Genomic DNA, 144,179 nt, shown 5'->3' with positions numbered 1-144,179 from the left:
TACAACAGTAATACAGTGGGTACAACAGTATTTGGGTAAACTATAAATTGCTAACTTTATTAATTTAGATTATTTAAACCATTTTTCAGGAACAAGGTTAGTTAACAATTATAGTTACAATGTTAACTATAATTTTGAATGTTAATGAACATAAGGTTGCTCGAATGGAACAACTAAATATGTATTGATAGACTTTTGTGAAATTCATTGCATTATTTTGTAATATAATAAGGTATCTATTTTCAGTTTGATACTTAATACGGAGATCTGCATAGTATTACAGTATTATTTATTGGTAGGGATATGTGTGTGTGTATGTATATATACACACACACACACACACACATATATATGTATGAATATAATATAATACATATATAATGTATTATATACATACATATTATATATATATATATATTTCATATTCATATATATGAAAAACAATGAGAACAAAGACAAAAAAAGTTAAAGCTACTTAGGAAAACAATAACGTCCCTCATCTTTGCATTCCAATTGATCTGCAATATTTTGTGATGGTATGTGAGAATGACCTGAGGAACAAGGGAAAAAAATGTTGCAGATGAAATGATCAGACAGTGGAGGAGAGACAGCCAAGTGGCTTAACTGTCAGAGAAAGAAGCTTTCTTTAATTGATTAGGAAATTAAAAGTAGCAGCAGGAAATTTATAACTTCCAGACTTGAACATTTCTTTTAATGCAGCTTTACAGTAAAGTAGAATTAGTTCATCTAATCATATTTTCTGTCTGGTTTTCTTAGGAGGCCAGCACATTTAGACCTTCCCTTTAGAAACCGTACTGTGTTTTGTGTTTACTTAGTTTCCAAATCTGTCATTTTTGTCTCTTTTAGGTGAACCGGAGCCACTTGAACAACAGAATCAGCAGATTATTCGTGAAGAAGACACAGAGCTATTTTCATACAGAGGAAATGATGTTGAGTATTTTGTATCTTCTACTTCACCTTCTGGGTTATACCAGTTAGAACTCTGGTCAACAGAAAAGGATACAAACTTTAAAGTCTATGCTAGTACAACTCCAGAGTCAGATCAACCATATCCTGAACTACCTTATGATCCAAGAGTTGATGTCACTTCTCTTGGTCATACAACTGTCAGTTTGGCATGGAAACCTAGCCCTACAGCTTCAGTATTGAAACAGCCAATACAATATTGTGTAGTCATTAATAAAGAACACAATTTCAAAAGTCTCTGTGCTGTTGAGACTAAACAGACTGCTGATGATACATTTATGAAGGCTCCTAAACCTGGTCTGGATTTTAGCCCTTTTGATTTTGCCCATTTTGGATTTTCTTCCAACGGTAATTCTGGGAAAGAACGCAGCTTCTTAAAGCCAACACCAAAGCTTTATTCAAAACTTTATTCAAAGCCTAAGGTTGATCTGGAAAAGATATGCATTGGAAACAAGAATATATTTACTGTATCTGAACTGAAACCTGGTACGCAGTACTATTTTGATATATTTGCTGTAAATGTCAATACAAATATGAGTACTGCCTATGTTGGTACTTTTGCAAGAACTAAAGAAGAGGCCAAACAGAAGACAGTTGATTTAAAAGATGGGAAGATTATAGATGTATTTGTCAAGAGAAAAGGCACCAAATTTTTGCGGTTTGCTCCTGTTTCGTCACATCAAAAAGTTACATTTTTTGTTCACTCATGTCTCAATGCCATACAAATGCAAATTAAAAGAGATGGAAAACTTCTGTTGTCTCAAAATGTTGAGGGTGTCCATCAGTTTCAACTTAGGGGAAAGCCAAAAGCCAAATACCTCATTCGACTGAAAGGAAATAAGAAGGGAGCTTCCATATTGAAGTTTTTAGCCACAACAAGGCCCAATAAGCAGTCATTTCCATCTCTTCCTGAAGATACAAGAATTAAAGCCTTTGATAAACTTCGCACATGTTCCTCAGTCACAGTGGCATGGCTAGGTACACAAGAAAGAAACAAGTTTTGCATCTACAAGAAAGAAGTAGATGATGATTATAATGAGGAGAAAAAGAAAAGAGAACAAAATCAGTGTCTGGGACCAGACTTGAGAAAAAAATCAGAAAAAGTCCTCTGTAAGTATTTTCACAGTCAAAACCTACAAAAAGCAGTTACCACAGAGACAATTAAAGGTCTAAAGCCTGGCAAATCCTATGTTCTGGATGTTTATGTCATAGGACATGGTGGGTATTCAGTCAAATATCAAAGCAAATTAGTGAAAACAAGAAAATTCTGTTAGGGATCTTTTACATAAAAATCAGCAGAACCTTACTGGATCAACTAACATGCAGAATAGAAGTTGTAAACTGTATTGGTATTATGTATAGGAGATATTAACATCTATATTTATGTTTACAGAAAGACTGAGACTAGTGCTCTTCGTTGGTATCTGACGGTTGCATTATCATGCATCTGGTGGTCTATGTTTGATGATCAGTAAATAATCAAGATAGCAGGGAATATTGATGAACCTGCCCTTTTTGCTTCCGTATTGCATGAAGTGCTTCTAAATTATTTTATCACATCAAAGGCTGGCACAAATCATTCAGTATATATTAGTCATAGGCAAAGACAAGAACCAAAACTTCTATCCAATCTCTTTTCATAGACTACGGTTTATGTAAATTATTTTACTGTCTTGTTTAATATGTCTATGTTTCTATGTTGTAAACTATGAAAAATCTTTTCCTGTTAAAAGCATAGATCTAAATTAAATATTAACTGGGATTTCCAGTTTTATTGTTAATATAAATTCCTATCTGAACTAATTTTAAATGCTTAAAAAGTGTATGTATTTCATGTACAAAATTGTAAGTCATTATATTCCTGTATATAAAATTAAAATATTAGATTATACATTCCTATTCATATTAATGTTTCATATATCTACATAGCCATAGCCATATACATAAATTTGTATAATCCTAAATGTATTTTGACCATCTTTAATTAGTAATTATCTGAACATCATTTAATTGTTAGTATATTTCAAATATTTTTCGATTTGTCAGATCAATCCTTTCATCTCTATAGAAACAATAAGATAATCTACTTGTGCTTAAAATGAAAGAAACTGATACGTATGCCTTTTTCTTTTAATTCATGCTAATAGCTGGGCCTATCATATAGTAAGCAAAATCCAATGCATAATCAGGCTTTCTTACTTTTTACTGATTCCTATATATATATTTACATCATCATAATTTTATTTTGGATTATACCATGTGACCTACATATTGAACACTTTAGAGATACAAATGAAAGAAAGGCAAATATGGATTATTAATAATGTTTATTTTCTGCATTTTCATAGAAATCAGATTAAAAGTTAGATCTTCATCAAGCAGTTCCTTTTTTGTTTTCATTTGTTTTCTGAAAACAAAGCAATCATAGCAATTGTTGTCAAAGTATTTTTTAAAACAGCATAACATTAGAATTTACCCAGACATCTCTAGCTTTAAAATTTGAAGGCAGAATTGAATGAAATATATAGAAAGGTAATATTTTGTCTAGTGGCAGATAAAATCTGCAAAAGATGCAAAGCTGATTACAATAAAGAATAATGTGGGTATAGGTGTGAAAACACTTTTCTAGCCAATTAGCCAATTCCTGGCCAATGGGCAGGACTGTCTTTGTAACAATACAAAAATGAATATACGTGTGCATATACATTGTGTGTGTGCATGCGTGTGTTACACTTGTAACTTTCTAAGGATCTAGTTTCCCTTTTTTTCAGAGAGTTTGGGTATCTCCTGCTTTTACTCTCAGAGCAGAAAGTCCAACTCATTATGGTACTTTAATTATATAGCCACTTTTTTGGAGATGAGCAGAAGCAAAATGGGCAGACAAAGAATTGGCAAGAAATGGCAAGAAAAATTATACGTTTTCTTTGTGATATTTTTGTTTTGTTTTGTTTTGTTTTTATTTGATTTATATGCCGCCCTTCTCCGGAGACTCAGGGCGGCTTACAATGCGTTAAGCAATAGCCTTCATTCTTTTGTATATTTTATACAAAGTCAGCTTATTGCCCCCACAAACTGGGTCCTCATTTCACCTACCTTAGAAAGGATGGAAGGCTGAGTCAACCTTGAGCCTTGGAGAGATTCGAACCAGCAGAAATTGCAGGCAGCTGTGTTAATAACAGGGTGCACTAAACCACTGTACTATATGTCCTCTTTAATGCAGGCAGGACCAGAACTGGGAAAAGCAAAGTCTGGGCTCAGCAGATTGCAACTATATTCCTATTTCATGGAGCTTTGGCAGTTCACTCTATAAAAAAAACTGTTTAACAATATCCATTCACCACCCTACTCCATGGTTTTCAGACTCCCTATTTTTCTGGCAATCAAAATGTTGATACGATGGGAAGCTGTGTTAGAGAAGCACTTTGTAAAGCATGTAAATAAAAGCAGTTGACATTTCCAACAACTTCTTGTCTGGTTGTGAAACCATAGTCTGTAATTTTGCAGCTGGATCATTTTTCCAAATACACAAATTCTCATTTGAGTACAGTTAAACTTGTTTCTGAAATATTTCAGTAGATAGCTGTATGGTTAACATTGTGTTTGATTCATTTTATACTTCCAGATGACTGAGGATAGTGCATATTATTCAGTCATATTAAAATTAAATATCACAGACTTTACAGTATATCACATGTTCAGAATCTTTGTGACATAGGTTTGGTAGGTATCTATGCAAGAAAGGTTGGAACATTATTTTAACTCCAAATTTAATATAATAAGGGATCTGTTCAGCTCTAAATGCAGATTAAAAGATCAATGGAAGTAAATGAGAATATGCAACAATGCCTTCTATTTCTTTCATTGTCCTTGTGGACACCTATGTTTGGCCTGAATCTAAGACTGGAGCAAAACTATAACAAAAAATTAAATGCATATGCCATCTGATGTCCAGTGACTGAATATTTATGGATGGAATGACATTTCTCATAGCTTTTACAACTCTGTCAAACTTCTCAACTCTTTTGAATAGAGACAAAAAATGATTTAAAATTACACATTCACTGTAATATATAGCTTGACCTCTTAGGTAAACAAGTAACATTTGTAAACTAGTGGGTTCACTTGGAAATTTGAGAGTACCATGAACCCTTATTAAATTAAAGGAATTGAGATTATACCTATTCACATAATGGTAGCTTTAGCCACAAACCTAATTCCAAACTATTTATTAAAATGTATGTTTTTGCCTTTTTAACCTTACACAATGTTCTGTTTAAAAATGTACAAAATGTGGAATGTATTTTGTTTCAAGTTTGGAACAAAATAGATTCATTTGAAACTTTTCATCAAGAAGGATTGAATTGGCTGTGTTCTGATGGAACAATCCTCAAAATAGCTTCAGTGTCTTGTTTTGACCTTGAAACAAAATTTTCCAAATGTACACATTTTGTTTGGAGGCTGTAATATTCAAAATGATAATTGTGATTTAAAAAGTACATTTGAAACTTGCATTACTTATATATTTATCTGAACACTGTTCTCTCTATTTCCCACCAGCTCCATCTATACAGTGGCAGCATTCTTAACAGTTTTCCGTTAAAATGCAAAAAGAATTTCATGGGGTTTTCCAAGAAAATATATTATAAACCTTAGCATGTTAATATTAACAGAAGGTCCATCTACCGGTATGGAAATTTAATAAGGACAGAAATATGTCTTAGGAATTAAGTTCATTTATGTATGCTTTCATTAATTTCATATGTTCATGGTGTTGTTATTTGGGATAAGCAAGACAAAGAGTAAAAAAATAGTGAAGTAAAGATTGAAAGGAAGAAAAAGAAATATAGCTAAATTTAGTCTACAGCAATACTAATCATTAAACTCCTCCAGATTTTTCTATCCTTGCGAGCCACTGTGACTTTAAATATACCAATACACCAATGTATTCATTACCTTTACAAATTACAATTTATTCATTGCTTATTTTTTTCTTTAAATATTTGCCTCTTTTGTTTTAGTATTAATTCCATAGAACCATCACTTTCTTGGATGGTCAATTATTATTCATATGAACCTTCATTTGAATCGGTACATTCCTATATTTTACTTTTTGTTAATTGATCTTCAGTCTCACTGCATGACTGAATTCTACCTCAATGTACTTCTTTTGTACTGTAACTCATTCAGTATGCATAAATTCCTGATTGTATTTTTGTTCTACTGCACAGTTCTTAAATATCTATTCATAATTAATTAAACTTACTTTAAAATTTCTCTCTACATACTGAAATCTTATTTCCATATAAACAAAGAAACAACAAAATGGGAAAAAGCACTCTCTCATACATAACCACTTTCTTTCATTCACTTTCATTCATTGTTTTTGAATGATTAATGTGAAAAATCCTTGTGGTTAGCATGCTATTCTAATGATTTTATTATAGTTTATATCAATTACAATTGATTATTATTCTGAAACTTATATAGATGTGGTTAAAAGATGACATTCCAAATGTTTAAGGAATTATGGCATATTCAGATGAAGGGTTTGGCATACTCAGACCTTTGTAAATAATCCATGAAACTCAAATCAAAGACGACTTTCTGCCTTACTCCCAAACTAATGTACTTCCTCTGAAGTTGTATTTAATGACCATCCCAAACACACTTGTTCTGCTTTTAAGATTTGTGTTAAGACCTCCACCAGATATTTTAATTTGCTTTAAAATTCTTGTACTGACTCTTCATTTTGAAAAAAATTGATACTCAATGCCACTGGTGTATGTATGTATGTGTGCAAGTGTGTGTGTGTGTGTAGTAGTCCTGATGGATGAGCATCCCCTTAGTATGTAGTTCTATGCATATGGGGAAAAATGTTGTTGAATAATTAAGCCATGTTTTTTATTTCATAAAATTTTATATTCCGATCTATGATTAGGATATGAAATACAAAATAATTACTCTTTTATTAAATAACCCTTGAAGAATTTTTTGGTATAAGATGTTGTGGCTAACTGGGAAAATTCATCAATCAACAATTGTTTCTATTATTGTGAACTTGGATTTTCAACTGCAGGAAAGGTTTGATTTTTTATTTTGTTTTCTATTGTAATTAGTAATGTTTTTATGGTAGATTATCACCTGTCTTGAGTGTGTTAAGGACAGAAAGGCAAGCTAATTAGAAATTGGAAGTCAGAGAGGTAAGCAGAGCACTGGCAAGATGTGAGGTAGGAAAGGGAGAGCAGAGACATAGGTTTCTATTGATTTGCTATTAATGTAGGAATTTAAGATTGATATTTACTATTACCCTTCGTTACCATTAAAAATATTTTTCAAACTGACAGGTACTGTAAGAGTCTGACCATCATAGATAATTTCATATAAGGAATTGGTAGAAGTTCTTGGAAACTCTTCAACTTGTTTTATGAAAGAAACACTCTTTAAAAGGATCAGTCTTATAATTGCTGGTGCAGGTTTATTCTCTTGGGATAACTTTGCTTGTAATTTCAATCAATATCCTGGTTTAAAAGCCTGGAATGCAGGCTTTTATATTCTTGCGAAGTATATGGTGTGAAGGAGGGATGGAGAGTAGCTTCTTCATGTTTTCCAAGAGTTGAATGCATTATTGGGTAATGTGTATCTTTTAAAGAGACAGTTTTCACACGTATAGTTAACCTGGATACTGAATTAACCCGTTTTCTGAGAATGAATCTGGATAAGCCTTGGAAGGGATCAAAGTATATACAGCCTATGTTTGGATATTAATGTATGATATACTGTATATGTTGTACTTATGTACTTATGTGCAAATATATCTAAATGTGTAGGTTTTACACTATTAACTATTAATTGCTATTTGGTACTGAATGAATGGGAAGTATAATTTTGGCTTTACTCTATATCTTCAGTTATGTTGATCACCAGAAAGCATCATATGACTAGTTTTGCATTTACAGGGATTCCTTAGATATGAGTAACCTATTTTATGGATTTGAACCTCTAATGGGAATTGAACTTGTGGACCTTCTGTGCTGTCCCTCTCTCTCTCTCTCCATCACCCTCTCTTTCTCACACACACCACATTGAGTTAAAAGCTTTTATTCAAACACTTTTGAATAAAAGCTTTTGAAGCTGTGGTTTTGAAGCAGTGGTTCCAAGATATTCCACATCATGAGTGGGTCTAGTTGCAATGCTCAACAAGATTGGGGTGATACAGGAGTTCTCGGCAAAGCTCAATCCACAAAGATGCAACAAGCAGTCCAAAGTAAGTCCAAAGTCCAAACACAAGTTTGAGAAGCAAGACACATAAAACAGGAACACGGAGCAAGGAATTGGACATGTTGCAGCAACACCCATCTTTTTGGGTGGGATTAAATAGACAATGTTGATATGAGCCTTCATGATGAGCAAGGCTGCCTCCTCACAAATAGTCTGGCCGACTGGCATTGTACCTGTCTCCTCTTTGCCCTGCACATCCTTGGATCGGGAGAAGGTGTAGACTCTATCTCTACATCTTTGCGATCAGCAGCAGCTGCATTTGTTCCTCACCTGAAGCTTCCAGCCTAATCTGCTGCAGCTGCAGCTCTTTCGGTTTGGGCTCAGCCTGCTGCTCACCTGGTCTTTTAGTAGAATTGTATCCATGACTCACTTTCCCTTAAGTTCTCAGAGTGAAATACAGATATCATGACATAATGGTATATTTGTATCTGTCTGTTCTGATAGTTTAAGGTAAGGCAGTTTAGGTGTACCAATCTTACTTCTTTGGTAAACTTTCATGGCAGACTTTAGAATTTCCATACTCTACTTCAATATGTTATTTGTCAATTTGGCTTCTGAGAGTAGGATTTTATTGTGTAAAAGCAAAATGCTGCATGTAGTCATACTGTACTTACTGTACACATATATAGAGAGAGAACCAGTTTGGTCTAGTGGTTAAGGCACTAGTTTAGAAACTGGTTGACCATGAGTTCTACTACCACCTTAGCCATAAAAGCCAGCTGGGTGACTTTGGACCAGTCACGTTCTCTCAAAAAATCTGAAATCTGTGATTTCAACCCAAATCACAGAATTATTGTTGTAGGAAAAATAGGAGGAGAAAGGTGTGTTCGTCACCTTGAGTTATTTGTAAAATACAAATAAAGGTATACTACCTTTATATAGCAGCACCAAGCAATTTTTATCTAAAATAAACAAGCTAAATTGCTGAGAACTAAATGCTGAGCAAAGTTTACAGCATTTGCATATAAGAAAATAAGATGTATTCATTTAAATGTAAAGTGAAAATTTATTTCTAGAGCAGTTACTTCTTTTTACATTTCTCTCAAGTGGTTGTTTTGATCTAGTTCTGCAGGATGAACCACAAGCAGGCATTTTAGGTAATGCATTTTAGTTCTTTATTTTGGCTCTAGGCTTTGCTAATTTTTTCCAGTAGTTTTATGTTTAGAGTTGCTATTGAGGGAAAGCTTTCATTTTCTTCTTTGGCAGCAATACCGATTTTACAGAATACTTAAAATCTTAGGAAAAAAAACAAATGCCTGCTTTGGTTAGCAAGTGATACAATTTGAAAACAGTCCAGCCCACTCTTCAAATCAATCTTTAAAGTGTTTATAAACATATAATATCAGTCTAGGTCACAATGCAAACTCATGCTTTGCATGAAATAAACTATTTGAACACCAATTGTCTCTTCTTGTTTTAGTTGTCAACTGTCATGCTTTTTGTGTGTCTGGCTCTTAATCTAAAAAGCAACTTATGTCGACATCCTTTAATATTCTACATTTGAGGAAAGAAGAAAGTTTTATGTAATAATGTTTTGTAAATAAGGCTTAGCAATGCAATGAAAAAATTATTATTGTTCTGATGCAAATAATTATAGTTATCAGACAAAGTTAATAATTGATATGAACCTTAAAAATATCTAAAAGACTGTGAAGAGATTGCTGATATTTGGCCAACTTGCCAGCTAATACCAAGTCACTTGTGTGGTCAATGAAATGAAATATAATTCTATAAACCATTAAAATAAATATGTATGATTATCTTTAAAGAAGTTCAAAAAATTATTTTCTTGTAGCACTTTATTACTGCAACTTGCTACCATTAAGTTATGAAAAGTTCATTTCCTCTCATGCTACTTGTTTTAACTTTCTTTAAACTGTTCTGCAAGAAAAAGGAGGTAAGATCACCAAACGGCTGTTCTCATATAGCAGTCAGTACAATCTCTTCCAAACCAAATATAAAAACTAATAGATAGCTTACTTATTCTTGCCCTCTGTGTGAACTTTGAAGGATTTTCCAATCCTTCCTGTTTCCCTGAGAACTGTGAATTTTCAGGGATAGGAGGACTCTGAGTGCTTCCTTTGGAAGAGACATCACTGCTCAAAAGCATTATGTCAAAGATTGCTTATTGAAAAAAATACAGAACCTTATGGAGATAAGTGTCTCACAATACAATTTATCAAGTTCTATCAAGGATTTCAGTTCACAATATTTTCTTTTTTCTGAATCTTTAGGATTTTCAAATTTTCTGTACAAAAGCAAACAAGCACTTTGTAACTACTTTTTTGTAAGTAGTTAAGGGAAAGGGAGCAACCTCCTGAACAATCTCAATCTCAAAATTTAGTGCAATTATTTCTTTGTATTCCATTACTCCTAAGAAATATTTTCATTCTTTTATCAGTTACTACTAATTACTACACTATAAATGTTCTATAACTTTTAGAAAATAAACTCTTAATAGTCCCTGCATTTGTAACAAACCAATTTTTTTTTCAGATGCCCAACAATATTCAATCCTGTAAAATTTTATCTGCATATTGTGTATGTAAATGTTCTTAATTGATGTCAACTAGACAGTTTCAGCAGCTGGCAATATTGTTTGACCTTGTTTGAGCTCAGAAGAGTTGAATCCTGAGTACCCACCCAGGCTGCGGTTAAACAACTAAAAAGAAAAAAGGAATGGACATAACTAACAGATATTTTATCCTACCATGCTGGCTGCCATCTTGATTTTTTTTAACTATACCCTGAAAACATTCTGGCAAACTTTACTTTTACTTTATTTGATCAAGTAAGGTTTTTTTTTTTGACATCTGTACTCCAAAAGACTGCAATTTATATATATATTATTTTTAATATAAATAGAAAGAGCAACATATTCAATATCAATATAAACAGTGTGTTGTCTGGTTACAATTATTTTGAGTAATACTCATTATAGTAATAACAATAATATTCTTTAGTAGTAATTTTCTAAAGACAATGCTTTTCCCTCATAATATTAATACATATTAATTATTAATACTAATCAAAATTAATAAGTTACAATAATCAACCCAGATAGTAAATTAATCTTTCTCTTGTGATTTTAGAACTTCTGTTTCTCTTATTTAATCAATAGAAAAAAAATCCCATATCTCAAAATATTCAGTGTCTTCCTTTTCTTCAACTTTAAGTGTTAGTTTATTCATTTCTGCACATTCTAAGATTTTTGTTATTTTTTTCTGTAGGGATCTACTCACCCTTCCAATGTTGTGCAAACATGATTCTGGCCACTGTTAACACATGTACTATTAAATATACATTCCTTTTACTGTATTTTTCTGGTATAATGCCCAACAGAAATATTTCCGGTTTTAAATCTATATGTTCCTTTTATCATTTTTTCTATCCAGGTATGTATTTTAGTTCAATATTTTTTTGCTTTTGGGCATGTCCACCACATGTGGTATTATGAGCCTGGGGTTTGGTTGTACTTCCAACACTTGGCAGACATATTCTAAAACATTCTAGCTAATCTTGTCAATTTATAGTTTCTATCCCACAAAACTTTTGCCATTTGTCCAATTCTACAGAATGCACAAAGTTTTTAGCCCATGCTATCATGGCTTATTTTACTGGCTCCTCTTCCATTCTAATAGTCAATAGATAATTATAGAATTTTTAAATTAGTTTCTCCTCTGGTCCCATTAAGATTTGATCCAATTCTGTTGGCTCTTTATAAAAACCATATGTTTTAGCATCTTTATAATATCTAGATTGTATCTGTACATCCGGCCACCATGCTGAGTCTATTCCTTGGCTCTTCAATTCCTGTTCGTTTTTCAATTCCCCCTTCTCATTCAAAATATCTTTGTATCTTACAATTTTTCTCATATCCATCACATTTGGGTATATTAGTGCCTCATCGTGGAGAGCTAGAATGGTATTTTCAAACAGTATTTTTCCTTGATTTTTGCCCGTACTGAGAACAGAGCGTTTCTAATATAGTGTTTTGGAAATATTTGTGTGTTTTGTATTTCCTGTACCATAGGAAGGCATGCCAACCCAGTTGCAAATCATGTCTCTTCAGTACAAGTAATCGTCTATGTCTCAGAGTTATCCATTTTTTTAGCCAAGTAAGGGCAGCTGCTTGGTAGTATAATTCCTAGTTTGGCAACCAAAGCCTCCTCTATTGGTAGAGTCTTGTAGTAATTTCAGCCTAATTCTTACCTTTCTACCTTTCAGATTAAATTTGGATACTATTCTATTTAGTTCCTTGAAATATATCCTTTCTAGCTTTATTGGGATTGTTTGGAATAGGTATAACAGTCTCCGTAAGACATTCATTTTGATGGTGGCTATGCTTCCTAACAGTGATAGTTGCATGGTTTTCCACTTTTCCAAATTTAGCTTAATTTGCTGTGTTAGTTTTAAATAGTTGTCTTCTTTTATAGTTACACATCTCACTGATAGGTAGATTCCCAAATATTTTACTTTTTTTACTATCTGAATGTCTATCTTTTCCATTAGGTCTTATTTCTGTTTATCTGTGAGATTCTTAACTAAGATTTTAGTTTTCTTTTGATTTATTTTCAATCCTGCAACCTCATCGTCTTCTATTTTCTTTATTAATTTGAGTCCTGTTTCTTGCAGTTCTTCTAAAATGAAAACAAAATCATCTGCGAAAGCTATCTTGGCAGATATTTCTATTTAACACTTCCAAAGTCAGAATAAATAGTAAGGGGGACAATGGACATCCTTGTATTGTGCCTCTTTTAATATTAATATTCTCTGTTATGTCCCCATTTACAAACACTTTTGCAGAGAAGACTGCCATTTTTCAAACATCTATTTTAATTTTAATTTGTTACATCCTTTTCTCCTCTTACTATACTATTGAGAAAGAAACAGTATTATCTCTTAGGAAATATAGAAAGCAAAGAACAAATGCTTTATTTGGCATTGGTGAAGTAAAATGGTAAATCTTCGTTAAAATGTGGGTAGCAGTTTCCATAAAGATTTCAGCAATTGTGATATAATGCTGTGTAAGTTGCCAAAGCAGACATTTATTTTGGAAGAGATTTTGCACACCATGCCTTAAGTATTTTACTAAAGCTATAAGCCATATGTCTGCATGAACTATTTGCAATAAAGGTGAATAAAAGAGCTTCTAGAGTTAATGTTTATTCATGACATTCATCTGGATGTAACATTCATGCTAATAGGCAAAATGAAATATTAATAATTGTAGAAACCAGTTGTGTTTGATGCAACAACATTTATAAATACAGGTTTTCTTACACCTTTCCAGGATAAAAATCCACATTCTGCACCTAGATCAAGATTTACTTAAGATATTACCAGGGATATCTTGTAATTCCATTCAATGCTATTTGTATAATTATAAATCTAGCAGACTCCATTGTAAAGGACTACAATCAACACATTCCTCAATGAACAGACATCTCTACCTTCCACAAAGTAGATAACTGCTTCAGTTTGCTCAATATGGCAAGGACTCAGATTTACAAACATTGTCTACATCACTTTTTCCATGATGCTTGAAATGTGAATTGTCAGAGACTGAAATTTAAATGCCACCCAAGCAAAGATCCTCCCTCCCTCCCTCCTTGTATTTAAAAAGCCAAGTGCAATATATTGGCATTCAAGACATTTATTTCGAAGACCAATACTTTAAGATGTATGCCTGCCAGACAAAGAGGCAGTTTGGTGTAATGCTACACTTGTCAAGGTTCCAAGTAACACCCCCAATGAAACAAGACTCCGAAGCTAGAAGTTCCTTTTTATTAGAGATGTCATATTGGCACATCTGGGAAAGACCGAATCTGAAAGCTTCCAGGTTTTTCCCATCCAAAAGAAAGTCCAAGACCCTTCCCCTGCACCCACATGTCCATTACATGGTCCAATCAATACACCATCCCAACTGGAGATGCCTCCCAATCATGCCACTCCAGGTGCAGGCAGAATGTCCTTGATTCCCAGAGAAAAGAACAATTCCCAGCCTCCCAGTTTCCCACAGCACTAAGTGTGGCAGCCCTGAAGAAGATGCCCTCCAGGGCTGACAACACTAGGACCTGGAAAAACCTGGAAAAATCTGACTTATCTTTTCTCAGGTAGAAAACTAGCTGGATAAGTTTAGGCAACCCTAGAAAGTAGATAGAAAAATGATTTTTGAAATTATTGCAAAGAAAACCTCATGGACTTATTTCCCAGAGATAAGCGAGTAATAGTATCTATATCTATATATCTCCATCTCTACCTACCTACCTATCTACCTATCTACCTACCTATCTACTTATCTATCTATTTATCTTATCTATCCTTTGCAGCAAACATAATTACAAAGTTATGTCTTATTTTTTTTCTAATCATCAAAACCACAAGTCATAAGTACATTTTTTCCTATTTCATGCAAAATGTCTAGTCAAACATAAATGTAGATATTGTCTTTTGTCTAATCAAGGGAGTCAATTTAGCCATTTCTGCAAGTTCCATCATGTTCACCAACCATTCTTCTATAATGGGTAAGGTTGAATTTTTCACTTTTGAGCATATAATAATGTTGCTGTGGTTGTCATATGTAAAAACAAAGTTCCATGGCTTTTTTTCCAGCTGTATATTAATTCCAAAAGAAAGTTTCTGATTTCAATTATACATTAATCTTTGAAATCTTCTGAATTGTGTATTTATTATATCCAACATTTAAAAAAAAAAAATTACATATCCGCCATACATGATAAAATGTCCCCTGCCTGTTGGTGACATTTCTAGCAAAAATGTAAAGTAACTTTATATATTCTAAAGAACTACACTGGTGACAAATATGAATACTATGTCATTTTATAAAAATAGTTTTTAAGGAACATAATAAAAATGTCAATCTTTTCAACTGCATATTTTCCTATGGGTCCATTTGTAGATTGTACCCAAAAGGTTTAGTCCATTTTATCATACATTCTTTCACTTGTTTCTCTTCTGTCTCATATTTCAGCAAAGTTTATACATTTTGGCAATAACATGTTCATCATCTATACATAATTACTGTAAGTTCAAATCTCACCAGGCTCAAGGTTGACTCAGCCTTCCATCCTATCTAAGGTAGGTAAAATGAGGACCCAGATTGTGGGGGCAATAAGCTGACTTTGTATAAATATACAAAAGTATGAAGGCTATTGCTTAACGCATTGTAAGCCGCCCTGAGTCTCCGGAGAAGGGCGGCATATAAATCAAATTAAAAATATATATATATTTAATTATATAAAGTCACCCAGCCAACTTTCATGAAGTCAGAAAGAAAATGTGAATGCCCTCTACTCCTTCTTTCTCTTCCTTCTTTCCTTCCAGTCCAAGGTGTTTGTTCCTTGGAAGTGAAAGTAATGCTAGCTAAGGAAGGAATTAACATTCCACACTCTGCAGTTATATAAACAACTGTTGGAAAGGGGAAGGCAAAAGTGGTTCTAACACTCAAGAATCTTTAAAGAACTTTTAGGAAGAGCTTAATAAAGCTTAACAGGGATACCCTTAATAAAGGGTATCCCTGTTAAGCTTATACCTAGATACTCCCATGTGCTTTCACTCAGAAAAGAAATGGGACATTACATGTACAAACTAACTGCAATAGTTCTTTATTGTATGCCTTTGTAAATTGCAATAAATATTACTTTAATTAACATTTTATCTCTCTATGGGTCTAGATTGGATCTTACCCTTACCCTCTCTTCAATAATCCTCCAGGCTAAGTAAGAATTGTGAAACAATATGAGAAATTGCAGTTGCAGGTTTTGCTCCTTGGGTTAAGGGAGTTTTCATAAGGGATGCTGAAATACAACATAAGGAATGCATTCTGCATATCTATAAACAAAATGAAAGAATATCACAGATCTTCAAAACAGCTTTTTTCAATTTTTTAGAGACCATCAAGAATGTTAAAAAATGTATCCCACATTAAAATATTTATTTGTTACAAAAATGGCTTAACAGTTTCCATCTACCAGGTACAAATTATAATTCAATTAACAAAGGAGCTTATTTGAGCCAGGGTTTTATTTCATCTTAGTCTGAAAACAACTATTGTCCTATTTACTGAGAAAAAGTGACACTATTCTGCTTTGAGGTACAATTACTTGAAAGAAAGTAATATAAGCATCGATGGTATATATTTCCAAATAAATGGTTTTGGTATATGATGTAATCTAAGCATACGTTCTTTTAGTTAGTGTAGTACTATAGTATATTCCAGCGCTTGAATAGCTTACATGTCAAATGTATATTAATTTCAATCCTTAGCAATATTACCCAAGACATAATGAGTTATTTTTAAACTATAGGTTAAAAATGGTATCTATTTAAGGTACTCAGTTATTGTTTCGGATACTTATAATGAAATTAAATTAAAACTCTATAAACGTGATTAAAAATGTCCCTCCAAAAATAATATAGCTTTCTGTAATTATTTGAGTCCGTTATGTACAGTAAAGGAGGTATGTTAGAGAAATGGTTTTTAACATTTTATTTTGGGAACTATTTTGTTTTTTTGAGGGTGTACTCCAGATTCAATCATAGTATGTGAGTAAGAATAGACCTATTTTGCATGGACCGTTTTCCCTGACCACAAGCCTTCTACTCACTAGAGAAAAATGGTCCTGGGTCCTTCCTGAGATAAAAATAAGTTCAGTGATAGTTCTACAAAGCATTTTGGAGTAACTTCATCACCCTTTTCTCTGTGGTGGTGCCCTACCACTAAAATGCTCTTCTTAGTTGATGACAAAACTCTCATATTTCTTTCTTTAGATTTAGACTGGAATATCAGCTTGCTTACTCTGTATCATCTCTGTTCATTGAAATTTGTTCTGTATTTTTAAAGCTTTTAATATTCACACTATGATACTGCATTATAATTTTACTGGATTAGTGTATGTCCTAGTTTATGTTTTGTGATTCCTACATCCTGCTTTTATAAATAATGGACTGAAAATATTTTAGGAGGCTAAAATAAGTACAATAATATTTAACTCAACCATCCCTCAAACTTGATGATCATGGCAGTATATCTAATGCTTGAGAATTTCTGACTTTTCTGCAAGGACTAAAATCTTTATGCTACTGTACTATACATTGAATCTTTTGGAAAAGTTGTTACTATAAAAAAGCTGAAAGAGAAGAAAAGACAGGCCTGAAAACCACTCTTATGGAGAATAATAAAGGGTTGGGTTTTTTTGGTCCAAGCATAATTTACATTTGAATCGATGGAAGGCATGCTAACTATAGCTTATGAATAAGTGTGAATGCCATTATGTCATTTCACTCATCTCTACAATCTGATAGAAAAAAGATAGCAAGCTTTTTTAAAAATCCAGATTTTTTTTAAAGATTTTTTTTCTGGTTAGTATTAATAAAAGTTCCAGGGAGATGGTGGTTGGTGAACCATACAAGCTATATTAATTTGTCTGGCAGATAAGTAAATGTGTTACATCAGAGCAAGAAAGAACACTTAATTAATCACAAAACATACGTAGTTCCCTACAGGACCATTTTCTTCTTAATTTCTACTGTTATTAAGGAGGTTAGTAAAATGAGATTGTTGAGGGCAATATGCTGACATCTTAAATGGCCCAGAGAGAGTTGTAAAGCACTATGGGGTGGTATATAAGTCTAAATATTGTTGCTAAGTGCCATTGCTACTTTCAGAGAAATATCCATAAATTATGTTAATCAATACATAGAGTAATATGAAAGAACCAGCTGATAGACTGCATATTTTCTTGGTAACCCTAAGCTATAGTTAGCCAGCTGGCAAATACTTTTTATTTTTTCCCCTAAATAAGAAATGAACTTATACTAATGTATGTTTGTTTTGCAACATTTACTTTGTTACATCTGGTCACTACGGTAAGATTGATCCACTCAGTGGCATCTTCAGATCACCTTCTTGTGATCGTGTGACTCATAGAATAGAATAGAATAGAATAGAATAGAATAGAATAGAATAGAATAGAATTTTTTATTGGCCAAGTGTGACTGGACACACAAAGGATTTGTCTTGGTGCGTATGCTCTCAGTGTACATAAAAGAAAAGATACGTTCATCAAGAATCATAAGGTAAAACACTTAATGATAGTCATAGGTACAAATAAGCAATCAGGAAACAATATCAATATAAATCGTAAGGATACAAGCAACAAAATTACAGTTATACAGTCATAAGTGGAAGGAGATGGGTGGTGGGAATGATGAGAAGATTAATAGTAGTGCAGACGTAGTAAACAGTTCAACAGTGTTGAGAGAATTATTTGTTTAGTAGAGTGATGGCATTCGGGAAAAAACTATTCTTGTATCTAGATGTCTTGGCGTGCAGTGCTCTATAGCGTCATTTTGAGGGTAGGAGTTGAAACAGTTTATGTCCAGGATGTGAGGGGTCTGTAAATACTTTCATGGTCCTCTTTTTGAATCAAGCAGTATACAGGTTCTCAAAGGAAGGCAGGTTGGTAGCAATTGTTTTTTCTTGCATTGTTTTATACAATTTCACATATTTTCAAGCCTCGTACCTGTATTCTGGCATAAATAATCACACATTTACCTTGTTAATAATGCAATTGGATTTCTTACTGATTGATAAAGGAAATATTTTAGACTAACAATGTGATGGAAATGTCAGTTAACAACAAAAAGTTTTTCAAAGAGCCATCTAAATTTAACAAACACGATTCTTATCAAAACAAATATAAGAACTATGCTTTTAGTGATATTGAAGAATGAACAATAAATAATCATTATAACTCTAGACAAAGCAAATGACAAGATACATCTGGAAGAAAGAGGAAGACAAAAGAATAGTTCCATATGCCACAACAGATACTTACAGTAATTGTTCAGGCAAATTGAACGTGCCTTTGATTTCTTGTAAGGAACTTAAATTTAGAATCAGTAGTGCAACATCTGTTTCATATTTAATTGATCTGAATGCAATTTGTTCTGGATCTCTGCTTCCAGCTTTCCTGAGCCCTATGGTAACACTGGTCTCAGAGAAAAAGAAGACATGGTGAATCGAAGGTGCTAGTTTCCCAGAGTGGTATAATGTATAAACTCTTGTAGCTTGCTTTGTTCTTTTGAGAAATACAATGACTTTTTGAAACATTTAATTCTTATATACTCTATGTGGTTATGTCTTATATACTCTACCTGATTTGCTTTGATGTCATCTTCAACAACATGGTGCCTATGGTACCAATTGTCCACATCATTTCGATATACAGCAGGACATTTTGCCCTTGTTGAAATAGCTAACTTTTTTGTTTGCAGAGTATGAAGCAATCACAAAATTAGCAAAATCACATGATAGCAGTATTCCAGTATTTGAGAGGTTGCCACAAAGAGGAGGGGCTCAACTTATTTACCAAAGCACTTGTAGGTAGAACAAGAAACAATGGATGGGAACTAATCAAGAAAAGAAGCAACTGGGAACTAAGGAGAAACTTCCTAACAGTGAGAACAATTAATCAGTGGAACAGCTTGCCTTCAGAAGTTGTTGATGCTTCATCACTGGAGGTTTTTAAGAAGAGACTGGACAGCCACTTGTAAATGGTATAGGGTCTCCTGTTTGAACAGGGGGGTGGCCTAGAAGACCTTCAATGTCCCTTCTAGCTCTATTTTGATTGATTCATACATATCTCACAGCAAGGTAAATTTAGATATTTGGAAAAAGTTTTCTATAAAAGATACATGAAATCGATCAAAAATAACAGATTAAATGATTACAACAGATACTTGCAATAACCTTCAGTGTATTTTTCAATGTAAAGTACAAATATTTAGGTCCGCAATCAGAAAAATAAATGGAAAGAGAAAACAAACATATCCATGCTTTATCAGCAGATGTTTTGCCACTACCCTTTCTCTTTCTTTTTCTGTGTAAAAGGAAGCACAGAACAAGAACAACTTCACTTTCAATTACATGATGTTGTATTATTTTAATTAAAATCCTCAAAGGGAATAGTTATCCTGAAATATTGATGAAGCATGTATCGATGGTGATGGCTATGGCTATGTGGTAAGTGCAATTTCCTTCCTTCCTTCCTTCCTTCCTTCCTTCCTTCCTTCCTTCCTTCCTTCCTTCCTTCCTTCCAAAAAGAAAGTAATATATTCCCAATTAAGATTTCATATGACTTTTGTTTAAACAGTGTTAGATACAAACAGCCTGGATTTATTCTTTCAATCTCTTTATTTTTTCCATTTCTTATATCTCATCATTGCAGGGGTGGGTTCTAAAATTTTTTACTACCAGTTCTGTGGGCGTGGCTTATTTTGTGGGCATGGCTTGATGGACATATGACAATTTTTTAGGATTTAGCAAAGGTACTGGTCTACTAGGCTTTTAATTGCTTGCAGAGCTGTACCGGTCTAGCCATTTGTTCTTGGAGCGTTCCGGTCTACCCATTTGTTTTTGGAAGCACTGGTCTACCCATTTGTTCTTGGAGCATTACGGTCTACCCATTTATTTTTGGAGCGCACCGGTCTTTTTGGAGGCACTGGTCTACCCATTTGTTTTTGGAGACACCGGTCTACCCATTTGTTTTTCGAGCACACTGGTCTACCACCACACTGCCTTTTAACATTTATCAGCTGTAGGATGGCCCTTTGAAGCCCTGCGGCAAGAGTTTAAACAGTTTTTTTCCTTCTAGCAGATCAGCTGGGACTCGGGAGACAGCGAATAGATTGGTGGCAGAGCCAAAGAAAAGGTAAGAATAACGTGGGGGCCGGCGGGAGGGCCCAGCTCCCGAACAAAGAGAACCGGTTCGGTGACATCATATTGTCACTGCTACTGGCTCGGCTGAACCAGGCCGAACTGGGAGGAACCCACCACTGCATCATTGCATTATAAATCTAATTCTATGTATTTTAAGACACCAGTAATATGAAATAGTGGCAGAAATTTTGTCTATAAGGAAGATATGCCTTGGAATGACCTTTTCTGTCACCTTATTTTTACAAACTGGAAAACGTTATTCATGTCTTACCTCTAGACTTACAATAGTCTTCTGAAAGGTAAGTATGGAAGATTACACCTAACATACACCAGGATGAGAAAGTGCAGACATTAATCCCCAGCTGGTATAGCGATTCATGGCAGGAGAAAAGTCCTAAGTGTACCAAGTTCTTCTAGTATTCTAGTTGTCTCAACTCTCCACAGTGATCCTGAACTTGAGCAGCATTATTTCTCAAGTTATCCTAACCTCTGCTTTTAAGATAAATTTGCAGATTTAAACACAAAGATTTGGGAGCCAACCCTACTGAATTCAATACAACTTTCACTTATCTATCTAGGAATGAGCTATGAAATAGCTTCTCAGCAAATGATAAAGTTCAAACTCAGGAACATTCAAAGAATGAAGACTTAAATAAAAACATGAAACAAATCAAGACTTTAACAGCTGTGATCTTAGTCTGGCTGGCTGTAAAAGAGTTTAGATCTGTAGCTAGAAGAAGAAGTAGCAATGTGTTCTATTGATAAATTCATACTAAATTAATCCTTGTCTTCTAGATCCCAGAAGAAATGACTTGGGGATTTCCAAATGTTATTTTTCAGTGTTAAATTTAATTATTACAGTGACCCTGTCAATTTCAGGAAACAGACCAATTGTTTTTATGGGTTCCACATTAAATAGCATTCTAGCTTTTAAATGAATCATCCAGTTAGTTGAAAAATATTTCAATAAAGGAAAATGGTCCATTTAAAAAGCCTAGCAACAATGCATAACAAATCAGATAATAGGTGCTTTCTTCTTATGTAATACTTCAGTCACCAAAAAAGTGGAAGTACTTCAGTATGAATGTCACAATTCATTTTAATATAACAGCAACAATCCAGCACTTTTCCCCCTGCTACTTGGATTACTACTTCATATACGTGGATGGTTTGTATAGTTGGTTAAATCTCAAGAAGCTTGTCTTTTGAATTATATACTCCTATTTTTGCCTTTGACTTGAAAACTCACAAGGATCCTAGTTACTAATGACCGTAACTTAAACAATGCTTTTTCAAAATGACAATGCAAAGAATAACATAATTATACTCTTTGGCTTTCCAGAAAGGGAACAATATTAATAAGGGCATTTTTAAACACACAAATTCACAAATTCACTGCAGCTAGTAATTAAAATTAAAAGCAATAAGTATACAGATTTAAATATAGAATTTTAAATACTGGTTGGTTTGTCTAATTCTCATTTACTTTTTATTCTCACTTCTCTTCTCCCAGCTTTTTAACATTTTCAAATGCATGCTATTTTTTCCTTTCAGCATTATAATCAGATTTAAACAAATGCCTCTCTCCATGGAGGGAGAAAAAAAAGCATTTTGGCTAGCTCCAATCTGCACTCTGATAAACTGAATACAGTCTAAATCCATCACATCGTGGATTGAATTCCCATTTAAATGGATCTGTTTAATAGAGGAGAGTTCACTTTCAGGTCCTCCTGTCTTCCAAAAACTCACTAATGTATAATACATAATATAAGCAAAATAATCAAAAGTGATTTTAAAGCTTGGTGTTCAGAGTGGTACTAAATATAATATTATTTAAAATGAAATGTTCCAACTGGGTCCACTTTGTCTGTTACTATATAGAACTAAGCACTGGGCAAAAAGGTTTTCCAGATTATTAGAAGTTACTGAATTCTAAAATAATGTGAAAATTGAAATGTTAAAAATATCTTAAGCAATGAATGTTTAGTCATGTGTGCGTAATACACACACACACACACACACAATTGTATAGCAATAGCACTTAGACTTACATTCCGCTTCACAGTGCTTTACAGCCCTCTCGAAGCAGTTTACAGAGTCAGTCTATTGCCCCCAACAATCTGGGTCCTCATTTTACTGACCTCGGAAGGATGGAAGGCTGAGTCAACTTTGAGCCAGTGAGACTCAAACTGCCAAACTGCTGACAGCCAACATTCAGCAGAAGTAGCCTGAAGTACTGCATTCTAACTACTGCGCCACCACGGCTATAGATGATGATAATAAAATAAAATTCTGCCAGGGATCGGGGGCTCATGAAAGAGCGTCAGCGAAGCTCGCAGAGCCAAACCGGAAGTCGATTCTGGGCTTTTTTTCTGGGCTTCTAGGAGCATGAAGCCGAAAACACCAGCCTGAAGATGACGAATGAGACTTCGTCGAAACGTCACCATGACACTTTCAATTTTATGTGGGAAAAAACCCGAATAATCAAAGATCTACATACAAATACCTCATCTGTTTGACTTCCTTTAGATATTAGGAATGTAATACGAAATGGAGAGAAAATAAAAGTTTCCTTTGTCATGGACAGATCACTGCCTGGTTAAGTGTGGTAAGATAAGATGCCCTATTCGATACCATATTTCTCCTCCAAAGCTTTAAGATAACGTTTCTTTTGTTTGCCTGCCAGATACAGTACATTTCTGCAAAGATCCTGACCACCTAGAATGGCTCTAAAATGGCACCTAAATCAGAAATGTAAAATTTGTTACTACCAGTTCTGTGGGCGTGGCTTGGTGTGGGGTGGTAATGTGATTGGGTGGGTGTGGACAACCTTTTTTTAAAAAAACTTTTCAAAGCATTTTTTCTAATGCTTTGAAAAGTCTCTGTCGATCAGGCAACTCAGCTGGGATCATCAGAGACTTTTCAAAGCATTTTTTTTACCACCTCTTCGGCCAAGAGGTTGAAGAAAAAATGCTTTGAAAAGCCTCTGATGATCCCAGCTGAGCCGCGCGATCATCAGAGGTTTTTTTTTTTAACTTTTAAAAGCATTTTTTCGTCGGAAGAGGTTGTAGAAAAAAATGCTTTTAAAAGTAAAAAAAAGCCTCTGATGATCGTGTGACTCAGTTGGGAATGGTGGGGGGGGTGCAGTGATTTTTGCTACCGGTTCTCCGAACCACCCGCCGCCATCGCTACCGGATTGGGTGATCCAGTCTGAACCGGGAGCATTTCACCCCTGACCTAAGTCCTTGTGTGCAGATTTTAAAAGTTTCACAAAAGCAGGGGAATTTTTTTTTTCTTTCTATGTATAGCACACCAGAAAAGTTCTCCATTATATATTTTTAAAAAAGGATGCCTGTAGATTTGTCTGTTTGTCAAATACTATGGAATTCCAAATTCCTGGAATTCAATAGCATTTTTGGATTTAGCTTAGTTTAGGATGAAACTATGTACATAGTTTCCAAGTTGAAACTATGGCTGAGTTTATCCACATGTTGTAAGATTAAGGAGTTTTTCATTATGCCTTTTGACTGTTAGTTAGGGCTCATTGATGCGCCATTCTACTGGTCTGTCCTACATAGTAGCAGTTCCTGTTCTTATACTGTATGTTATAGATGACTTCTGTTTTTTTCTTCTTGGGATCCTGGGTCTTTTGGGTTATTTAAGATGTTCTGAAGGATTTGTGTCTATAGTGACACCATGTAGTTGTTAATAGTCTGTTGGTTGTTTCTGAGATGTTTTTGATATATTATAGTGTTATTCTTTTCACAATTTGTGTTGGTTGTGTTGTAATAGGTTGATAGTCAGCCTCTTTCTGGTAAAGTTGGCTGGGCAATGGGTTGAAAGATATAACTAAACTCAATCCTTTTCTTGAAAAAAATGTATGGGCAATCTGCAGAACATTTGTACCAGTGGTGGGTTTCAACTGGTGTTACCACCAGTTCGCTTTGCGCACACGCTTTGCCCGTGCGTGCTCGCTTTGCTCGCACTCAATGCAAGCGCACTGAATTTCAGAACAGCTGAGGCACAGCAATCTGCCCTGCTGCGCCTATCAGCTGAACTAAAAACGAACAAATATAGGTAAGTATAGTGCAGGGATGGCGGGAGGGCCCAACTGAGGGTCGGAGCGAACCGATTCACTCTCACCTCACCATCTCCGTTACCAGCTCACCCAAACTAGGGAGAACCGGTAGCAACCCACCTCTGATTTGTACTCGTCTGAATAAAGTTCTTACACAGCTTCTCTTGTAGGAGATTCGGTTGCTGCTTTGGTAATGGAGCACTTAGTGTGAATTATTTAGGATGAGGATCCAGGAAGAGTAGTGTATTGATTTCTTCTTTCTTCATGAAATGCATTGCTTTGAAGATGTTATTCATTGTTTCATGTGTCTTCTCTAGATGTTCCTTTTTATTATGACAAAGGTGTCGTCTACATACCAGATTGTATATGTGGGAGTGCTATGGTTTTCAGTTGCTATGAATCCTGAGACCTGTGATCCAAAGGTGTTCTGATTTCCTGGTGTTTCTTGGTTGTCTATCAAAATAGCGAGGCAGACTCTGATGAATAAATTTAAATTTGGGTATTTTAATCTTAGTGTATTTGTCTAGGTTAGGTGTGTTACATAGTACTGCTGCTATGGATTCTTTTGCTAGTTCAGATCTATGGACATAAAAGTTCTGTGACATTGACTGAGACCATAATAGCATTGACTTCTATTTTTAGATCTTTGATTTTCTGGACACATTATAGTGATGAATTGATACAATATTCACTCCTTTCTGTAAGGTGTCCAAGCTTTTGGGGAAATCCTGTGTCTATATTGTATATTGGGGTCCCTGGTATTATGATGAAGTGTACGTTGAGATCGTATTGTTTTGTTTTAAAGCTTTTGGCAGACTGCATTTCCAAATTGTCTTACCTCCAATATACAATTGAAAAAATTGCAACATATACAACTGAAACTAAATATTATGGCCTAGAAGTTTTAAAAATGTGCAATGTCTTTCCTAGGATTTTTACATAAAAGTCATCAGAAAATATTATTTTGGATCTATTAGACTACTAAAAGGATATTTAAAAATTGAGCTAGCCTCACTTCTTATTCTGGTAATATAAGACGAACCTCACATGCTTTGGTTGTGTTCTGTTATAGCTCTGTCTTGGTTTCATATGAATACATTTGTCAATATAATTTGTGGATTTAGATTTAAGGATCACAGTGTGATGCTGAATTATATTCCTAAAATATGGAAATCTTCATGTGCTAAAAATGAAATGGTAGCATAGAAAGGTCTAGACTTAGTATTAGAGGTTAATTATTAAGTTAATGATTCATGTAGGCATTTATACGAATATCTTTTTGTTAATTGGATTGTTTGGAAAGCATATTTAGTTCTTTTAATCACTATACTTAGGATCTTTCTATTATATAAGCTTTACTTAAAGGTTCTTTTGTAAGTCACAATTTTAGTAAATTCACTTCTGCCTCTGGTATCAAAAAAAAGTTGAACTAGGTCTCTAAACAGCAACCTAAGTGCGAAAGGCAATCAGTAGCCGAATTAAATCTAACCCTTTCCTTTATAACTTGGGTCTTGCAATATTTAGCCAGCACCTTAGAGTCCGTCGCCCTTAGGTAAAAACAAAGAACTGTTCCTAACTCGCCCACTCGGTTTCTCACTAGTGATCCGGGATCCTCTGCCTTGCTGCTTAATGGAATCTTAGTCCCCCCCCCACCCCCCAGTTTAGATCGCAACCAACTTTCGGCCAATCAGAGCGGAGCTTTACCCGAACTATGGCAGAAGAACGGCGCCGCCCTTACTTTCCAGGAGGCGGGGGCAGCTGGGGGGGGGTATTCTAGCAGCAAGCGCTCCTTCATGGTTTCCCCTCTATCCCCCTTTGCCTTTGCCATTGCAATGCCTCTCGATTAGCCCACAGCGGGAGGCGGTTACAGTCCCTTCTTCCTTTCAGGTAGGGCAGAATGCTGGGCATGTACGTGCCGGACAGGTTCGCCCTGAAGTCATCTAAAATTCAAGACGGGATGGGGCTCTTTACGGCCCGGCGAGTGAAAAAGGTGGGTGATCTTTGTTATTGCCCCATTAAGGTGAGGGATACGCAGAGGAGGTAAGGCGCAAGCGAAGCTGGCGGAGTGGGCGGCGGGCAACCTTTAGTTTTAAACTCTTTTTCAAGCGCCCCACCCCCGCCCAGCCCTAGTTAGTTCCCTGTGTTCTGGGAACGCCTGCCACGTATTACATACAGCCTGCCTCCCTGCTTCTGCCTGCAGCTTTAAGTTCTTGGAAGTCCCAACCCCTTCGCTTTTTCTCATTTCTCATCCCACTTCCGTCTGCTTCTCAGCAGGAAATGCTGATGTTTCGCATTCTGAAACTGAAACCGAACGGTTTCCTGCCCTCTTCTTGTTCTTACTTTAAACCAAAAAGATGGACCAAAAGTAAAGAAAGCCACGGAGAAGCAAGATAATAGAGTATAGCAGCAGAATATTTCTATAGCTTTGAACTTAATTTCCAGGGAGTTTCGATTTAGCCTGGAACAGGGATGTTATGAAGAAATTTCAAAGATGGATTGGGACGTTCAGTTGTTCACTTTCATTGCAAAGTGATCCTTGTTCTATGTACTCGGAACCAGTAGAAATTTGGAGCCAAATGATATTCTGCATAGAAGATATTCAGAATGTTGCTTCCTGATTCCTCTTTCCCTTACTGCACTATCTTGCATTCCTTGATCGAACTAGTTTTTAATTCACAATTCACATTTCTTAAAATCAAGATATCCATACACTTGCATATATGAAGAACAGTAGATAACCAGTTTAAGAGAAAACTACTGTTCCTGCATCTGCGATTCCCTTCTCCTTTTGTTTGTAACAGCATTTACATTAAGTTACATTAGTTTGATAGTTAGCTTAATCTAATTGTACATTGACAGTTTATTGGGAATAATACAAGAGTCTATATACTGGTGGTACAGGTGCTTCTGTACCACCAGTATAGGTACTGGTGCTTCTGGCAGTCGTGAAGTATTGGCACTTTAGTTTCTAGAATTCCTAGTTGGCATAGCTTTCAGGTGGGATTTTTGGAAGTTACTTGTGGCATATTTGGGGCTTTGAAGCTGTGGAAAATTGTCCTATGCCAAAGCCAAAGTCAGTTGGGGGCAGTCAATCATGATACAATATGAGCCTCAGCTATTCACTTAATCATTATAGTCATGCAGTAATTGCTAAAAAGTCATTGCCAACCGAGATAGACAAGATTGGCAGAGAGGCCTTAGTAATTCTGCTTCTCTAGGCTTCTGCTACACTTCTGATGTGCCATTTAGCCTGATTGGGAAAAGAAAATTTTAACAAGTCCATCAAACCTGAAACACAGTATCACATACTATGCAGCCTATCTCTTAATATTAGCTCAAATGGAAGTTTTGTGGACGGTGATTTTATTTACTATGGATATTTAGAGGATGGGTTATTCCCTCTTTTTTTGCATTGTGTTTCTGATATTATTATTTATTGTTATGGTTCCTTGCACTGTCAGACAGATGGAATTTTTGTCTGCCTATCAAGTCCTACCCAAGGACCTGGGATAGGCAGATGTGGATGTTTGACATTGTTACAGATACCATCAAAGGATGTAAGCTGATCCAATGGTTTCATTGCAGTTGACTGATGGTGAATTTGTCATTGTAGATTATGTTCAAGTGGTGCTCCAGTTATTTTGGGATTGCACTCAAGGCACCTATTGCTATTGGTACTATCTTTGCTTTCTTTTTTCATAGTCATTCTGTTTCTATTTGTTGGTCTTTGTATTTTGTTATCTTCTCCGGTTCCTTCTCTTCTATCCTGCTGTCTCCAAGGCCTGCCATGTTCACTATCCAGATTTTTTAAAAATCTTTCTTATCAGTAGTTTTAAGTTTGGGTTATTATCTGGCAGGTGCTTATCTGTTTGCATTTTAAAATTGCAGAGTACTTTAGCGTCTTCATTTTCTGTTACTTTCTCTATTTCATTGTCTCATCCGTTCTTGCTTGCAGGCAAATGATATTTCTTGCAAACCTTCCAATGCACCATTGTTGCTACTTTGTCATACCATTGTTTGTAATCAGTCTTTGCAATGTTTCTTCAGCTGGTTTGTTGCACAGTCAACTAGATGTTTAGACTGGATCCGGAATTTCTATCCACCACCTATCAAGTTCATCCCAAGGACTTGTTGGATTTTTTTATACAGTCTTTATTACAAGTAACTCAAGATGGTAAACATTCATAATACTCCTTCCTCCTCCTATTTTTGCCACTACAACAACCCTGTGATGTCAGTTGGGCTGAGAGAGAGTGACTGGCCCAAAGTCACCTAGCTAAGGTGTGACTAGATCTCCCAATTTTCCGGTTTTTAGCCTAGTACCTTAATCATTATATTAAACTGACTTTATGAATTATATGAATGCGCCCTTACTTTCATAGTTGATAATTGAGCAGCAGAAGACAGACATACAAGAATTTTTGCTCTTTTTGCTTGTATTGTAAATTTTAACATACAGTTTGATTTCAGCAATTAATAGTAGTTTTTTCATAAACAAAAGATGCCAATTTTGTTACTGTTGCTAGGGTGAAAAGTTTGGACCATTTGCAGGAGAAAAGCGAATGCCACAGGAACTGGATGAAAACACAGACTGCAGGCTAATGTGGGAGGTAAAAAATTCCAGCATTTTGTCTAAGAAATTTTCTAAAACATTGCTTTGGGGCAATTAAGAGGCATGGAATTTCTGATGCTTCATTTTTGCCCCTAATATAATGTTGATAGTGTACATTTTGTCAACACCAGTAAGGACAGATGAATATGCGATCATGCATAAACTTGATTTACTTTAATGTAAGGTATAGTTTAACAAACCATGTTTGTGCTATAATTAAACCATAGCATGACTGATTTATCCATTAAATGTTTATGGTGCTAAACCATTTTATGATGTAGGCGATGAGAACTTAGAGTTGTGGCAGTTAGAGTTGTGGCAGTTAGTTCTCAAATGTCTATGCTGAAAAGGTAGCTGAGCAACTATAAAGATATTGGTGTGTTCACTAAGACTAACAACTTGTAAATACAATACAATTTATGTGCTTGTCTATTTAGTATTCATTCATTCATTCATAGAAAGAGATGAACTTTTATAAAAATACAGAGCTATGATATTTAAGCATAAGGAGGTGCTTGTGCAAGTAGTTGTTGTAAGATTAAGGCTGTGATTTGCTAAAGTGCTTGAGAAATTCTCAGAAAGTCATAGCATATAAATTCCATCCACATGTTCTAGAGTTAATCTTAGTGTTAAAGCATCATTAATATTTTTCAACATAATTTTACCTGAAAAAAATTGAAAAGAAATATAATTAAATTTCATTTCAATGTATAATTGACACATTTTTCCAATTTCCTACATAAATTTAATCACCAGTTCCATAAAGGATGAAGGCAATCACTGGAAAGAACAAATGTCCATAGCATTGTATTCTTGAACTAGTAGAAATAGATTCAGAGAAAACGTAGACCTGTTGAGGACTAAGAAAGGACAACAAACCTATAGAAAATTTGCATTAGGTTTTAAAGAAAAGATGAGATTATGAAAAGATAGACAATTTACCAAACAACCTTGTGTATTAAACATAAAGGAATAAAGGGTAAGTAGCTTTTGGGAGGGGGTATTGCCAAATTATTTGTCTGGAATAAATAGACTTGAACTAGCCAGAGGTAGCTAAAAAATTGCTTGCTTTAACTTCATATTGACAGGTTACCTAGTATTCATACATGAAATATGTTTCAGCATATTTTAACTCACATATTTTAGCTACTGATTGCTTCCTTTATTACAAAGTATGTATGAATCAGTATACTATGAATCAGTATGAACTTTTCTTGAATGTTGAAAACAGGTTACCAAAATTTATAATTGCTAAGTAGCTGACAAGTAACAATTCAACTTCTTTGTCATTGGCTGTAATTTATTTATTAAAAAAATAATAATTGAAGAGATTCATATATTGTCCAGCGGCACGATGGCGCAGCAGTTAAAGCTGCTGGGTTCAAGACCTTAAGCATTGCGCGATTGGTGAACTCTCGTTAATTACCCTAGCTTCTGCCCATCTAGCAGATAAATAGGTACCACTTTGGTGGGAAGGTAGCAGTGTTCTGTGCGCCTTGGCATATAATCATGCTGGCCACATGACCGTAGAAATGTCTTTGGCAACTCCAGCTCCCTCAGCTAAGAAACGGAGATGAGAACCGCCCCCCAGAGTCAGACAAGGAAAACTTTTACCTTTATATTCTGTCCATCCATGTAATTAAAAATATGAAGCTGTTGTAATTCTGAAACTCTGAATTCTTTGCTTTAATTTGCATAGATTGCATTAGAGTATACAAGAAGTTCATCTTGAAAACTTCACCCTTATTTTTGAACAACTTGAAATACCCCAATATTTTATTAATAACATCTTTAAAGCTGGAAAAGGATAATGGAGTCTTTCAGTACTCAGAGGATGTGGTGTGCTCCAGCATCATTAGATCCTTGTTGTAACATGTTCTTGAAATAGATAAAATCCAGTACATAAGTTGATAAGAATTGTATTAATTAATCATTTTGATTATTTACTCTCATAAGTATATTGCTGTGGCTCAGTGGCTAAGACGCTGAGCTTGTTGATCGAAAGGTCGGCAGTTCAGCAGTACGAATCCTAGTGCTGGGTGAACTCCCGTTATTTGTCCCAGCTTCTGCCAACCTAGCAGTTTGAAAGCACGTAAAAAATGCAAGTAGAAAAATAGGGACCACCTTTGTTGGAAAGGTAACCGTGTTCCGTGCGCCTTTGGCCTTTAGTCATGCTGGCCACAGACGTGACCACGGACACGTCTTCGGACAGCGCTGGCTCTTCAGTTTGAAATAGAGATGAGCATCACCCCCTAGAGTCAGGAACGACTAGCACATATGTGCGAGGGGAACCTTTACCTTTACTATTTCACTGCTCTTTGTTAATTAAATATTTTTATTTTGCTAAAAACCACGGATTGTCTTGAGAACTTGGTTATTGTCTGATAAAGATGCATAGTCCATTTTTTCAACAAGCCATAACCTCGGGTTTTATGACTTTTGGCACAGTATTTTAACTTTTCTTTTCCCTGACTTAGTTTTGAGATCATGCAGAGATTGCTGCACGCAAGCTTTGATGACTTTTTGAATGCTTGAACCTAAGCAACTTATGTTTAAATGTGATGATCTGAATAGAAGAGTTGTAAGATACAAGTCATGTTGTGAGCTTCAAGTTTATTGCTAGGAGTATGTAAAGTAGAAAGCAGCTGTCAAGTTTATATAGATCAGGGCTGTCAAACTGCCGGCCCACGGGCCAGAGGCGTCATGCGCTGGCCATGCCCATGCCCAGTTTAGCGAAGGGGAAAGTCTTGATATGTCATATGACGCTGCCATGACAACATGAGTTTGACACCCCTGCTATAGATAGTCTCTTAAAGAAAGTATGAATAGAATAGAGTAGAGTAGAGTAGAAGGATAGGATGGGATGGGATGGGATGGGATGGGATGGGATGGGATGGGATGGGATGGGATAGGATAGGATGGGATAGGATTCTTTATTGGCCAAGTGTGATTGGGCACATAAGGAATTCGTCTTAGTTGTATATGCTCTCAGTGTACATAAGGAAAATAAGGAGAATAAATATATTTTATAAAAAGATACAACACTTAGTGATAGTCAAGGTTACTAATAAGTTATCAAATCGTACTAGGAAACAAATAAAAAGAATATAATTATTTTTATATATAAAAAGATATAATATAAAATATTGTATATAAAAAGATACAAGCAATATGGTTATAGTAATAAGTGGGAAGAGATAAATACTAGTAAGGAAGAAAAGAATAATAGTAATACAGTTTTAGTAAATTATTTGACTGTTGTGGGAATTAGTTGTTAAGCAGAGTAATGGCATTTGCGAAAAAACTGTCCTTGTGTCTAGTTGTTTTTGTGTGCAGTACCCTATAGCGTTTTTTTGAGGGTAGAAGTTGAAACAATTTATGTCCAGGATGTGAGGAGTCTGTAGATATTCTTACAACCCTTTTTTTTGACTCATGCAGTATACAGATCCTCAATGGAAGGTAGGTTGGTAGCAATTGTTTTTTCTGCAGTTCTAATTATCCGTTGAAGTCTGTGTCAGTCTGTGTCTGTCTTGTTTGGTTGCAGAGCCAAACCAGACAGTTATAGAGGTGCAGATGGCAGGCTAAATAATTTCTCTGTAGAACTGAATCAGCAGCTCTTTGGGCAATTTGAGCTTTCTGAGTTTGCGCAGAAAGAACATTCTTTGTTGAGCATTTTTGATGATGTTTTTGATGTTAGGTGTCCATTTTAAATCTTGAGATATGATAGAAGCTAGAAATTTGAAGGACTCTACTGTTGATACTGTGTTGTCTAGAAGACAACTTCTGTTTGTCAATTTTGTTTCTACAATATTTATTATTAATTTAGCCACATTGAAAGCATGTTTCTACATTTGATTAGATATGTGCAAATACAGGAATAAAAGTATAGATTTTTGAACCTTATTAGGTAAGCATTTAGGTAAGTAAACTTAAACTTAATTTTTTCAAAATAGATTTGAATAGCATATCTGATATTATTATTTATTTATTTATTTATTTATTTATTTATTTATTTATTTATTTATTTATTTTATTTTATTTCTATACCGCCCTTCTCCCGAAGGACTCAGGGCGATGTACAGCCTAATTAAAAACACAAAGACAGACAAAATTTAAAAATAATTAAAATTATTAAATAATAGGCCCAATTTATAAAACCCTAAATTTAAAATCCCATTTAAAACCAAATTAAAATCTTTACATTGATAACCCAGCCTGGCGGAACAACATGGTTTTGAGGGCACAGCGAAATACACGGAGATCAGAGATTTTATGAATTTATGGGGGCAGTTCATTCCAAAGGGCAGGGGCTCCCACAGAAAAGGCCCTCCCCCTGGGTGTCACCAGCTGACATAATTTGGCCAATGGCACCCTGAAGAGACCCTCTCTGTGGGAGCGAACTGGTCGGTGGGAGGCTACTGGTGGCAGAAGATGGTCTCGAAGGTATCCAGGTCCAGGGAGGTATCCAGGTGAAGGTATCCAGGGAGCGCTTTAAAGGTGGTAACCAACACCTTGAATCGCACCCGGAAGACCACTGGGAGCCAGTGCAGCTCGCGCAGGAGGGGTGTCACATGGGCACAACGAGTTGCGCCCATAACCACCTGCGTGGCCGCATTCTGGACCAGTTGGAGCCTCTGGGTCCTTTTCAAGGGGAGCCCCATGTAGAGAGCGTTGCAATAGTCCAGTCGGGAGGTGACAAGGGCATGAGTGACTGTGCGCAAGGCGTCGCGGTCCAGAAAGGGCCGCAACTGGCGGATCAGGTGAACCTGATAAAAAACCCCCCTGGCCATGACCGTCATATGTTCTTCTAAAGACAGCCGTGTGTCCAGGAGGACGCCCAGATTTTGGGGCCTCTCTGTGGGGGGTAAAGACTCACCCCCAATAGTCAGCGATGGCACCAGCTGACTATATTGGGGCGCCGGGAACCACAGTCACTCGGTCTTGGAGGGGTTGAGTCTGAGCCTATTTCTCCCCATCCAGACCCGCACGGCCTCCAGGCAGCGAGACATCACATCAAGGGCATCGTTGGGGTGGTCTGGGGTGGAGATGTATGGCTGAGTATCATCAGCGTACAGATGAACTCTAACCCCCAAACCATGGATGATCTTACCCAGCGGCTTCACATAAATGTTGAACAGAAGGGGCGAGAGGACCGACCCCTGCGGCACTCCCCATGCAAGGCGCCTCGAAGTTGACCTCTGCCCCCCTGTCAACACGAACTGTGAGCGGTCGGAGAGGAAGGAGGAGAACCACCGCAAAATGGTGCTCCCTATTCCTAACCCCCTCAACCGCTGCAGCATGATACCATGGTCGATGGTATCAAAAGCCGCTGAGAGATCTAACAAGACCAGGACAGAGGAGCAACTCCTGTCCCGAGCCCTCCAGAGATCATCCACCAACGCGACCAATGCCGTTTCTGTGCTGTACCCCGGCCTGAAGCCCGACTATTAGGGAAATTTTATCTATAAATAGCCCAGATGCTCTAAAGACTGATCATCACACTAGTTCTGTCATTGTACAATGAAGAAATAGTACTATCATTATATAGATGTAACAGTTTTTAATATTTTACCATATTCACTTGAAAAGAAAGATTACTTCCTTATGACTTCAGTACAGAGCACTTATTTATTTATTTATGAAATTTATATTGTTGCCCACCTCACCCATGGTGATTGGCTTACAAAGTAAAATTCCAAATACAAAATTCACTATGTTCCTACTTCCTTGGTGACAACATTCAGGCATCATTTGATGGGTTCTGTATCAGGATGGGATCTGCTGGTGAAGCCATGTTTTCAGTCCTTGCTTTCTTCCACTCTTTATATTAGCTAGGAAGCTGTTGAAAATGAATGACTGTCAAAAAGGCATAAATAATTAATGCAGGAAGCTGAAGCAGGAAAAACTGCTACATTGCTTCATGAGGGGCAAGTTTAAAAATATTGGACCTGCTTTCTCTTATTACCTTCTAGATGTAAAAGATGCTTTCCCTGCCAGGGAGATTTTCCATCAGAAGATTGCCAATGTATTTGTTTTTATCCCACCTTTATTATTTTTACCAATAACTCAGGGCAGTGAACATATCCAACACACTTTCCTTTTCCTATTTTGCTCACAACAACCACTCTGTGAGGTGAATTGTGTTAAGAAAGAGTGACTGGCTCAAAGTAACCCAGCTGGCTTTCATGGCTAAGGTGGGATTTAAACTCAGGGTCTTCTCCTTTCTAGCCTGGTGCCTTAACCAGTAAACCAAACTGGCTCAATTATGATTTCCAGTTTCTGAAAAGGCTATTACATCATGATACTTTGCCAATATTTGCCATATTTTTTTAAAAATTGCTACTTGATTGTAACTACTTAAGGTTTGATTTATGTCAGCAAGATCCATTTGGAATTAGACAGCCAACTAACTATTATTACCATGTTTAATACATTTTATGGAAACCAGCTTTAGTATAAGAATACTTTGTCAGTTTATGATGCATGAATTGGGCCTTAATAACACTCAGGGAATGAGTTGCCTCCGTGATATTTTCCACATAACTGTGAACTCCATATTTTTTAAAACTTGATCCTTTTGTGAAAGTATTGTGAGGCTTTCACATTTGCCATGGCATTTTATATTTGTAAAATAACTAAATAAATATAGACATAGTACATTGCCTCTTTTAAAAAATAGAGGGACCTTTGGATTGTCTTTTCTTGTTACTTTTCCTGTGACAAAGCGGTTATGGTTGTAATCTCTGAAAAGCCTATCAGGGAAAATGTTCTTGTAATATCAGTAAAGGTATTCATCAGCATAGTAATGGATATTTCTGCAAGTCTGTGGATTAGTCTTCTGACAATAGATTTTACTTTAATAGCTATCTTTTAATATTTTTATGTTTGATATTCCACATCAAGAACTTTTATATGTGGGTTGTGGTTAAAAGAAAAATCTCGCTCAAATTCAACATCCTAAATTTTCAGATTCTTTTAAAAATGTTGGTATTCAAATGAATGAATTTCTTGTGTGCATGTTGTTTTGTAATAGACATATTTAATCATGTTTACCATTTGTGAATTATAAGACTTCGGTTTCTTTGCCATTCCAATTAATGTCTTTAACAGATTCATATGACCTAATCTGCATTTTCTGATTGAATGCCAGTGGGACTCAAAAGCATCCAGTAATAATCAGAGGTACAACAGTGAGATTCATCTCATAGAAAGAAGCATTAATCTGGGGGTTTGGCCATACAAATGGAAACTATTTACTAGCAAATTTCTTTTGAAATATTTATTTGACATCAATGTGGGAACCTTAAGACAAGATTTTTGTTCTAGCAGAAAATTCAGGTTAGCTTCCTATTACTTTAGAGAACTATATACAACTAGAATAGGCTTTTTTATGCTGAATTTAAACATGTCTATTTAGGATTCTTTGGAGTGATAACTAGTTTCAGGTGCAGCTTTTCTTAGATAGGTGCTATGTTCATATTCCTTCCTCCCAACTACCTTTAATATATCAGATCTGAAGTTCTATACTGTATAATACATAAGAATTATGTTCTTATGGAAAAAAATTACTCCCAGGTAGGTTAATCCAAGATAAGACTTTTAGTATTTAATGTTGATTGTATGTTTGGGAAATACTAATAACTTATCACAGTAAGTTAAGTTAAGTAAGTTAAGTTAATTGCATCCCTCTTATATTGTTAAATTTGGTCATGGTTCATGGAAGAGCTCCTTCATAAATGTATGGAACCTGCCAGTGGTGGGATTCAATATTTTTAATACCAGTTTTGTGGGCGTGGCTTGGTAGGCATGGTATGGCTTAGTAGGCATGGCTTGGTGGGCATGGCAGGGGAAGGATACTGTAAAATCTTCATTCTTTCCCCACTCCAAGGGAAGGTTACTGCAAAATCCCCATTTCTTCCCAATACGCTGGGACTCGGGAAGCAGAGAATAGATGGGGACGGGGCCAGTCAGAGGTGGTATTTACCGGTTCTCTGAACAACTCAAAATCTCCGCTAACGGTTCTCCAGAACTAGTCAAAACCTGCTGAATACCATCTCTGGAACCTGCAGTGAATTTTAGCCTTTACTAGGATGTCAGCAAAATAAAAACCTTTTAATAGTTTTTCTTCAGGTGGGTTTCTGATGCTTAAATCACTTCTTCTGTCTAAAGTTTGTTGAAGTGAACACAATTTTCTATCCCATCGGTTTCAAGATCTATGCAAGACTAATGTTGAGCAGTACAAGGCTTCGTATGTTATGCTTCAAAATTAAATTACAATCTAGTCACGGAATATTTTTCTCCTTGTTTTTTATACGGTTTCTTGCAGTTTTTATTTAATAACAGTCTAACAAATGCTTTTCAGAATTGCAAGCAATGTTCTTATTAAGTGCAGGAGAGAAAGCCATCTGTTTATCCTCATTGTTGTGCTGACATTTTTATTGACTGGCTGCAAGGTATTTGACTTCAATTCATATCCCTGTGTCAAGTAGTACAACAAAATACAATCTACTCTGTAATATCTTTAGTCAAATTAAAATGTGATTTCATTTTACAGAAATCACGAAGGAGAAGGAGGAGAATTATCAACCTGAACCATGTTGAGAAACATGCTCTTAAAGATCTTCACATTTCTTTTCCACTCCTGCAATTAATATCTCTGATACTCAAAAATTGAGTTGGGTGTGTGTGTTTCATTTTGAAATAACTAACTTCAAAGATTATGTTTATATTGTTTGATAAATGTACCTTCTTCAGAAGAATTTTGAACCTGGCCATTAATGTCATAGTATGCCAGCAGGCTTTAAAAATTTAACGATCTGGAGGAAAACAACCCAAATATATAAAGTTAGAAAGTGCAACAAATCAACTAGAAGAGCTTTTAAAAAAAAGAAGAAAAAAGTTAGCCTGTTTGCAAAGCAGAGATTGAAGTTAAATATGGAACAAAGTAGTATCAGTCTAACTTAATACTTTCAAAGTTATTTTTATATTGTTATTCTTATTTCTCATTAACACAGATGAACTGAGTTTTCAGCACTTATTCTATTGAGAGTGACTTTAATTCTATAGCAACAGCAAGATTTTTCTTTTGTTTTCAATCCAAAAAACTCTGTATAACAAACGTGTGGACAAAGTATACTAGTGAGAATATTATGTATACAACAGTAATAGTACATTTAGTAGAGAGGCTGCTTACATTTGAGAAATGAAAAGACAAATCTATATATAGGAAAACTTTATATGTCAAAGAATAAATCAGATTGATTTGCATTTAAAAAATGATAGTCATGCAATTTATATATAACAGTAATAAGATAAAATGCATATGAGTCCTAGTTTTGTGAGGTTTTAAATAAAAATGGTAATGATTTTGCTTTATAGTACATCTGCATAAACAGAATATTAATGAGCTATTAAGAAAACTAGAAATTGTAAGATATCCTACTTTTCTGCTAAGTTCCTGGTTTAAGCAACCTTGCTTTATACTGGACTGTGGTCATAGTATTTTCCAAAAGAAGGTTCCAATTTCAACAATTTCATTACTTGTCTGCTTAGTATAATGTTCAATTTTGTGTACTCAAGCATTCCCTTCAGGCTTTCAAATCTTTCACGTTGAAAACAGCGTAACCTATTCTGGTTGTGGAAATGTCAGTCTTTTTGAAATGTGATAGTTTTAATTTCATCCATATTCATATCGGAATTAACACTGGCTTTGCTTGTCTGCCCAAAGTCAAATGTATCTAAAATAAAGTGTATGGGGCATTCCCCTCCCACAGTTCTATATTGGTCCCGTAAGTTGCATTTCTATAGTTACCTCTTTAGGGAACAAATTCTTCTTTTTAAAAAAGATTAGTAGGTTGTGGAGACTTAATGCCTGCTAAACTTCAAGAATTGGCTCTTTCTCTTTCCCCACCCTTAAAAAATGATAATTTTTAGGCTGTTTATTTTGGACATTGAAATAGCATTCTCAAATCTACAGTGTTTACTATTCCACAATCCCAACATTGAACCACTCTAGCTGACAGTGTTAAAGTTGAAAACAGTTGAAGTGTACTAAAATTCCAAGTTGGGTAGGGCAGCTGGATCTGGGTATAAATATCTGCATGACCACTAGAATGGCAGGAAGGAGTTAGCCTATGCTCTACAACTTTACTGCCATTTAGAAGTCATCTGGATTTTTTGAGCACCGCTCTAGTAACCTAAAGATGGAAATCAGAAAGTTAATGTATTTACCAATAACCTAAGAATTAAATACCTACCCACTGTGACAATTACTGATAATTTTTGTCCCACTGGACTTTTAAGAGTTTCAATTGAAAAAAATCTTATTAATAAAATAGAAATTAAGCAAATCATGGTTTAGAAAGTTATGTCTATTCAGCCAATGCTTTCCTGAATATTTCCATCTTATTTCTTATTTCTTGAGCGTAAATAATATTCACAGAACCCTTTGCACATGAGTTCATAGGATGTATTAAATCTTACAAAGATAAAAAATACTAACATTTTCCTAACATGCTCATTCCCATTTGTAAGAAAATGCTATATATTTGAAAGTGTAGCTTTAATGGATTAAATTCTCTTTTTTTCTATTCTTATTTTTATATTCATGCTAAGGAGAAATGATATTTCAGAATATAAGATCATATGCAATATATTTCATTGCCATATCATTCCTGATTCTTAATTTTCCCAAGAAAAATGTAAGGTAGAAGATCCAAATGAAAATGCATAAAATGCATATGTATTAATATACCATGCCATTTAATATTATTAAAACATAAATTTTCCTCTTTAGAGGCCCTTAAAAAGAAGCTCATTTTTTTACTTTGTAATATAAAATCATAAAAGGTATAAATTTTCAAGCAGCAGCTGGAAAAATGAGGTAGCCACATGCTGTGAAGAACAATAAGATGTTGGTTTTGAAAGGCAAATGAAAGGGAATACGAGAAACTGTAAGTGCTAATAGGAGCCCAGATGTGTTTACCTTTCCTCAACTTATATTTGACATTGGGCAAATTGCCACTCCTGCAAATTTTGCTCATTTTCATAGGAACAGAGCACCCCACTGTCATTCTCTGTAGTAAATCTAGCTCTGACAATCTCTAATCCCTACTTTGAATTTTGGGCCAGCCTGTTGTGTAAATTCAGCTTTGTGGTTTGTTAAACATTGTTTATGGTTTAGCGTGATATTTGTACTCAATTATTTTGACTTCTTTAATAAATCAAATTTTCACATGATACATGAATCCAACCAGAGATTTACTTTTATTAGAGAATAATAAAATGAGAACTTGGGGTTTTTTCATCTTTGTAGTGTTAGCTTTATATCTTTCTCAGTTTTTCAAAGATTTAGCTTTGCTCACATTTTATTACCCTTCCAGGTTCGTGGAAATAAAGGTGAAGTGCTTTATGTTCTGGATGCTAGCAATCCAAGGCATTCTAACTGGTTGCGATTTGTACATGAAGCACCATCTCAAGAACAAAAGAATCTGGCAGCTATCCAGGTAAATTTATCCAGTTCTTATTAGATTTCCAGTTCAGTCTTCAGGTGGTATAGCTTATTGTTTAATAAGTGACTGTAGGATGGCTGTTGTGGCTCCATTGCCTGAGCCTGGGCTATCGACAGATGCAGACTCTGAGAGTGAGGGAGAGGAGTTGGCAAGGCCTCCCTCTCCAGGACCCTCCTCTCTGGCAATGCCTCCGGAGGACACTGAAGGCCAAGAGATAGGCCCAGAGCCAAGCACGTCCCCGCAGCCACAGTGGACAGCGACGAAGGAGATAAGTGCTGGCTGGATCCTCGACAGCGGTGCAGGGAGAAGTGTGCGCAGCAGAGGGGAAGGCATGCCAGAGATTAGCTGAGTCACTGGACCACACCCCAAAGGGTATAAATGTGGGTTTGGTGGCCGGTTCAGTTTGTGACGAACAAAAGCTAGAAATAATCCATGATCTCTGCGTTACTGGACTTCTGCCTGCCTTGTCAGACTGCATTTGGACTAATCCTTGTATTGCTGAAACTTTGCCTGCTTTATCGGAATGCTTGCAGTCTAATCTTTGTTTTGTGTGAGTAAAGTCTGAATTGGCAGCTAGCCACTGGGTTGCTGCCAGCTTTATCTTCAAAGACTTTGTTGTGTGGCTTATTAACTCCGGGCCGTCTGTGGGGGTGCGTGTGTGGGACAGGGACAGAACAATGACGGCCATAAATGGCTAAAATCTTAGCAAAGTGATAGGTCACTTTTGGTAGTTATATTGATTGTTTAGGACCACAGCTCAGATATGGAGTGTTGAATATTCCTGTCAGCTTGGTATTGTCTGATGAGATTTGATGAGTTATTCTTTTATTCCTTCATCTAAGTTGTTTATGAAGATACTAAAGAGTACTGGTCTAAGATACTACCTTGGGGTGTCCCACTATTTACAGTACTTCCCTCAGTGTAGATTTAGTTCCATTAAGAACTATATGTTGAGTGTGGTTGGTCAGCCGGTTACAAATCCATCTGGTGGTGATGTTGTTTAACCCACATTTTTCTATCATATCTAGTATGGGTAGTCCTCAACTTATAACAGTTCTTTTAATGACTGTTCAAAATTACAATGGCACTGAAAAAAGTGACTTATGACTATTTTTCATAGTTATGACCTTTGCAGCATTCCCATGATCATGTGATCAGAATTCAGATGCTTGGCAATTGGTTCATATTTATGACCGTTGCTGTGTCCCGGAGTCACTTGATCCCCTTTTGTGATCTTCTAATAAGCAAAGTCAATGGGAAAGCCAAATTTCCAAACTGGGTTACTGACTTAACAGCTGCAGTGATTCACTTAACAACTGTGGCAAGAAAGGTCATAAAATGAGGCAAAACTCACTTAACAAATGTCTCACTTAACAACAGAAATTTTGGGCTCCATTGTGGTTGTAAATTGAGGAGTACCTGTAGTAGGTTGTGATCTACTGTGATTAATTTCAATAAGTTCTAATTGTTTCTTGATGACTCAGAAAGCTTCTTGTTTTAGAAATAGATTTAATAACAATGAATTTCTAAAATAATTTTTTCTCCCAACAGGAAGGAGAAAACATTTTCTATTTAGCTATTGAGGATATTGAAACGGATACCGAACTCTTGATTGGTTACCTTGATAGTGATATGGAAGAAGTAGAGGAGGAAGATGAAGAGGAAGCCATTATTAACCAGGAAGAAGACGATAGCAAAAACAACAACAGTAATGGCACTCATAAGGAATTGCAGCAAACTAATGAAAAAGGTATGATAAATAATTTTAAAATAATTTTAATTTATAATTAAAAACATCTCTTGATAAGTAGAAGAATGAATGGATACTGAATGAATGTGAATTGAATGCAAAAATGAGTAACCAGTACAAGAGATGTATGTTGAACTGGTTAGGCTACAAGCAGAATGAGTGAGATTCGAATCACAAAGAAAAATTTCAAAGAAGAATGAATGAGTCAAAAGAAAAGGGAAGAACAAGATAATTATTAGAATGGAGTTGATACAATCTAAGAAAGAAAGAGTTGAGAAGTTTAAAGAACAAACCTTAATATATGACTTTATATATGAATATGGTGGCATCAAGAATGATTTGTAAGGTCAGAAAGATGGAGAAAGCTATAGTATATAGCAGGGGTCTCCAACCTTGGCAACTTTAAGAGTTGTGGACTTCAACTCCCAGAATTCTTAAAGTTTTTAAAGTCCCAAAAGTCTTAAAGTTGCCAAGGCTGGAGATCCCTGGTGTATAGTGACTTTACTTTTGATCAATGTTTCTTCTTTATTGCTCTTTGCATAACATAGTATGATGGTATGAATGTATCTTTCTGTACAGAAAAGGTTATTATAAATATTATACTCCTTTATCCAAAGGTGATACTTCTAGAATCTTAAGCTATTTGCATACTCAACATTGTCATTCAGTTGTAATTCCTAATAAAACATAATAAGAAATTATTAAAGATATAGGAAACAATCATAATGACATTTAGCTTATTCTTGTTTTCACATTTGTTTGCAGTCTGGCCTCTGGCACTGTGTTGATCTCTGCATGATAAACGTTGGACAACTTTCTCTTAGAACAAAACCTATTGCAATGTTTTTACAAAGAACTAATTTCTTTCTGGAATTTCTGTCTTTTCTCTACCATGTAGATTGTTTTCCCTGTAAAGAGGACCATGCTTGTCCAAACTGTGAATCCAGTTTTGCAAGCCAGGAAATATTAGCTGAACATCTTCAGACATTGCATCAAAAACCCAGCGAAGAAAAAGAATTCAAATGCAGGAATTGTGGGAAGAAATTCCCAGTAAAGCAAGCTTTACAGAGGCAGTAAGTCTGTGGCATTTGAAACTATAAAGTCATTAATACCATACAGAAGTATTTTTGCCAGTGAATGTTTTACGGACTACAGCAAATTTAGTTTTGAACTTTGCTAGGTGTTTCATGGGCATATATAATAAACATGTAATATGAATGGGACAAAAACTATGTATAAACAGAACATCATGAAGACATGTTTAATCAGCATCACTTCCTTCTAAGTTATGGCTCATTTATCAAACTTATCTAAGCAATGTAATATTAGCCAGTATTGTGGATCCTGTGATGTTAGATGCACACAGTCATAAACAGAGTAAGCAAGCATTTTCATAAGTGTATATATTAAAAACAATAAGCATAAAAAATTGATAATGACATTTTATAAACATTCATTATTTTAAAATTTGGACTTGGGAATATATTGAAAATGTGTGTTTTTTAAAAAAATCTTAAATTTATCTAACATAAGTGTTTCCAGGAAATTATGCGAGTCATACTGCAGGATCTGTTACTTTTTTGGGAAAAATATCTTTTATTTGCGATCTGAGATGATATCTTTATAAAATACAAGTTATTGTATATCATGCTAAAGCAGTGATGGCTTTTCCAGATCAAGTGGCCAAAGTGCGTGCGTGTGTGAATATGCACGCGCACACCCAAACACCCAAAATGCAATGTGTGTGCGGCCCCGCACATGCACCCCACTGCATGCGCATGCATTTTATTTTTAAAAATTTTTACTTGAACTACTTTTTAAAAATTATTTCTATATTGTTTTAAACTTGTTATCTGGATTTGCTGTTAATTATGAAAAACCAGTTATATTTTGCATAAGTAAGCAAATAAATCAAGGCCATGCCCATTTTCAAATGTATGACAGGTAGTCCTCATGTTAGGCTGGTAATGGGGCCTTTCCATCATGATTGTAAACTGGGATGGTTATAAATCCAGTCACCCCACGTGACTGACTCAATTTTGTATATATATATGTAATATATGCGCCTTGGTGGCGCAGCAGACTAAAGTGCTGTTAAGTAACACCAGCTGCTTGCAATTACTGCAAATTCAAATCTCACCAGGCTCAAGGTTGACTCAGCCTTCCATCCTTTCGAGGTAGGTAAAATGAGGACCCAGATTGTGGGGGCAATAAGCTGACTTTGTATAAAAAAGAACACCACTTAGGGGGAGCCGAAAGCCCTACTAAGCAGGTATATACAAAAGTATGAAGACTATTGCTTAAAAGCATTGTAAGCCGCCCTGAGTCTCTGGAGAAGGGCGGCATATAAATCGAACCAATAAATAAAGTGTAAGCATTTTTGTTTAAGTAAAATGCAAAATAGATATGTGTTTCTTTTTATATGAGCAAAATCAGTCACATCACAAAAACAGTTGAAGACTGATATGTTTGACCTGAGATTTCTTTTCTCTTTCCTAACAGTGTCCTTCAGTGCACAGAAAATGTGAATCCAGGAAATTATTCAAGAAGTTTTCAGTGTTCTGTTTGCAACATATCCTTCAGCTCAGAATTGAGGTTCCCTGTCTTAATTACTGGACTACTCTCATCTTGCTGCTGACTCCTCTTTGCATGTTTGCTTGCTTTCAGATTTGATAGTTGCCTTGTGAACACTTAATTATGTGAGATGGAAACTGCTTTTGTCCCAACATGCAGTAAGTTATGCATGAAGTGGTCTAAAAGTCTGCTGCCCAGCATGTGCATTCAAATGCCTTTCAAGATTACATTTCCAGGAGTAGATTGTTTGATGCCTTATTTTTCTCTTCTTCAATCACCTGACGATCAGTTTTGAACAACACAAAGAAGCATGCCGAGGAGATGCTAGGTTCGTATGCAAGGCTGTCAGCTGTGGGAAGAGGTTCAAGAGTAAGGATTCCTTGAAAAAGCACAAGGAAAATGTTCACACTGGTAAATAACATCTTGGAATTGTCATTACTAAGGAGAAATTTCACCAGTTTTAGAATGTATTGATACACAGTTAAGGAAAGATTGTGGATTTTTTTTTTTACAAATTGTGGGAGCTACAATTGAAGGTTCAAATTCAGAGGAAGATAATTCTGAACACTAGTTTTTGTAAAAAGCCATAAGAGTCAGTTGTCGTCGTCCTCATCATCTTCAAAGAAACACTTGTGACGGTTAAGCAATTGCTGATATTGAAGCAGCATCGCAGACTCACAAGCATTTATATCAAGGCCCAGTCATGTGGCCAAATGAACAGCATGATCTAGAAAATGAAAAATGGAGGGTGGTTTCCCAAGATCAGTTTCTGGGAAGATAAATGTGTGGCAAGGTTTCTGCTCAGAATAATAGGTGTGTGGTTGCTCACACTGCCCCACTTAAATATGGGTCTGTTTATGATTACCATATGTTGTTTTTAGACCCCAAAAGTATACAGCTACCGGTAATTGATTACTGAATATACAAATCAGATAATTTTAGTGTTTGTGTTCACAAATTGTTTTTAAAGAACCTGACAAAACCTAAACAGTGCCTTAGTCATGTGCAACTTTCAAATGGGGATATTTTCCCCAATTCCTATGTTTCTTTTGTGGCTGTATTGTTACAGTGGAAAATCTACTTCTTTTCTATATGTGTTTCAACGTTCCAGGCAAAGGAACAAAGCTTGCAACATGAAGCTGCATTTATTAGGCTGATTAAAGTAGCAAAAGCATACAGATGCTAAGATCTTCTTATTATCCATTAGAAGTGATTGGGTGACAGCCTCTTGCTGAATAAATAGAAATCATAAGGGGTGTAAGGCAGCTTGGCTTCAAGAAAAAAGCTCATGGAATGAATAGACAGAGTTAGCAGGAGTTTGCCTGTGGTAGGCACGTTTGTTTTCTTGATACAAAGCAATCTGAAATATATATAAAAGTGTAGCAATCCGTGAAGAAACATCAAGGATAGGAGCAACAAGTTGCAATATTTCACTTCATGAGAACGGGGTCAGCAACAAATTGAACAGTGAAATCATCCGTCCACACTCAAGGAGATAGAGAAATACTGGAGCAAGCCCAGTGAATAAAGAGCTAGAAGCTGATTACATGGGTGAAATAGGCTCTGTGTACTTAGGAGAAGGAAAAGATTGCATGATTGAAGGTCTCTAAAGGATGCAGAAGACAGACAAGTCATGGTAGTTTTTAGTTTTCTACTATGAGAAATTGAATTAAAAACTGCATGTGAAATGTGCTCTGTGAAAGCAAGGATCAAGAACATGACAGAAGAATATCTGTAATTTGTCAAGTCCAATGAAAAATGACTTTTCCTGTGTATAGGAACATGATGGTAGTGTTATCTGTTCCTACAATCAAAAGAAGAAGGCCAGAATGGAAGTAATATTGGAAGTCAGTAATTAGCTACACAAAAGGTGTTGATATTTGGAGATATTTGGTTTTGGGTCAACAAATATAACCAAGCAAACTAGATTCTTGGAGCCTTTTTAATCAGTTTTTTTTTTTTTGAAAGGGAAAACAAGTCATTTTGGGTACAGCAATCTTGACAACTACATTTATTTATATTTTATATATTCCTTAATTTTGTTAAAATGGAGATTTCCCAATCCATTAAACTACCTGTTGGTGGAGTAGAGACTTGCCTCCCATTTTCTGAATGAAAAAAAAATATGCAAATGTTGTGCCCTTGTAATATTTTTCAAACCTCTATTATTTTTTTCCAGACTCTGGAAAACAGAGAAATTTGTTTCTAAATGATGGTCTGCTGGTGCAAAATATGTCAGTCCTACTAAGTAGAACAGACCAGGAAATCAAGGATAAACTTGCTTTTATGGAGATTGGCTGTAATACCAGAATTTTGCAATCTTCCAGAGAAAAAATGATAAACTGAAGATGGCTCCACCTTTAGACAATGGCAGAATGAAGAACTGGCTACTCATAATTCCTCTCTGGAAAAGAAGAGGACAGGAAATTTCCCACAAGCGTTCCAGACTGTTGCAATTTGCAAGACCACAAGACAGTCTCTGATGGGTTTAGACCTGTGGGAGAAGAGGGAATAGCCATCTGACTCAAACTGTGGTTAGCACCTTCAAAAGGACATTGGGTTCACATACGTCTTTTTGCAATCACTTTTGCAAATTGCTTTTTAGCTGCTTTTCAATTATGAGGAACTTTGGATCAACAAGTCTGAAAATACTGGGTGAGCTTTCTTCCTTAGCGAAAGAAGTTTAAATATAAGTTTTTTTTAACAGCATAAATAACAAAAGGGTGGTCAGAACTTTGATTTTATAAAGTTGCAAACTGACTAAGTATGTAGATGGATTTGAAAGATCATTTTGGAATTAACTATAAAGAATCTTTCCCATGAGAACTATTTTGAGTTCTTTAAAAAAAAAAACAGGATGGGACTTTGAAGGTTGTACACTAGAGGAAACTGCAAGGAACTAAAAATTACAATTAGAAGAATACTCAAACTCTACTTAAAAATACAGAAAGTAGCAAAATACTTTTTAACAATGGATATATTGAAAGATATTTTTGAACAATGGATCCAGAAGATAATTTTAAGATCCTGTGCCTCTCTACAGAAGAAGAGAAGTTGTATTTTAAGAAAAGGTGATAACTTACTAATATTGTTTATATTGTGATGAAGGGGGAAGTAATTTATATTTTTCTTTATATATTTTTTCTTTATTTATTTTTTCTCCACCTATTTTTTTAGTTTGGATTTTTTATCACTGTGTCATTTTTAATAAAATTACTATTTAAAAAGAAGCTTCAAGTCTGATTTTGCTGTACTATCTCTTCCTTATACAATAGGGAATTAGGGAGATGTTTGAACTGCTTTCAAACGATACGTCCTTGTTCTAGACATAAAAATGTCTATTCAGTACCTTTTGCCTATGTTCATGTACATTTCCATCAAGATCATCTTCCTTGATGATCTTACATGTTGTACTTCACAAGGACTATCAAAACAGCCAAAAATAGTTGTAAATCATTTTGCCAAAGCATAGCAAGGTTGATTGGAAGAATTTTAATTTGAGCTATTGAATTTGTAAATTCAGGCAAAGACTTGGACCCTGTACAGTAGAAAAAGTAGGCTTTTGAAATAAATAAAAGAAAAAGTTAGAAAGAATTGGAATACTGTGTTATGCATACTGTATAAGAAAGAAACAAGATCAACAAGATAAGATTTCATAGGATTATGGAGGCGTGGGATGATTTTCATTACTGGAAGGTAGCAATGGAGGATTATCATTTGCTCAAGTGGAACAGAAGTAACTATAAATGAATGAAAGAGTTGCACTGTATACTAATATCAATTCTTGCTTAGAAATCCATATGAATAAACTTGGCAAGGCAATATATATAGTATTTTGGATTAAATAAGCAAAAGAACTAATAAAATGACTACTGTTCTTGGGGTCTAAAATTATCCCCATTACTAGGAGATGTGAATGACATTTTCCAAAAGCAAACTGCACATAATTGTAAAGAGGATACTTTAATTACCCCATCATGTTTATGTGACAGACTGCCAAGCTTGATCCTTCTAGGAACTCCTGACTTGTCTTGCCAACAGCTTTCTTCTTGCAAGATTAGAAGAGTGATTGACAATAATAGATAACTGATTAAATCCTTAGTCGATTTAATAACCAGGGGTAATAGGAATATCCGAATATATCAAGTTATGTAATGCTGGAGTTACTCATTTTAAGGGACATTAAAAATAAGATAGTCAAATGTATGAGTTGTAGAGGTGCAGTGGTTAGTGCAGTACTGCAGGCTACTTCTGCTGCCTTCCGGCTGCCTGCAATTTGGCAATTCAAATCTCACCAGGTTTAAGGTTGACTCAGCCGTCCATCCTTCTGAGGTCAGTAAAATGAGGACCCAAATTGTTGGGGGCAATATGCTGGGTCTGTAAACTGCTTAAAAAGGGCTGTAGAGCACCGTAAAGCAATATATAAGTCTAACTGCTATTGCTATTACAGACTTCAGAAAATTTGATATAAAAAACTTGGCCCTTTTATTATTTATTTATTAGACATGTAGCCTGTCTCACTCAAGCAGTTCCTAGGTAGACAATGTAACCCAGTTAAAAGCTCATAAAATATCTTCCTAAAACCATAACATAACATAACAAAAATAGAAATGGTGCAATGCATTAAATCAAGAGAATGTCCTCTGAAATAGTGTTTAGTAATTTCCTCAAAATCAACAGAGGGGCTAAGTCTTCTCTTCAAATCTCTGACACAGATTATAATTTTTGTCTCTCAGAAGGGCAGAAGCACCCGGCAGCTCTTCCTCACAATATCTAAGTGATCTGGGCCAATTCTGTGATGTACTCCACTCATTAATAATGTCACCTCCTGTTGGTTTCAGTCTGATAATAAATGTAGTAAAATAAATTCAATAATTGACATGAGAAGCTAATGGGAAAAGGAGCTTCAATTTTATGGAAGTTTGCAGAAAAACAGATCTTAAAATAACAAATTGCAACAATTCTAGTAAGGAGCAAAAAATGGACTGCCACAAAAGAAGTCTTTATGCTTATTTAGAAAGCATAGTGGGAAAGATCTGAAAACAAAAAGGAACATATAAGGAAAATGGAAAGAAGATCATGTCAGAAAGGAGGTGCATGACTATGTAGTCTGGAACAGAAAAACTGATGTTCAGAAAGTTAAAGTTTAGAATTTGTTCAGGATAGCAAAGATCGTGGTGAAAAGAAACTTCTTCAATTAAGTTCATGATAAGCTTAATAACATGAGATACTCAGATCCTACTTTATTCAGCCTTCTCTAACATAAATCTGTTCCATCAGCAAATGTTAAGGCAAGGTTAAAATTTCAGACTTACGGAAACATGGTAAAAATGAATCTAAATATTCAGGACTACTTCAATTCCTTAGGCAGCAGAGTAGAAATCCACATATAAAATTGATGGGTTTGGCACACAATGTTGTGATTGGGAAACACTGGACTGGTCAATCCCTTATCTCTGATGTTTGAGAAATCTTCAAGAACTAGAAAATTTGATAAATGCCAGTTAGCTAGAAGAGAGAAAATATTATTCCCATCTCCAAAAATGGAAGATTGAACAATTTACAAATTGATCATCTGATATTGATACTTGGGAATATTCTAGTGTTAATAAAAAAAGGGATTGATCTGTAAATTCACTTAAAACATTGCAGTTCTACTATATTAATACAATTACTATACTAATACTATGCTATGCTATATTATACTAATACTGAACTGAACTTAATCTAAACTAAAGTAAACTAAAACTAAAATTAAATTTGGAGCACTATACTCACATTGCTCACTGATAGTTCATTAAATTGGAGTGAGATAAGTTAGGTGCCAATGTTATGTATTTTCATTAACTTTTTAATGAAGAGGTAGAAGGAAAGCTTATCAAATGTTCAAATGATATAGATCTGCAGAGGATAGGAGTAAAATTCAAAATTATGTTGATAGGAGAAGCAATTAAAAATAACAGTATGAAATTTAAGTACCAAAAAAAAAGTAAAAAACCCACTTGGGAAATAAAAATAAAATATACAAGTATAAGGATACTTACTTACAAACTGATTATGAGCCAGCAATGTGATGTTGCTAAAAGAGGATATATACAACTTTAAATTGAATTAAAATTATGCACTAAAGACATTATTATATTTGTATCATTTGTTTAAAAAAAACATTTTTGTGCTGTAATAGTTCCATCTATTCTACTTTGGTCAGACCCTACCCCAAATTTTAAAGATTTTAAGAATAGTTCAGCAAAATTACCTGAGTTCCAAAAAAAGGGCAATAAAGACAATTGGAAGATTAGAATATATGAAAAGAACTTGAAGAATTGGATATACTAAGCCTTGGGAAAAATTACAGATAATCCTCAATTTACAACCCAGTCACTTAAAGACTATTTACATTTATGATGGCCATGGAACAGGTACTTTATTGTGTCTTTAAAACACCCCCTGGCTGTTGTAAATGGTTGTGCTATATGCCCTCCATGGTCATAAACACATTGGATGCTTGGCAAGTGATCACCTTTATGACTGGTCGAAGTGTTCTGTAGTCTCATGACCACAATTTGCAATATTATTTGCCAGCTTCTACCATTTTTTTTTTGGCTGGTTTCCATTTGAATGAATGGATTTCCATTTATGACTACTGTGTTTGCTTAATAACGACCACAAAAAATAAAATCCAGTTACATGGGTGCCTCAACTAGCAGCAAAAGGTTGTCACAAAGAAGATGACCTGTTATGTTTTTTCCCCGAATGCAAGAAGTAGAATATGACTCTTTGTTTAATTAGTAATAGTAGTTCTCTTAAAATGCTAATTAGAGCAGAGAAGTACTTCATAACATATGTTAATACGAAGGAAGCATCCTTCACTCTACCATTAAAGAAGCTGTAACCTTTGAAGAACCAAATATTTGAAGACTTGCCTGGATTTTATGTGCATGCTTTGTGGCTCCACAGACAATACTTCTGCATGGACCACCAGTGAACTCAAGCTTCTGTTGATGATCACACTCAGAGATATGAAGGCAGCTGGGGATACCCTCTGAAGTGACCACATAAGCTTTTCAAAGGACACAGCTGCTTTAACACTTTGAGAAGAGATGTTTTGTTCATCCTAACTTATTTGGTTTTAGCATTTTCACTATCTTTACCTGTGATAGAAGCTGCTTGATGCCACACAAATTATTTAGGTTATTAAAGAAATGGCTATATTATAATATTTTCAAGTTGTCCATGTGTTTATTCAGTGCTATTATAACTGTGTTAATAATAATAATAATAATAATAATAATAATAATAATAATAATAATAATAATAATAATAATTAGTTACAGTATATTGAAGTTTCTCCTGCCAATGCTGATTCAGATTTCATACTAGTTATAATGCTGTCGGTTTGGGGTAGTAGTTAGGGCATCAGGAGATTGTGAATTCTAGTCCTGACTTAGGCACAAAGCTGGTGTCAGTCACTTTCTTACGCCCAAGGAAAGAGGAAATGGCAAACCACTTCTGAAAAACTTTCCAAGAAAACTACAATGACTTGCACAGGCAGTCTTTGAGAACTGGATGCCTTAATACTGAAATCCATAAAACTAAATCAGAGTAACTTTTGAACTTTCAGTTAATTCTTTCTTTTATGCAAATATTTATGATATTCATTGAAAACAATAATTACTATAAGCAATTTTATGTAGGCATCCTTTAGCCTACATGGAAATAGTTCTACACAGATACTATATTGGGTTGCTTTGTTTAAGAGAAATGAAACTTTTCTTGGTCTACATTTCATAGGCAAAATCTTTGGAGGACACCTACCGAGTCTGTCTTGTAACTTAATATGTTAGAGATGGAATAAGAGTGTAAAATTCTTGTATCCATTAAATGACCTGTGAAAAATGGCATAGGCAGTGAAAACATTTGGCCCTGTCCTTTGTACTTCTTTATTAAAGCTGTCGGTGGTATTTTTGTTTCTCTTTTAGGAAACTCTAGGAAGAGGCTGATGTGCTCAGTATGCAATAAGAGGTGCTCTTCAGCAGCAAATCTTCAAGAGCATCGAAAGGTCAGTTGAGTGAGGGCTGACCCCCAGTAGGTCTCAACTTTTCTAGGGTAGAGGCCAGAGAGATCAGTCCCTTGAGAGCTGCTAAAACACAAATTATCCAGGTTTTTTCTCCAGCTGACAAACACAGTAGTCTGAAACCTAAGTATTTATTTTCATTACATGTTAAATCAAAGTTAAAGCAAAACACTATTCTGTATTTCTTTCCTGTCCTAGAGATAGCGATTTAGCCTTAGGTATATATTACATTTTACTGTATAGTCAGAATGCTTAAAATTATGACTAGATGGTAAATTCATAGGAATAATTTAATAGCCACTTAAAATCAAAGGATTCTTCTTTTAACAAATGTGTCTCTTGCATTATTTATTTTACTAAATATTATTAGCACTGTTAGTCATGCACTTTAGTGCATTTATCCTACATTAAAATATTTATATTTAATTGTCCATGAACATTATTTGAAAAAGAAGTCAAATTATAGATCTTAAAGAAAAGACGTATCTGTTTCAGCCCTGTCAAGAAAGAGGAATATAAAGCAAAAGTAAATGTACTTTTGCTTTAACCCATTCACTTGTGTCCAACTCTAGGAGGCGGTGCTCATCTCCATTTTTTAGTTGAGGGAGCCAACATTGTCTGAAGGCATTTCCATGGTCATGTGACCAGCATGACTATATGCTGAGGTGCACATAACGCTGTTACCTTCCCACTGAAATTGTACCTATTTATCTACTTGCATTTTCATGCTTTCGAACTTCTAGGTGGGCAGGAGCTGGGGCAGGCACCCCATTGCACAGCACTTGGGTCTTGAACCCAGGCTGTCAGTGTCTTTAACTGCTAAGCCATTGTGTCCCTAATCAATTAAATATTTTTGTCTATGAACATTGTTTGAAAGAAGAAGACAAATTATAGATCTTAAGGAAAAGAAGTATCTGTTTCACCTCTGTCAATGATAGAGAACATGCAGGATAAAATATCTGTTATTGTGGCTGACATACAGTATCATTAGATGTTATCCACACCAAACTTCAGTTCTTAACATGTTTAAAAAATAAACATGTTTATTTTCAGAAACTATAGCATTTAACTTTCTAAGTAGAGTAGTACTTCCAAATTCTTCAGTTGATGTACTCCCAATTATGTTTTGATAGATGCAGCTACAGATACATTTTGGAAGTTGCCTTATATATTGGAATAAATTGGAGTTATTGTTATGTTAAAATTTTGTCTGATAACATAAATATATTAATATAATTAATATATTAATTAAATTAATATTCGACAACTGCCTGAAGCTCACTTTCTCATTTTGATTATGAGTTTTATGTGCTATTCTTTTATGTGCTATTTAGGTCAGTTGTTGCAGGTTATCATATCATACTTATGATATCCTAGCAGCTACAGTAGATATGCAGTTAATCTCAAGCAAATTTTCAATGTTCATTCCAAGACACTCAGTTCTGGAGTTTTTTTTTTTTTTTTAATGTGTTAGATATTTTGCTTTCTGTACTTTTAAAGTGAGTGATGGATAAGATTTATATTCTTATATAAAAACTATGTTTATTTCCAGTGCAATTGGAACTTTATTGTAGACTAGTTTATCTATGTCCAGAGTGTCCATAAAGCATGAAGGTATAATCTTTTATAAACAGCTTTGTACTTCATGAAATCTAAGCAACTTTATTTCAAGGCAAGTTTTTGGTCCATGTTTTATAACAGTAAGAAACAAAATATTTTTTTTCACAGATGTTGAAGTACAAAGCCAATTCCTTCATAAACTCCAAGTCTAGCCAAGTATTTAGAATTGTCTTTAAAGATCAGATCACAGTGCTTGGATTAGATAATCTTTTTAGAGGCTTATAGTATTAAGGAAAAACTATCAGCAAGTTTATGGACTATACATCAGAATTCACCAGGAAGGAGCCCGACTAAGAAATAACATTTTATGGTTCATTTACTCCTTTTCTTTACCTTTAAAATATTATTTTCTATTGTTTTATTTCCAGATCAGGAAATGTTTTTTGGTTAAGTCTCACACATGCGGCTGTATCAAGCTTATGTATTTGCTAAGTATATATATGCGCCTCAACAGTTGGCAGCAGCCTTGACTAAAGCTGAGCAGGGTTATACTGGGTAGTACTTAGATGTGGTGGGGAAAAAATCCCAAATGGTAGCAGGGGGATATATATTCATGTGGACAGCAGGATTCAAGATCACTTCTTGACTTTATATAGATAAGAAATCTCTTTGTGTTGATCAAATTAGTTGGATAGGACAAAACCAGATGTGACAAATATAAGCTAATAACATGTTGAAAAGTGATCTTATTGAAAAAGCATATGGAAAGAGGCATCTGATCCTCTTTTGGGTCTGATTATTTCAGACAGCTTACTTCATTCTAGACTAATTTTCAAGACTAAAATTGGGAAGAAAATCAGGTATAGCAAAAAAAGAAAAGCCACTTACTATAGTTAAGCTTCCTCTAAAAGTAAAATCACTATTGCTACAGTACAGTATAAGTAAATAAGGTGTACATAGGAACAATAGGCCTATCTGCTTTGCTCCTTCTAAATAATAATTTATTATACAGGATATCAAGATCACATTCAGTTTTGTGACAGGAGCTTGAGTAGTGATTTGGTAAGATGTTCAGGCATGGCAGAGAAACTCAACAGTTTTCATTATGTGTTAAAACGAATGCCCCTCAGATTCAGCTAATTGATGAGAGGAGAAAAGAATTATTTTCTGCAACATTTGTACCAGTTGATCAGGTGCTCCAATTAATTTATTGTAAATTGCATTTATTTGTTGCTTACTTTAAGATTTGTTTTTATAATTTTGAAAAGCAGGTTGTTTATAATATAAGTGATGAAGATAACTATATATGCGCAATGTACTAAATTAATATTAAATATTCATATTGCAGGTTCATGAAATAGTTGAGTGTCAAGAATGTGACAAGAAATTTATTTCAGCTAATCAGCTAAAACGCCATATGATAACTCACTCAGGTAAAGAAGGCTTTCTTCCCTGTCAAATAAAACTGCTCAGATTATTTTAAATTGTTTTTATATTAGAGTTTTCAAAAGTTGCATGGTGTTAAATGCTAAAAAACAAATACATCATAGTGCCATTATAGCCTTTCCTGGCATAACAGATTTCAGATATAATACACTACAACATATACACTACAACTTTCAGACTTCCATTGGCCATACTATTTAATAATTAATTTAACAATTCTTGAATGTCATCAAATTCATTTGTAATGTGAAGACTGGAAAAGTAGAACTATCAGATAATGAATACATAGCCTAGATAACATTTTTGGGGTGCAATTCTTTTGATATGAATGCCTTGTATTTCTAAACAGTACATGTTCACATGCGACAAATAAATGTTCACATTTCTTTTGGAAAGAGTAGCTGCCTAAAATAATTGAGCGGGTAGCTGCCTAAAATAATTTAGATCCAGAGACTGGTTTTAATGGCTTTATGAGTTTAAGGCTACATATATAATTCTAATGCTTTACCATTAATTGGTTGTGCATAACCTCCTAGAAAGCAATTCTATCCCACCTATAGCTTGGACGCTTTTGCCAACATGATCACTTTTCTTAAAATTTTATAAACAACAAACCATCTGATTGTTACCTTACTAATTATCATTGCATGCAAGTGATGCAAAGATGAATTTTTAATGATAGCTATTTTTGTTGACTAACACAGGGCACAGAAGGCAAAATGCTTCTCTTATCCTTAAATCAAACCATATTTTGCATAGGCAGTAGAAATTTAATTATGTTCTGTTTCCTTTACCCCCAATTCGTTTAAACAATTTCCAGCGTTGCAAAATAGTTTTATTATTATCTGCTGTCCTCATCTCACAGCACGTTCCAGGTGCACCGGTTTAAACAAAGAAGCAAAATGAATTTCAGAGACTTTTAGATGTTTATTGAGCTTACGGATTAGAATGGTATAGCAGTAAGCGTTCAGCTAACATCTGAAAGCTGAAAACTTAAACATATCGACTGAATTTTAATAGAAATGAATATGCTATGTGTATTACTAATTAAGTTTTAAAATGTTTAAATTGTCATGCCCTCTTTCTCGTTGTTAGTCTGGCAACAAGCTTTGCCTCTTTGAAGTCATTCTCTTTTGATTTAAGCTAATTAACCAGAGTTTAGTTTTTGCTGTGATTGTTGCAAAGAACGTGCCAATTTCTCAAGATGCGCCATGGCTTATATTTTGGGAAGCGACTTAACTGTATAATGTAAAGGGCATAAGATGTCTTTCTAATTGGTTTAATCTTAATTGGGTTGACTTCATTGCAGAAATCTCTGAGGAGATGAATGTTTCTGCCTTTCATCTTCTAGCCCAATATAAACAAGAGCTTAAATGTGCCCCCCACTCATTTTCTACAGAAAAACGCCCCTACACCTGCGAGGTTTGCAATAAGTCCTTCAAACGACTTGATCAAGTGACTGCACACAAAATAATACACAGTGAAGATAAACCCTATAAATGCAAGCTTTGTGGAAAGGGATTTGCCCACAGAAATGTTTACAAGAATCACAAGAAGGTAAAAACAAAAAAACCCCAAAACATTCTGCTGTTGTTGTTTACAGCTCTGCTTAGATTTGCAGCTGTTGCTCATTATCACTGATGGATCAATACGCTTTGGCATGCTTACAAACATCAGCTTTAAATCTTGCAAAATAGTAATGTTAAGTACATTAACTTATAGAACTAGCAGGTTCCTGGTTATTGTTTGGTGTTTCTTTAATTGACCCAAGTTAGTTCAGTTGGGTTGTCTTCCTCTACGAAATTCTATTCTCTCTTTTTTTAAAAAATAAACTGGAAAATTCTAGTAAAATTGTAGTCATTTTATATCATTATGGCTACTGGGAGTAACATTACAATTTGTACTCTGTTCCAATTAAAAGAAGGAACTTTGCCCTAAAAATGTAGAGGAACTTCACTTTTTAGTCTACATTGAGACCCCCGACTGTGTGATTTAAGTGACAATCTGCCTACCCTAATTTAGATAATGCCTGTCATTACTTTTGACCCCGGGGCACAGTTTCAGTGGCATGGCTGCACCCTTGACTGCTGCTGCTGCTTCTTCAGAATGGTAAGATTGTTGAGAAAGAGAGAGAGAGAGAAAGAGAAATTTCCTGCTTAGCATTTGGGATCCTTTGCTCTTTCCCTCCCCCCTCCCCATGCCGCCAACACTTTGATGAAACAGATACACCAAAACTTCGACATACTTTTTACAGTTTGGCTCATGTTATATGTCATCTGGGAATTTGGCACTGAATCTTTGCATCTTTTGTGTTTTCATCCATAAATCATATGAAAGTAATAATAACCAAAATACTTCTTGCATGGTGAAACAATTGTAACTGTTCTTTCTAAGACAAACAAGATACAGGAATCGGGTGAAATACGCCTAGCTTACACACATATCACAATCTAACTTGAATAAATAAAACCTTTTTTTAAAAAAAATGAACTTAAAAGTGATTTGTTTGTAGGGAAAGCAACTGAAATATACTCTGAAAAGTCATTTTTATTTTTATTTTCAAGAAAATCAACTCTTACATCTTAAATTGAGGACATAGATAAAAACGTCAATTCAAATGACTCAGAATAGGAAGAGAATTGAATGCAAACATTGCTGCTGAAAAGGTTTACAGATAATCTTGAGAGATTTGCAATAGTTTGTGGAAATGTATTTTCAGGTTTGAATTGTCAGCTGTTATAAATTCCCTCTATTGAGATTCTGATCACCTAAGATTGATGTTTGTAACATTATTATATCTAATAGGTTATAGATGCACAACTTTCCATTTATATCTCAGCTATAAAGAGGAGGCAGGTGTGTAAGAGAAAAGTAGGAAATGGGAGAAAATCACATGCATCTTCATTATAGATTGAATCTGCAGGCCAAAGGTGACAGGACTGATCTCCTTTGAGTTGATTCAATAAACTTGCATTTAACTTCTTAAAAAATCACAAATTCCACATGCTTTTTGGAGTTTATTGATAAAATTGAAGAACTCTGGATTGGAAAATACAATGAAACATTAGACAATGTTTCATGGGTGTTAGCGATATGATGCATATGTGGAATCTGGGTGGCAGAATAGGTAAAGGAAAAGGTTTAAGGAAACATATAAAACATATAAACATATAAAAAACATGCTTAGCATTGAAATCCCACTTGAATGGGATCCCTTTTTCAGAAAGTAAGCACGGGACTCTGTATGTGCTACAAATTCAGGAGAGAAGTAATAGTAAAAATGTGAAGATTCGGAAAAATATTGCATGTATATGATAGTTTGGGTGGATGGAGAAAGCAGTATATAATTGTATCCACTAGGAATGGATGCATCTAGATATCTTTAGAAGCAATATAGTAGCTGAAATAATGTGATAGGTCCATTTCTTCATCTTATTATAAAAAACAGTTTGGTTCTCATCTGCTCAGATGATTGTCCAAAATACATGATAGATTTGATTTATACATCTCCATGAGGGCTAATGGAATTTTCAACAAATTATAGAAGATGATTAGGTATTTAAACTTTAAACTGTGTCATAGATAGTCTGTGTTTCACACGAACAAGATAGGTACTATCTAACTCAGCACAATTAAAGGATTAATGGGAAAAGAAGGTTACCATAAGCAGCATGATAAATCTCTTCTTTCTTAGACATATCAACCTATACAACATATGTGGCAGATGACAAATATGTCCTTCTGAGATGCAAGGAATAGCTATGTCAGGCCTTGGAAGCACTGTGTCTTGCATGCTGTGTAGTCAAATGAACACAGTCTCAGTGAATATGTGGATTATGGGCCTGAAGCAGTCTACCCCAATACTCTAGGAAAATTCAAAAGGAAAGCCAGTTGCAGATGTTAACTAAGGCACCCTACTTAGAAGAGCCTTGGTAGTACAGTGGTCTAAGGCACCCTGTTATTAAGCTGGTTATTAAGACTAGCTGCCTGCAATTACTGCAGGGTTCGAATCTCGCCAAGGCTCAAGGTTGACTCAGCCTTCCATCCTTTCTAAGGTAGGTAAATTGAGGACCCAGTTGTGGGGGCAATAAGCTGACTTTGTATAAATATACAAAAGGATGAAGGCTATTTCTGAGCACGTTGTAAGCTGCCCTGAGTCTCCGGAGAAGGGCGGCATATAAATCAAATTTAAAAAAAAGAAAAAAAAAGATGTTCCAAGTGATGGAATTTACAAGCAGAGCTGGAAAAGTATTTCAGCAGTGGAACCTTCTATTCAACTTTCTACCTCAGGCATCACAGGTTGAAATGAATCTTGTTTAAGTTTCAATTAAAAAAAAGGATGAGCAGTCTTAACATTTGTTTTTCCGTTTTGTCATGAGTAATGAAAACAGCTTTGGTGATTAAAAATGGATAGACTGTAGCACATAGGAATGTTTAGGAAAGGGTTCCCAGTTTTTTTGGGCGGTGGAGGTATGAAATTCCTTTCCACTTCTGTCTTGTCTTGTGCATTAATACTATTTTGGGGTTAATGCTACATTTAGTGTGTCTCCTGCCTCATAACAGTGGGAAACAGCACCACTGATTTGTAGTAATCATGTCACTGCACTTAGTTAACACAAAGAGAGGCCACACACACAAAAAGGAGCTTGCACTACATGTGTTCCAGATGCCTTAGATTGCCTATTCTTGTAGTGAAAGCTTTGACAAGCAAACTCAGTTTATTTCCGGTGTGAAAAGTCTAGCTGTGAATTGAGGTGTATATCATGTTAGATAAGGAAAATACCTTGTTACTAGATAAGGCTATGGATCATTCTCTGCTTACTTTTTCAATACCTCAGCATGATTCTATTTTTAAAAAAATTAACTCATAAATTATTTAACTCAAAATATTTAACATTCAATGTTAAATGAAAAAACCTAAAAGCTAGTAGGGGACTGGTAGAGTTATGTTCCATTTCATTTTTCAAACAAAAAATCAAGGCTGTTTTAGTTGTCTGAAACCCAGATCTGAATCTAGACTAAAATGAGTTTATAAATACTAAAATATGATTGATCCGTGTTAAGCTTGAAAGGCTGGCAAGCTGAAAAAACAAGAACCATTTAGAATTCTGGAAAAATGTTTGTTTATTTAAATAAATATATATAGATGTCCAGTTCATGTAATGTGATTCTGGGTGGCATACAACAATACAATAAAACAATAAAATAAATAAAACAATAATTACTTATATAATTATTCTTGGTGGTGGTGCAGTGGTTAGAATGAGGTACTGCAGGCTACTTCTGCTGACTGCAGTTCAGCTGTTCAATTCTCACCAAGGTTGACTCAGCCTTCCAAGATAGATAAAATGAGGACCCAGATTGTTGGGGACAATATCCTGACTCTGTAAACTGCTTAGAGAGGGCTGTAAAGCACTGTGAAGTGGTATATAAGTCTAAGTGCTCTTGCTTTTGCTATTAAGGGCATCTAAAATGATAAAAGTAGAACCAAACTAGTAAATGAAAATAATGGACGAAGGGATGTAAATAATAATGGATCCACCTCTTGAGTTCAACCAGCCCCTGAATCTCCAGGCTGACATAACCAGGTCTTGAAGGATGTTCAAAAGTTCAAGAGTGATGAGACTGACCTCACCTTTGGAGGAGAGATGATGCCATAACCTGTAGAAAAGGCTGTTTGGTTAGGGGCCATTAAATTTACAGTAGCTCTCTAGATGATGTAAATTTTGAAAACTTCTCAAAGTAATTTTCTTGCACATCTTAAACCTAAATTGGTCTGTTGTAATATGTCCTGTGCAAGGAATTGTGATATAGTATGTCCTGGTCTGCTACATTGGCGCAGAAATATGCAGTGAAACAAAGAGAAGGGAATATTAGTAAAGTTAAAAAAAACACAGAATCTTAGTTAGAAAGACAGAGAATGGTTGTCCCACAAACTTTTGAATCTAACCCCAACATAGAAATGCAGACCCCACCATTATTACCAAGGAACTATAGCTCTTATTTTATTGATTTGAAACTTACATAATAACTCAGCTTTGCTGGGAATAGTAATTATCAAGATTGTGTGTAGCTCTTCTTTCTGCTGTTAAAGAGCTATATGTATTTTGGCAAATATATAGAATTAGCATCTTTTTAAACATTATTCCAATTTTTTAGTGGCTTGCAGTATAAAGGTTGTTAAATCTAAATTGCCTCTGGTAATGTCTTCTGTTATTTTTACAATGCTTATATCAGTAGTTTCGAACTAAATAGGCCATCAAAATCTGTTAAATGGTACAGCAAAGGGAATATTGGCAACTAAGCAGAATAAATAAATACATAAATAAACAGAATAAACTAAAGCTGGTTTGTTTGAAGGGTGATATGCTAAATTAACAGTTTTGTATGCAATTTTTGTATCCAAGACTAAATATTCCATTTTGAAATCTATGTTTTCTTGCACATATTTCACCAAACTACATCTTAGGTAATGTTTGTGTTACTATTTCAATCATTTCTTGACCTAAGAGTCAAATCAGAGATTCTTAATCAACTGAATGAATGTTCTGTACTTAGCATACTTAGCATTATACTAAATAAGCATATTTTTTAAAAAAATAAAAATCCAGAAGTTGTCTAAGGAGTTCAAAACTCAGGATAGCTACTCACCTAAGTAAAATCCTAAGGTTTTATTAAATGGGGGGGGATTTTTCACTCATGCATGTGCCAGATGTACAGCCCTAGAGACTGAACCCTTATATTTATCCACAGAACAGGTACAGCACAATCAGCAGCAGTGCAAGCTTCCCCACAGCAAAGTCTCATCCAAATGTCTCAGCCCTGTTCTGGAGGATACATCAGTTGAGGTGAGAAGGTAGCTCAGTCTCTTTCTACTGAGGCATTATTTGGCTTTTTCTAGCAGCAACCCTATTATTGATGCAGACTTTGCATAAAAGCATCCAGAGCTTTTTTACAAACTGCTTCCAGAAAAAGTCTAACATCACTGTTGACATAATGTTTGCCTATGTAATTGAGGGACAACTTGGAAACACAGCCCAATGCACTTTCTGCATCAGACGTTTCCAAGTCACTTCCAAACATTAGCAGAAAATATCAGCTGAGAAGAATGGGGTACCTGTTTTTGCTGGTCTCCTGATTCAATCCGGAAGGCTGACAAACCAATCAATCTCACGATTCTTCTCAGAAATTATGATCCTTTCATTGCAGGTGAGCTATCAGGATTAGGGCTGATTCCTGACTGGCTGTAAATTAAGAATGACATGCTTTCTTTAAAAAAATTGAGCAGAAGACCTGCCCTGTCCTCCTTTTTCCCTCCCACCTTCCTTCTGGAGAAACATGGAAACTTTAAAAAACTAAAACAGTATCTTTTGATCTGAGCAAATCTCCAGATCAGGGATCTCCAACCTTGGCAACTTTATGACTTGTGGACTTCAACTTCCAGAATTCCTCAGCCAGCATGCACATGTGCTGGCTGAAGAATTCTGGGAATTGAAGTCCACAAGTCATAAAGTTGCCAAGGTTGGAGACCCCTGCTCCAGATATGTTACCGTGTTTCCACAAAAATAAGACCCTGTCTTATTTTTTTTTTGAACCCTGAAATAAGTGTTTGGCCTTATTGCCATGCGCTCAAAAGCCTGATTGGGCTTATTATCAGGGGATGTTTTATTTTGGGAGAAAAAGGGTAATACATTGCTCAGAATACTTATCATGCATGCTTATTGGGGAATAAGAGAAGAAAGAAAGAGTTTTCTGATAAGACGTTGTGAATACACACGAAGTGGAGTTGTGGACATAGAAGAAAAACACAGTAACAAAGAAATTTGAGAAAGTGCATCCTTGTGTGTATCTTGCCTAGAGTTTTTTCAGCCTGAACAGAGAGTATCATTTGCAGTTGAGGGCAGATGGCCAGGTCTTGTCTTCTTCTAAAACAGGGCCCTCAATCTGTTTTAGATAAGGAGCACAGCTGACATTTTAATGGCACGTTAATTATGGGAGGGAGGGTGTTCATTCTCAAAATGATTATGAAGAAGGATGAAGCCAGTGACAAAATACTACCTTTTATTTTGCTTATTATTTAAATTTAAATAATAATATATAAGATAAACATAATGTTTTCCTGCTATACTGCCAGGCCTCTTATAATAACAAAATCAACCCCTATCTTACTGCTATTGGTGGATCTTTTTCTTTTTCTGCTGCTGGTGATTTACAAAGCCCTGGATTGCACCCATTTTTTTTATTCTCTAAAAATTCCTATTAGCCTATGAAGAATTCACAAATATTCTTGGAAATAATATGGATACTGAAGCATAAAAAAGCAGCACTGGAATTTAAAAGTTGCAGGGTTGGACAAGGACCTGATAGATGTTCATAATATTCACTGGCACCTTCCCAACTGGCTTTGCTTTGGCTTTGCTTTGTTGTGCCTCTTCTTTTTTACTCATTCTCAGTCTCGATGAAGAAAAAACTCCTTTTATTTGGCAGCTTTTTGTCTCTTGCTGCAGAGCTTCCAAAATCCATACATCTTCTCCCCCGTGTGTTTCAAGGTTGCATCTTTTATAAGAAATTGTGTTGTGCTAACACAGGGGGAGAAGTCTCAAATAGGGCAGAAAGGCAGCACAAGGGCCTCAGTGGTGGGTTTCAAATTTTTTTACTACTGGTTCTGTGGGTGTGGGTGTGGCATGGCTTGGTGGGTATGGCTTGGTGGGCATGGCAGGGGAAGGATACTGTAAAATCTCCTTTTTTTCCCCAATCCAGGGGAAGGTTACTGCAAAATCCCCATTTCTTCCCAATCAGCTGGGACTCGGGAGGCAGAGAATGGATGGGGGCAGGGCCAGTCAGAAGTGGTATTTACCGGTTTTCCAAACTACTCAAAATTTCGGCTACTGTTTCTCCAGAACTGGTCAGAACCTGCTGAAACCCACCTTTGAAGGGCCTGCAATTTTCTCAGTAGCCTGCTCTTCCACAGTGATGAATGGTCTCAGGAAGGCTTCTAGATTCATTCAAATATAAATGTTTGTTCAGTGCACTGTATATTTACAGTCTGTGTTCCTGAAACTAATCTGGATAAGTCTTAATTGACAATAGGAAGATATTTGTTGCATAATCCATGGGCAGATAGATATGAGGGGTGAAATGATCTGCCAGAACTGCCTTTTAAAAGACCTTTCAGTATATTTATTAAGAATTCCAATTTTGGAACACCAAAAGTAATGTTAAACTTTTACTTATGAAGAGAGCTGTTATGATTCTTTTCTTGATGCTATTCAAGTGTTGCTCCTTCTGTACATAGTTGTAATGCGTTAGGAATCCTAAAGCCTGCAGTCAGATTTGGAGACTTGCAACCTTCTCAATACTTATAGGAATATGACTGACTGAGATTCAAGGCATGGCATTTTTAGTCTTTATGTTACAAAAATATGTCTCTAGAGAGGTTTATTTGATTCCATGTCTCTTAAGCTTCAGCTGAGCTGGTAAGCATTATTGCATCATCAAGTTTTAAAGAATTTTTTTTGGAAGAGGTGTTTCCTATAAGTGAATTCACTAATAATAGAAACCATATTTACCCAGTTTCAATTTAGTCAACTTGTCTCTGAGATCTGCTACATAGGCTTGAAGAATCCAGTAGAAAGATGGGAAATGTTGTTTATTTCTGTAATGGTAGATAAAAATCCTTTCATAAAGAGAATTTCTTCTTCTTATGATTCCATAAATTTGAGGAGAAGGAGCTGTAATGGTGCGGTGGTTAGAATGCATTATTTCAAGTTAACTCAGCCCACATCCAGGAGTTCAATCCTGATCAGCTCAAGGTTGACTCAGCCTTCCAACATTCCAAGGTCGATTGTTGGGGGCAATATGCTGAACTTGTAAACTGCTCAGAGAGTGCTGCAAAGCATTATGGAGCAGTATATAACAGTGGTGAAATCCAAAATTTTTTACTACCGGTTCTGTGGGCGTGGCTTGGTGGGCGTGGTGTGGCTTTGTGGGCGTGGCAGGGGAAGGATACTGCAAAACCCCCATTCCCTTGCCACTCCTGGGGGAAGGATATTGCAAAATCTCCATTCCCACCCCACTCTGGGGCCAGGAAGAGGTGGTATTTGCTGGTTCTCTGAAATATTCAAAATTTCTGCTACCATTTCTCCGAACTGCTCAAAATTTCCACTACCAGTTTTCAAGAACTGCTGGATTTCACCCCTGAAATATAAGTCTAAGAGCTATTGCTATTGTCTACTGATATTTTAATGCAATTAAGCTTTAGCAACTTGATATCATTAAACTTTTTTTTATTTTTTGGACCAGACCAGTGGGACTTATTTTTCTTCATTTTAGTTAGACATAAATAAGGTCTGTCTGTAGATACATCTGTAAGAATGAATCAAATAGGGAAAAGCTTTTGCCCCAAAGTCGGGCACTGTATTTAGCTTGGGAACTTCAGATAATCATTTAAAGATAATAGAAAGCTATCTTGAAAATGCAAAGGCAGACTTTATAGGTGCAAGCTGAGGTCATAGGCAGGACCTTCAAAAATATGTTCTTTTCTCTCTTCTATTTAATCGCTTTTCACAGTTTTTCTTCTTATTTGCTTATTTATATTTTCATTTTTAACATTGCTTTTCAAGATAAGTAAATTCAGTATATACTAAGTGCACATGGTTCCTTTAACTTTTAAATCCTTTAATGTTGAAGTATTCTATTAATACATGGAATGTCTTAAAAAATAAGAAAAAGAGTATTTTGTGACATACACATTTATCACATACTTTAGAGGTAGCACATGGGACTCCGTTCCTCCAAACATTCCAATTTTAGTGCCAAATAACGTTTAATTTGTGAGATAAAAAATTCATCCTAAATTATTCAACATTTTAGAAGGCAGGTTAAACTATTAACTAAAAATTAGTAATGTTATTCATTATGTGAATATCTATAATATTTAGAAGACCTTTGAGATTTGGCATTTTATGAAACACCAAACAAAACCTATGGTGAAGTTTATGGACTTTTTATGGACTCTGATGTATAATTCACTTATATTTATTTATTAGATTTATCTACTCAAATTATTAACGTTTCATTTTTGAAGCATGCGGAATCAAACTTTTTGTTTTTGTTTGATAGAATAAAACACTATCTGTTTGGATTGCAATCAGCAAACTTAGCCATAGTTATATATGTTCTTTATCTACAGACACATTCTGAAGAAAGACCATTTCAGTGTGAGGAGTGCAAAGCTCTATTCCGAACGCCGTTCTCTCTACAAAGACATCTTCTGATTCATAATAGTGAGTAGAAATATAGATGATAAAGAGATTTACATATCATTGTACTTGCAAGAATAATGCATTCTTAACTTTCTGATCTAACAAAACATCTTTATTATATTAGAATTTTATATAAAATGTATACTGACTTTATATACACACATCCACACAGAATTGTACCTATGGACATGCTAAATAAAATATAAATAGTAAAATTAAATTAATATGAAATCTGCACTTAGTCTGTAAGTTAATGATTCATTCCATTTATTTGGTTAAGTAGAAAAATGGTCTTTAATAGATGAATATAATGTAGACAATAAATATAATTATTTTCAGGAGGCTTTGCAACAAATATAATATTCAAGTTTTTAATGTTTAATGTTCTGATTATTTTATATTGCTTTTTTAATGATGCTATAACCTTCCCAGTCAGTCAGCAGTGAGATGGGTGTCATAAATCTAGTTAAACAAATAAAATAGGGCAAGTTTCAGAAATTATTGATTTTTTTAGTGCTCAAAATTATCTAACCTGAATAGTAAGCTCTTTGGATTGCTATTTAACCTAGAATGATGAGGTTTGTTCCTTTATAATTTCTCTTAATAAACATGTTGGTAAGTTGTTGACTTGAAAATAAGTTGTCGAGGTAAAAAATACCTGTTTTGACCAATTATGTAGAACTTTTCAAGAAATGAATTTTTCTTTACTATAAATTATTGGCAATTGCTCGCATAAGTTTATAAACAACTGGGATTCATATAATGAATGGTGATGCACACACACACAAATTTTGTTGCAAAGAGAATGTTTATGATGAAAATACTGCATAATATGGTAAAATTATTCTATCATCACATTCAGTTTTGATTTTATATATAAAGTATAACTTTTTATTGGCAAATATCTGATTATATTCCTCTACTATAAAATTCATTACATGCAGTAAGGTTCTATTGTTGTTACTTGGTAGTTGTTTCTCTAGTTACAAGATATTGTAAGTTAAGGACAGATAGTCCTTAACTTACCATTGTAACTGAGCCTGGATTTATAGTCATAATTATAGTCATAAGCAAATGCATACGCTCAACTTCAAAAATCAGCTTGCGGCAATAAAAAAAATATTCCCTCAACAACACAAGGCAGTCACATTGGTTCGTACAGCAAGGAGTCTGCAGTAATAATTTTTAGCAGTACTGTAGCTGCAATGGAAGACAAGAACCCATGTTGCATAATAATCACCAGCTCTTATGTCTTTAGGTTTACCATTATTATGTGGCCTAGTGTGATTGGGAAAAATTTCAATAAATACATTCAAACTTCTATTTAACCAAGAAATAAGAGAGTGGCTTCTTTCAGCCAAAGAATTGAGTGAGCAGAATTTATTGATTTATTTATAATATTCAATAGATAGTATTAACATTTTTTTGTCTTAGGTGAAAGAACATTTAAGTGTGATCACTGTGATGCTACATTCAAACGGAAGGATACTTTGAATGTTCACATACAAGTTGTTCATGATGGCCATAAGAAATATAAATGTGATCTATGTGACAAAGCCTTTGTAACACCATCTGTTTTAAAGAGCCATAAAAAAGTAAGTATAATGAAAAAATAACTTCATAAAAGTAATAGAATAACGTGACAATAGGTTTATTGCACAAAGTTTATTTTAAATAATTCACATTTAATGTACAAATGTACATTAACGTACAAAGAAGACAATGCTTTCACTTTTTCTTTCAACCAATAATTATAAATAAAAAGAATTAGGGAGAACTATAAAGATAGTATAGTCATTGAAATGAATAAAAAGCTTCATAACATTTCTGTAACATACATTTCACTTTGGCTACTAGTTAAAGGTGGTAGAAATTGAAAAGCTTGGTTAATTGATGTTCTCTTTCCCCATGAACTACAGCTTCATCCCTAAAAGGTTTTGCATAAAATTGGAAATATTTTCCAGAAGCTCATGTATGTTGGCCACACAGCAACCTCCTTTTTTTCTAATGATTTTTTTTATTCACAAAAAGTTAAAATACAAAACTCTGAAAAAGAAAAAAAAATTACAAATGAAGTTGAATATTCGTGTCCCAGGATAACGTTGCAGGATCCAATCTGGGCCAGTCATTGGGACTAGAGATTTTATCTGACAAGAGGCTTTCAGACTCATGCTGGAGCCCTTCTTCAGGGAACTTCTCTTTAGCAGAATGTGTGCTTTGGGCTAATCTCTGTGTGGTTTTTATAGTGCCTGTTCTATGTAGCTTTTTAGATGTTGATTGGGGTATGTTGATGGCTGGCTTTTAAGTCGTTGGCTGTCATTTGCGATGCTGCTCAGCTGTCACCTTTAAAGTACTTGATGGGCTGGTGGTAACTGTTGACTCCCAGGTTTCAATCACTTCTCTGGCTGTTTTTGTGCTTGCTCATCCAACAATCTTAGTAGCTGCAAAATTGAATGTGTTTCCTTGTTCATTGCATGGTGAGTTTGGGTCTCCTCGCCTGATCGCTTGCTTGTGTTCTTACAATCTGGTGGTTAGCTTCCTCTCAGTCTATCCTACATAGTCACAGGGACAATCCATGCAGGGAATTCAATAGATTTCATTGGAAGTATCTCCTAACTCCAAGCAATCTTTACAATGCATAATTTGTCCTTGTATGCCCACTTGCAGATCCACATACAATAGGCACTACAAATACCATGCACGAACAGCACATAATCTGCTAGAGAGAATTCCCTGAAGATGGGCTTCAGCACAAGCTTGGAAGCCCATCTAAAAGCTTGGAAGACAAAATCTCTGATCCCGAATTGGATCCTGCAAGAAAAAATTCATAGAAACAAACTAGAAACAAAACAAAACAAAACAAAACTTTTAAAAGTGCATTAAAAAAAGACACAACACATAACACATATTATCCTCCCTAGCTGAGTACTGATAAATATATTACAAAATATTAGTTTCTAACCCCTTGCAAAACAGGCCTGAAAAAAATTCAAACTTCTAATTCTGTTTACAAATTATTAACCTGTCATCTATCTATTATATTAATGGCAAAATAGTTAACATATAGAACAACAAACAAACAAAAAGGCAAGAGTAGAGTATCAAAGCCCTCTGTTAACAAACTATTATTATAGTCAACTTGTAGAAAGTTATCTATCCCAAATTATCCCAACAGTTAACTCTGACTCATTCTGGATCAAATATCCACAAGTGTTTCTTAATACCATGTATTATCAATTGTTGTCTGATTAAATATAATAGATCCATTCTCCAAAATTGATCTGTATTCCCCAAAAGGTCCACTTAAGTTGTTTTTGAGTTGAGGATGATAAATCCATTCCCAATCTCTTTCAATCTTCTTAGGGGAAACCATTACTTATCATTCAGTCAGTTTTTTGTGGTTGTAAAGGAATGCAAGCCTGAACTTCAGGAAGGTATCGTAATCTTCTGCCAATTCTAAGTCTGTAACATCCATATCTTTTTCTGTCTCCTTCATTGAATCTACAACTTTCAAATAAAATTCCTTTGTTGTATCTGATTTAACTCTAGTTACTTGTATTTGGACCTTTTTGCAACCTTTATTATTTTGTCAAACAACTTGGTTTGCATATTACCAAATGGTCGCACACCAACTCCTTTTGCTGAACACGTGAGTTGGCACATTTCCCTTTTAATATGGCCCAGTCATGTGGAAATAATCTATGTATATGTATGTCAGCATCCACTGGACGTTTGTTATGGAGTTGCAGCAGCTTCACTAGAGATCTGGCAAAGGCTGTTTGAATGTTGTTTTTATAATCAAAGTTGCTAAATGCACTTGATCAGAATGGGTTTTAATACATAGTTCAGTTATAGAACTGAATAGTTCTATAACTATTCAGTTATAGTTGCTTCAAATGCAACTATGAATTGATACTTCTTTATGTTTTGCTTATGCTTGGTTCTAACTTATTTTTCAAAAGTACACTTTTTAATTTTGTTATTATGTGTTTGAAAAGAATATAAGAAAGAGACAATACAAACCATGTGAAAAATATTAGAACAAATATGTTGTTGTAATATTGTTCAAACATATTAGAAAAATATGTTTTCTAATTCAAATTGATTTAAGAATACACCCAAATAGAAGTCCTACTGTTGCTAGTTTATAGAATCTTGGTTATCATATAATAATAAAGAGTGTTTCAAAAGTTGAAAAAAAGTCAAGAAAGTAGTTATTAAAGTAAAGGTTCATGTTTAAATGCTACAAACATTTTGACATCCCAGTAAGCATTAATTTAATTTTTATTAACCAAAATGTGCAATAAAAGTCTCATTTGATTGGCCAACTAGATAATACGGTTTACTTTTCAAGGAAAAGTCATATTGGTTTAGGAATTTTTATATTGTTGCAAGGTGAAACGTACTAAATTTTTAAAACTTTTAAAATAAATTTTAATATCATAGTGTACCATGTGACGTAGATGAAGAATAAAATTTAAAAATGAAGAATTAATTTTGCTTCCTTTTGTAAACAAATTAACTATTTATATTTCTCCTTTATAGACTCACACAGGTGAAAAAGAGAAGATTTGTCCATACTGTGGGCAGAAGTTTGCAAGTAATGGAACTCTGAGAGTGCATATTCGAAGTCACACAGGTACAGCATGCTCAATCCTTAGTAGCCCTTTTTTCTAGCGTGAACTGAGCCAATCCCTTATTTTGTATCAGACTATATTCGAGGGGTGTTTTTTTTTGCAAATTTTTTTTTTATTTTTTTCCAAACATACAAATTATATCCTTTCGGATGTACTTTTGTGTTATTGATGCATGTCTTTCATATCTGTCATCCATGCACAAATATGAGGTTTTGCCTATGTTTAAGATAAAATTATTTCATTCCACAGCACCCTTTTCCCATTAATATTATAAAACTGTAAAAATTAGTAGATATTAAAATGTTGAATTACTGAGTTCAGTTAGTCACAGTACAATTTTATATGTTGTAAAATAGATTTTTCTGATCTTATTACTTTAGTAAAAACCCAAAGATAATATTTCCTCCATTTTTTTTCTGAGGAATATATGTAGTCTATAAAAATGCTGTCATTATAACAAGCCAAAGCACTTTATGACTTCTGCATTCCTAACCTATTTGGGTTATTTATCATTGTCTAATTTATCACTCCATGACAGTTAAATCTTCAAAAGTATCTGTAAAGTTTCAGGAAACTGTCAGCCTCCTGTTAGTTTGCTACTAGTAGTAGGAGAGATTCATACTGTCAAAAAAAAATCTTGCTTTATTGCCAGTGTCTTCTTTAGATCAATGAATAACAACACCTAATAGGTTGATGATTGGGAGGAACTATAAAAAGAACTCACACTTCATATGGATCAAATATTCTAATGCTTTATGTGTGCAACTGATTTCTGTCCTTCAAATATACAAGGGCACAGACCAACATAGAAATATGCTTTTGTTAATACTTTTTAGTAACCATACACTGTTTTATAATATATCCCAAAATACAACTTTGGCTCTTAATCTAAACAGGTAATATGAAAATAAATATTTGATTTTTAAATAAATATGCATTTGATTGGGGTCCCAAGTGTAATTCCTAGCTCCATCAAGTTTCATTGCTCTTTATTTCTTTAAAGTCTTTCTCAACAAAGCGGTATGATTTATACCATAGTAAATAGTGAGTCTTGCACTGGACCATGTTTGCCTTACAGTTGATTTTATTATATCGCTTATTGCTGTACTCCCAGGTTTCATTGTTACACCACACACTTCATACATCTTTTTAATGCATCTAAACACCAATACTCTGCAAATTCTTGAGCTCTAATACCTACACTTTCTAAACCTGTGTTCTAAGCCAAAAATCCATTTAAGACTCATTAGTTAACTGGAATTGATTTTAGATTATTTATATTGGGGTGGTAAATATTGTCTTAATTGAATATTATTATATTTTCCACTAATCATTTTATATTCACTGTTTGCATAATGGACACCAATTCCTTACCTGAATGTTATTCCACTGACCTGTTTTATAATAGCAAATGTTATGTCTCATTTTTTGTATTCCACATCACCTATACTCTTGCTATTTCTAGGATAAACAATGTAGGAAGTTATTAGATAGCTGGGCTAAGCAATAGTATAATTAGAAAGCACAGAACACAAAGTACAGTAGTAGATTATAATCATTTGTTTACATTACAATTTTATGCTTTTTTAAAACTTAACTATGAAAATAGCTGTTGTCTAAATTGAAGAGGATAAACTTGTTCATTTGTTATTTTTCTTGTCTCTCTCTCTCTCTTAAAAAAATATACCATATGTTATTTAGCAAATTTCTTCATCATTGTAACAGAAGCTCCATTAGTTTAATTGACTTTTCTAATCTCTTTGAATGTATCTTCATAGTTTATAATGTTATTTGCTTTTCCTTTAATCATGCTGCCTGTTGTGATTGCCGGTCACTGTTGTCATCGATCACACTATCTCTGCTTAGAAAAACCCTCTTACAACTTCTTTTGTGAACTGCTGCATTGATCATCTGGCAGGAAGCATTGAATGTGCAATCCAGATGGCTTCTTGTCAGTCTCACCTCTCATGACCTCATGCCCAATAAAATTATCTTGATTTTGCAAATAAGGCGAATTTTGCAAACTCCAGTTGGCATTGTTGGCTTTTTGTAGTGCTAGAGTAACAAAGATTTTCTTTTTGCCTTAATCTGATTTAGGACATTTGAGGATTTTTATTATGTAGCTCTTTTCTTTCAGCAATAATATTCATTGGACGGGATGAAATGAAGCAATATCAGACCAGGTTTAACAGTTCCTTATGGAAAATATATTTAACTGTCTCTATTATTTAATTATATATCAAAATTATAACATGGATCATCTCAGAGGAAATGAAACAACCAAACACATTTTTAATTTTAAAAGATTAGAAGGCTTGCAAAACACTTTGGTCCATCTTTGCATTAATATTGGAAATGAGGTTAAAGTTATTATCCAAAATGTTGACTTGGAAAGATAATCTATTGAAATTAATATCTACATACTTATACATTTTTCAAGTGTGGACAAATATTCAAATCCACAATCTGGTTGTAAAGCCATATTCTAAGATGCAGAAATGTTTAACAGGTGAGAATTAACTTTAAAAGTTGTTAAAACTAAAATAAAATTAAAGCAATCTTTTAAAGCAATCCTATCTTTTTATCCACTATGCTTGAAACAATTGAAATATTGTATATTTTAACTTGGAAAAAGCTTTTTACTGTAAGCTTCATAAACTATATAAGCTCTAGCCATAAAAATTTGCCCAAGTGATGAGGTGAAGATCTGAATCCTTGCTCCTAATTTCACAAGTCAATCAGAATGATAGATTACTTTTCCTTCACTAGTGACAGAATCTTCTCCTTCACTAGTGACAGTAACTAGTGACAGAATCTTCTATCCCATCTGAGAAGAAAGTAGCATGGATATATATATGTATACAGGGTACACTTCTGTATGCTAACAATACCTTGGAATCTGATATCTTCTTTCTCAATATTTTTATCTAGGGCAGCTATCTTATTTTACCTAACTATAACTTAAGGGTGTGGTGGCTATTTTGAAAATATCTCTAATTGTGATCTACTGTAGTGCAATCTGTCAATATTAAAAACAAACTTTTGCTTAAAAGGAATATTTTGGGTACAAATAGCCATCAACGAATTCATCGCTGATTAACATTGTACTAATCTGAAGGATCAATGCCATGTGGAAGCAGTATTTGTAGCATCAGTGGCTTGAATGTATTGTCACAGAACTGTAGCAATTGTATTCATGGAGAAGGAAAGAGCTCTGTTCATTGTCAAAGGTGAAACGGTCCTAGGGAGTCTCATGGTCTTATCAAGCTAATTCATTAAAATGCTTCAAATATGGCTATTTTCTGTGCCCTTTAACATAGTGCATAAATACTACAACATGTATACTATATTTTTATGCATACCTTTCCCACCAAATTTACCCTTTTTATATTTCATACTTTTTTTAAAAAAATAGCAAAGTTGATTCAAAATAAAGATAATTATGACTCAACAAATATATAAATACACACAAACACATATGCACCCACCATATAATTAATTATTTAACTCTAGGATATAATTTCTGAATTGCCCAAATCTTATATATAAAAATATCAGATAGCAATCTTAAAATGCAAGCCATACATCAATTAAAATAAGGGTTTTTTTGCTCAGACAAAAGAACTTAAATTTAATTAAAACCACCTACTTTGATAGTTGAAGCTTTCTGTTTCATAATGTAAAGCATGTCTTACTTTATAATTAGCTACCAGCACTGTCTCTTAACTGCACAACTATATTGGTGTAGCTACAAACTTCCCTTCAGTGAGTAAAATAAAATCAGTGGGATGGGATTTCCTTGCTTTTCTTCAAGCCTATGGACATTGCTTCTGGGAAATGGAAAAGCTATTTCCAATTGTATAAGATTGATTCAGAGAGACAAAAAGTAGAGTTTGGAATGGTATGAAGTGTCCTTCCTTTAATAAACAGAAAAATAGCTTGCGATCCAGACCACATTCTTTAATAGCTAAAAACAGCCTAAGTCAGTTGTTTAAAACAAGGCTCTTATCTATCAACAAAGAATAAAAGAATGGGGAAGGTCTCAGAATTAGGCTGTCAGCACTCCATTGTTTCCAAACCTTTCTAAACATTTTTCTTGAAGTGCAAAAACCAAACAACATAAAAATGTCAACTGGATTAATTAAATGTTTGACTCCAAATAGCTCCTGCAGTGTCCAAAGGATGACAGCATGGTTTAGTGACATTGGGGGTCATGAGAGATAGTGTCACGTTTCAAACAGATGTGGAATTAATAAATCAGAGCATTTGGAACAACTTGCAGACCTTGTTAAAATGCTTGCCGAAACCTTTACATTTAGAGCTAATGGGCTAAGTCAGTGGGAGGAAAGAAAGAAACAATTCATTTGGCAAGGATATTGCTGTTTGCCCTCCCTCCACCATCGTGTTTGTCTTTTCAAGTGGCCCTATTCCCAAAGTATTAAAATGTTTTTGAGAAGCTCCATTTGGCAATTGTTTCATGTTTGCAGTATAGTTACATCTAGGTCTGTAATAAGTAACTGATGTAACAAATATATTGTATGTAAATTATATAGTAAAATGGTTTTAATGCCATGTTCCTTAGAAAGATGTTTGACACAAAACCTGAACATTTGAGTTTTAAGAACTCTTCCTAGAGAAGGAAAGTACTAAAGAAAATGAATATGCAAAAAAAAAATACTTAAAACAAAACATGGCAGCTTGAAGCCATGTCACTTTTTGGTATTTCAGTCTCTAGATAATAAATGCCAAGATGATAGGTCAAAGTCTATTGACAGAGAAGGAGGAGGAAAAGGAGAAGGAGGAATGGACACATAAATGGGAAATTTGATAAACTGCTGAAACATTGTCAAATATTCCAGAAGAATACCACTGCAGAAGATTTAACAAGTTAACAAGATCCTTCTCTCTCACCCACAAGTGAGAGATAGAATAGGCCCCTCTAGCATTATGAATGTGAAGAAAACGAAGAAAAGCATGTTTACATAGAAATAGTCAATATCTCTGTAAAGCAGCTGTATCTTTTTTCAGAATTGTGCTGGAACTTTCTGCTGCAGCAGAATTCTGGACAGAGAGCCTTTGGCGAGGGGTTACCAATAGATAATGTATAAAGGTTCTCCTTGCACATATGTCCTAGTCGTTCCCGACTATTTGGGGCAGTGCTCATCTCCGTTCCAAAGCCAAAGAGCCAGCGCTGTCCATAGACATCTCTGTGGTCATGTGGCCAGCATGACTAAACGCCAAAGGCGCACAGAACGCTGTTACCTTTCCACTAAAGGTGGTTCCTATTTTTCTACTTGCATTTTTTACATGCTTTCAAACTGCTAGGTTGGCAGAAACTGGGACAAGTAATGGGAGCTCACTCCATTATGCAGCACTAGGGATTCGAACTGCTGAACTGCCGACTTTTCGATCGACAAGTTCAGCATCTTAGTCACTTAGCCACCGCTTCCCACCTAGATAGTGTATACTCCAAAGTAACTCAATCAAAACTAAAGTGCTAAATAGAACCAACATGAAACTGGTAAGCTAATTCATTTAGGGATTTAATAGAAAATCTTTCCTTTGCTAACCTTGGTGTAGGCTCTTAACTTTATTGACTAATTGTATTTTATATTGCTTTGTCTTATTCTATGTGTGACCATATTATTCTTAATTTGATTGTATTTGTGTCAAGCTATCTTGAAGAAAAATAAAGCAAAACATCCGAGAAGAAAGAATGGGATTAGGGCAGAGTTCTTCAAGCCCTTTTACAAAATAGCAATAACAATAGCACTTAAACTTACATACTACTTCATAATGCTTTATAGCCCTCTCTGGACGATTTACAGAGTCAGCGTATTGCTCCCAACAAACTGGGTCCTCATTTTACACACCCTGGAAGCATTTAAGGCTGAGTCAACCTTCAGCTGGTCAGGATAGAACTACTGGCAGTAGTTCAATACTGGTTAGAATGCAGTACTACACTACCACGGCCCCCCATTTTCTGTATGCTCCATCTGTCACTGCTGAGTGAATTAAATGCTTTATAACATTATATCAGGAGAGCAATTTGTTTTTTAGTTCAAAATCTGAATGGAGTATGTGTTAGGAGTTATATACCTTCAACTTAGTAGCACCAGAAAAAGAACCCTAAATTTGTACTTATTTAAAGTATTTTTTTTTAAATTAGCATAGTTATTCTTTCATTCATTCATTTATTTAATAATGTTTCTTGGATAAGAACTTACAGAGGAATTCTAGAGGTCGAAGAATGTCAAGCCCTGAGACCTTCTTCACCTCTGTATAATGTGAACTGTGGAGAAGTCTGATACTTCTTTTCAAAGTAACAATCTTTTTCCAGTGTTATTTTTTTACTTTCTTCTTCTTTTTTATGGTAGAAACTGTGGCAAACCCAGCTTTATTTGGCCAGAGATGGAATAATTTCTTCTACTGTAAATTTATTTTGGAGACAAACAGATAGAATTTAAAATCTTACTGCTTCCTTTTTGTAATTGTTTTTTTCTCTTAATTCTCTCTGTATTTCCTTTACAGCATAGCATTTTAGGTGGCTGGCAGTTACAAATACATCAATAAAGGTCTATGCTTATTTATAAGTGATAATATACTATTTAGAAAGGTAGGCTTTCCTTCTTTTTATGGACTTCCACTTCAACGTCTCTCTTCTTTTCTTAACTGCATGTCTCTTTATATAACCTCTTAGTTTAGTACAATGCAAATATTCCATCATTTCATCACAAGTTTTTTTTTTAAAAAAATAACTGATCACTCCTGAATGTTGTTCCCATCCAGGGGTGGGTTCTAATTTTTTTTACTACCGGTTCTGTGGGCGTGGTTTATTTTGTGGGTGTGGCTTGGAGGTCATGTGACTAGGTGGGCATGGCTAGCTGGTCAGAGTCATTTCTGGAAAGTCCTCGCACTTACAACCAGTCCTTGCACTTACAACCCGACTCATTTGTTTGCTTTTAACACTGATCAACTGTAGGACGGCCCTTTGAAGCCCCGCAGCAAGAGTTTAAACAGTTTTTTTCCCTCTAGTCATCAGCTTGGACTCAGGAGACAGCAATAGATTGGGGTGGGACCAAATAAAAGGTAAGAATAACGTGGGTGGGTGGGTGGGTGGGAGGGCGGGGGGGGGGAGAACTGGTTCGGTGACGTCATATCGTCACCGCTACTGGCTCGGCCGAACTGGACCGAACCGGGAAGAACCCACCACTGTTCCCATCTTGTGGTCATCTACATTTCTGTAGCTTTGATATAGTAAGACTAACTCCATTTATCTGGGAGGCTCCAATAAAGAAAAAAATTAGATGTTACTCAGTAGTAGTAGAATTCAGTTCATTTATTTTTTTAAGTTAAGTGAGACACATGGATACAATTGGTTGAAGTAATTAAATTATATAGGGACATCAAGATCATTGCAATGATATTAAACTATGCAGCCAGAAGTACACAATATGTATCATGGCATATCCTGAATGCATGTAGCTCTGAACTGGTTTGAGATAGAAAGTAGAATGTTGGCTATCATGTTAGACTCTAGACCATGGTTGTCTAACCTTTTGGCTTGCCTGAAGAGATTTGAATGAACTGGAATTATGTTGGGGCACATATATAATTGTTATATATAGTTAATGCATATAAATAGCAAATGTTCTTTTATTTATTTGTTTGTTTGTTTGTTTGTTTATATTTTTATTGTATTGTGGGACTAGCTGTTGAGGGCCACATTTGGTCTGTGGGCTGGACAAGAGTATACTGGAGTATACTAACTTGCACCAAAAGACCTTTGTTTGTATGGGCTATTTACATATATTTACCACATTAAAAATTAAAATTGACACATTCACTACCGATACTGCTCCTCGTGATTGTTTGATGGGTATTAATACTATATTGTTTTTCAATCTAGGCTGGAAAACACTTTTGATTTTGCAGGTCACTAGGCGGTCCTTGGGAGATTCCAGGATGCCTAATACCACACTTTAAGAAACACTGACATAAACATCCTTGTGCTTGTGGCATAGTAGCTATAAGTTCTTCACAGATGTTGCTACTTACATAATATTTCAGTTGACTTAATTTGCCACTAGATAAGTGGCCCAAATACCTGTTTCTGTCTTTGCATCATTACACAGCAGAACCAACCAACCAAACCTTTACTGATATCTGAGCAGAAGTTGCGATAGATCTGACATGAAACACATCTTCACATCAGCCCAACTTAATTTATTAAGACCGATTACTCTTTGGATCGCAGCATCTAGAGATGTGTTCGTTTGTTTATTTGTTTGCGTGTATAATTCGTTCATCTTTGTAGGCTGTAATTCACTCTTTTTCATCCCAATCTCAGATTTACTTATCTTACTCACCATCACAACCAATTTATAATATTTACTTTCAATTATTCAGTTATTACACACATAAAGAAAAAAAATCAAAATTATAACCTACCTAATTATTTCTACCAAAAATAATTAAAATAGAGTTTATAAGATGCTTTACCAGTTTACCTCCTGGTGAATGAGGAAGATGTAGATGGTCAGCAGCATTCTCAAAATGAAAACAGCTGGGAAGATGTTAGGAGATAGGGTACAATTCTGGAGAAAAGTCTGACTTATGGGTTGAATTAATTATTACATTTTATAATATTAAGCAGAGCAATATATTTAGACCAGAAGGTTTAAGTTGGTTAAAATCATCATTATTAAAATAGTACACTTTTGGTGAAGATGAATACTGGGGCTAATTATTTTTTTACTGTTTTCAAGAACATTATCTTCAGGTACTGGCCTTCCCATAATATTTACACCCACCAAATAAGTAGCTTAGCTATTGCGATCTGTGTCTCGTTTGTTGTATCTTTGACACAATAGTGCTAGCCCGAGATGGAATATCATCTTATTCATTGTTGCATGACTTTTTGATTAGTTATGTTTTTTGCAATAATATGCATTTTCACTAAGTGGATCACTGAAAGTTCACCAAAAACATGCATGCTTTTAGGTTTAGTTAAGATCTATGCATATATATATATATATATATATTTGTTTTCTCAGGTTTTCGCGGGTGTTTGTATGTAGGTCTTTGGTTATTCGGGTCTTCTCCCACGTAGAATTGGAAGTGTCTTGGCGACGTTTCGACGAAGTCTCATTCGTCATCTTCAGGCTGGTGTTCTCGGCTTCGTGCTTCCAGGAGCAATGTGAGATCTCAGCTGTCTCTTCCTTTTAACTGCTAGTGGGGGTGTGAGCTGATTGGGTGGGGACTTGGCTGTGTTCTGAATGGGTGGAGGTGTGTTCTGATAACATCAACACAGCATTCTGCACAAACCGAAAAATATCCACCATCCTAAGGAACCCCAAAGACAAAATTGAGTTAGAAAATCAAGGAGTATATGAAATCCCATGCACCGCCTGCCCCACTACATACATCGGACAAACCAACAGACGAATAAGTGCACGCATAGAAGAACACAAGAACTCAGTCAGAAAAGAGGAACCAACTTCTTCCCTGGTCCAACACCTTAAAGCCACAGGACATGATATTGACTTTAAAAAGACCAGAACTATCGCCAAAACTGAACACTTTAACAACAGAATAATCAGAGAAGCCATCGAGATAGAAAAACGCCCACACAGCATGAACAAACGAGACGATACCTCCCGCCTACCAGCCATTTGGAAACCCGCCCTTATTGACAAATGAGTCCCTAACACGACAAATGACACCAGACCCACACTCACGAGAGCCACACAGGATGTCACCACCACACATCCACGCAGAAAGCAGACTCAAACCCACACTGATAATGAGCCATGACCAAGGACCAGAAGCCAGACCGCAGCTGCATCATTAGCCACTTTAAACCCCTCCAATCCATACATGAAGCAGACTGACACCCACCATGAAGAGCTCGCACGGCCACAAACACGAAGCCAAACAACAACAACACAGCTCACCAGCTCAAATCCCCCTGCAACTCAGACTAAGCTGAGCACAACCAAGCCCCCACCCAAACAGAACACACCCCCAGCCAATCAGAGCACAACCAACCCCCCATCCAATCAGAGCACAGCCAAGCCCCTAACCAATCAGAACACACCTCCACCCAATCAGAACACAGCCAAGTCCCCACCCAATCAGCTCACACCCCCACTAGCAGTTAAAAGGAAGAGACAGCTGAGATCTCACATTGCTCCTGGAAGCACGAAGCCGAGAACACCAGCCTGAAGATGACGAATGAGACTTCGTCGAAACGTCGCCAAGACACTTCCAATTCTACGTGGGAGAAGACCCGAATAACCAAAGACCTACATATATATATATATATATATATATATATATATATATATATATATATATATATATATATATATATATATATATATATATGTTTTTCTTCTAGCCAGGTTTTCCCTACGTAGCCAAGGTTTTTTTGTAGCTCCAGCTCAGTAGAATCTCATCTACTCGGTTCTGGGCTTTTTTCTTTTCTAACACCTAGCAAGCTCTCACTGCTAGGTGGGAGACCTAAATAGATCCATTTCTAGCTCGATAGCTGTCATCAGTAGGCCACACCCATCTCCTCCCTGTAAAGGCATAGTATCAATTTTCTTACTTCTTCGTAGGGTCTATGTGTGTTTTTCTTCTAGCCAGGTTTTCCCTACGTAGCCAAGGTTTTTTTGTAGCTCCAGCTCAGTAGAATCTCATCTACCGAGTAGATGAGATTCTACTGAGCTGGAGCTACAAAAAAACCATATATATATATATATATATATACACATATATATTATGGTGGTCCGTATACCATTCCAGCAAACACTGCATATCAAAAGCAATAGCATGTATAAAAAAACCTCTACAAATTGAGAACAATAAAAAACATTTAAACCAGTAAAGTTCTTGCTAGAATAAGGATTATTCAAAATTTGTTAAGACAGCATTCTTGTCCTTTGGATTTTGTTTTATTTTTCCAGGAAAATAGCTGCATTGGTCTATTGCAGCAAACACAATTGTGGGCAACTGAACACATGTAGTGCTGCTTATGATTACATGGATAGTTTCTTCAAAGCTTGGGATTCTTCAGCCTCTGGTCTCCCACAATACAAAAGCTGTCCCATGAAAATCATTTCAATATGGTGCAGTTATGCAATGCAAGGTGCATATGTAAATAGTGCCAGTCAGCTGGGTCTTTCCCATGCATTTTACAATGCAGTGTTAACAAGACCTTCTTTGTGAGAACAGTGGCTCACAGAAAGATCAGTCTCTTGGAAAATGCACATGCTGTTTCTACTTTGATGTTCTTTTTCTTCAGGCAACATTAGTCCCAAGTAACAGTTTGAAAACATACAACAATAATGCTGTAGCTAAGCAATTTAGGGCTTCATTACTGCCTATTTGGGCAATCATCTGAAAAGTCCTTTGTATGCCATAAGATATTAACAGACTGATTTTACTGTTTTCAGGTGAACGTCCTTATCAGTGCCCCTATTGTGACAAAGCTTTCAGCAAGAATGATGGATTAAAAATGCACATCCGCACCCATACAAGAGTAAGTAGGAGCATTTAATGATTTTGCTATGATCTGCCACATTAAAAAAAAAAAACTGGGGAAAAGAAAAAGAAAATTATGCTTCTAGGTAGATTGAGAACTGAAACATTTAAACTGAGGATCAATTCATAAAACTGCTCTACTTGAGCGAATGTGAGATCCTTGTTTTATGTAAATACGAAACTGTTGAGATATCAGCATCAGGGGTGAAATGCTACCAGTTAGGACTGGTTTGGAGAATCGGTAGCGATGGCAGCGTAAGGCTCCGCCCACCTGCCCAGTCGCCATTACTTCCTGGTTTTAACCAGGAACTAACCTGTTTTTTACCCTCTGTGCATGCACAGAAGGGTTTGCGTATGCGACGTGCGCGGGACGCATGCACTTCCAAACCAGGGATGGTAAGTAGATTTCACCCCTGATCATCATGTATTTTTTAAATTCAATTTTGTTATCCTGGATGTAGAATAACTGTAATATTGTACTGCTGTGCTTGAATTGTAAATGAGATGTACCGATTAGGTGTGTTGTTTTGTTCATGTATAGATATAATTTGGTCTTTCATCTAAACAAATGATCTGTTTTCCCCAATATTTTCACTGGTATATTGTTTTTGTTTCCCAATCATTGGGGAAATGAAAGGATTTTTTTTTTTTTTACTTTGGCCAAGCAGGAACAAGCAGATAGTTTTTATGGATTTCTTGGAATAGAGACAGTCGTAATAACTTACTGTTGAGTTCTCTAGGTTTTGAGAGCTTAATACCTAGCACTAATACCCATGTTTGTATGCAGATGTTTCATCATGTGCCTCTACAAGGCTTCCTCAGTGCAGCAGTTCAGAAGGGAAGGTTGCCTTGTGCTACTGTAGTCTGCAGGATATCTGAATGTGCTGATGGAGGTGGTACTCTTGATTGGTGATGGAAGGTTTCTGTGGCAGGTCAATCAGTTGATTCATGGGAGTCCTTTTTAAAAAGGAACAAGTTTTTTTTTTAAAAAAATCATAGCTGTATAAATGCAATTCCTGATAGCAGTATAATTTGATTATAAACTTTGAACAGTTGTCATCCTTTCAAGTTTGAATATTATCTCGGAAATTTCTGGCTTTAACACATTCTGCTTATGCTATATATATGCTTGTATGCTAGCCATGCATCTCTGTTAATGGGAGATTCATTTTTCCTTGAAACAGTCTGTGCAAACAATAATGACTGGAAAACATCTGCTGAATTCAGTTACAAGAACTGCTATAATAATTAATATTACCCAGATTAAATATAGAAACTGTTTAAATTGTTTAGGCCTTTTTCTGTCATGGTAACAGTATTGAAAACTGATTTCTATCTGCTGCTACACCCTTTTAAATGAGGAAAGTTAAATGAAACAAACCATCAAGGTAACAACTTAGGCCATCAAATTCATCTCAATATGCAAAACTGTAAATGAGTAACAATTTGGCTGGGTATACTACACAATATACTATATACGTATTCAAATGCTCATACAACTATTCACAGGTGCACATACTCTCCTATCTCATATACCATGCAATATACTTCACCATTACGCACAAGATGCAGGGTTTTCTACTAGGTGTAATGCCAATAATACTAGAAAATTTGATGGTGGATAGTGCCTGTTTGCACCATTTGCCATGGGCTACATTTCTACATTGAATTTGGATCTTGACTGAAAATTGGGGCAGCAGCTTAAAAAGGCAAAGCCACATTCTCCAGAAAACAAAGCAAGATAAAACACAGGATGGAATTGATCTTCTACATGATGCTACTCCAATAGCGTCAAGAAGCAGCGCTGCACACACTGATTTATCACATAATGGCCATTGACAAAATTATGAAGAGCATGAATTTTGCTTTTTAATGAACAAACTGGTTGTTGTTGTTGTTGTTGTTGTTGTTGTTGTTGTTGTTATTAAAACCCCTTACCCATAAAATTAACCAGTTAAAAATTTTAAGCCAGCCCGGCTTGCTGAAATAGAAAAGTCTTCAGGGCCCAGTGGAAAGTACGGAGGTCCGGGATCAGTCGTATCCCTGGGGGTAGCTCATTCCAGAGGGCAGGTGCTCCCACAGAGAAGTCTCTCCCCCTGGGGGCCACCAGTCAACATTGTTTAACCGACGGCACCCTGAGGAGACCCTCTCTGTGGGAGCGTATTGGCTGGTGGGAGGTTATCGGTGGCAGAAGGTGGTCTCGTAGATACCCAGGCCCAAAGCCATGGAGCGCTTTAAAGATGAGAACCAATACCTTGAAGCGCACCAGGAAGTCCACCGGAAGCCAGTGCAGCTTGCGCAGGAGAGGTGTTACATGGGAGCACCACGTCGCCCCCACAATCACCCATGCAGCCGCATTCTGGACCAGTTGGAGCCTCCGGGTGCTCTTCAAGGGGAGCCCCATGTAAAGAGCATTACAGTAGTCCAGGTGGGAAGTAATGAGGGCATGAGCGACCGTGCATAAGGAGTCCCAATCCAGAAAGAGGCGCAACTGGTGTATCAGGCAAACCTGATAAAAAGCCCCCTGGCCACGGCCGTCATATGCTCTTCTAAAGACAGCCGTGCATCCAGGAGGATGCCCAAGTTACGAGCCCTCTCCATGGGGGCCAATGACTCGTCCCCAATAGCCAGCGATGGCACCAGCTGGCTATATCGGGACACCGGCAACCACAGCCACTCGGTCCTGGAAGGGTTGAGTCGGAGCCTGTTCCTCCCCATCCAGACCCACAAGGCTTCTAGGCACCGGGACATCACTTCAAGGGCATCATTGGGGTGGTCTGGGGTGGAGATGTATAGCTGAGTGTCATCAGCATACAGATGGCACTGCACCCCAAAACCACGGATGATCTCACCCAGCGGCTTCACATAAATGTTGTCAACAGGAGAGGCGAGAGGCGACCCTTGCAGCACCCCACAAACAAGGTGCCTTGAGGTCGACCTCTGCCCCCCCCCGCCAACACAGACTGCGACCGGTCGGAGAGATAGGAGGAGAACCACCATAAAATGGTGCCTCCCACTCCCAACCCCTCCAGCCAGCGCAGCATGATACCATGGTCAATGGTATCAAAAGCCGCTGAGAGGTCTAATAGGACCAGAACAGAGGAGCAGCCCCTGTCCCGAGCCCTCCAGAGATCAACCAATGCGACCAATGCCGTTTTCGTGCTGTACCCAGGCCTGAAGCCGGACTGAAACGGATCTAGATAGACAGTTTCATCCAGGTACTGTGGGAGCTGTTGCGCCACCACACTCTCAACAACCTTCGCCACAACATGCTTTACATGTTGCGTTTACAACATGCTTTACCTGCTGGACAGATGAAATTAACATGATCAGACCACCCACCACCAATATCTAATGATATTAGATTAAATATGTCATCCAGAGTGCATTAGTTTAATAGCTAAATAGTAATCCATGGACAAGAAAAAGAACATTTTACAATATCTTCTGATTTAAAGATAGATTATGGTCACTGTTTTTAGTAATGCTGTGGGTTGAAGTCAGTTATATATTTTGAGGTCTAATTTTACAGATTAAAAGTTCAGTTGGTTATAATATTTTTTCCCCATCTACTAATACTTTTCCCCATGCATTAGACTTTCCAGTCTTCCCAGCTAAAAATAAAACTGTCACCAGAATTTTTTCTGGATCTTTTATTGCCACTAAATGTTAAAGTTCAAGGAAGAATTTAGGGATATCTTGAACATTTTGATAGCACACTTTTTAACGGACAATGGGAAAAACAGTGACCTCATAAATCAGAGAGAAGAAATCGAAAGAAATTTAAGAAGTTAAAGAGGTGCAGAAAGTATTCTCAAGCAATCAACCATCCCTAGGATTGCATATCACTCTTAGATCCCCTTACCTAAACCTTGAGATTGCTAGGTGAGCAGGAGTTGGGAAGGAACATTCTTTGTGGAGGGCTCGGATGTCGAACCCGGACTTGTCATTTTTCCAGCTGACAAGCTCAACGTCTTTAACCACTGAGCCATCAATGTCCATATTTACAAGAGTAAATTACTTACTTATAATGCACTCTGCAATCATTATTTTATTCAAGGACTTTCTTCTACAAATGTTATTTCTTTTGACCTGGTAAATCATTATTGAGAATAAACCTAACACCATCTTTGAATGACAACACAGGAACCCTAAATTAAATATTTGTGATGATCAGCAATTACAAAGATATGATTTTTCTATACAATATTTATATTTATTCATTTTCCGATATGAAACTATTTTGGTTTATTTTCAACTTTCCACTGAACATCACATGCATATAGTAAAATGGATTTTCAGAGGGTTTATAAAGAATGCGGTTTTTATAAAGTACAATGTAAAACAAATTAAGGGTGTGTTGTGAATTCCTGTTTTTCATATGCTGAGACATATACTTCTGTAAAAATTACAAGAGGCTGACATGGAATATTTTTTCAATTCATAGTCACACACAAAAGAACTCACTGACGTAAATATTTAAATGTCAGGAGCCACAAGTTTCCTGATTAAGAGCTCTATTATGTTTGTTCCTTAAAAAAAAATTTTTTTTAAACACACAAAAGTGGATAAACATTTCACAGGAAGGCTGACCATGCAAAGGAGTTCCACTCGCAAGACTCATTGGAGATCACAAGGGGGTAATTTTAATGCTCTGTGTATTAATGGTTCTTTTTATTGTGTACTTGATGAATTTAAAGCAGCATTAGACATCATGGAGTGATTTTTCTCCATGATATTTCAATTATTATTATTTGCATAAGGCTATCTGCAGTCTGAAAGACTTTCCACAATTCCTTTTCACTGTGCAAGCACTGATATTTGCCTTTTAAATATGTATTTGAGGAAGGTATTTGTGATTCTTAGTCTTATGGCTAAGAAGATTAAAAATGGCTTTGATCAAAATGTCTCTGTAATATGTTGTAAATCAAGCTTCCTAAGATGTCATGTTATTTAGTTGTTTGTAGCAGGGGTTATGAAAAACAGACATAGATCCTTCCCCTCAAAACACTGCTTCTAAAAGGCTGGGAAAAATAATACCTCTATATTAAAGCGGAAGGTGCCAGCCCACAATTTTCCCACCCACTTTCAGTTCATCTTTCAAAAATTATTTTAACTAGCTTTGTTCTGACATATGTCTCTTGGAGCTGAGATATAAAGATGCATGACCCTGTGTGAAATTCTGTCTGTTAACAGCTTGTGTTCTGCATTGGCTCACTTCCACTCCATCTCTTGTTCCTGTGTTACAGGAAAAGCCTTACCAGTGCTCTGAGTGCAACAAGGCTTTCAGTCAGAAACGCGGCCTGGACGAACACATGAGGACACACACAGGAGAGAAGCCATTCCAATGTGATGTGGGTTAAGTTTCCTTTTGATATACTTATGTTTAATTTACAAATGAATCCCAAAGAGATTTCCCTTCAAATTTTGGTCCTAAACATACTGACTTCTTAATTGTAAAGCATTAGGATTTTCTTCTGCCAAATATTTCACTGCAACTGTAGCATTTGATATTGTTCCATAAACTGATTTTGCAGTCCTTTTTGATCAGCTAATTCATCATTAAGAGGTTAATTATGTTAGCTCAAGGTTTGTTTGTTTTTGTTATGCTATGGACAGTCTGCTACATATAGTATACTTATTTTATGGCAATCTTCCCTAAAATATTGTTTACGCCATAGTAAATGGAATTTGGATAGTTTAGTTTATTTGAAACAGATCTCCCTTTGTACTGAATATAAATTGCAGCAGAAGAGTTGGGTGAATCTGAACAGATAGATATGAAATATATAGTAGTATTCTTGTGTTTGTCCATTCAGAACATTTATTGGTTCTTGTTGGCCTTGCTCCCAGGTAAGTGTGTACAGGGCTGGACTTGTATAACTTATTTGAAAGAACTTGAACAGCTCTACTCTTATCAGTTGTTTTATCAGAGATTTTAAAAACTTGAATAAAAACTTTCATTCTCAAACATTCATATTATTACCATATCTATTTATATCGTGTGTGTATGCTGCTTTATTATCTTGGAGCATTTTTAATTGATAATCTTTTGTAGCAAAAAATAACAGTATTCTTTGATGTTTTACAGATATTATGATGGGCCACTTTATTAACATAATTTCTAGCTAATAGATGATAGATAGATAGATAGATAGATAGATAGATAGATAGATAGATAGATAGATAGAATACATGATAGACTTAGTTCTTAATCTTAGTGTTATTTAAAAAACAAAATAAGTGGAAGCCAGCCCCACCTTAATTTTTTTTTTTTTTAAATTTGATTTATATGCCGCCCTTCTCCGGAGGCTCAGGGCGGCTTACAATGCGTTAAGCAATAGCCTTCATACTTTTGTATATTTATACAAAGTCAGTTTATTGCCCCCACAAACTGGGTCTTCATTTCACCTACTTAGAAAGGATGAAAGGCTGAGTCAACCTTGAGCCTTGGAGAGATTCGAACCAGCAGTAAATTGCAGGCAGCTGTGTTAATAACAGGGTGCTTAGACCACTGTACTATCAAGGCTCTGTTACAGCACCAATATATTTGTATGCATTTTAAATAACGCATACAAATAAATAATTTATAAATAAATAAATTATATAATTATAAATAAATAAATTGAAAATAAATCGTTTTTTTGACATTTCCTTATGAATGGTATACATATAAAGGAGAAGACTTTCCTTCTGCATCCTGTTCAGTTCTTACTTTCTGAGGAAACCATTTTTCCTTTCGCAAAAGCACTATCCAGAGCATGAGGGAGTCCTCAGGAATTAAATGTACATAAAGGTACATATGTTTTATACCATTAATTTGGCTCGTTACATTGTCTGCTTTTTTATGTTAGAATAGAGCTGAAAACTGGGTATCTATCATCTGTAAAAATCCTGCACACGAGTTAAAGAAAGTCACTACAAAGCACTGTAGCTCACATGCTTTTACTAAAATTATTATTCATTATAAATAAAGTTCCATGAAATATTGTATCAAAGAAAATATTTTGAACCTCTGTTCCCACAACATGTTTAAGAGGGTCAAGAAGGGGAAGGTAAGCATTTTAAACAAACTTCAAGGAGGTATTGGGCTCAGTTGGGTACTTTGAGAATACTAGCTTTAACCTAAAGAGGCTAATCCCATAGAGAATTAAATTAACCTCATTCAGGGAGTGGCTGACTGCGGGGTTTACAGACCTTTATCCAAATAAGAGGCATCTGCAGTGTGTGCTGCTTTTATCAAAACAATGTTACAATGCAAGCTCTTGCATTGTATGCTCTTGCATATACTTTTACATTATATCTGTATAGGATATCACAATGCACACATGAAGTAGTGAAATTTAAACTACTCCAACTCTGGGTTCATCATTCTCTTCCCCAATTTTCCCCACTTCAACCCCCGCAGATGCTTCTGACCAAATCAATGCAAATGGCCTATCAGAAAGGTTTCCTTAAGGTAATGACCAAGAATCAATATATATTTACAGAACTTATCTTTCAAATATAAATAATAATTCAGAGAGCAACCAGTCATAATTCGTGCCTTCCACACTTCAATTCTGATTAAGGTTGCCACCCAGAAAAGAAACTACAATTGAAATATGATCAACTGCACTGTTACTTTATTTAATGACAATAAAATACCAGCACATAAAATATATATTGTTTGTTTGTTCTTTGAAATGAGCTGGTTTATAAATCTTCATTTTCAGATTATTTGTAAAACCTATGTCATTTTCCCTAAGTAATTTTTGTAAAGGTTAGTTTAATTACATGTATAATTACATGTATGAAGTCTGTAAACATGCCAGGGATATATATTTGGAAAAATGTTTGGGAGATTGAATCATGTATTGGTTTTTTTAAACCTTGTTTTCTTCTGGCTGAGCAGGAAATTACTGTCAAGCTGTGTCCATGAAAAAGCTTGTAAAAAGACCTTTTCTAGAAAGCAGAATTTTAGAAAATATTTGAACATACTGGGTTTCTCGTTTTTTTCCTTACTTTGAATAATCTAAGGATAATATAATTCTATTATTTCCTAAATCCAATTATGATCACTAAATTACTCAATCTTTTAGGCCCATGATATGCTTGATATTATATGGAAGTCATAATAATAGTGACAAAGTAAATATTGTGTCACACACAAACCCAAAGTGAAGAAAACTAGGGTTTTTTTAAAGGGAGGAGATAGGCTTGTTATGCATATAGAAGTTAGAAGTAGGTCAGATTACAAATATCTTAGCTTTTAAAAAATATATTATGTTGAATATTTTAAAAAGAAGAGTAAAAGTTAATACAAACAAAAATAACGTAGAAAGAAAAACAAGAAGTAGAATAAAAATAGGAAAGAAATAAGATATAAAGAAGTAGCTTCTATTCTTTGTTACAACAGTAGCTATATAGGAAGATACTGGAAGTAGATGACCATTTTATTGACACTAACAAAGGCATCATTTCATATTGTCCAGGAAAAGGCAATAGTAAGCCTCACTTGCATTTTATTAAGAAAACCATATGAATAGACAACACAAGAAGCCTGATGATATGGTACTCAATTATGAATCATTCATCTCAGCTGACACTCAACATGCTACTCAGGAATAGCTGAGGAATTTTTGGAGTACTAATGACATGACTAGATTAGGGACATCTATTTTCTGGTTGTGGCCTTGCATGAAAATAAAACAGTCTTTCATTGACCAAAACAATATATCCATACATATACAACACCCGATAAGAATACACAGATAGCAAATTAATTATATTATTGGTAGAATTATGTGGAAGATTTCAGTTATAAGAATAAAGACATGGCCGAAGGCTATGTCAGCCTTGCAAAATAGACCAAATCAGAAAACTAGCTTCACAGGAAGATCAGAACTTTTATTGAGAGGCTATAGTAGCAGAATCTTGCAAGCTTATCCATGGTTCTCTTCCCCACTTCTTATATCCCATGGAATGTGGGGAAGCCAATCCATTTCTCATATTTTTTCACGTTATATTTAATATATTTTCAGCATCTGATTTTTTTTCCTATTGGTTTCAGGAAGTTTTCTCTGACCTCTCTCTATGGTTCCATACAGACTGGCTGTGGAACAGATCAGAGACTGTTCATGTTCAGGTTTCAAGTTAAGCTAAAACAGAATAGAAAGCAAACCATTTTTTTTGCAATATGATCTTGAGGATATATGCACTACAGTATTTTTAATGAGTATATCAGGAAACACCTTTGGAGAGATCCCTGGTACTATTGGTGTTTGGTGGTTTTCTTGCAGACATTTCATTACCAAATCAGGTAACATGACCAGTGCTAGAAGCGGTAGGATTTCTCTTATTTTTATATACCAGTGGCTTGCCCTGTCAGTGTGAGTGGAATGTTCTTGGTGGCTCCTTGATTAGGTTTTTTAATGGTTAGTTTGTTTGTCTTTGTTGGTAATTCCTTGATTGAGATATTGTTTGCTTTTTGATTGTAGGTCTAGTGTTAATCATGGCTTACATGGGTGTTGATTGCTGGTGAGGAGGTGTTTTGGCCTTTTTGTTTCCTTTTTAATACTTTAATCATCTTTGTTTCATGGTATGTAGATATTGTTTACCTCTATGTATCTGTTGATGCCTGCTTTGTCTCAATGCCAGGAATGCCTCCAAGAATTCTTTGGCATTTTTGGATTTGGCTTAATCTAGGATGCTCACAGTTTCCAGTTGAAACTATGGCGGATTTTGTCCATGTGTTGAAAAATTAAGGAGTTAATTAATTAACAGAGCACTAAGGACCTCACAGTTCAATGCTGAGCTACAAATATTCTCTTCTATCAGTATCATTTTCTGATTCAGTTCTGAGTCTCATTGGAACTAGAGGAACAAAAAGAACTGTGAAATGAAATTAAAGTTATTTAAGATGAATATGAAAAAATACTATTAAACAGCAAGAAAAAGAAGAAAGCAAACTGGATGCCAGCTCAAACTGTGGAAATTATAAAGAAGAAAAGAAAAGACAATGACAGAGATCTCAGGAATGAATATAACAAAGCATTTCAGAGAGCTGTTAGAGCAAGAAGCAGTATCATCAAAACTGTTGGCTATGATGCATTGTTTCATCCAACATAAAGTTAAAAACATGAGTTTTAGTAGTGTATACCATGTTTCCCCGAAAATAAGACTCTGTCTTATATATTTTTTAATCCTGAAATAAGCGCTTGGCCTTATTGCCATGCACTCAATAGCCCGATTGGGCTTATTATCAGGGGATGTCTTATTTTGGGGAAAACAGGGTAGATTTTACAGGCTCTTTATGGGCTATGGCTGTTTTTATGCTGCTTTTTTTGTTTGTCTTAACCTTGGCAAAGTTTATTTATTTGCAAGTTTTTGAAATGTTACAATCATAACATATTAAGAAGAATTTATCACTCAGTAAGAAATAGGTGCCTCTGCAAAGAGTTTATTCTTTATGTTTTGAAAAGATAATGCATTATTGTTAAACTGTCATCACTGTGTGATTGAAAGTCATTAAAGACTGCTTACTAGTAGCAGAATTTGCCATAACCCATCTGTTGAATGGCACTCTTAAAAATGATTTCCAGTAAAATAAATGAGGCATCTTTTATACATATATATGCAAATATGATTGTCTATAGTATTTACTGCATTTTGTATATTTATTTGTAGGAGTTGTAGTTTCATGATTTTAATGAAAGGAAAATTTAAGAGTTTCCATTTAGGTGTTTAATCACCTAGGTGGCCTAATGGTTGACATGGTACATTCGACTATATTGAGAGTATCAACAGTGGGAAGATGACACATTCTTAATATTTGACAGATTAATATATGTCCTGTTCCTGAATCTATACATAATTGAAGGTGATATATATTGGTCTGTCATCCATCATTGAATTAATTTTTTTAAGCATTAGATTCTCCCATGCCATGTAGCATATCTCTACATCAAGGGATCTCCAACCTTTTTGGTTTTGAGTGGCTACTTCAACGTCTTCCCATGTGATGTTTAGAGTCTTTTAAGTCTTCTATGAATGTTCTTCATCATGTATTTCAAGGGCATCCTCTTGGTCCTTTGGCATCTGGGGGTTCCATCTCATTGCCATCTTGGGGATTTGATTGTTCTCCATGCAGAGATTATGATGTGTGAGTTGGAGTCTTCTGCCTGTGAGAATGTTATGTAAACTGCAGGAAAAACTCTTGGAGAACTTCTTCATTAGCAATTTGATCAAAATAGTGAAATTTAGGATTTGGTGAAGGTATCTTTGTTGAAAGACGTCAAGTCTCTTGGAAGACTAATGCCTTCCAAGTCTCACTGGTATAAATGGCTATTGACATCACTATAGAAGCAAATGGGAGTTTAAGTTTCAGTGATATAGATGATGAGGATAAGGTATTATTCACAGCTATCAATCTGTCCCTGTAAAATTATAACTGCTATAGCAGACTTCCTCAATTTTTTTGGCTTTGTGGACCAGCAAGGGGGAGAGGGGATGGTTCCGCATGTGTGGCAGGTAAGCACACATGTGTGTGCAGCTCCATTTGTGCAAGCAGCAGGCACGCCCACATGCTGCTCATACAAATGGACCTCACTGACATTTCTATGGCCCAGTTCCGAAAGGCTCAAGGTCCAGTAGTTGGGAACCCCTGAGCTACAGAATCAGCAATAAAAATCCCAATGAATTAAATAATACAATAATTGCTTTTGAGGTTGGCTAATGAAATCACATCTGTATTTGTATTTATGTTTCAGACATAGATAGAACAGCAAATTACATTATGCGAAATTGCATAATGCAATGCAGCAAATGTGCATTGCAGAACTGCCTTAATATTTATACATTTATGTTTATACCAGCAGTCCTTCATTTACAACCACAATTAAGCCCGTAATTATGGTTGTAAGTGATTGTGGTCATTAAGCGAGACATCCATATGATTGCCTTGCTGAATGACCACAGTCCTGGCTCTATTTGTTTGATTATTAAGTGACCATGTGGGTCATTAAGCTGAGCATGGGGTGCCTCAGAGGATGACAGAGGCCCTGGGAAGCCTGGTGCAGGCCCACGCTCTCACTTTAACATCTCTGAGGTATCCTTTGCATAGCTTGTTTTTCACTGGTTCCCACATTTTGGGATCTCCTCCTCACACTATCATGCCTTGTTCTACTGGCCTATTCCAAAGATTGCTTTTTCAAAAGAGCACCCAGCAAATGCAACATGCAGCCTTCCTGCAGAAGCCATCTTGAGCCATTCTGGAAGTGGGCATCATTCTCAAATCTTTTAGAGGAGAGATTGTGAGAATGATATCCACCTCCGCAATGGCCCAAAGCAGCCTCTATAAAAGGCCATGAATCATATTGATTGATTTTCTTTAGGAAAGGCGACTTCCAAAAATTGCCTTTTTGAAAAAGAATCAGGTAATTCACCATGAGGCCTTTCTATATGGAAGCTGTTTCTTTCTATCCATTTTGTATAGAAAGGCTGTGCAGCACATTGATTCTCTTTCAGAAAAAACAATCTTTGGAAGAGGTAAGTGAAGCAAGGCATGACAGGGCAGAGAGGAGGCCCAAGCGTGTGTATCTTAGCTGGTTTGAAGGCCCAAGTCCTGTGAGGATCCATCCAGGCATGAATCAGGCCCTAAGAGACGCAGAGGGGCAGATTGGAGGGGCAAGTGGGGCCAGTTACAGTGTCTCTGTGGTCAGCCAAGCATTTGAATTGTGATCATGTGATTGTGGGGGCATTGCAATGACCATAAACACATGCAGGTCATAACTTCTTTCATTCAGCACCATCATAATTTTGAATAGTCGCTGAATGAATGGTCATAAATTGAGGACTACCTGTGTGCTAGAAACAAGTGCCTCTTGTTTCTAGAATCTATATCTTGGCATCCAGTGTTATGTACAACTTTTTAATTTTTTTAAACCAAGTTCTTAATTTTAGGTTCAGTCAATATGTTAACAGTACTTCTACCTCACTACTTCTATATCATGTGAAAATCTTTTTAATCTCAAAAGATAGTAGGATAAAGTATGGAATTAAACTAATTAAACCATAGAATCACCGTGATTAATTGAACTAATTATTTTCATGCTTGAAAGTTTCCCAGATCAGTTCTTGATCATGAATGGGGGTTTCGTCATCCAGAATGATCACAACTAGCACACAAGATGGATTTGTGGGGAGGTCCTTCGGCATGGCTGCTGCCTGCTCATTTAAGCAGGAACTGAGAGTCCAAGAACATTCTCAAATTGCACCCCCAAAGAAATGTTTTCCCAACGAGAACTAAAAAATAGAAAATGCTTTATCCAGGAGCCCCATCCCCCACCAAATCCACAGGCACTTGGTCTTGCTGGGGTTAAACCACAGTTTGTTTTTTTCTCATCCAGCCTCTGAAGACCTTCAGACAGAAGGGAAAGATCTTGATGGCACCTTCAAAATCAAGTTATGTTTATAGTCTATATTTTCATGTCAGAAAAAGGTTTCCTTCCTTCTTTAGCAATGGGAGTAGACATTTATCTTCAGTTCCTTGCATGAAATTTTTGGTTAACATAAATTAAAATGTGAATTACTAGCTGTAAGACTTCAGTAAAACAGGTTTCCTTTTCCAGAAATTTATAAAACCAGATTAATTTAGAATATGTTTGTAATTACAGACTCTTGGTTTTTTCTATGTTTTTATTTGTTGTGTTTCAGTATTTTTTTTTCTTTTTTGAATTGTGAATTGTTCATTTTTATTTTATGTATATTTGTTTGGCAATGGACTGTCTTGTCACTGCGTTATTTTATTTACCAGCTGAGCTCATTATTTCTGGACTATCTGACCCTCCGTAGCTTGCCAAGAATTGTTATCAGTAAGCTACGTGTTTCCGCATCCACCCACATTCCTTCACTTGCTTCTCACCTTCTCTTTCCTTTGTTCTCCTGCCAGCAAGGTCCGTCTTGGACCGGCAGGAGAATTATTTTCAAAAATGTAACAATTAACTTTTCTTAGTTAGTGAGGTGTTTTATTTTCTTTATAACAAATAAATGAGTTTTATTAGAAACCTTACTCGCGTTTCTTTTCAGATTATTGACAACTTGGATTAAGCCATCTCCTCTAAACCAGGGTAATTAGTCCCAGAGCCAAACATGGGATTAATAAATGCCCTGACATGTCTTGTATAATGTAATTAATTAAATCAAATGTATTTGTAAAAGTTGCAGTTTGCATCAGTTTAGCTAGCAATCCTTAGATGATTATGGGAAAAAAAACAATGTTTCAATTTCACAAATGACATAGAAGATGTCGTTTGATTTATTCAAGGTTATTCATAATATTTGGTGCTAGGAGACCTATATATGAGTTGTTTAAAAAGGTCTTTAGGCAATTAATGACCTTTCTTTCTTTCTTTCTTTCTTTTTTTTTTTTTGCCCCTGCATTTTAGGTTTGTGATTTGTCATTCAGCCTCAAGAAAATGCTGATCCGGCACAAGTTGACTCACAATCCCAATCGGCCCATGGCTGAATGCCAGCTATGCCACAAAAAGTTTACAAGAAATGACTACCTCAAAGTACACATGGAAAATGTCCATGGGGAAACTGACAGCTAATTTTGGCTTAAAGTGTGTAGTGCTTTCGATGCTTCTAACTCCAGAGTTCAGTCAGATGAGTAAATACACAATGCAGACTGTATATTTTAAAAAGTGTTCATGTAGACACTTCTTTTCTTGGGTTTTCTATTCAAAGTAAAAGTGTTATATGATCAGTGAGGTAGGAATGAAAATAATTCATGTCATGGTGAATCAAAACATTATTTCAATTGGGAAGTTTATTACTAAAATATGTTATAATTCTATCATAATTAATATTTTTTACTCTATTTCCATATAGTAAAACTTTAATTCAGTCATAGGCATATGGGCTTAGAGTAAGGTCAATTACTTTCGATATGTAGCATTTAGCTACATTTCTCAGTAGAATTATTTTTTTAGCTATACATGCAGGAAGGAATGGTATAGCTTTAATAATTATTGTTGAGTAAAGAAAAGCTTATTTCCCATGATCTCATCCATTCCACATTCATTCTGTGGAAAAAGCAACAGGCTTTTATTGAAAGCACAGGGTTTTCAGCATGACATGGTTTTTGAAAGATGACAGACAACTTAAGGTTAAGACAAATGCATATCCGTTAGAAAATTTGTTAGCACTGCTCTGTTTGGCCTCCTACTTTCCTAAAAGGGAAAGGTTGTGATATACAAAAGTCTGAACTGTGTTTATAGATGCCCCATTGGAAGCACCTGCAAACCATTCTTTCTTTGGCCACTTAGTATCCATACCAAAGATTAAAATTATGAGATGATCATGATCAACCAAACCAAGATGCAGTATCTCCAGGGTTGGCTGCTGCAAAGTGCTCCTGTTTTTTTGCTCATGCTTTATTCTGTTTAAGGGAACCAGGACACAGATTTAGTTCTTTGTCCTGATTCTGGTATAAATTCACTGGAAAACCCTAAACTAGCTTTTCTCAGTTTGGCACTCTCAAACTAGTTGGATTAAAGTAGGTAATGTTCTTGGCTATGGATTCTGGGAATTGTAGTCTAATACATCAAAAAATTCAGAATAAGAATGAGTCTTCTAAACATTTCCCCATTAGAATTATTCCTGTTCAGCGAGGCTTTTTAAATGGCCTGGATTGATTGATTGACTGCAGACATTTCAGAAGTATAAAACTGGACCTGTTTTATTAAATTTGATTTCAAAATTTTACTTTGGGCATTGGGTGCAAATGTACTATTTGTGTGAAATTCTTTAGAGCAGACACATGTATTTCAGGAAAAGGACAGATATAAGATCCTGGAAAAAGATGCAGCTGCTTTAAATAGTTGAAGATAACATTTTGTGCCACCAAACACTGTGAAGCACTTTTTTGGTACTGATGCTGAAGCATTGTGTAGCTCTGATAGAGAATATATTGTATTCTGTGCATTTGTTAGGCTGGTTTCACAAATGGAGAAAATTCTTAAGTTTAGTAAATTAAAATTGTGACTAGGATTTTATTCAACTAGTTAGCGTGATTTTTCAAGCAACACTTGCTATTACTTAAAATATGTTAATTAACTCAGAATTTATATCAAAATTAGAATCTATTTCAAACAGAGTTCTCTTATCATAGCATTCCTAGGGAGATTTACAATCTTCACTGTTTGAATGTGATCGGGATTACAGCATTGGTTGGTCATGGACAAGGCAAAACAGAAGCAGTCCTAAGAATGATCTGTTGTTAAAGTGTTTAAAGGTGTTAAAATACAGCATTAAATACTAATACAATATTTGTAAATGTTAAACAAAATGAGAAGTTAATCTCAGAATAATATCCAACCCTTGATTAAACAAAGGAATATATAAACAAAGGATTTTTTTTTTAGCCTGAAGGAATTTGTGCAGATTTGAATAAGATTTATTTGAAATAAATCTCTCATATCTGTAAAAAAAGAAAATCTTACTATTATGAAGACAGAGTTAAGAATAATTTGTTAACTTTATTATTTTTTCAGCAAGTAGTTCCTCTTAATTATTTGAGTAATTCCTTGAATTCTCATGTGTGGATAAGAATGTAGACTTTGCATGAAAAGGCGCTTCATGACTGAAAATAAAAGGTACCAACCTATATTCTTTAAAGCAAGGGTGTCAAACTCGCAGCCCATGGGCTGGATGCATCACACTCTGGCTACGCCCATGCTCAGTTTTTTTTTTAGGGGGAAAAAAGTGATGATATGTCACGTGACAACTCCATGACGACATGAGTTTGACACTACTGCTCTAAAGAAAACCTGGTTTTGGAAAATTAAATTCTTTAAGTAATACACAATATAACCCATGTGCTTTCTTCCATATGTATATTTAATGTCTTAACAGTACCTGTGCCTGGCTATAGCAAATATTAGATCTAATTCCATACAGATACCAAAAAAAAAAATCTGTATTAACATCCACATTTAATCTGATGCAGGATAAATATTTCCCCCATGCTTGTTCTGAAACGCTTAGCTCTCCCTGATTCTAAATAATTATTTCAGAATGGAGCTGATACTTAAGCTGCCTCCTGCAACATGGATATTAAATCATTTCTTAAAGGCTTACTTCAAAACCTAATCTGAAATACCCCAAAGCAGTGAAATAATGGCAATTTGCCCACAAATTCTGATGCGTATCTTGTAATTCCTATAAACTTTTCCAGAACTGGAATCTAATGAAAACTGAACAATTATCTATTTAATCTCCATAATAAAGTAATCACTAGATGCATTGGTTATAGCATTAAGTCTCATTTTGCTGTTAATATTGTTGTGATTGGTAATTTACTTTCCATAAATGGGCATTGATGTGTCATCTAGCTTGTTTGGGGAAAATATTTGATCTGGAAAATGAACTGGAATTTGGTTTTTTGGAGGGAGAAAGAAAAGAAAATGGGTCTATTTTACGATGAGTAATTCACATAGACTTGTTTATATATATATATATATATATATATATATATATATATATATATATATATATATAACTTTATATAATGCATATATTCTAAATTTCTCAGAATTTTCAAGAGTTACAATTACCTTAATTATGAGGAGAACCCAAGACAATAAAGTGTGTTGTATTGGTGAAAAACGTGACAGACACTGTCTATTGTGCTTTTCTTGCTTGGTTCTTTCATCTCTTCTTGTATCAATTATGTGTCCTAAAGGTTTAATGTTATTAGCTTATATTTTCACTGAAGAATTTCTGTTCAGAACCTTCATACCAAAATCTGTAATTAATAAGTGTGCTTTAGATATAATTCATATGTATGAACATTGCTAGTTCTTGAATAGAGAAGCAACTATTGTCTCCTCATTCCCGACTTCATCATAATCTGGATAAAATGATATAAGGCATTATTTCAGGACAATCCCTTTCAGTCAAGCCTCTGAAGATATACCTTAATGCTATTATCCATAATAACTTTTATTGAAGTGTTTTATTTATTCTTCTTCTCTGTGCATAATGGGGGAGTTTATCAATGAATTGTTGTACTTATTCATCCAATTATATGGAATGTTTGAGCTTTTTCTGTAAGTGAAGTACAGCAATACAAAATGGACCAAAGATATATTAAAGCTACTGTTTATACATAGAAGTAATTTGAGATTCCCTGCTTTTTTAGTCCAGCTTTGAGATCTTCAGGAATGAACATTCAACTGGTAGTTGCTTTTACCAGCACACATGGGATTACTCCTTTGAAAAATTTATAGCAACTGACTTGATTGAGTAACTTGAAGTAAGTTGAGTAATTTGAATTTAGCAGATATCACCTGTCACTGTGTCAATTACCTGGCTCTATGGCTTTGAAACAAACAAAGCCTATAGTACAGTGGACTAAAGCACTGTTATTAACAGATTAACATCTGCTGCTTGCAATTACTGCAAGTTCAAATCTCACCAGGCTCAAGGTTGATTCAGCCTTCCATCCTTTCAAAGGTAGGTGAAATGAGGACCCAGATTGTGGGGGCAATAAGATGACTTTGTATAAATATATACAAAAAGTATGAAGGCTATTGCTTAACGCATTGTAAGCCACCCTGAGTGTCCGGAGAAGGGCGGCATATAAATTAAAGCAAAAAAAAAAAAAAAAAGCCAACTGGATTGTTCAATTATAAGGAAACAGAAAGTAAGGAATTATGGTATGTAACATTTAAAAAAAAAAATACCCCCAGAGAAGACTGTGAATTCATGTTGTTTTGAGTGAGCATCAGCAAATATTTTAAAACAGCCCAATGAAAAGATATTCATTGTTTTTCCCAAAAATTCTGTGGAGAAATAGACATGAAGTCATGCTATTTCCGAAGAATCTTGTTCAAAGAATAAAAAAGAAAATATAAACCAAAACCTCATATTTTTAAGCTCCACCCCCACCTTAACATTTACTTTTCTATTCCAAACTATTAATTTTCTCGATCATGTTTATACTATTCAAAACATTTTAAAACTCTGGGATGAATTGTTCTTTCCAGCTACAGTTCATGGCTTTATCCTCAAAGAATTACTTGGAACGTTCTCAAGGGATTAACCCATTTTGAAGTCAGTGGTGAAGTGCTCATGGCATTTTGAAGGCAAATTACACATGATTTGCAGTACACGAGTTTTCCACCTTTGCATCTACTGATGACATACTTGGATTTCAGATGAAGTTAAGGGTTTAGCTCAGTGTTAAACTGCAGGAAGGACTGTGCTTGCCTCATAAGCAGACTTTCTGTGCAAAGTTATGGTAACCTTGTTCAGATACAGAAGTTTGTTTATAAATGTTAACATAATCCAGTTTGGAAATAGTTGATCAACCATCTCTAAGTGTCAGTTACCTCGAGTCAACATCTATTTATTTCTAATTTAAAAAACGGTGTTTATTGAATGTGACAACCCCAAATATGGATCCTAACATAGCTTAGGATGGCTGCTTTATGCAGTTGAGATATTTTTTTGATTTTGTATTAATATGAGATGTGTTTTGATTTTATATTAATATGATTGTTTTCATTTTAAAAAAACTGCAGCCCAGACTAACTTGATAAAATGGATGCACATATAAATTAAATAAATAAGATTAACAATTCTATAGCACAAGACAGATTTAGAAGTAGGAGGATAGTCTTTAATGGTGTGTTTTTGTTCTCCAGGCTTGATTTGTAAAGAACACCAAAGAATAGGTGATGTTTTAAGGCAGCATGAAAAATGAATTTTGCCCTTTAAAAAAAAGGTTGATTTCCCATAGATTTATGATCTTGAAAGTATTAAAAGCTCAATTCCCAAAAGTGAATGTATACATTTTGGGTTGAGCTGGACTAGTCATGTCTTATAATGTCCAGTTTATCATTATCTAAACTGTAAGGAACTACAAATTCCACTAATCATTCTCTGTGTTTTTTAAATGATGCTGGACATTGATAATATTGTACCCTGTCAAGATTCATCTGAGAAGCCAAAGATACTTTGGCATAAGCAACATTTAATCTATCTTGCACCAGGAACACTAAGTTAACAATACTAAGCTATTATAAGTTTCAGATTTCACATTCAGGAAAAAGCAAAACTGGAACAAATAAGTCAAGAGCCTTGGTAGCGCAACAGACTAAAGCACTGTTAAGTAACACCAGCTGCCTGCAATTGCTGCAAGTTCAAATCTCACCAGGCTCAAGGTTGACTCAGCCTTCCATCCTTTCGAGGTAGGTAAAATGAGGACCCGGTTTGTGGGGGCAATAAGCTGACTTTGTATAAAAAAGAGGGGGAGGGCTGAAAGCCCTACTAAGCAGGTATATACAAAAGTATGAAAGCTATTGCTTGACGCATTGTAAGCCGCCCTGAGTCTCTGGAAAAGGGCGGCATATAAATCGAACCAATAAATAAATAAGAGGTACTGAATGACAGTTGACATAAAATGTCACTTTCTCTGTGTCTTGTTTGGCATCTATCTTTCAGGCAGTTAAGGTGATGCTTAAGCTTAACCCTTGGTTACTACTTAAGTTACAAAACAGTGAGATTACAGCCTTTGCATGACATGCATTCTATCATCACCCTCTAGTGACAAAAGAAATTGGGCAGAAAACCAAGGAATCCAAAATAATATAGGCTGGCCAGATGTTCCCTGTTTTGCCATGAGTTCTCTCTCAAGTCAATGAAAAAGTATTCTTACACTTCCTGATCTGAGTCTGACAGGAGATTAATTAGTATAGACCGAAAGCCAGGCTGGAAAAAAGGACTGCAGACTATAAACGTTTGTATGGCCCAGATTCTGTTGTGCTTTGCCAAAACTGTGAAAACTTGACTCTCATCCTGAAGTGATTTACTTCCACAGTTTATTCCTGGTCTCCCCTCCCCCCCATTTGTTTTGCTCCTCAATTGACAGCTATATCTGTTTTGGATTTTATTACTTCTGTGGTTTATGTTTTAATGCTAGTTTACTAGAGTTTCTCCATTAATTAAAGCAGCATAAAATAGATTACTAGCTACTGAATGTTTGAAACATAAATGAACAACCAAGTAAACAACGTTAACCATATATACTTTGGTAAAGATTTATTCAAGAGTTAGGTACATCATCAGAGATAATATCTTAAAATATGGATGTCAAGGAGAAATCTAAATATGTCAGAACTGAAATCCTGTCCCATGGTAGTGTGTGGAATGGATGGTCAATTCTTTTTCTGCTGCCAATGAACAGCTGATTTTGTTACCAAAGCTACAGTAGTTATATGGTGGCTTTGCTCCCTGTTTTTTGAAGGGCAGAACAGGAAGGGACCTAGTCTACCCTAGTCTACTCTTCACCACAATGGAGAACAGGGGGTCTGGATGCCTGCAATTCTTGGTAAGGTAAGAAGTGATCTGAAGGTCTAGTCCAGGGGTATCAAACTAGCATCGTCATGGTGGTGTCATGTAACGTATCATGACTTTTCCCCCCTTCTTCAAACCAGGCATGAGTGTGGCCAGCACATGACACATCCAGCCCATGGCTAATAAGCCCTGGTCTAGTCTGTTGCCACCTTTTTAGCTGTTCATTTTTCTTAAACAGCCTTGAGTTTTAATTGGACTTTTTGAAGCAATCTCTTGATTTATGACTAGTTGGCTTCTGACCTATTTTATAACCCCTTGCTGGACTTTAATTTTTTTTCTGGCCTTTCACTGTTTACTGTTAAATTCTAAATTATTTTAGAATTGATTTAAGAAGTTTGTGAGGATATTTACATTTACATAGGATTATACTACAAATTTTGCTCTTTCTAGCTTTTTTCTCTCTTTTTAAAAAGAGAATTTATTAAAACTAGACAATCCCATAAAATATAGACTGTACATAGAAAAAGCCAAATTCTGGATAAGGTACAAATCAATATATTAAGTTAAATTTAGAATTGCATTGTATATAAAATTTACTGGCAAGGTATGAAGTTATTCTGGGTATCAAAATATACTTCTGCAACTTGTTTAACTGGAGATGAAATAAGTATATAAAGAAGTGAAAGATGCCTATCTAAAACACTGAGAAAACCTGAAGAATAATCAGTAGTCACTGCTTAACAAAATAAACCAATACTCTTATTCAATATATAACAATTTTTACAACATGGTATTCTTGTCTTCACAAATCCAATGAAGTAAGTAAGGGTAACCATAAAATAGACAGCCTCTTTTCAGAAACATTCCATTCTTCCAGATATCATAGAAACTTGAAGTCAAGCTTCAGAGAGTCATAAACTAGGAAGAAGTTGCAGACAATCTCAATTACTTTTAAGGGATCAAGATACAGTTACATCTTCTAAGCAGGAAGGTTGCTGGTTAAAGGCTTTAAACCAGTCCAGGCTGAGTAGGGAATGGGGCAGAGGTGGGTTTCAGCAGGTTCTGACCAGTTCTGGAGAACCGGTAGCGGAAATTTTGAGTAGTTCGGAGAAGCAGCAAATGCCACCTCTGACTGGCCTCGCTCCCATGTATTCTCTGCCTCCCAAATCCCAGCTGATTGGGAGGAAATGGGGATTTTATAGTAACCTTCCCCTGGAGTGGGGTGGGAATGGAGATTTTACAGCATCCTTCCCCTGCCACCCCTACCAAACCACGTCCACCAAGCCACACCCACAGAACTGGTAGTAAAAATTTTTGAAACCCACCACTGGAATGGGGTCAAAGTTGAACTGAGTGATTCCTGAATGTGAGCCCATTCTTTTAGCAACAGGAAAAAAGTAAAACAGTGGAAGATGGTAGTATTGTAATTCCATATGTAGTTCTATTACTCATAGATCTGTCTTCTATTTATTTCCCACAAAATGGTCATACCTATAAAACGAATGCAAAGTGCTAACCCTTTATAATAGGATTTTAATGGTAAAGTTCACAGATTTTAAACCATTCAGCCACAATGATAGATCCACATGATTTCAGAAATAAAGCATTTATCATTAAAGTAACATTTTATTATATTAGTTTTGTTGTGAACACATCAGGTTTTTTGCTAAGATTAAAGTAACAGAGAACAAGATTGAAATTGCCTATTATTTCTCCACTTGATTTGCTGCCAGGGGCAGAGAACAGTTCAGCATATTAGAGTGAAACAAGAATAAAGGTTCAAGACAAACTACTCTGTGATGATTTGAAGTGTGTGAAAGCTAGCTGAAAGGTTAATACAATTCATACTTGAATGAGTATCTCATCTGGATTGCAGGTCAAAAAGAAAAAGGAACATTCACATTTTTGTTTTCCTCACAATCCCCAGTGATACCTTCCACAATAAGATCCAGATATGTATGAAAGAGTCCTTTTCAATAACAACAAGGCCAAGACCTGCTGTGTTTTTTCACTTTTTTCATTGTTTTGAATTAGACATTTATTCTAGCCAGACAAGATGAGGGCAACAGTCAGGACTTCAAGGCTGTCATTCATATTGTCATCAGAATGTCAGTGCTTCAAAAGCTTTCTGCTAAATAATTGAAAAAGGGTAAACACAGCCTCTTCAGCTAGGCATGCTTTCCTGAAAAATTCAGAATAGGCTCCGGCAGCTTTTTTCTTGCGCCAAGTGTCCTACAAGAACAGACTTTGTTTGCTGCCAAAAGCTGATCAGTTCTAGCTAGCTAGTGCAACTGGCCTTGGCTACCCTTTCTCCACCCATAATTCCTCCCTCATCAATTTGAGGAGAAACAGAGTCACAAAAATACACATTTTTCCCCCTTAAAGCCAAATAAAAATTGATTGCAGATGGCTCTTAGGATTTGTGTATTCTCTTTCTGATTTGTTGTAGGTAAATCCACAGCTGCTCTTGATTTTGGAACTCAATTGATAAGCACAGCTTCAGTGCTATTAAAGACAGCACAATGTAAATATCTACATGGTTTTTATATTTGTTTTTTAAAAAACTTTATTTTTTTAAAAAAATGCCCTTGTTTGTCCAAATTAATACCTAATACTGAACTTCCAATAAATTAATTTGTGAAGGAATTGTTTCATTCCATTTTGTGTCCATCAACTAAGTTTCTATATAGTCTTAGGCAACTAATCTTTAATCTTCAAAGGTGGAAAATAAAAACATGAATATTGATTTTCTAATTCAAAACTTTTTTGCTAAACGTATGCAAACTCTTTTTGTCCTGGTTTGCTGTTTTCACTGTCTTTTCTGTTAATGTGCCTTGACTCATTGTTGACTCATAGTGACTGAATGGACTGTCTTCATTTTTTGGGGTAAGATTTTCATAATTATTTGTCATTGCTTCCTTCCTAGGGCTGATGGAGAGTGACTGGCCCAAGGTCATTATGTTTAAAGCACAACTAGAATCCCCAACTTGCGGGCTTTTACCCAGTGCCTTAACCAGGACATCAAAGTTGTTCTAATTTTATTAGAAATATATTCTTGCATTTCCCAACTATTTAGGCCAACTATGTAGGGATTTTATTGATAGTATAAAAAATTAGTCTGAAAGTTAATTACCATTACACAAAATATTGCAAAATATTATATTTTAATCTCTTTTTGTCTGTCAAGGTTCTCATGCTATTCAACTTTATTCTGGTATTCTTCAGATTTGCTCATAGTGTCCATCACCAAGAGATGCTTTTAAAAAAAAAAAAAAACCATGTGCTTCTAGACAGTTTGTCTCCTAGACCCGTGATGGCAAACCTATGGCATGCGTGCCAAAAGTGGCACACAGAGCCATCTCTCCGGGCACACGAGCCATCGCCCGTTGCTCTTCCAGGTTCCGGTGCACCAGCCAGCTGGTGTTCATGTGTGTAGGAGTGCCAGAAACTGGAAGAGCAGCCACCCGGCATGCATGCGTGCATTGGGAAGATGATGTTCTGGAATTTAGGGCGTGCATGCGTGCCAGCCACCTAGTATTCTGGTTTCTGGCATGCATGCACGCACAAAGACCAGCTGGCTGGTGCGCATTTACTCGCTGGAAACCGTAAGATCATCTTCCCGGTGCGCACATGCACACCGGCCAGCTACTCTTCTGGTTTCCCGGCCTGCACCCGCTTCTGTTTCGGCACTCGATGCCGAAAAGGTTCGCCAACGCTGTTCTAGACAAATTCCAGTTTCTATTCTTGAACGTATTACCAAATCTGTAAGACTATCAAAACCTTAACTAAGTCCCATTAAAGTAAGGATGGAAGAAAGAGAAATCTGCAAATCACTATATTTCCGTTGGCTTTTATCTGCAGACCTATTGGTACATTTTGAACTTATTATAAAGTTTATTCATCCCATTATAGTCAGTTAGCCATATAGTTTAATTCATTTATATCAGTCAAAGAGTATATGACTGCTGGAAGACTTAAGTAATTTCTACTGAGTTCAAAGGAACTTATTCCCAATGAAAATGTGGTTACAATCAGTGTGGTAGGAGGAAAAAAGAGAAAAACATGAAAGATGGATATGTCTAGCAACTGAGAAGGGAATGAGATAAGAAAAAGAACCTATATGATACAGAAATAACTTGTGGAACTGAAGTTGAGTAAAAAGTAAAAACAACCAGGATATATTGAATCGGTGCATAGAATGAAGAGGCCATACATTGTAAGTATAATTAATTTTTAAAAATATATTAGAAAGGTGAGCAAAACGAATGGAAGCTTAACAAAGAACATGGTTCACAGAAATCTCTGATTGTTTAAAAAAAAGGAGGGAGGCACATAAACTCTAGCCATGTTCTATTACAAACATCATTACAGAATTAACATGTAATCAAAATGCTCTTTGTTAAAACATTAATAAAGAGTACAACTCCTTTACTCAATGCATCTCTAACCAAAGTCATCAGAATTATCTGTTGAATTCTGCAATGTGTTAATTTCCTTTTCGAACAAAGCTAAGCGATGTAGCCACTTAGATAGAAGCAGTTAATTTTAAGTAACCTGAGAGAAGAGCAAATGCATAGTGGCTTGGTGAATGCAGAACATTTGTATACAGTCAACACTTTTAAATTGGATGAGAATATTTTTCAAGCAGCACATTTCTCAACTACTGAATTATACTAAAATTCAATTTACTTCTAACTACTTTGTAAAAGATCAAAACACCAGATTTTCCCAATAGTTCTCTAGACTCATTTCACACCCTATACACCCTAGTCCATGGAGGTGGAAATTTATGATCCCTATGTATGAAGACAGGATGGCAGACTTTCAGGACATGCACCATTAATGCCAAAAGACTTCCATAATTGCAGCATACTTCAGATGTCATGTGTTTCTCTTTGCATTTCCACTAAATCATTCCTTCAGCAACTTCTTTTTATGTCTTCATTTTCATCACATTGAGATAATCCAAAGGATTTTGCTATTATTTGAACAGAGGTTTCTTGTGAGATATTAATATAACCCTCTTGTCAAGATACCTGAAGTGGAACAGTTTGTTCTCTAGCACCAATAAAAACAGATGGGAGAAGACTGGGCATGATGTAAGATGTATAGAAATGTGGATCTTATCAATTTATCATGTGAAGCAGCTGACAAAGAAATGACAGTAATTGATGGGCCTCTTGAGATGCAATCTGGAAGTGTTGAATCCAGGAGAGATATATTCATTGCTGAGTTATTAGTGTAGTGTAGTGTAGTGTATTAGTGTAGTGTCCTTGTTTAATTAATTCCCAACTATGCTGTGTTAAGGAATGATAGAGACAGATATCTGAATTAATTATATGTATTTGACTACCGTGTTTCCCCCAAAATAAGACCCTGTCTTATATTTTGTTGAATCCTGAAATAAGCACTTGGCCTTATTGCCATGCGCTCAAAAGCCCAATTAAGCTTATTATCAGGGGATGTCTTATTTTGGGGAAAACAGGGTATTGCCTGCTTTCCAGAAACAGTTGTGGTAACATGGTGCTGGATCATTGATCTGATTTAGCACAAGTGCTCATTTTACCTGCTTCAGAGGATTCTTGTGGAAAAGGGGTTCTGTTTCTGCCCTTTAATAAAGCATAATGACAATACAGTTCAAAAATATCTACTTAGAGTTAGGGTCTTCGAACGCAATATACCTTATTTCTTAGAACCTGAATATAAGGTTCAGGTTCATCATGGCAGACACTTTTCCTACTGTCAGACAACATTTCTATATAAAAACACAAATAGGCTTGTTATAGAGATCATTGTGAAACATTAGGGTCAATCTGTAATAGGTTTACTAAAAAAAGAGAGGGAGGGAGAAGAAAACAGTGTCAGACACTCGAATGTGTTATGTTGTATTACAAACTTTTGTGGCATATGTGTGTGTTTATTTGTCCTGCTGAAGAATCACTGCCCAGAGCCTCTCTGCGAGGGAAATAGGTGGTTAAGAGGTTTGATAGATGACAGATAGATAGATAGATAGATAGATAGATAGATAGATAGATAGATAGATAGATAGATAATGATGATAGATGATAGATAGATAGATAGATAGATAGATAGATAGATAGATAGGGAAAGAGAGAGAGAGAGAGATGATGGTTGGTGGGTAGGTAGATAGATAGATAGATAGATAGATAGATAGATAGATAGATAGATGTTATCTATTCATTCAAGTTCAAGTCTTGGTGATTCTATAGATCAGGTCTCTCCACATCTTACAATCTCACCCTGCTTCTTTGCATTTTTCTATGTTCTGGCTGGTGTCAGCTTTGATGTTGTATAGCCATTGTGTTCTTTGACAGTCTGGTTTCCTTTAATACTAATTCTTTGAAACATAATTGCTTTCTTCAGTGAATCCCCGCCCCCTCAGAGGAAAGAAGGAGTAGGGGTGACACGATGGCAGTGTTCCAATACCTCTTCCATATTCAGCTCATGTTCATCAGTACTGTGCAACCTAGTGAAATCCAACATTTTATTTCTGTGCTGCATTCACTGCTTTGAGCTATCTGCAATCTTAGGAAAGTGAATTTTCCCACACATTTTCTTTACTGTTAATTTCTATTTTGATGTTTCCATTCCTTGCAGGGATCATGAACTTCGTCTTTTTGATGTTCAGAAAGAGACCAAAATTTTCACTTTCTTCCTTGATTTTCTTGATCAGATTTTCCAGATCTTCTTTGGTTTCTGAGAGGAGAGTTATATCAGCATATAAAAGAATGTTGATGTTTCTTCCACCAATCTTTACCACAATTTTTGATTCTTCAAGATTTACAGTAGCTTTCTCATGATCATTTTGGCATGCAGGTTGAATAAGAAAGAATGAGAGAATGCAACCTTGTCACATTCCTTTCTTTATATTAAACCATTCAGTGTCACCATATGCTGTTAGCCCAGTGATTTCTTGATTTGTGTACAGTGATTTCAACTACTTGACTACTTATGCTGGTACACCAGGTCCTTGTGGGCTCGCCATAGCTTCCCATGATCAACACAATCAAAGGCTTTCTTGTAATTGAAGAATTATATTTACACATGTAAATGATCTTTTTCATATTGTCAAGATTTTTCCATGTAAATTTATTTATTTAATATATGGCCATTATGTAAAATAATATACAAGAAGATAAAATAAATAAATGTAGCAGACGGGGAAAGCCAGATGCTGGAAAAAAGTTTTTATTTGAGGAAACAGGGTTTATCGTAATTTTTTTAGCATGAAGTGACTTGAAATACCTCATAGCCTCCCAGACCGATTCTACGTGCACCTGATTAATGTAAAATGAATTTGAAAATTTCAGAGCTTTTTCACACGACAGTTTCATCATGTATAAAATTACCCAAAGCAACTTCTGTTATTGTTTGGTAGTAATGATGAAGCTTTCAGGCACTTGATTTCATCTGAAGAAACCACAAGTCAAGATGTCAAAAGCTTATGAAAAAGGGTTGCGTGAGAATATGGTAATTTTATCCAGATTTACAATGAAGTACAGATTAATGTCAAGGCTTTCAGAACTGGTGTAGTAATTCGTGGTATTTTTTTATTAATGTGGGCCTATTCAGAGATGTGGAGTAATATAACAAATTGCTTAATATTTTGGACAATTTACCTTTCTTTCCATTATTGAACAACAACAAATATATACCATTTCTATTAATAGTGCATTTTAACCTATATCTGTCAATTGACAATATGATTGACATAGCATCACTGCGCTTCATTATCTGCTAAATCAGCACTATTCAAAGTGAAATTAACTGAAGAATAAATCTTAATTGTTAAAAAAGTAAAACAATGGTTTAAACAGTAGTTTAAAATTCTACCAGGAATTAAAAGCATATCCTTTCCTATTTTTTTTTTCTGCTTGCAAGTGACACAAAAAATATAACACAAAAATCACCTTGCAGCAAGATGGATGACAAACAAATTTAATTTAATGTAATAATAAATAAGTAATCCTTGGAGCATAGATTTCTGAATCACATTCTATCTTAAAAATATTAATATCCAGCCATAAAATTGTATTCGTAAATTTCAGATTGTTTATTCATAATTAGTTAAGAGTGATGGTTTGGGTAGTCTTGTCTTATCTAATGATTTAAATAATGCTTTTCAACTTCCTTATTCACTTATTTGATAATCATTAAGTGAAAAAAGTTTTGCAGTTAAAATGTAAAATGAAATAGAGTGACCATCAAAATTTGAAAAAGAACAGTTATGAAAATAGCACTACTAATACCTATTTGAAGCTTTTTATGACATTACTAATGCTAGTGATAAACCCGTTTCCCCCAAAATAAGACATCCCCTGATAATAAGCCCAATTGGGTTTTTGAGCACATAGCAATAAGGCCAAGCATTTATTTCAGGATTCAGCCAGTGGTGGGTTGCCCCCGGTTTGGACTGGTTCTATAGAACCGGTAGTAAAACCGGCAGGAGACTCCACCCACTGACCCAGACGTCATCATAAGTGATCTGCACATGCACAGAAGCTTATACACAGAAGCACATATGCGTGGGCACGATGCGAACTGGTAGTAAAGGTAAGTAGAACCCACCCCTGGGTTTAGGGTCTTATTTTTGGGGAAACACGGTAATACATTTATTTTAAACTATGAAGAACAAAAGATTACTTTGCACATTTCTCTTTTTTAGTCATAAAATATAAACTACCAAAGGTATTATCATTTATTCCACTAGAAGACAGCATAGCTTTCTTCACTTTCTCATCGAAACTGACAATGTAAATTTGCTTAACTTTGGACTATGCCAGTGCAGTTTTGAAAAATATAAATACTAATTTATTTGGAAGTTAGCTTGTAAATCTGGACTCTTTTGATTCTACATACTAATGACTTCCTTCCTTCTGTAGTGAAGAAGCCACATATTTGTAAAATTTGCACCTGTATAAATATCCTATCTTCCTGTGTCAGAACTTTTCAACAGCCAAAGCTGAATAGATTCAGAATGTGTAGGAATATTTAGCACTGTATTTGCAAGAAGGGGTGTATGTATTAAGAATTCCTTTGAATTCTGGATTTGAAAGTAACATTGTGGGATTAGAAAATATAATTTAAAAGCAATTAAGCTTAGATCAGAATGAACTTATTTTAAAACTGACTTCAATAAAAGATTCAGGCATTTGCAATGATGGATATCTTCTTCTTCCTCTTCCTCCTCCTTCCTCCTCTCCCTTCTCCCTTCTCCTTTGCAGAATGGGATGAAAAAGCATCACTAATAAATATTTAAAGTGTATTAACTTGGATGGATAGCTTCACTGGATCCATTATAATTATAATACATTTTGAAATAGAATCCTTCCATTTCTGGGTTGGCAGGTCTTGGTATGGTTCAATCTGGGAATTTGGAGAGTTAAAGTCCATTCATCTTAAAGCTTCCAAGTTTGAGAAAACTGTTCTAGTGTTTTATGAGTTATAGCTGTCCGCCATAACTGTTACCATCTAAATGTCAAATTACCTAAATACCCTAAAATACCCTAAATTTTGGGCCATATTGAAGAGGAATTACAGCAATAGCAGTTAGAGTTATATGCTACTTCATAATGCTTTACAGCCTTCTCTAAGTGGTTTACAGAGTCATCATCATATTGTCCCTAACAATCTAGGTTCTCATTTTACTGACCTCAGAAGGATGGAAGGCTGAGTTAATCTTTAGTCAGTCAGAATCAAACTCCTGGCAGTTGGCAGAATTAGCCTGCAATACTGCATTCTAACCACTGCGCCCCAATAGAGCTTTATTGTTTATATGAATTTATATTTTCATTTATATGAACTGCAATCCTAATTTATCTAAATAATATAAGAATAAGTATGAATAAATTATAATATCTTATTATTGAATTAGAAGGGACACCTAGATTAATTTTTATTATATTTTTAATAAAATATAACATATTTTTAAAAGTTTTAAAGCTTTTCCCTATCATTTGATATAAAATGTATACTGGGTGATCCTTTCTTTTACTGGATGACAATCAACTCAATTTCTACTAGTTTTCTGAGCTGTCCCCTATGAACATTTTGTAGATTAATGGGTTGGTAAATTGTTTCTTATTTTTACAAGTTTGAATTCCAGGGTGGAGGACCTGTTTAATGGACACTAACATATATGTATATATGGAGTAGAGATATTCACACAACTTTATAGTATAGAATTCTTATCTCACTATATTTCTATATGTTTAGGAAACTTCAATTTCCTAAATTGAAATATGCACCCTGCAATTCTTACAGGTTGGGGTCAAGTGAAAAAAAAAACTGCATCCCTAAATTATTTTCAGAATCAACTTCACTAAAACTAAAACTTATAGTTTATTAACCTACAGGTGGTCATTTTTGTAATGTTTTAGATATCAGGAGCAGAATTAATATCTGTGGATATTCGACAATTTATATATCCTCTAATATATCATGCCATTAAAAACTCCCAGTAAATCTCAAATATTAAAACCAAATGTTTTCAGATGTTTGATCCAATTTATACATTAAAAAAGCATTGGGGAGAAAACCATGAAAGTATTTTTTCTTTTGTCTGGTGTATTGCATTTTTTTTCTCTTTTCAAAATCTTTCAACATTAGATTTGGAAAGGAGATGTTTCTGAAAACTGAAAAATAAATGAAGGGTCTGGATTTCCTAAGCAAAAATGACACCACAAGAGTTAAGGGGCAAAAGTTATTATCTGTCCTATGGTCTTTAACTAATTCAGTGAAAACTTACACATGTATAATAATGCTTGAAATAATTCAAATAGTCCTTGAAATAATTTTTGGTTCATGCTGGTGTGGAAAGCTCTTTGAAACCATACCAGACTGTAAGCATGTAATCTAATGATGTATATTCATAAATCTTGTTTCACTCCATTTTCAAACTTAAGAGAGATTTGTACACGTTTTAAAACTTGGGATAACCTCTTTCTCACTCTGAAAATCCCATTTCTGGATTTAATCTGAGGGAAGTGGAATGAAAGCCCTTTTCAAAGATCTGATCCATGCTCTTCCTATTTCAAGCAGTGCATGTTCATCACATATGACCTTGGTTCCTGATGATCTGGCACAAAGCCTGAGCACACTTCAATAATCCAGTGAACAGCTTGATTCTGCCATGTGGGAAACAATAAAAGAACATGCGGCATCAATTATCTTTCCCCTACTTCCAGCAAAATTGAAGCACCAATTTTATATATAAGGTCTGGATTTCCATTAACTAGAAACAGTTGGTATAAATAACATTTACGCAAACGTTATGGCCAGCCTTATGTAATATACGTTATTTTTTGTTTAATAGTGTAATGGTTGACTTTTATAGGTTCGAATTTTCTTCAGCTGAAAAAAAAAATCTGGCAAGTGGATTATGGATAGCATAATAAAGTAGGAGAGTAGAAAAATGGATACAAATGTTGAGCAAAAATGAGGCTGCTGTCTTTATTAAATTGTATAACGACCTGCTGAGACAGAAAGATTCAGGTTCCCAAAATTTATGAAATTATAGAACTTCACATAGTTGGAAGCTGATTTTTAGCTCCATAACTATCACAGAAAGGAGCAATCCTGTTCTAGATTCACAGCTTTATTTTTCTCATTTGGTATGAGATATAAGCCCATATATTTTTGCACTGTTTTAGGAAATGTGACTTTAGTGTATCTATTCTCTAGTTTGTCATTACTCCTGTATGAATTTTATAAACTTCTTCTCTTGTTCACTGGAGAACATTATAAGGCTAACATGGAATTAACATGGAATTGCCACTGAATATATTCAGGAGTGAACTCTTGTAAATTACATGATGAGGATTTAATAAACAAATGAAAGTAGTGTTGTTTAGATTTGTAGACTGAATTGAACAGTATTAAATCCTAACTTTAAATTATCTCTTTTAAATTAATAATCTATATGCATGAGAAAGCTCTGGGATAATAATTTTCTTAAGAGATTAAGAAGGGGTCGGGGTGTTCAGCTTCACGATACAGGTGAGATACTTCACTTGTTTTCTTTCTGCTGAGAATTGTAGGCATTTCCAGACATGCTAATTTGCAAGCTTCCCATGTGAATCCAATTTTCTCCCATTTTTCATTCTTAACACATTTACAGACAACACATACACACACCAATGGAAAGATAACAGTTTAAATATTTACATAAGGTATTTTGACTGATGGCACCAGGCTCTGTGTTTTGAAGCAAGGTAAGCCATAATGCCTCATATATGGAAAAAGGAAGATTGCCTATAGTTCTCTCTGCTCAGAACATAGATTAAAAAGTCATCCTTTCACTTCCATTCTCTTATTTCAAACTGTAATAGCCAAAAGATGTGATGAAAATTAAGATAATTAAAAGCTAAGAATGCACAAGTGATAATGAATATACATATTGTTATCAATAGAAAACAAATACATTATTAAGAATGGTCTTAGAATGATCATAGTTCTAAATCTCCTGATCTTCAACTGTCTACTGCTACTATCCCTGTTCTCCAAAGTTCCAATTGCCATTTACTTATGAGTGGAGATAGGAGTGCCTCAGGTTGAACACTGTGTTTTGGTCCTAAGAACTATCACTTGCCTTGCAGTGAGATGGGTGGCAAACAAATTTAATATACAAATAAACAACTAGGGAATGGAATCTGCTATAAAGCAAAGTGGTTAGTAGCTATTAAGGTCTCAGCAGCTTGGAATAAAGATAGAGATCATTTTCGTTTTCTCATTTTTAAAATCAGGTTTTGAGGGCCTTTCAGATTGTCAAAAGAGATGGAGTTACCGTAATCTAATTTGGGGAAAAGAATGTTCCATTAGGTAAATGCCATGGCAAAAAATGCATGTCTCCTGAGACCCACCAAATGCAAGTTATACACCCATGCATGCACACACACACACACTTATGGCATCTCCTTAGCACAATATAAAAGCAGCTATGTTTTATGTAATTAGATAATATGAAATACAATTGATTTACAATAGTTTTGGTGACTTTTACAGATACACAGATATGTTCCGTACATCAGATCCAACTTTCACATGAAATAGAATTCCCATGCAAGAATTTCTTTTGATTCAGTCTCCGGTGTTTATGTTTTGCCAAAATCTTCAGAATGTTAGTTACACTTTATATATCAGAACAGCAAACTTAGTGGGGAAAAGTCATAATGGGAATACATTTGTCAAGAGAGAATCTGCAAGGTGATCACATTAATAAAACGCAAGGGGAGAAACCATCTGCTGGTTAATAGTTTATATTCTGCTTTATTGTGGAAATCTGAGTGTCAGATAGTACAGCAATCAATAATGCAGCAATCAATGTCTAGTAAAACCACAGCAAGTATTTCAATATGTACTGTATTAATGGTTGGTGGATATGAATGCATTGTCAAGTAATTTACAAGAAATACATAATATATAAAAAAGAAGTAACAAAAGAAGCATGAATTTGGAAATCATTATCCTATCCTATCCTATCCTATCCTATCCTATCCTATCCTATCCTATCCTATCCTATCCTATCCTATCCTATCCTATCCTATCCTTCCTTCCCTCCTTCCCTCCGTCCTTCCTTTCTTCCTACCTACATTTCTACTTTTCTCTTCTAAATAACTTTTAGCATTGAGTGATAGATGTTCCAGCAGAGACTTCAGGCCATATGCAAGCCCTGAAAAGTTTAGAGACCAGGGGCATAAACTGTCATTTTTAATATGACTAAGCATTAAATATATGACAACTGAATAATCTATCTTTCCTTTTAATTTGTATATAAATAAAATAAAATAGAAATTATCCAGCTACACAGTACCCATCTACCCACTACACTTTGGACTGCTATCCACAACATACAATTATATAATATCCAGCGACGACCTTCAACCATAGTTATATATACTGCATCTAGGACATGAGAACTGTTTTTTATTTGAATAAATCTTAATTTTTGCTGGTATGCTTTGGATTTTGTTGAAAATCTTCCTTGAGTAGTTAGAAGTTTGTGAATACCACTAGACCCCTGAATGCTGGCTGGGTGAAAAAATTATTTACTGTATATGGGTTTTAGGGTCCAGAAATACAGCAGTAGTTTGTTTGCCAGAATATCACTAGATAGGTCACTATCAGACATGGAAGATTGCTTTTCTCTAAAATAATACATTTTAGCAACCATAATTATGCTATTTTTACCTAGAACCAATTCTCTTTAAAGGTCATAGAATGATTGTGACATTTTTAAACTCATAAATATCTAACAATAAACTATTATAGCTGATTGAATGTATAATGAGATTCATTGTAATGAATTATACACCAAATACACCTTATTTTTCCTGTAGTGAGAGAAATGGGAATTCAATCTATAAAATATAGTCAAGGTTCAGAAAGTATAACTATCAGCGAAGAAGAGTCCTTAGGCTGAAACATGTGGTTGCTTAATGCAAAGTACACATATAAGTGAGAATGTTGTTGTTGTTGTTGTTGTTGTTGTTGTTGTTGTTGTTGTTGTTGTTGTTGTTATTATTATTATTATTATTATTATTATTATTATATTATCATCATCATCATCATCATCATTATCATTATTATTATTATTATCATTATTATTATTATTTTGACAAAAGGAGTATGTGTTTGGTTCTATGGCTGTTATCTGTATTAAATAGTGAATGTTCATTTAAATAAGTGAAGCATGGAGATTATGTATCACTAATTTAATCAACTGGCCCCTACTACATTCATTGGATGCCACAGGAATCTTTAGATTTAGTTACTGAAATGGAGTTTGCTTATCTATTAGAACTTTAAAATGTAATTTGCATAAATAAAGTATACCCTGGTTGTATTACCAAATCTTATATGGAGCATTTTACAAATGCAAATTATCCCTGGCAGGGTTCAGTTACCATCTTTAGTAACAGTATTTATGAGAGGTTTCACTTTCTTCATTTTTTCCTATTTTTAAATCTATTGCATTATAATCTCATACACATTCAGTGTCTTTTTAAATTCTTTTTATTTTAAGCAATAACAATGTTTGATATTTGACCAGTCTAGTATTACAATTTTCTACTCACGTTACAGGTCATAATTTAATTTCTACTTTCCTATAATTTGACAGCTGTTATTATTATTTTCTTTATAAAACAAATATAGTCCTTCTAGATGCTGTTGTAAATATGTAATACATTTCCTGAAATAGTAGCACTAATTATCAAATATATGTAGTAGTTCTGATTTAATTATTTCTTTAGTTATGACAATTTTTCAAATTTCCTTTCCAAAAGTTCTGTTAACCTTTTGCATGTCCATCAAAGACAGAACAATGTTCCTTTCTGTTTACAATCCTTCCAACAGTTTGCTGAATAAATATAGGATATTTCTGCAGCTCATATGGGGATTAAACACTACTGGTATAATTTTTTAAGCATAATTTTGGTTTTCCCAGATCAGTTTCCCAAGTTTCTTTCAGATCCATGGAAATATTTCTTGTATCTTTTTCCAGTAGTAACATTAAGAACATTATGCCTATAAATTGAAATGTGAATATAATATTAATTTCTCAAAATTGGTTGATGGGTAATTTGTAAATGTCATTGCATTGCTAGTATATAAAAATGAAAGTTTTAAAATCCATGAGATTCATTGTACTTTTAATCCAAATTTATATTCTACCTCTTCTTTATTATGCTCTAAATTGTTTTTATTAAAAAAACTTTTTTTTGTTTAATCTACTGTCTTTCCACATTTTCATTTGTTCAGTTCTATATTTATCACAAACACCAAGCTAATATATTGTAAAAAGTGTTGTACACCTCTTCTCCCACACTTGGATCATAAACTTGTAAAAATCATTTTTTTTATTTTATTTACTTTATATAAGTTTTTTGAAGAAAAACTGTAGTCTAAGCATTTATTTGAATCTTGTACTGTATATGTCCATTTCTTTTTAGGAAAAAAAAATCCCCACAGACTTCCTATGACCATATTTTGGAGTGCTGTGGTTTCGTCCAACCTCCCAGTTCATTATTAGCATCCAGCAACTTTATTCCTTTTCTCCTAAAGTTAATAATATATCATGGTGTAATTCATACAGTTCATAATTTTCTTTTTGCTACCTCTTCTGTTTCATCTTCTTGTAGCTACAGATGTCCTTCTGAAGCTCATCTTTTCCATTAAAGATAGAGCAGGGGTGAAATGTAAAATTTGTTACTACCGGTTCTGTGGGCGTGGCTTGGTGGTGGTGGGGTAATGTGACTGGGTGGGTGTGGCCAACTTTTTTTAAAAAAAACTTTTCAAAGCATTTTTTCTAATGCTTTGAAAAGCCTCTGCCAATCAGGCACCTCAGCTGGGATCATCGGAAAGGTATTTTTAAAAAAGCCACTATGCCGATCCCAGCTGAGTTGCCTGATCGGCAGACAGGTATTTTTTAAAAAACCTCTCTGACAATCCCAGCTGAGTTGCCTGATCGGCAGAGAGGTATTTACCTCTCTACCGATCAGACAACTCAGCTGGGATCGTCAGAGACTTTTCAAAGCATTTTTTTTACCACCTCTTCGGCCAAGAGGTTGCAGAAAAAAATGCTTTGAAAAGCCTCTGATGATCCCAGCTGAGCCATGCAATCATCAGAGGCTTTTTTTTAACTTTTAAAAGCATTTTTTCCGTCAGAAGAGGTTGTAGAAAAAATGCTTTTAAAAGTAAAAAAAAAAAAAGCCTCTGATGATCGTGCGGCTCAGCTGGGCGTGTAGGGTGGGGGGGTGCAGGGATTTTTGCTACCGGTTCTCTGAACCACCCGCCGCCATCACTACCGGATTGGGCGATCTGGTCCAAACCGGGAGCATTTCACCCCTGAGATACAGATAGTTTTCTTAAGGTCATTCTAAGCTCTGTTTATTTCTTGGATAGTAGATATGATTTCTCTTTGTTGTACTTTAAACAATTATTTTGATAGGAAATCTTCAGTTACTTTATTCTTCATTTAGTCAGTTGTTCAGTGACAGGTTTGAATATTTTCATGTTCATTAAAGTAGACTGGCTGATATCCTAAAATAACAATAGGAATAGCACCCAGACTTATATACGTAGTGCTTTACAGCACTCTCTGAGTGGTTTAAAATGTCAGCATATTGTCCCCAACAATCTGGGTCCTCATTTTACTGAAATCCTCAAATGGATGAAATGCTGAATAAACCTTGAGCCAGTCAGGATTGAACTCCTGGCTGTTGGTAGAGTTAGCTTGCAGTACTGCATTCTAACCATTGCACCACCATTTTATCTCTTTCCCACTTTACTCTTTTGAGTTTACATTTTTTAAAATAATTTTGACTGTCATGAAAATGTTGCAAAATTTTATTATGTGTTTGATCTTTATATCTTTAGGAGTCCAGCTTTAAGGACTGTATGGGTATGTTCGATATCTTTATCCAGTAGTTTTAGATCATTAAACAATATACATACCCACCATATCAGCAGTTATATCAATGTTCTCAACATTTTCTCTAAAACACTGATATTATGTCCTCTACTCCAGTCTTGGAAATCTACTGAGTTCATCTTGATATTTATATCTTTGGTACTTTTTCTATCTTAGATGCAAGCTAGAATTCTATTCCTGACTTGCTGTTTGAGCTATGCCAGGCATTCACTTTGTCTTTTCCTTAAAATGCGTACAGTATTTATCTATTCAAACATAATTGTTATTTGTTACCAATGTTATGGACTTCTCCCATTAGTTCTTACCTGAATTTCCTTATCAAGTACTTTATGAAGTCAGAACTTTTATATTTTTATCATAATAATTTATCTTCACTATCTCATCTGGATATTTTCATTCATTTCTTTCACATCATTACTGGAGAAGCACTTAAGCTCACATATTTGTGATTGTTTGAGATAGATTATAATTCCTTTGTCTTTAAGCAAAGCTTTTTGTTATGTCTAAATATTCTTCTCTTTAATATTCAAAAACACGAGTTCAAATAAATTAAAAGACTGAACTTGCCAAATAAGGTGTGTTGGAGAGCCATGGGTCAGCAGACTTTATGTTCTGATGGCTGACCACTTCCTCCATTCTCCAAGATGAAGGATAGCTATTCTTTTTTTAAAAAGGTGGAGCTAATATAACAAGAAATATAGGTTATTATGATTGGGAAAATGGGAAGAAAAATGTAAATAAATAAATGGGATATCAATGTAACAGGAATAAAATAGGTGCATAACTGGTTGAGATGGGAGAAGATTAATAAAATAAATAAGTAAATAGATACTTTCCACACAGTACTGATAGAATCTGGAGCCAATTCATAAAGGAAAATATCTAGTCATTAAAGTAATTATTACTAATAACAGGATAACATATACCATGACATTCAATTCATAACAGGCGAACAACAATGAAATCTACTAGTGCCAACACAGCTCTGTAAATTGGTTCCACATAAACAACAGAATGCATTTTAAGATTCCTGTGCTAAGTCTGCATCACACATGGTATTGTTATTCACATATATGCATATTGAAAGATACACTGGCATTCATAGGGTTGTGTGTGTGTGCGTGCGTGCATATGTATTTCTGACCGCCCCCCCCTCAAATTTTCCTCCATCAAAGAAAGATTTGACATGAAAAAAACAACTAGATGAAATGTCATATCTATGAAGATTAGAAACTGGGATACAACAGTCACACTTCTACTCATGATTCTGCTTGTGTGCTTACTACGAACATCTGATTGACTACTCTGAGGACAGAAAGTTGAAATTCCCTGGCCTGTTTTCTGCTTCAGTAATATTCTTCATAGGGTCTCTGTTTAAAATCATAGAAACCTGGAAACATCTATGAGTCAGCACAGTTGAGTTTAATAGCAGCATTTACATTGTTTTAAAAATAGTTTCATATAGTTTCATATTGCAGTGGTCCTAGGACTTCTTAATCTTTGGCACTGGTGAACACATTTCAACTTTGTATTATATACCATATTTATAAGCACTTTTGCCAATAGGTTAATAATGGGATGGGAAAGGAAGACTTGCCAATTCAGAAAATGACCAATATAGGAATATAATGAGGTGAATATCACTGGTTTATCAAATCATCTGCCTTCCTGTAGCACAACATGGTACCCCTTCTGCATTTGCATATTTCCCCCTTTTTTTCAGAAAGGTGATCACAAAGAATTTTGCAGAAGAAATTATCATTACGTTTTCTAAGAAAGTAAGCAAAATCATGTATGGCCCAGAGAATAGTCACTGAAGTAGCCATGAAGCTTGAGATAAATGCTTTGCTTTTCAGTACCTCGTGCCACCTTGCTCATGCATATATAAAGGATCAAGTAGGGGAAGTTGCCAAAAAGGACAGCCACACTGCAAAAATATTTCTGTTTAAATTAGGTTGCAGTTCCTGGGTCAGTTTTAGACTGATAACCTAGATATATTGAGCAATACAGATGAATTATCATTATATAGGTAAAGGTAAAGGTTCCCCTTGCACATATGTCCTAGACATTCCTGACTCTAGGGAGAGGTGCTCCTCTCCATTTCAAAACCGAAGAGCCAGCACTGTCCGAAGATGTCTCCGTGGTCATGTGGCCGGCATGACTAAACGCCAAAGGTGCATGGAATGCTGTTACCTTCCCACAAAAGGTGGTCCCTATTTTTCTACTTGCATTTTTTACGTGCTTTCGAACTGCTAGGTTGGCAGAAGCTGGGACAAGTAACGGGAGCTCACCCCATTACACGACACTAGGGATTCAAACCGCTGAACTGCCGACCTTTCGATCAACAAGCTCAGCGTCTTAGCCACTGAGCCATCGCGTCTCTTTTCACTATATAGTAACTGCTAAAATGACAGCAATGAATAAGAAATTTGGTTTACTATAATTAAACTATATTAAATATTAATAATTCAGCCTTATAACATGCTCTCTCTCTGCATATTTGTGTAATTAAGCAGTTTTGTTTGGTGCATATTTTCTTTTTCCTTCCTTCCTTCCTTTTTTTTCTTCTCTATCTCTTTCCAATAAATAAAAATAAAAAATAAAGATTGCAAAGAAAGCAAAGGAATCTTCCCATGTCATAGAACAATGAACTGGGTCACCAGTGACACAGTACAAAGAACATTCCCAAATTATAACTTTGTTCTTTGGAAATCCTCTGTTACCAGAACAGGATGAATACCAGTCATACCAATCTTCCCACAAAGAAGAATAATCTTTACATGTTGTGAAAAGCAAGCCTATGAAATCCTTTAAAAAGGATTTCTTTAAAAATTCTTTAAAAGTCACAAGGTACTATGAAAAAGTATACTGAAATTCTTTATAAAAATAGGATATCAGGAAAGATTCATTCAGTAATTCATTCATTGATTATTATTAATATTTATTATTATTCATGCATTTGTATCCTGCCTTCATTATAGCTAAAAGTGACAAATATATCAAACACAACTTCCCTTTTAATGTATTTATTAATTTTCTCATAACAACAACACAACGGAAGCGGAATCCCACTGTAACACCACGGAGGCCAAATCAGCAGAACAAAAACACCTATACAAAGTCTTTGAGAGAAATGAATACCCACAAAATGTCATCCGGTCATGCCTACACACAAACAATAAAAATACTCAAAGCAATACCACAACTACCACAGGAACAACAATGACCAGACAAATCACAATCCACTTTGTAGAGAATTGTTTCAGAAATGACAGCAAGACTATTATGCCAATATGACCTAATAGTAGCCCACAAACCAATCTTAACTCTCAGGCAGACTCTGTCAAAACCGAAAGGGCAGACAGAAACAAACCAAAGATCAGGCCTGGTATACCGAATCCAGTGCAGCAAATGTGAAAAGAACTATGCTGGACAATCAGGAAGAAAGCTATCAACCAGACTGCACGAACACTTCCTGGCTATCAAAAGACATGATCCACTATCCCTCACGTCATTCAGTCCACAAAGATTCAGAAGGTCACAAATCTGATCTAAACGGGACCACAGTTGTAACACAGATGAAATTAAGGAGAGAACGAGAATTCCTTGAAGCCTGGTTTTCCACCAATAAGTCAATAAACAGACACATTGACATCCAGTTTACCAATCGCTGAGAATGAAAGAACTGCATCAACCATGATCCCAAAGGTAGCATTTAAAATGAACAAACAAGCACTCCACTACGCAGCAACAAAATTATAACCCATCGGCTGACAAGAAATCAGACCACATCTCAATAACAACAGCCAGCCACTCAAACTATCAAACAAGCCGAAATCAGATTGTGACTCAGAACCACTTGCAGATAACAACTCTAATCCTAATCTGCATCTCACAGATATTAATTAAATACAGCCCAGCAACAACAGCTAGCCAATCAAACAGTCCGAAATCAGACCATGATTCAGAAATATCCAAACAAACAACATTCAGACTAATTTGCATCTCATAAAAAGGTATTTAAAGGCCTGTGTTCTGACAGATGAGCACAATTCAAAACACACTGATGATGCCTCCTCGAATGATGAAAAGTTTGCAACCAAATTGCCAAGCTCGGAGTTCAAACCAACAACGTTACTACCAACCCGAGCTACTAATATTCAAACTCATTTCAGAGCTCATGGTCTCTGGAGTTCTAGTATGGTGCATTAACCATTAGATCAAACTTCAAACTGCTACATTCAATATCTAGTAAGACACGTTTCAAGCTGTAACATGAAAAACATTTGGAAGATTTTTTTTTATGATAGCTATTAGCATCATAAGCACCTCCATTACCAATGAATCCATAAATGGCACCAAAAACTAGAAAGGGAATGATTGAAGGGAAAGAAAGTTGAGCCAGTCAAACACAAATCTTGAAATAAAAGTTTTGAGAAACAAATTGAGGATCTTTGAGGCCTTAATATAAAATGTAATATCTTGCACCCACTAAAATTTCCTTATAACCACTATTTTAAAATGGTCAGATGCAGACCAGCTGCCCTAAACCTTCCAGCTTCAAGAACAGTATTAACCACACAAAAATGTCAGCAAATTTTCACAGACATGTTTTCCACCTGGCTCATGTGGTACCGATCTGTAGATAGTAAGCCCCATAATGCAAAAATCTTTCATTCTCTGCTAGTCTCAATGTTCAAGGACAGCATTGTTAAGTCTTTTAGACATAAATCCTAAATGTCCAAAAATATCCAGTAACACTTTTGCATTCCTAACTTTGGCTGAATTAACAATATAACCATAAATGCAGCTCTTGCAGAAATGTAGGCATTTAAGAAAATGCAAGAAAGACTTTCTAATAATTTTGACATCTGGTCTCTATCCTGTATGTTTTACATTAATATTCAAAATGTAGGTTGCGAGGCTAATGCATGCAGATTGCAGAACATCTGTGTTAAAGAGTTCAGTGCCAAACTACAGATAAAAACTGACAAAGGACCTGCCCCGAAGAGAAATTGCTCATGTTGGATACCACTTGCAGGCTATGTTGTTCAGGTTATAACAATAACACACAGGCACCCACTGGATTTATAACAATTACAATATATTATCTATTAATAGAAAACTTGCACAATTTTATATTGTGTATGAAACTTCTCTCTGTCATGGCAGTACATATGTGTGTGGTGTGTTCCTGCACGCTATTTAACAAGTGATTTTCATTAGAAGCTTGTCCATGAAATGGGAGTGTACCGTATCACTTTTCTATAAACAAAGTATGCTTAATTTTACGGAATAACCCAGATATTCTGTCTCTTTAGAAGGGTTTCTGAATCTGATTCAGCTATTCAGTCCATTTATTAAAACAAGGCCTTAAAATTTAGCATGCAGTTGACTCTAAGAAAGATGGGTGGCAAAAAGATCTAATTAATTAAAAAAATTTATATCTGAACATCTAAATTAAAATTACATCTTACATTTTGCAGACTAATTTATCCTTGTTACTTTAAATAATAGTTTCCAGGGATAATAGCCATAGTAGCCTGCTTTCACCAAAAATAATTATAAGACATAGAATGTATTTTTCACAACAATAATCATTATACCCTTTCAAAAAAACTACCTCCCCCCCTCTTTGTAGGAGATATAGTAAGAGATAAATATCCTGTGTAAGACAAGTACAGTAGATCCATCTTAGCATGCTTGTAACAATTACACTCCCAATAATATGCTGTGTTTCCCCAAAATAAGACCCTATCTTATATTTATTTGAACCCTGAAATAAGCGCTTGGCCTTATTGCCATGCGTTCAAAAGCCCAATTGGGCTTATTATCAGGGGATGTCTTATTTTGGGAATTACAGGGTACTTATAGGAATGTAATCTTGCATGTGGCATAGATACAAGCTTTGTTCAATTCACACATCACGGCTTGACCTGATAGACTTATATGGCACTAGATAAGTCTAACCCAACAGTTGTAGCAGAAAGCTTAGAATGCTACAGCATTACTTTAAATATGACATGGGATTTTTGACCTTTTCCAAAATTTCCTGGGACATACCTATCAACCCAAAAGGCTTCAACAAATTTTGATATAGCCCCCAAAATTATTGAAAGAAATCAGAACCAAATAATAAAAAAAGGACATGTTACATTTAGAATCAGTTGTATTTATGGAGGTCTTTGTTGGATTCTGAAATAAAAAGTTGGTATGAACAAGAAAAAAGAGTTATGTGGCAAATAATGATAACAGAATCATACAATAACAGAGTTGAAACGGGCCTTGGAGGACTTCTAGTCCAACACCCTGCTCAAACAGGAATGTACAGTTTCAGACAAATGATTGTTTAATCTCTCCTTAAAAATCTCCAGTGATGGAGCACCCACAACTTCTGAAGGCAAGCGGTTCCATTGGTTAATTGTTCTAACTGTTTCTAAGTTTCTCCTTAGTTCTAGGTTGGTTCTCTCCTTGAATAGTTATCATCCATTGCTTCTTGTCTTGCCTTCAGGTGCTTTGGAAAATAGGTTGATCCTTTCTTGTTTGTGGCAGCCCCTTTGATATTAGAACACTGCTACCATGTCACTCCTAGTCCTTCTTTTCATTACACTAGATATACCCAATTCCTGCAACCGTCTTTGTATCTTTCAGCTTTCAGTCCCCTAATCATCTTTGTTGCTCTTCTCCGCACTCTTTCTAGAGACTCAACATCTTTTTTATATCGTGGTTACAAAACCTTGATGTCAAGCGTGTTCTTACCAAGGCATTATAAATAGTAAACACTTCAGATGATCTTAATTCTATCCCTCTATTAATGCAGCCTGGGAATGTGTTGGCCTTTTGGGCAGCTGCAGCACACTGCTGGCTCACATTTAAGTAATTGTTCACTAGGACTTAAAATCTCTATTACAGTCAGTACTATTGAGCCAGGTACCACATATTCTAACTAGCATTTAGTTTTTCTTGCCTAAATGTAGAACCTTACTTTTCTTGCCATTGAATTTCATTTTGTTAGATAGGGCCCAGTGTTCAAGTCTGTCGAGATCCTTCTGTAACTTGAGTCTATCTTCTGGAGTGTTGGCTTGGTATTGTCTGAAAATTTCCCTTCTATCGCTTATCTAAATAATTGATGAAGATATTGAAGAGTACTAGGCCTAAGACAGAGCCTTGGGATAACCTACTGCCTACTCCCCCCCCCCATAGATGCAGTCCCATGATTTAACGAATTACAGTAAATAAAGCCTATTTGTATTGCGCAAATGCTAAATAAATTATGTGACAATAAATGTTATAGAGAAGAATAACATAGTTTTAGTAAAATAAAGCATTAAAGCATAGGGAAGTTTGTCAGTCACTGTTGGTTCTTGGCATAGTTGATCCAACTGTGGATGCTGAGCCACTAGATTTCATATGCATCAGCTACACAATGTAACAATATTCTGAAAGCTCTGCTGAGTGTTATGGAGATCCAATTGGATCTAGTGGTATGGCTCCTTTCTTCCTCAATTAAGTCATAAGCAATACATTATTTTTTATCCAAAGGGTCATATGTAAATCAAGACAAAGAAAGTAACCAAGCTCTCCTTTTCAGAGTCCAGCCTTCTGAAAGTTCTGAAAAATATTTTACTTCTGCTTTATGCCAGACCATGACTGCAGGTTGGATTGTATGCTAGTGACCTGAGAGGCTTCTGCTCTGAAGCTTACCTTGAGCAGCCTTTTAGAGAACTAGCCTCCTGAAGCTTTTATTGACAGAAGGTGCCAGAACACCACAAGTCCATATCATTTTTATGGATCTTTTACTCACAGGAATCCATCGTTGTAACTTTTCCTTTTCTGGAAATAATTACAAAGCAATAGATCAGACAAGGAAACATATGATACTCTTCTTTTGCAGTGCTGCATGAGAACACTGGGGTAAGGATTCAGCAGTAGATCAACATACAAGACTGAAATTATATATTTTTCGTGTCTGGGGTTATCTTTGATCAAGACATTCAAATCATTTCTGCATCAGAGGTTAAATTGGGTCAATTTTAAACACTGAGAATGCATAATTTGAAAAGAATTTCTGGCTTTTTCCAATCAAATTGGAAAATTTTGGAAATTCTAGAAACATTTTTTTTTTCAGATATAGGAATGGGAAATATGATGGGAAACAGGATTTTGAAATAGAGGATCTTCTGAGGCATTTATGAGTTTGATTAAGATTAATATGGAATTTTATTACCTTAACTTTATTGTGTATTTATTATTAGAAGTAAGATATTTGTCTTTCATTTAAATAAAGCACATTGAAGAATACTTCAAAGAACACTACAATGACAGCATGACTGCTATTATAGTATTTAAAGCTATAATCCAATTTGCCATATTGTAGAAATTCAGTTTTACCACAAGCACTAATGCGATGTGCATTAACCAAAAGAAGGGTAAATTTTGTAAGATAGTTGGAAGCTGGAAAACCTCAAGATTTTGGAGCTGCCAGCTATTGCATCTGAGTAAGCTTTGGCTTTATGGTGGAAGAAATGATATAAAATATGTTTTCTCAGTGATTATTTCTAAACTGATTGCAGATCTTGCAACTGAGCAACAGGCATAATTATTCCCAGTGCCAAGTTGTTATATAGTTCAGCTGGTTCTCTTCAATATATTAAAATATTTTATTTTCACATATGCTTTGTATGCAAGCAAGTGGATAAAAATTAGCAAGCTGGCAAGGAGCTTTCTGAAACTTGCATATCTGCATAGATTTTATTTAAAAAATAGAACTAACTCAGCATACTTTGATATACATCTCTTTTTTTCCTTTTTCTCTCTCTCTCTTCTCTTGAATTTATGATATTATATTAATTCTATTTTGATTCCGTTATACTTAAGGTATACTATCAGGAAAATGGAATAGATCTCTTTCAATGCAAAGATGATGTAAGGTGAGGAAACAAAAGCTTTTTTGAACTGGCTGTGCTCTATAAACATTTATCTTTAATTACCTCCACTGTGGTTGATTGGAATAGAATACTGGGAAACAATTCCAGAAAATTCTTCTTTTCACTTTTACATCTTTCCATGAAATGTTGAGCAAACTCTGAAGAAAAGAACTTTCTTTACGTATGGAGAAATCTTAGAGTAGCTTGAGCCCTGAGTGTAACCAGGGATAAACAGAATAAGAAATTATATAACTTCTGTGGTCCAAAAATTTTGTATAAAACTTATTAAGGAATAACACATTGAGAAATGGCATGCAACAGAACTATTGGCATTGGTATTGGCTTTGGTAACTGTAGGAGAAGAGCGGCAGAGCTGGTGGGGGACACAGAGTGAAACATCAGTTTAGAGCCCACAAGACATTCAAATCCATTCCCCCCCAGAATTTTATTGACCCCTATCTAGCACCACTTTAGTGTTGACCTTTAGTTGACCAGATTCTTGTGAATAGGTTTGAATAAATCTTCTGTTCTGCAACTTTAGGAATAACTTTGCCTCTTGAGATTTTTTTAACATCAATATTAAAATAGTTCCATTGACTACAGTTTGTAACTAAGACAGGTTGATGAATCTATTAGACTTTCCCAATGCTGTAATTACCACGGATACTCTTTGTCATGTATCAACTGATGGATACACTATTAATGTAAACTGCCACCCCTTCCCCCCAAAAAGCTTTTTGTGTTGGGGTTTTATTCAAGAGAGTAAGCAAACATCATTACTGTTGAAATTTATGTACATGTTGAAAATATGTTTTGATATTTTATAATTATGATCATAAAGATATATACTGGCATTACAGTCATTTATTAGAATGCATCATTAGGTATTAAATTAAATTAAATTATTTTTTAAATTTAGTATTTTAAAATATTGTTATGTTACAGCTTGCTGTTGTTCTTGGCTGAACATGTTTACAAAAAATAAAGCATATAAATATTTCAAATAGCAAGGAAGTATTGGAATACTTGGGGAAATATTTTTGCTTTTTTGTAGAATATTTTGGTACAACCTCAAATATGTACAACTCAAAAATGTCACAAACTTCACAATTTTTATGCATACTATCCCTGCCTGGTTCATGCTTATTTTAACTTTTTATTTTAGACAGTGAGACATGGAGCATAACAGAGGAAGCAATGAGTGTTGTTCATGGCATACATGAGCTAGAACATAAGGAATTCTCACTAAAGTTCAAACAAAACCACTAATTGGAGGTATCCTTTGGTATTTGCAAATAAGGAATTCTCAACTACAGTCAAACCCACTAATTGGAAATATACTTTGGTATTTGCAGGCAACATGTACATGTATTTGCTACTGTGCGTGAACTTAAATTGAAATGTCCAAAATGACTACGTGAATAGACATTTAGACTGAACGCAGAAGAAGAAACAGATAATTTAATTTTCTGGTCTCTGTGGTATTGATGATTCAGTCCTATAATCTACGAGCCAGAAAGAAATCCTAAATTATACGCATCAGAAAATGAAATGTTGAAACATTTTTTACAAACTCTTCTTTTAAGAAGGCAGAATAAACACAAATGCTTTTTCCTATGAAATACAAACAGGCCCTTAGATCCATAACTTATTCATTGGACATCATTCTTTTCTCTACTGATTTCATTATTGGGCAATACATGTGTTTTTTCTATTGTGCATTCTGTCCTGCTTTCTGAGATTAGATTGGCCCCTTAATACCTAGCTGTTCTTCCAGGCATGAGGGTCAGAAGATTAAGTCAACCTGTGTGTTATAGTGATTAGTGTTGATAGTCTTGTCCACTATATTTGTATGTTTGCTGTTTATTGCTTTTTTATTCTGTTTTTATCCCTCTTTGTCACTCAGAGTCACTTGTACAAGATACAAGGTAGACAAATAAATTGAATCAATGAACATACAAACAAACAAAAAAACTATGTAGCAGTGGCACACAATTGTAGGCATACTGTAGATATCCTGTCTTTTTTTTTTCTTTTGGTGTAGAAAATTCATTGGATATCAGATTTTTTTTTTTGTATCACGATATCATTATAGTTGATGTTAATTCTGATTCCTTATTCTCAAGTCAACCCAAAAAAGAAGGTGACTAAATTTTGGTTTGTGTAGATTTATAAAAACAGAGATTAAGAAAGATTGTGATTTTTTTAAAACTTCATTGGAAGTTTTAAATATTATTCCAAGGTGTTGTAAAAATTCAATGCATAGAAATTGTAGAAATTTATATTTTGGTTCATCTTGACCAAGAATGCTCTTTTACATAAGCAAGTTAGTCCTAAAGCAAACTTTCTACAATGTTTGTACAACAGCTTTCCTAATTTTGATTCTAAGACACTAATGAATTAGTTAAATTTTGGATTAAAATGGAAAGGAAAAATATAAGGAATGAGATATGAATCAGTGACTGCTATGCTAGAGAAAAGTGTTGCATAAACATGATTTGATACCTAAAGATATTGGTCAAATATCTATTGTCTTGGAAAGGTGGGGAACGTAGAATTTAAACCTAAGAACATTCCTACAAAATGACTTTGATTTTTGTGTACTCTAGCAGACAAATATTCTGTATCTATACACTTTACTTTGATCTGAAATAAAGAGTGTAATCTTGCAGTGTCAAACTAGTAGACCTTATACCAAACCAAATCCTGAAAAAGGGGTTGAGCACTGGAAGGTGGAGTCATGTCTACTGTGAGATGTGACAAAAAGCAAGCTAGAAATTTCACCTTGTGTGTCAATGAAATATTCACATGCTACAGGATAGGCCTTACCAAATGGAATTGGTGGTAGACATGACTATCACAATAATCTGTTGACAAGAAGTCACAATGATAATGTTCATTTTGCCATTTCCTTCAGTGTCATAGAATGTTCTGTATTTTTACAATTTATTGTTTCTTTCAAGGGAGAAGATAAGTACAATTTCAAAAAAAGTCCAAAACTGAAGTCAGGCATATTTTTTATTTTATTTATTTTTATTTTATTTATTGGAATTTGTCAAACAAAAATGAGAACAAGAATAAGAGAATAAAAATATAATGAGCGGGACGATAGCCACATTAGTACACTTATGCACGCCTCCTCTACTGATCTCTTAAGTATGAAATAAGGTCCATGGAAGTCAATTTGTGACTAAAACTGTGAAAATTTGTAACTGAGACAACTGCATTAGGTAGGGCATTCCGGACTTTGGCAACTGTATTACAGAAATCATATTTTTTACAGTCAAGTTTAGAATGATTTACATTGAGTTTAAAGTAGTTGTTCGCGTGAGTATTATTGTGATTAAAACAGAAAAAGTCATTTACAGGTAAAACATTACTACATATAATTTTATATGCAATACCTAGTCTGACCACAAGCGATTTTATCTCAAAAGAAACCCATTTTCAGGCACAGAAGCATCTACGTAGATACTGATGTCATAGATTGAAAGTTTACTTTGTAATTTACTGGGCAGGAATCCTGTTAGGTATCCAGCAACATATATATGATAATGCCTAATTCAAAAGGTTCTACTGCTGTGATTATACATTCAGTGAGCTCTCAGAATAACAGTTCTAGCTATAAACACAAGAGCAGAAATACTTAGGATGTTTTATAGCAGTCTTTCAACGTATGTTGTTGATTGGCTCATTTTCTTGACATGATTGCAATGTAGTCTTTTACAGTTCTCATGGGATGTTGAAAAGAAATAATGCTCTCTTGAACTTTACCAAATGTGACACATTTGGTATTTGATACTAATGTTGACATTACTGCCAAGCAAATAGTAGTGTAACACAATGCAGTGGAAATGGCACTGTACATAATATATTTACATAACAAATACTTGGTATGTATTTCAGCTAAATGTATTGGATTTAAGAAATTAAAAAGCTTTAGTTTGTTTATGTAAGTGGAACACCCCTTGTCTACAGCTATTTCATAATTGCTTTACATCGGGTGATTGCTTCAGTTGCATAAACTATAAGGTATGAGTATTTCAATTTATTTTTATTGAAATCTAATTCTACTGATCATATGAACATACAAATGAAATAATACATTCTACCAAAATTCTACACATTTCTATACATAGAAGAAATCAGTGATGCTTTTATTATTTATTAAATGTATATGCCAACCCTCTTACCAATAAGATGACCCTTTTAAATATGTATAAGCTGGTAAATATATATGTCTTAATGTTTGAACTCAGCAGTAAAGAAAGCTGACTTATGTCATATTATGTCATTTATCCCAGACAGACATGGTCTTCCATGCCTCCAGATTCGTTAACTGAATTGAAATCAGAATTTCTACATTCAAGAATATGCTCAGTCACCATGCTCCTCTGCAGATTTTATTTCTGCAATAAAACTTACATTTTTCAGCTCCAGAACGATTGTGCCTCATCTCCATTCTGAGATAGTGAACCACTGTTGATCTTTTGTTGTCTTCAGCTATCGTAGAGTACACTATTACTTCCTGGAGAATGTTTAATAACACAGGTCTAGTCAGAAGATGGAAAACACAAAATATATGTGCATGTAGAACAAAGGAGAATTATTCTTGTTCTCGTTTTCTTTGACAAATTCCAATAAACAAATAAATAAAATGTATATAGGCCTATAAAAATATGTGATGCTTTAAAGTGGTTAGTACTTTAAATATGTACTGTATCTACATATTTTTATACATGTCTCCAGCATAATTTGAAAGATGAACAGACCAACTCTTTTTGGAAAACCTATTGATTGGGGAAGTTAAAAATATAATCAATAAAGGATAGGATAGGATAAGATATTAGAAAATTCCTTGTGTAGTTTTTTTTTTTTTTAATTTGATTTATATGCCGCCCTTCTCCGGAGACTCAGGGCGGCTTACTTACTTAGTGCTAAGCAATAGCCTTCATCCTTTTGTATATTTTATACAAAGTCAGCTTATTGCCCCCACAAACTGGGTCCTCATTTCACCTACCTTAGAAAGGATGGAAGGCTGAGTCAACCTTGAGCCTTGGAGAGATTCGAACCAGCAGAAATTGCAGGCAGCTGTGTTAATAACAGGGTGCACTAAACCACTGTACTATCAAGGCTCTAGTTCATGCACAACTACACTATTTCTACTGAAAAAAGTAAGTTTGTGTATTTTGTTTTGTGAGATTTGCCAAGGCAGTGTTAGAAATATGTAAGTACTGTAAATACTCTGCAGTACAGCAATCGACTCTTGCTGGCCTCTGAAGTTAAAAGACCAGAAATCTGGAATATTTAATTCACTCAGTTGGATTTTCTCTATCTGCCTTCACCGTGAGGAAACAATCATCTTCTTTTGAAACTTGTTAAGTATATGATTGTGCCATTTAGGTCATAAAAAGTCATGCAAAACTGAAATGGTAATGATGGGAAGAACTGCTTCTTGGCACCCAGCCTTGGTTTCATCAGCTAAGAAGGAAGCAGTCCATAGACCTCCGTAGTACAAATAAACAGAAGATTTGGGTCTCCTCTGACTGACTGGGTGGCTCTTTTTGAAGAAAGAGTTGTGATTTTTGGCAAACACTGGCAACACATGGTAATACTAGTGGAAAATATACACCAGTCCAGTTTGAGGCTCAGCTGTCAGGAATACAAATTTCCAATTATATTCTTTACCAATATAAGTTCTTACTTCTTTATGTAGTCCGAGTTCCAATTTAGTTTGAAAAAAAGTTGAGGCTTCACTGCCACTCCATAGAAAAATACATAGATTGGGTAATGTTTTTTTCCCTGGGAATCACATTTTGTAATTCTCATGTCAATTTTATTCTTTTCTTTTCTTATTTATAAAATTTTACATCCAACCACCTTCCCCACAAAGGGACTATTATTGAAGCACTTCAAGTATTTTAAGATGCGTTCAGATGATAATGCTGATGCCACAGTGGAACAGATTTAAAGTGGCATCTTCACTGGTTATGTAAATGTTCTTCATCTTCAGGTTTGTTTATTAAGGCATCAGTCCTAAAAAGCTTACATTTACTCTTGTCCCACTATTGACCTAAATAAAAGTTTTGACATTTAAGAAGCAGCATCATTTTCTGTAGTTTAATCTTTCATAATTTGACCTTTCATAATTTGACCCATATATTTTAATACAATAAATCATTTGAAATTCATTACAATCAATCATTTGTAAATTGCAAAAAAAATTAGACAATTATACAAAGGAAAAAAAGAAAGTCCATTACTTTGATCTCCTCTCCTCCACTATACAGTCCTTTAGTTTTTAAAACTTGAGCAGAAAAAAGCTTACATGAAATCTTACCTATTACTAGATTAATATATATTAATAAGCATCCACCTTTAAAACATTGTTTATATTTATCTTGCATTGCTTTTATTATTGTTAATATTGAGAGTGTATTTTGCCTGCAGGGATGAAGTTCCCTAACTGAGAAGAGTCTGTCTAGAAAAGGGTTGTCAAACTCGATTTCATTGACAGCTGCATCAGGATTGTGTTTGACCTCAAGGGGCTGGGGTGGGCATGACCAGGGTGGCATGGCCAGCTTGACATCATTCATGTCAGTGGGGGCGACTGTAGTGGCCTGAGTGCTCTGCCACCAAAAATGGGCTCCCAAGCTCCCTTTTCACTGGCAGAGAGCTGCAGGAGGCTGTTGTGGCTGAAAACAGTCTGGGAGGGCTGCGTGAGGCCCTCCTGAGCTCCGTTTTCACTGGCAGAGGCACCACGGGCCGGTCCTTCACTGTTTCCAGGCCGGCCCCATGGGCCAGATCTAAGCACCGCATGGCTGAGATTCAGCCCTGGGCCTTCAGTTTGACACTCCTGATCTAGAATATATACATTTTATCCTTACCATCCATAGCACAATAATGTAAATTTTAAACTTAAGGCTAGCCACTCATAATAATAAGTACAAGAAATATATTTATGTAAAATTATAATATATTCAGTTGGCAGAACAAAGATCAGCTAAAACCAATTCAAAAATAACTACAGGATAACAATTATTTAAATAAAAAATTAAGAAAAAGCAATTAGACGTGAAACTATTTGAAAGAACCTTTCAGTTATCCTCATAAGAACATTTTCATTTCCTCTTTATTCCCCACAAATTGTGAAGTATTTTAGACTAAAAGTTAGTATAGAGTATTCTATGGGCTTCATAACTAAGGACTTTCAAGCAGAGGATTGTTAATTCCAGGGCAGAACTCTGAAACTACCGCAGAGATTCCTAGAATTGTGGTGGATCCTTGTCCCTCTGAGAAACCAAACTAACATAAGAAGAATAATGTTCAAAATGAATATAGCTAAATGTGCATTCAGTTAAGGCTAATAAATAGCAGTATCATATCTATTAGAATCACTATAATGAATATCCAGCAACATTGGAAGACAATTAGAAATTCTATAGCAAATTATTGCAAACACTGGCCTCAGTAAATATATATTTTTCTTTCTCCAGTGTCATTTACATACAATTTCTTTTAATTATTTATTTGATTCCTTTCTCCTTTTAAAAAGTGATAAATTAGTAGTTTTTCTTCTGTAAGTAAAAAGATTAATATAATTTTTACTCATAACAAATTGATCCAATAGTCATATAATTAGATACTGAACTCCTCATTTATTGTTCTGGTTATATTCTTCATTCTACTCCTTCATAATGATGAAAAATTCAGTCAAATTATTTCACAGAACTGTTTAATGGAGTGACACTAATTAAATAAAGTTAAACTAAACTTTAATAACTGAATAGTTTTAAACTTTTAATGTGTTGATATTAATCATTAATTAAACTAATTATGCTGATCAAAGAAGAATTGATGTCTTTAAATTGTGCTGGCATAAATTACTATGTATACATGGAAGCCAGAGTAACTAACAGAGATGTGTTAAGTCATATGAAACCAGACACTTCACTGGAAGCTAAAATCATAAGACTACATCTAATTTACTTTGGCCATGTTATGAGCTGCGGTGGCGCAGTGGTTAGAGTGCAGTATTGCAGGCTACTTCTGCTGACTGCCGACTGACTGCAATTTGGCAGTTTGAATCTCACCAGGCTCAAGGTTGACTCAGCCTTCCATCCTTCTGAGGTCGGTAAAATGAGGACCCAAATTGTTGGGCGCAATATCTCACTCTGTAAACCGCTTAGAGAGGGCTGTAAAGCACTGTAAAATGGTATATAAGTCTAGGTGCTATTGCTATTGCTATGCATGGAAATTCATTGGAGAAGAAATGGTTAGTGGACAAAGAAGAAGGTTCCAGCAAAGAACACGTTGGCATCAGAATTGGTAACATCAAATCTGATGCAAAGTTGAACATCCAACAATTGAAAGAAGCTGTGCTTGACAGGGTAGCAATGGAGAACACTTGCCTAATAAAATCAACAAGAATAGGACACAACTAAATGGTAAAAACAACAAACTAATCATATAAACTTTTAAGTGTAAGTTGATGATGTAAGAATTATAATTATTATTTATTCAGTCAGTTAGCATTATATATCTACAATGCTCAATCCTGGGACAATTTTATGATCAGCTTCCTCTGAACTGGTAATTGATAGCACATAGTGTTGATCTTGCCAGGGAGAAGTCATTTTTCTATAAGAAATGAAATATTTGTTACTAAATTTGTTGAGATGAAATATGAAGTTGAAATTAATCTAGCAAATATTGCATACTTTTAAAACATGGAGGATAAGTGGATAACATGGTATTGTCTATTCAATTTTCTTTTAAACAGGAAAATCTGCTGTTCTGGCTTGTACATTTGATTATGGTTATATCAATAATTCTGCTTTTTAAAACAACATATTTATTTTTTACAGTAAAATTCTGCCCCAGCTACTGAAAGATAAAAATAAAAGCTTATTGTGTCTTTGCTGTATTTGTAGTCAGTCCAATTAGTAGTAGTCTAAAAGAATTTACCATAATATATTCCACTCTGGTCATATTACACTGAAAAGAATTAAAAGATTTATCTTTAAAACAAATGAAAGAATTGAAACACTTATGCAAAAACAAGACCACCTACTAAGATGCATATACAAATTGCTATTAAAATATGACATTGGAAAAAAAAACAAAAAAATCATATGATAAACAATATATAATTTTAAAGTAGCAATTACAATTCAACATTGCATTGAATTTACCCCATTCTATTATTTAAGAGAAAATTGATATAAAATGTTTTACACATAGTACTTAAGTTATTACAAAACTAGATAAATCGTATAATAAAAATGCTGGAATATCATATGTGGTACTCAAAAAATACTCAAAAGAACTGGAAAGAAAAGCATAATATTATTTTCAAATAGTCTTAAAAACAAAGTTTAATTTCTAACTTATTTTTTAAAAAATCAAAAATGGTTCAAGACACATAAAAAAGATCACAATCTGTTAATATTTATCCTGATGGATATGAGGACAAACCTAGTTCAAAACTGGAAAGCAGTCACTTTGCGAACAATATGAGATTGGGTCAAGGTACAATGGGAAGGAATTTTAAAGTAAGGAGTTTCTATTACTGTTTTTAATTCTTTTTCTTTACATTTCTTCTTCTTTTTTTTCTTCTAACATTTATCCTTGAAATAATGATGAATTTAATTTTGGTGGGTCTAATCAAGAGAAGAGAAGGGAAGGGAAGGGAAGGTAAGAGAGAAGAGAAGAGAAGAGAAGAGAAGAGAAGAGAAGAGAAGAGAAGAGAAGAGAAGAGAAGAGAAGACAAGACAAGACAAGACAAGACAAGACAAGACAAGACAAGACAAGACAAGACAAGACAAGACAAGACAAGACAAGACTTTATTTGGCCAAGTGTGATTAGACACACAAAGAATTTGTCTCCAGTGTAGAAGTTCTCAGTGTATGTGCAAAGCAACAGAGTAATAATAATAATCATAATAATGGTACCAATAAGAGGATATAGTACAGAAGATGAGAATGGTAATAATGATAATATAAAAACAGCTATACAACATGGATGAATATCCTTAGACATAAGATAGTACTGTGATGATTAGCTGTTCAGCAGAGTAATGTATGAGAGGAAAAAATGTCCCTGTGGCTAGTTGCTTTAGTGACATCCCAACAAGAAGAGTTTTAAAAGTTTATGTCCAGGATGTGAGAGGTCTGTAGTTACTTTCCAGCTCTCTGTCTGACCTGTGCATGAGTGTGCAATATACAGGTCTTCTATGGAAGGCAGGCTTGTTGTAATTGTTTTTTCTGCACTCCTAACTATCTGCTGGAGTCTGTACCTGTCCTGGTTTGCTGAACTAAATCAAACAGTTATAGAAGTACAAATAACATATTCAATAACCTGTTTCCCCCAAAATAAGACATGCCCTGATAATAAGCCCAACTGGGTTTTTGAGCGCATGGCAATAAGACCAAGTGCTTATTTCAGGGTTCAAAAAAATATAAGATAGGGTCTTAATTTGGAGAAAACACAGTAGTTTCTCTGTAGAACTTTATCAACAGCTCCTGGGGCAGTCTGAACTTCCTAAATTGGCGCAGGAAGAACATTCTTCTCTGTTGCTTTTTGATGATAGTTCTAATGTTAGATAACAATTTCAAATCTGGAAGATTATAGAACTCAAAAACTTGAAGGATTCTCCTGCTGATACTGTGCTGTCGAATAGTAAGAGATGGTAGAATAGGAGGTCTCTAAAATCTACTCTCATCTCTACATTTTTAAGCAAGTTCAGCTCCAGATTGTGCCAACTAAACAGGGCCAGTTGTTCAACTTCCCATCTATATGCAGACTCATCACAGTCTCAAATGAGATTAAGACTGTTGTATCATCTACATATAGATACATATAATGCATATAAATATAGATGCATACTATAAATCTAAATAATATATGTCTATTCAAAAATAAATAATACTAGTATCAATAGTACTATTTCCATAAACACGGCTATAATTCTTTTTTTTATTATTGAAAAAGTTTTTCAAATACAAATTTCCCCCCCTTTTTTCCCCCCCTCCTCCCTAACCCCCCCTCCCCCTCCCCTCCCCCTGTGACTTCTTCATAATAAAACCCAAATTCATAACAGATTATATAATACTTTACCATCCCCTTACTCCATCCCCATATGCTGACCCTTTCTTTCTAATAAGATTATCATATCCCCCTTATACTATACATTTCAAAATGAAATTCTACTATAACATTATATAATAACTCCTAATTTAGCATAATAATATTATTATATCTCCCAGTTTAGCGATTTCTGCTCATAATCTACCCTTTTCTACCCCCCATACATATATCTCTTAAGTCAAATCTTTTATGTATATTAATATAACATTTCAAAGCAACCTTCCGCTATAAAACTATATAATAAATCCTAATTTAACATTTATTCAGTTCATAGTCTACCCATTTCCTTCACCCCTATCGTTATATCTCTTAACTCAAATCTTTTACATATATTCATATCTAAACATAATATCCCTTTTCTTAGACTAAACAATCAATAAACTAACCTGTCTCCACCCACTTTCCTACAAGACTACCATACTTAATAATTCTTAATATCTTTATTCTTCTGCCCACTCCACTAAAAATATTCCCTTATGTAAATAAAATCCTCTTAAAAAGACTTTAGGCTTGTAATCCATATAATATCTTCTGTAATGTCTTTCAGCTGGATTGTAAACTCCATCACCCATGTTAGGGTAACATCACATCCTAATTCCAACAGTATGTTCGGTATCTTGAATTACCATCTACCCCCATCAATAACAAATATCTTCATAAAAAAAAAAAAAACCAACCACCCGAGTGACTTTATATTTGTATTCCATGTAGTGTCTGTAGAGGTGTCTTTTATCCAAATTATTAATTCCAACCACCGTAATAGGGTAACAGCCAGATCATCTGCGTGCCCCAATCCCATAACACTCTTGCCTTGTGGCTCAGCATAAACGTAGTATATTTATCAAAGAATCCAAAAAAAGATAGTTCCAATCCATTCAGTTTAAGGCCCTTTTCACATCCCAAAAGTACAGCACTGCAGAGATCTGTCACTCTCCTCAGGATAATATAAACCAATACTTTGCTGATTATCTTTTCATATATTCAATCATCTCTTAAATAACTGGCATTACACTGTTGTTTAGTTTAAAAGTTTTTGTTTTTGTGAGACCTGCTTCTTCTTTTCTTGACTTTTTGTGGGTTGGATCTCCATCCTGATTTCATTTCTGTAAATTGTATATCAACTATTTGGTTTTCATGCTGATCTATAACTTGATCTTGTTGGTTTTGCTTTTGTGGCTTAAATCTCCATTCTGGTTCTATAAATTGTATATCAACTAATTGATTTCTATGCTGGTTTGTGACTTGAT

The 144,179-nt window shown here is 35.1% G+C and overlaps 2 protein-coding genes across 5 annotated transcripts in view; both read left to right on the top strand.

The window, feature by feature from the left end:
* NDNF (neuron derived neurotrophic factor) overlaps nucleotides 1–2,261 on the top strand; it is a 7,443-nt gene extending 5,182 nt beyond the window's left edge. Inside the window, exon 3 of the mRNA XM_070948974.1 lies at nucleotides 868–2,261. Within this exon, the coding sequence (XP_070805075.1) occupies nucleotides 868–2,261 (1,394 nt within the window). The remainder of the gene's footprint in view (nucleotides 1–867) is intronic.
* A 24,724-nt stretch (nucleotides 2,262–26,985) lies between these two features.
* On the top strand, nucleotides 26,986–98,653 carry PRDM5 (PR/SET domain 5). 4 transcript variants are annotated; one of them, XM_070948685.1, is made up of 16 exons: nucleotides 26,986–27,078; nucleotides 29,615–29,698; nucleotides 41,082–41,204; nucleotides 42,762–42,960; nucleotides 43,859–44,033; nucleotides 45,463–45,555; nucleotides 45,824–45,945; nucleotides 53,514–53,593; nucleotides 56,517–56,601; nucleotides 58,014–58,171; nucleotides 67,806–67,899; nucleotides 69,313–69,473; nucleotides 72,424–72,517; nucleotides 83,975–84,060; nucleotides 89,312–89,416; nucleotides 98,489–98,653. In XM_070948685.1, exons 1-16 carry the CDS (start codon nucleotides 26,986–26,988, stop codon nucleotides 98,651–98,653), a joined length of 1,917 nt encoding a protein of 638 aa, XP_070804786.1. The 4 variants fall into 4 exon arrangements, with proteins under 4 accessions (XP_070804786.1, XP_070804785.1, XP_070804787.1 ...); XM_070948684.1 differs by having other exon boundaries at nucleotides 57,981–58,171; XM_070948686.1 differs by lacking the exon at nucleotides 45,463–45,555.
* Nucleotides 98,654–144,179: the final 45,526 nt, after the last annotated feature.

The sequence above is a fragment of the Pituophis catenifer genome, unplaced genomic scaffold (assembly GCF_029215685.1).
Source record: "Pituophis catenifer annectens isolate HBS135680 unplaced genomic scaffold, rPitCat1.0.hap2 SCAF_8, whole genome shotgun sequence".
Lineage (NCBI taxonomy): Eukaryota > Metazoa > Chordata > Lepidosauria > Squamata > Colubridae > Pituophis > Pituophis catenifer.
This window is presented reverse-complemented; position numbering and strand designations above follow the sequence as displayed.

Excerpts from the sequence above, each read along its gene's own strand:
- PRDM5 (XM_070948684.1), top strand. The coding sequence starts at position 26,986 with ATGCTGGGCATGTACGTGCCGGACAGGTTCGCCCTGAAGTCATCTAAA. Across the intron at positions 42,961-43,858 it reads GCAGCAAACTAATGAAAAAG|ATTGTTTTCCCTGTAAAGAG; the intron begins GTATGATAAATA and ends TCTACCATGTAG. Across the intron at positions 53,594-56,516 it reads ATCTTCAAGAGCATCGAAAG|GTTCATGAAATAGTTGAGTG; the intron begins GTCAGTTGAGTG and ends TTCATATTGCAG.